This window comes from Agelaius phoeniceus, chromosome 1 (assembly GCF_051311805.1).
Source record: "Agelaius phoeniceus isolate bAgePho1 chromosome 1, bAgePho1.hap1, whole genome shotgun sequence".
In the NCBI taxonomy this organism is placed as follows: Eukaryota; Metazoa; Chordata; class Aves; order Passeriformes; family Icteridae; genus Agelaius; species Agelaius phoeniceus.
The window spans coordinates 136,861,799-137,005,977 of NC_135265.1; the positions used below are offsets into that span (position 1 = coordinate 136,861,799).

Below are 144,179 nucleotides of genomic sequence, written 5' to 3' on the forward strand. Positions count from 1 at the left end.
CCCAGTACATTAGAAAGTAACTACTGTGGAACAATATGGACTTCTGTTTGTAGACATAAAACTTTCTTCTTGGTCCTTCTACTGTGTTGGCAGGAATTTTCACCAGAAATACAAAGTCATCTAAATTAGGTGTCCAGCCAAACAATATATTCCAATTACCCAAGAGAAAAAGTGGACCAAAGAATGAAGAAATACTAAACATGTGGTATTCTCAATAGAACAGCCTAAAAAAAAATTACTAGAAAATACCTAGTATTTGCTTTACTAGGAAAGGGTATTGTAATTCTAGGAGTAAGATGAAGAACAGCATAAATTGCTTAGACTAACAAACCAAACAAATCTAACAAACCAAACTAAGTCAGTAGTAAAATTTCATGATTGAGAGAGAATCTGGGGCTTGAATTAAAGCCTGATGCCACAAAACTACAGTTAAAACAGGGTTTTCCCAACTACCATAAAGGAACTATTATTTTTCTATTAGTAGAACATAATAATGAAGTCATCTATGTTACAGTGTCTCAGGGTGGGTGATAGAGTGTTTGAGAGAGAATTTTCTGCATTCATATTCTAAAAAAACATCTGCATAGTTGCTTCCAGTAGCTTTGTGGCAGAGGCATCTTTATTTAGGTGCCTTTTCTACTGCTGCACAAAGGAAGAATATCCAAAGTAATAGCTGTGAAGTGTGTAGTGAAAAGTAGCTCAATTGCAGGAAGAAAGGAAACAACAAAACCCACAAACTACACAACAGCTCCTTCAAATCGTATTACTTCCCTGGTCTGATCTCCAGCCATTGCTGCCTTCCCTCTTTTTGCTGTCTTACTCACTCTCTCCAAGTATAGGTGAAATATGGGGAATTCAAGTGGGAAAAGAAAAAATTACAACACAGTCTGTCTGAAATTCCCAGAAAATGCAAGTACAGTACACAAGTACACACAGGTATACATATTGCTTTCTTTTCCTCCAGAGTCCTTCTTTCAGTCAGGCCCTTGACACCAATTCACAGGTCATACACAGGAACAGAAAGCTACTGGATTTGGTTTTTTCATGCTTACTAATCCTTACCCCCACAAAAAAACTACTGAAGGTATGAGACAGCTGAAGTTACCAAAACAATAAAACAACTACATTCTTGTGGTGTGCTGTCTTTTTTTATTTCGTTCAGTTACTCACAGATTCACAAAATTCAGCAGTTGGTAGTGGGTCACCACGTCATTCATTAGTGCAAATTCATTAACTGTGACATTTAGCCCTCCTTGTCTTTTAGGCAAGTGACACACACACTCCTGGTGCCTGGCCTTTGACCTTCTTGGTTTGTTTTCTTAAACTTCCTCCATTCTAACCAGCATAAGTGATAATTTACGTGGATTTGCACTTCAAATGAATTTAGTGCTATATAAAAATGGTTTTGCAAAAGATATTTGGTGGTGTATGAAAAACCCTCAAAGTGGTGGAAATTTCTGAAGCTCTTACAGAAAAGTTAATGTAAGACAGCAGTCTGTTTGGGCCTGCTGCACCACTGCTGTGACCAGAGCTCTGTACAGCTACAGCTCCAGGGTAAGCTGTGCATATTGAATACAAAGCCTTGAGACAATCCAATATGTAGAAAAATAAACTTTTGGCAGAATTCAGCTGCTGCATTGGAAAGATACATGAACAGATATAGCTGTTTTTTTCTGCATGTACACTTTTAACAGTGCAATATGATATGTTAACACAAGTGTGTTGAATCATATTCTAAAATCATGTGTGTACAAAATTCTGTGTAATTTAAATGTAATGGAATTTACAGGTAATATTTAAAGCGTATTACAGATGGTGATTTAAAACACATTTTTACTCTATAATAAGGAAGCACAGTTTGCTAAAAGTAGCATTTAATATAATTCACATGAATAAGGTGTTAAATTTTAGTATTTTTTTAAACATGTCTTTGCAGTTCAGCAAATATATGCCAATAAAATGCCAATAAAACTCATTTTAAAATGTTTTTATATTATTGTGCACTTATGACAAACTTGATCTACATAAAAGGATGACAGGTTTTAGATGTACTTTATTCAAATACATCTAAATTTCAGTTAAGAATTTTAGAGAAATGAGAGTATTTAATACTAAATAATATTTTTATCTGTGCAAAGCTTAAGTAACTTTCATTTTATTTGAGTTTACTAAATCCAGTATCTGAAACTGAACAAGAACACCGAAAGCAGCAAAATTCACATTTCCTTTTGTATACCCTTATAGCTCAGTTTACATTAACATAACTACAAATTTATAAAAAGGACATCACAGATTGAAAAGGAAACCAAACAAAACCAAATTTAAAAAAAAAAAAGCCTGCAAGACACCAGACCAAGAAGAGAATGGGTAGTATTTTCTCTTTTATTATTTTTTCTTTGAAGATTACCTAACATCCTCATGGTAATAACCCAAGGTACTATGTAAACAAATTTCAATGCTGCTCAAATGAATTAAAATACTCTGTTCAGCTCCTGCAGTAAGTCAGAACAGTGGCACCAATTCCTTTCAACATTACATCACATTCATCTCATTGTACATGACTCTTGTGCAAGTAGTAAAGGCTTTATTCATGACCTTGGCTACATCAGTAGAGAGGGATATATCAGCTATTTATGTATTTAAAAAAATTTAACTGACAGAAGAACAGATTCTGTCGTCTCAAATACCAGCAGCATCTTTCTACATATTTAGGATACATTTGGCCTAAGCCTTTAACACCTTTTAGAACAGCCATGCAGTAAAACAAACTTGGAGATGTTTCTTTAGAGAACACTGAGCAGTTTAAACATTTTTCTGAATGATAAAGCCAAGATAAAGCAAATCCAGGCCCTTTTAAATGGCTGCAACTTTTCATACACTTAAAAGCTCTATAAAACTAGAGCCCATTAGTATATATATTTATATTTTTATATATATATATTTTAAATAAGTCTCTTGTCTGCTTTCAAAATTTATGGAGGGGTTTTTCTGGTCTTTTGAAAGGGCAATAAATAAAAGTAGAAAAGGCTGAACTGTTTTGCATATATTTGTGGAAGAACAGAGAACAATTAAACTTTTAGAGTTCCAGAAAGATCACTGTACAGAACAGAAAGCTTATATACAATAAGGTGTGCAATTTTCGTTGGCTGGGCCTTTTATTATTCAAGATATCCTTTTTGACTAGAAGTCACTTCTACTCTTGTCCAAATCCCTCTGTTTCTTCAATGGCAAAGAGCAACTTCTCTTTTAGTTGTTCATAGCTTTTATATGGTGGCAAATCCAAACGATTAAAACTGAGCAGGAAAAAAACAGAATTTTGTTAAGTTTACTTAAATCCCATGCAGAACTCTACAATACTCAATTGTTATAGTAGAAGTTATAAATGTTCTGATCTAACAATTAGAAAAAAATAAATAACAATCAGCACAAATTCACTGCCTTGGCATTTCTACAAGAAAGAAAAACAGTCGAAGTTTCAGAGCAATATTTTAAGAAACAAAAGACTATTACCAGATGAAAAACCAGAATGGTGAAAGACTGTCCAAGATACAGGGAACTATAATACTTTGAAAAACTACAATATAAAAACATGATACTTACAATAATAATTGATTAAAATAGTAATACATAGAAAAGGAAATTTTCAGCATGAAGTTTAATCCTAGTTTGATGCATCTCCAAATTTCAACATCATGAAAAAGCTGAACTTTTCTCCTTCCTACACATGCTTGGATATAGGTGGGTGTTTTTTCCCTGTAAACTTTCCCTAAAAGACTTCTGCCAAAACATTTCATTCCATGTCTTCCTCAAAATTATCCTAAACAAGGTATGTTTAACTCTTGCAAACATCACTCAAAACAAAATCCAGTGGAGAAAATGTAAAATGAAGGATACCCTTAAGTAGTTTAAAAATATGATGAATATTATTGTCACAGGTTGCCAAAGGAAGCTGTGTCCACTTTGCACAGTTTATATAAAAAACTGGTCTGTGTACCTGATGCACCAGTTCAGTATGCACAGGAGTGCCAAACCAATAATGGCCCATCTGAAGCCTGGTGGGAAAAAGTATCAGCATTCTTGGCTAAGCATCCATCTTTTGAAGGTTTGCTGTCATTTCTTTCATGCTACTTCTTCTTGTGACTATACATTTTATCTTCTATAATGTTACTTCATAATAACTCTACCTAACAACTCTGTGCCTACTATTAACATGACTTGTTCAGTTATTTAATATTCTCTAAAAGAATTAGGAAAGCACCTTTCAGTCCTACACAAGGATATTCTCATATTTTTGACAGATCTGACACTGACAAACTGTTGAGCACAGTTGCAAAATTTTAGAAGAGGGCAACTAGGAAAGTTTTCAATACTGGCATGTCAGGGCAATCAAATGAAGCTGAAGATGGAGACAGAGAATTGATCCAAATTAGATTTCATTTGATTTGGCCAATGCAAGCCTGGAAGAGATAAACTAGTAAAGTGTGAAAGTTATCACATAACAACTCACCAAGTGTGACTTCTTGGTAACCAGGTTTCCTTACCAACTTTTTCAATGCAGAATTTCTGAGGACCATTACTTCCTAGAAAATAAGATTTTGAAAAGTGTAATCTGTTCCTTTTAAGTACCATACATAATACATACGTGAATACTACAGAACTCAGACACAGCAGAGTTCATTAATTACATGAACATGCTTCTCACAGAAACAAGCTAATTTCCAAATAGTTTATAAACATTTTCATGGGATTTATGATATAAACGCCCTTCTAGATGCAAGGTGATGAACATGAATTTCCTCTTATCTGTACACTTGCAGCATGATTCATTTGCAAATGAAACAGTGACAATATAAAACAGTTCTGGTCACCTTTTACTTACCCATAAGTTCAGCAAATCCACCCAGTGGTAATCTGCAAGTGCCAGTGACAAACTGCAGAAGTCGCATGCGAACCTCGTTGTCTGTTTCTTTTACAAACTAGGCATAGAAATTAAAATTATTTAATAAAAAGCTTTAACACAGCTGGACAAAACCAAGAACCTCATGAGATGGTTGAAAAAGTATAATTCCATTTAAAAAAACACCACCTTATTTAGCACTTGTTTGCATTTCTTTACTTTAGCAAAATGGGGTGGAGAGAATAGAACAGTGATTTCAGATTATATGCACTGTCACCCACTACAATGTGAAGGCTGGGAACAGCAAATAAGAAGAATCCTTACCTATTATATTCTACACTAAAATATAAATCATGTCAATGCTTTGTATAAAGACTACTGCCATTGTTATTAAACACAGCACTAGTCCACTAGCCACAGACTTTGGGTATTTCAAGACTAAGAAAAACTTGCATATAAATGTTGGTACTTAAACTTCTGGTTTAGATTCTTTCAGTACCAAGCATCTTAAAAAGATTTATCATCAGATCTTATAATATAAATAAGATAGGAAATAACTGATTTGCACCACTTTCCCAGAGAAACTTAGTCAAAAGCATCTCTAAAATGGTGATTTTTCAAAAGATAGGAAGACCCTAGGTCTGCCTTCTCTTTAGGAAAATTTGTAGAATAATGCCAGAATAGTATTTGAGGGTTTTCCTTAGCCAACTCCATTAAAATTGAGTGAAGATTAGTCAGTGCTAGACTGCAACAGTTAATATGACAAATAATCATAAGTACTAAGTGAAATTTTTAGATCACTGAAACAGAATGGTTTGGGTTGAAAGGGACCTTAAAGATCATCTTGTTTCAACCCCTCTGCCACAGCAGGCCTACCTTCCCCAAGACCAGGTTGCTCAGAGCTCCATGCAGCCTGGCCTTGAACACCTCCAGGGATGGGGCATCCATAGCTTTTCTGGACAATCTATTTCAGTGCCTCACCACTCCCACGGCAAAGAATTTGCTCCTAATATCTAACCTAAAGCTACTATCTCTTTGAATCCACTTCCCCTTGTCCTGTCACTACATGCTCTAGTAAAAAGTCACTCTCCCCCTTTCTTCTAGGCTCCCTTCAGGTACTGGAAAGTGAAGATGTTCAGGTGTACTACATGTAAGAATATTAGAAGGTAGATCACTAAGAATAAAATAAACCTCACTGAATAATCAGTAAGGACAAGATACAGAAGAAAATATTCATAAGCCAGCATCCAAATGTAATGTGTGAATCTGTCTACCATTTCTCACCCTAAAGTATCCTCCCTAAAGACCAGTAATCCTCCTTTCCTTCTCTGAAAAGACAAAAGAAAGGAAGCTGTAAGAATCTTCATTTGGACAGCCCTCCACTATACATACCATTTGTGTTACAGATCAAAACAAAACCTACAGAAGTCAGAAATGTAACTGATTAACAAACCTGCCAGAACCATATGATCTGCTTGCTATTCCTTGTGTAATGACGATAAACAGTGTTCCTCTGCCAGTCTGCTAAATCTACTTCTTGCATACCACAGAGCATAACCTAGAAAAGAGAACAATTTCTTTATATTGAACACAAAAATTAAGAGTATTTTCTGTTTTATATGAGACATGGTAACAAAAATCAAAGTCTCTGCCCTGAAAAAAGGACTGGTAATTTTTTTCACTTTATTGCACAATTAGATTTTCCTTTATCCTAAGTTTACAGTTATCCAAAATTGTGTATGTATATAAGTGGTCTGAAAGACTGAATACCAGAGACTTGGTATCTTCCAACTAATAGCTCAGTAATAAAAGCTACTACCTTTTTCATAAGAGAAATTTTTATATTAAGGAGTATATTAGCCTTTCCATTAAATCTTCACCTCATATTCCAAAATGATGATGATTAAATTGCTGCTACTACTAATAAAGATAAAACATACTGAAAAGTGTAAGTCTGAAAATTATTCATTACAAGAAGCAATGAAAGCTGAAAGTTCTAAAGGCAAAGCTTTCAACACTGAATAAGACTGAGCAAAGTCTTTTTTTTAGAAAAAAATCCTCCCTACTTAACTTAAGATGGTTTCAGAAAACTGCTCATTAAATACAAGGAAAGTTGTCAAGTCACACAGAAATAAATGAGCACAGCACTACAGAGCCTTTTTTCCCTACTCCAGATGACAAACCCCAAGAGTAAACACAGGCCAGGCTGATTGTTAAGTAAACATGGAGCATGCAAGCAATCCCTGTTATCAGCCTTTGGGTTGTGTACTGAGGATCTGCAAAGTTCCATTTCATGCCTTGTTGGTTCCTCCAAGCTTTAAATATAAGAACCCTAGAACCTGTCTTAGACATTGTATTTGATCCTAAGCAATCACTATGAACTACAATCAACTTCTGTGTCATCTGTTGCACAGTAATTCTACCCATCTACTACAGAGGGAAAAGTCTGTGACTCACAGATCCATCATTGATCTCATATACTTTCACAAAAACTTTCAAAAATACATTTTAATGCTGAACACAAAAACACTGATTCAAGAACATTGATTCAATTTTTATCATGATTTAATCCCACTGCTCTTAATAAATTCTCCATGTTCCAGAAGCTATCAAATGCAGCATAAACAGACGAGAGATTCAACCTGACCTATCCATTTAATCTCTCCATACATATTACCTTAGCAAATGCTAAAAATGCTGAATAAAAACCCTTACCTCCAGTTCCTTTTCATCAAAATAATGTAGCCATTGTAGAGGAACTACTTCATTAAAACCATCAAGGAAAGCTTTGGTTTGTTCTCTAACTCCCCGAGAAAATCGCCACTCTGCCATTAGCCTGGGATAGAACAAAACCAAACATGAATTAAACATCATTTAGCATTCAACATGAAGAAGTTCAAACACATAGGATTGTCTATGTGTTCCCATCAGGTAAGAATCCCTCGTTTCACTTCTTACACTGTTCAATGCCATTAACTATAAGTAACCTACTACACTATATTATCACAAATCTTCACATTTAGATAAGAGTAAAGTAGCAAGAGGTAACTTAGATTACCATTCCAGTTAAAAATAAATATTATTATTATTAATCTTAATTTATCTATATACTATAGAAACTATTTCTCTGAGAAACTGAAGACTGCTAATGTAAGTGGAAACTTTATGTGCAGCACTGGACATACACTGTATCACAGAAAAGGGTCTGTGTACATCTGCTTTTGAGATCACTGAATAGATCAGAAACAGAGGTTAAAAAAATGGGCAGTGATAAAATTAGGCAATAAGCAAAAAAGAGTAGTAAAAAGAGTTTAAAAAACAGTTGAAATCACAGCATGTTACACACTATTCTGATTTTCAGTTTCCACATTTGTAGCAAAGTTCTAAACAATTTTTTTCTAAACAGGATCTTCTGTCAAATAGACATCTTCCCTCTACCTGGATTTGTTACCTGAAGTTACTGAAAACACGCTTGCTCATTTCAGTTTCAGCTGTTCTCACTGTACATATAAGAGCATTTCAGGTCATCTCTCCACATGGTCTCCTTTTGTACCAAGCAGTTGTGTACAAGATAGCAACATGTACCAAGGTACTATTTCAATAACAGTCACAAGAATTACATAGTAACATGGGAAGAAAAAGTAAAACAAAACAAAACAAAACCACCAGAAACCAACGTGTCAAAAAAGACTAGAGCAACAGGAGAAACATGGAACATTTTTTCAGCATCTACACCTTCCTACCCAATATATTCTTCTTTGTTCTCCTTACCCAATATATTCTTCTTTGTTCTCCTCAGTTACCAAGATATTTGAACCTCCTGATTTCAGTTCATGTGAGGTTACTTTCCCTAAGAGCTCCATATCCACACAGAAGTACATTTCCAAGTTACACTCCTCAATGTTATTATCCCTGGATGAAAAGAAAAAAATATTGCAATGAATTCTATATAAACAAAAACAAATCCATAAAATATCAAACACACAAGAAAATAAACTACAAACCTTATCCAAATTAGGGAGTTGTAAAATTCAGTATCAATAGATTCCAGGTCTTTAATAGTAAGCTTTTTGCTCAGCATTCGTTTGTAGAAAGGCAGAGAAAAACCAGTGTCAATAAATTTCCCATGAAACAATGCCTGTTGAACAGAAAAATATGTTTTGTTTTTATTGAACTACTGAATTATTAAAGTGTTTCTGGACTTGAAGTCTTTTTTTTTCTTTCTCCTTCAAATAATAAAAAGCACCAAATAGCAGTAGCAGCTTTATAAAGCCATATTTATAAAGAACAAAACATTAAATTAAATGGGAAGCAAAAAAAATGGACAAAATTTATCCAAGCATATGTTATTTATATATATTACAATTTAGTATTTATTTATATATATTACAATTTTATATATATTACATATATATTACAATTTAGAAATTCTTTGATTAAAAATAAAACTTCTCATAAAAGGACTTCATCCCTTCTTCCCTTAGTTATGTGAATAGGCATAATTGCCAAGTGTTACTTTATCCTACTTGATCAGAATATTTGATCTTACTTGAGTATTACTGCCATTTTTTACTACATACATACATCCAGCAACATCATCATTTACAGAATGCTACTGCAGCTTGTAAGAAAGAGCTTTGGGAATTACATTTTTTTGTAGGTGAGTAACAGAACTGAGGAATTAGGTTCTCCACAAAAGTGAAAAAAAAAAAAAACCCAAACCCAAAACATGGTCACACTTGTCTCACCACACATGCACTTAGGGTGTAAGCTGAGTAATAATAGTACTGAAGCACAGCATTACACACACACACACATACAGTGGTGTCTCTAAGAGCTCACAGAGCACAACCATAACCATGAAAACCCTTTCTTCCTCTTAGCTTTATCAAGTATACTTTCTCCACTTAAATAGCTCTTTTAAAAAAACCATCCTAAACACAGGCCATGTATGGCATTCATTGCTTCTCTTTCCTCTCAGCTGAAATTCTGAGAGCAGAAGAGCCAATTACAGCCCATTTCCTCTAGGCTCCATCTTTTTTCCCCACCTAATTTCCCCCTTTTAGGCTTAGCCTATTATGCATTTTCTTCTGCTTAAGGAGACCTTAAAGAAGTTCTCTTAAAGGCCTGTATTTATTTGTTTGTTTGTACATCTATTTACTTTGAAACTAGTTTATTCTTCTCATGGGAGGCTGACCTGGTAGAAATTCCACGTCAAGTGCAGCACCTGGGCATATGATTTTCTGCTTTTGCAAAATTAAGCTCTTAAAATCAGGTTATTTGATGTGTATGATAATCTTACAGCAAAATATAAAAGTTGCCACAGCCAACTTCATTTAACAGGTTTTTATTATGAAGCAAGATGTGTACTCTTTATGTTTAATCCTGTTTCAGTTGAAAACAACTGTGGCTACTTCAGTACTTAAAACTAAAAATCTCACTACTATTTTAGAACTGCGAGAAGTACAGAAACTGCCACTTCATTTCCCAGTTGCATTATTACCTGAGCTATCTTAAGCCACTAGAGGGTATCCCAGGAAGCACTGCAGAAAGCTCCATCCAGTATAAACCATGAACACTCAAACCTTGCAACAAACCAAATCAGGCAGCATTACATGGGTCTCTCTCTTGGCCCACTTAGAGAATTTAAAATATAAACACATAAATACTTCAGGAAATAAAAGTTTGTCTTTTAATTACATTAATTACTTTAATTAAGTTCTCTACTATGATCTGTACTGTTATGAAATAGCTTTCCTAAAGTTAACATTTCTTACAGACAAGATCAAAAATCACCAGCAAAGAAACACTGGCTCTAGCACCTAACTGGCTTTATCACACCTTCCTGCTGAGTGGCCCTCTAACTTGCTGAGGACTCTAAAATAAAGAAAAAATGTGGCAGCCTATTGAAAGTGTAAACCCAATGAGCTAAATTTTCATGACAGCACAACAATTGTGAACTCAGCCATAAAACGCTTGAAATGAGAGATGTTGTCATAGCTGAATATAATTCTTAAGAAGCATCTATAAGAAAAGCAGAACTAAGAAACCACCCAAATCTAATTTATTTTAAGTCTGAAAGTATTTTTTCATTTATGTTACGCTTGGCTCGTGTTCATTCTAATTTTGTACAAAAAACCTGAACAACATGAGGCGATATGAAAATGCTTTCTACTCTTTTTGGTTTCACTATTCACCAGGTTGAGGGATGTTGCTGAGGACTACCTGTAGACGTAATGATTATGTGGAAAGATGACTGTATACTACATGGAGGGAAAGAAATGTGACAGAACAGGAGTCACTATAGAAGACTGACTTAGTGATACCAAAGAAATGATACAACGTGCCTGATCAGCTTGTGGTTTAAAAGAAGTTGGATGGAGAGAATCAGCTCCCTCACAGCTTCTGCTCTCCTCAGTGTCTGACTTTTATTTACATTTAAATTAAGGCCCAGTGTACTCTGCAAAACATTCTAACTCATTTTTTCAAATATCCTCAGGTATACCAGGTCCAACTGAGGAGCCTTTTTCACAAAATATTTAGTCACATTTTTCAGAGCATCAGTATTCAGACACTCAGACAACAGTTTGCATGAAGTACACACATCCAATTGAGGAAAATAAAATATTATACCGAACGTCATATTAACTTTGATAACTCTCCCAGGAAACATGAGTGTGCAAGATGCTTAACTCTCAGGGAATTGGCTCAATAAACTTATATGCCTTAATCTTCCATTTCTATGAGATTAATATAACCTTTAATAACTGTACAAACAAATACTGTTCAGGAGTAAATGTATAGCTACAGCAAATATAAAACCTTAAAAATCTAACCTACCATGGCAATAAAGCGCCCAATGAAACAGAAATATGAAAGATGGTCAGGATTGATTGTTGATGCTGGATTTATCTGCAGGCAATAGTTGCTCTTGCCAGCATATTCAAATAGGCAGTACATAGGGTTCAGTACTTCATGGGAAAGCAAGAAAAACCATTCTCTAAGGAAAAAAAAACATGTATACACATAAAAACCATCAAATACAGATGTTTATCACCATTCCCCTTAGGTTACCAGCAAAATGGTCAAAATATATGCAAACTTTGAAAAATAATATAAACAGTGTTTACATACTGAGTATTAGAATCACAGAATAATATATGGTATTATATATTTCTTAAATATAGAAAATTAATTATTAGACCCAATAATGTTAGAAAATCATGGTTTCCAAAGTTTAGAAATTATTAGAAGTTAAGATTTTCATCTTGAACACACCCTCACAGCACAGGTTTTAGCTGCCTATCAGTAACATTTTTTTCTTACACAGTCCTTGCTTCAACCAGTACACAGCATTTACCCTGGTCATGCCTACTTTACTGTCTACAACTCACATCTTTACTCAAAAAAATCACAGATTATTCCGTGCTTATTATAAACAACTTAGATAAAACGAAATAAAACAAAGAAATTGAAACCTCAGCACACCTTATTTGCTTTTCCAGTCTGACAGCAAAAACACATACTGAGTTACTGTTGTTTAACAAATTACCATGCATTGGTTAAGCCTACATGACATGAAAGTGTAAAAGAATCTTTTTGCTGAGGTTAAATGAATACATGTTTTTCACCAGCTTAATTTTTTTCAACTCAGCTGATCTGAAATAATACCAGAATCTGGTATTCAGTGTTCAGATAGGTGATTTTGATAATATTTCTTGCTTTCTAATATTTGTATATAGTATTTGCAGAGACCTCAGAACAGTCATACATACTCAGGGGCTTTTTCATCAGGCAATAAATGTTTGGTAGTAAACAACCAGGCCTAGAGATAGCCCATAAAAACAGCTGAAAGTCTGTTCTATAATAACTGTAGGGACTGAATTCCATTCTGACTGCCTTTCAGCTGTCATAGTTAAAAGGCATCTCTTCTATCCTTGCATTTATTCAAGATCAAGGAAGAGAAATGAGGTTTGCTGGCATGTTTCTCCTAAGAGTGCCATGAAACTCAAGTCATGGATCATGGGTCACTATGATACACTTCCAACCCAAAGGCCAAGTAGAAAGAGTAAACAGAGAAAGGCAGCCAGGATCCAATAACCCTAACAGGGTTCCGTGTATCTTCCAGCAAGCACGAGAATGTTGTACAGCATTCTAGGCAAGTTTCATACTGAGACAATTACATTAACTACACAGAGGCATCAAATTCAATAGGCATTTAAATTAGAACAAGTCAGATAACAAGGGAGGAATAAACTAAATCAGCCATTAACAAGAAGCTGCAGAAGCAAGGAATTTTTCATATCAACAGCTAAAAACTTGCCACAGGACATAATGTCAGATTGGTCCTGCTACATGCAAGGTAAAAATCTGACAGGAACACTGAGTTTAGTCTGCTGAGAGACAGCTGATCTATATTTGTATTAATGCTGTATTTCATTAGTCAGTACGTGAACATTTATTTAGTGTCACTTAAGAACTCTCAGCTCAATTTACAATGAGATCCTGGCTGGTTCTCAATTTCACATTAAAAATCTTAGGCAAGACTTAAATAACAATGAAACTACACTGGTTATATATTTTTTATTTATTCATTCTCTACTTTATTTGATTAAAACACTTCAGTTGAATTATTCTAATATCTTCTCTGTGGAAAGATCTATGAACTGTTCCAGTTCCCACCCTAAACCTATGACCCTCACAATAGGGACGCCAACAAAACAAAACCCATACAAAGCAAAAATTGAATTCCTTCCTGAAATCACTCCCCCAAATTCTATGTGATACTGTAATGAGAAGCAAAACACCACATACCCAAAAGAAGCTCAACCTTCAGAGGCAACCTTCCTTGCATATAAATACTATACATTTTCACTGAATTCAATTTCAATGCAGGAAGCTACATAAAACCAGAACAAAACCAAACCCAAATATCTTTACATATTAAAAAAAAAAAACAAACCCAAAACAACCTAACAAGAAAAATTCTATCACCTATGACTCTTTCCTGTTCTCTGGATATACAGTAGTACTGACATTTTTTACCAAGCAATAACATTTCACTGAAGTAACTAACAGCAGTAGTCAGTGGCTGTATTCTCAGTGATCAAGAAATGAAATCTTGTCTATGGTTTTCCTGTTATCAGATTTTTCCCCTCTGAGTTCCACTTCAGATTCTAGAAAAACCCATAGTCCAGCTGTTTCACATTCCAGTGGAGCCAACATAGTCTGTCAGTTGTTCCTTCATGCCTGCACTACTCTCCTGTTGTTTATTTCCTTTCTGTTCTTATCAGCCCCAATCTGGTGTTTGCTTGCCATTTTTCCAAATAAGCAGAACACTTCATTTTCCCACAGCTCCCACTTCTAGGAAAATAAAACTTTCTGATAGAAAGTTTTTGAAATAACTCAGACAAAGCAATTAATTTCATTCCAATTTAAACACTACTCTTTGTCAAAGAATTGAAAAATTGAGACCATAGTTTTACCAATGTGAAGTTATAACCTGTGACAATAGCCAGTGCTGCCAGTTCCACCTCCTTAATACATTTAGGGGGACTAAAAAGGTATCTAGGGTCAGACTGCAAGAGAAATCAAGGCTAGAGTGCGATTAAAAAAATAAAAACTAAGAAATTTGGGAAATTAAGAAAATTTCTTTTACCTTGCCAAGCCACCATAATCCAATCCTTCTTCTCCTCTAAATATAACATATAATCTTCTCCTCAAATCATAGGGCTTTAATGCCATAATCTATTAAAAAATAAATTAATGTTATAAATTATGCATTGTTACCACACCACTCATTCAGATTTAATTTATGTTGATACAGAAATTGTATATATGTCAAATGTTACACAAATTTGAAAAGCAAGTAGACCATCTCATGGAACAAGCAATCAATGAACTACACACAAAAATACCAATTTGGACTTAAAATCTCTTAGCAGCAGACTGCTAGCAAGTGGAAGGAATATCTGGAAAGTAATGCTTTATGGGTACCCTGTTCTTACATTCTTCCTAAGGCAGTCATTATTTAAGGAAAACAGGTGAAAAGGCACTTCATCTGATATATATGATTTTTAGTTTTAGGGAAATCACTTAAAATAAATAATTTAATCCAGACTAAGTTCAATATACTTTCATTTATAATATTCTTTTTTAACTTATAGAGAATTCCTGCCTAGAGGTCTTGTGGTGAGAGCAGCAAGAATTTTCATCACTCATTGGCTGCAGACTATAAGGACTGTAAGCTTCAGTTACACAGATTTAATTTTTGAAGGACAAAGCAGTTTTAACTGGAGAAAACAACATGTCGTAAGGTATCTAAAGACACAGGAATCAGAAAAGCAAATCCAATGTGGATGATGCCACAGTAGTTAAGCTATGGAACTCCACCACAGGAGGCTGTAGATGCAAAAAGTTCACAAGAGGAGCACAGGCAAGCTCAGAGAAGAGAAATCCCTTGAGAATTAGTAAAATACTCAGAAACCACTTCAAGCTCAAGAATCATTTCAACTGTATACAGCTGGAAAATGAAAGATCATATGGTAAAAGTATTATATACAATACTTCTTTTCTTGCAGTCTTCCCTAAGAAACCCCCACTAGCTAATACCAGAGGAAGATTACTGTGCCTGAAGGACCATTAGTCTGAACTAGCTATGGCCATTTTTGTTCTTCTGCTTTGTCTTGATAAACAAACACAATAATTTTTGCAGGCTTACTTGCTGGAAGGAATCCTCAAACAAAGTCTGTCTGGATACATTGATTTTCACATGACTTGGCAGTGCATTTGACTGTAATCATAAGGCAATAACATTAAAAGGTAGCACACACATTTGTAAAAACTCATATAATTTCAATAAATAAATAATTAATAAATCAGTACCTGACACAAGTAACGGAAATGAGCAAGTTTCCACCTAAAGCTACGCTCATAAGCAATCTGTGGCCCTTTATTTCTGTAAGAAAACATATTGGAGATACATTAAGCACGCAGACATCAAATCAATGCTAAATCTAAATCAGCATGAAGATTTCAAAAATACACAAAAACTGTTATTGTAAGATATGATCAAATGCAGCTGGTGGTTTGGAATGCCAGTCTTCCTTTCCACCATTTCTTTCCCTTTTTTATTTTTTTTGCAAGTCAATTTACCAAATTTGATAGAAAGATAAAAGATCAAGAGAGCATAAAAACCCTATGAAATGTATAAAAACTACAAGTCACATAAAAGAGAGATATCGAATTTATCATCTTCACTGAGAAAAAGACTGCTAAGTTAGGCTTTATAAATTCAGCTGCTTCTGGAACTATGAAGGACATTCTAGTGCAACATTCTACAGGCTTGTTGCCATCATCACTATTTGACAGAAGTAAACCCTACCCATACAAAAGACATTAAGAAAGCCATTATAGGCTGGGTCAGTACTTTTCATCAAAATATTTAAAAGAAGATTTGCATGTAAACTTTTTCAGAAGTATTTAGAACTACTTTGTTTGGACATTACTGTGTATCCATTACTGAGTGTGTATCATTATAAGGAATACTCATAATGTCCATTTGCTGTTACTTTAAAAATGCAACTATTAGTTATATTAGTTCATTATTCAAGTTAACCTCATTGCCCCTCTCTATTTATAAAATTATTACAATCTTGGTATTTCAAAAGCATATAAAAACTATTGAACATCAGAGCAGTACAGCAAAATGTGTCATAAAGTCACAAATAAAAATTTTAAATATATTAAACTTATAATATAAAAACATGTTCATAATTTAGTGTGCAATTCCAGCTAAAAGATCATTTTATAGTATGAGAAAATTTCACTATTTAATTATAAAAAGGTAAAACATTCCAAAATATATTTAATTTCTCACTTACACAGAAGATTTCCCAGTACGAGGATCATTGAAGGTGGTGGTTCTTGTATTGTGATCAACAAAATATCTGACACCTTCTCTGGTGTATCTGATTTCCCAGCCCTCTGGAAGAGGGTCTTCATTTTGTAAACTGCAAAAGAAATTGCAAGCAGTGCTTTTTCCCCCATATCATGACATAAAAGAATTAAGCAAGATCTTTTGAACTTATACAGTCATTATACACACCTACCCTTGAGTTCGAGGGTCCTCCCACTGTGTTGTCTTTGTGTTATGATTTACAAAATACACCCTATCATTTGAATCCACTCTTCTTTCTAAGGGAAAAAAAGAAAAAAATCCACTATACAACAACTGCATTCCAAACTTCTGTAGCTGCCACTCCCTGAAATCCACAGCTAATTAACTTACCCCAACCTGGTGGTAAAGGCCCAAGTGGATCATTTTCTGCTGACAACATCGAAGCCTATTTAAAAACAAGAGGACTTTCAGTTAGGCCAAATATTATTCATATTATTTTCTCAGTGTGTTCTAAGATTATCACTAGTCCTGAAGACTATTCATTCTGCAAAAAAACCCCATCATGCCATGTTTAATCTGGTTTTGCAAAGAAACTAAGATTATATGATAAGATAGGCTTTCCACACTTGTTTTCAATGCAATGTACCCTCCCTTTCCCTTCCTACAGCAAACTTGAGTGCTTATACAAAGAGGCACAGTTCATACAAGTTTTGAGGAAGCATGGATCAGCAGATAAGCACTAAGGTCTTGCTTAAGAACACATCTTACCATAATAAACATTTCCAAGCACAGTGACTACTGCCAGCATAGGGGGTTTTACTTCCTCAATACATGATAACTTCCCTGAATATTTGGCTATTTTCAAACATTGTCATTTTTTCTTAAAATGCAGCTGCATCTATATGCGGATGGATAAAATTATACCGGCATACAGTAAGGTTAGAAGGGGGAAAAAAAGGGATTACATTATTATGTAAACACATGCTAAGCTCATAATATACTGTAACCTTGCAGAAGTCCCCAAGTAGTTCCCAAAAATACAAAGCATGGAAAAAACAAAAATAAAACGCAGAAATCCCACAGACTACAGGATCCATGCTCTGATTTATAATTAATAGCATCCACCCCTAAAAATTTGTGGACTCTAACTTTTAGTGTGTGTGAGTGCAGAATGGAATTTTGATATAGGGTATATTTTCCAAGAGTGTCTTAGGAACTAATACTGCTTTATATAGCATTTGCAATACAAAAATTATCAAATAAGTGTTTACAGGAGCACATTCAGGCAAAACAAATCTATGATATTTTTTCTCTGAAGGAGAAATAGATTAAGGATCAGCAGGAAATGCATTAGTTACACTCAAAATCGAGCTGTGCAGCTGCCCCAGCCACCAGCTACTACATGTGAACAGAGAATTTATTTATTTTTCAGCAGTTAGTCTTCTCTGCTTTAGGAGAACATACAATCACAATAATCCTCCAACCAAAGACTTCTCTGTGGTGACTGTAAAAGAATAGAGTACGAAAGGAAAAAGCTGTCTGCCAAGGAACTGAATGTTGGCACGGTTCAGATATTTCCAACCTTCTTAATGGGTCCAAGGATTTGTGTATGGCTGCTGGCTACACAGAGCTGTATATTTAACAGAACACAGTGAAAGACCAGGCAGATTCACTTCCAAAATGACTACCATAAATTATCCAGGTAAAAATGAAAGCAATTCAAATAACCATATCCCATCTACTTTTCTTTCTTTACATAGTTTAGCTTTGACCACTCAAGGTAATTGAAACATTCTTCAACTGAAAGTATTCATCTACTTTTTTCCCAAAAATAAAAGACAGTCTCACTCAAACTGCTATATAGGCAGAGTCCCGGTATGTCACCAAAGCATGAAAAGATAGCTATAGTTTGACCTTAACTATTCTAGGAAAAAATATACAGAATCACACTAAAGTAAAAAAAAAAAAAAAAAACCAAAAAAAAAAAACCAACAAAAAAAAAAAAAAAACAAAAAAACCCACTCTTTCTTCAATAAAATTTCAATTTCCCCCCTCAATAAACTGTGAGTTCTATCTGTGCAACAGATATAATAGTTAGAAAACAGAATTCTAATGAGATACAAGCAGTCAAGTTTTCTTTTCATTCAGGTATATTCTGTCTCACTAACAAATCCTCATTTATTGATTCTAAGGTCAGATGAGACATTTTAAGGAATGGGTCTGTGGTTTTCAGTAAGGGTTGTCCTTTAAGGAAGGAAGTAATATAATTTAATTTTTAAAATATATTGTTCACTGAAGGATAAATCTAGCAAAAAAAAATCTTGGCAACAGAAAAGTGAAAGTTTTCTCAGATGCATTATGCAACTGATCAAAGTAGTACACAAAGTTGGCCAAGAGATTTTGGCTCTATGTGCTTCAAGCTGATTCTTGATTTTGCATTAGAAGTTACCAGTGTGTTTAAATACCTGAAGGAGGGCGCAAAAAGGATGAAGCCAAGCTTTTCTCACTGGTTCACAGTAGCAAGACCAGAGGCAATACACTGAAACACAGGGGTTCCCTCAAAACATCAGGAAACACTTTTTACTGGGAAGGTGACCAAGTGCTGGCACAGGTTTCCCAGAGGGGTTGTGGAGTCTCCATCCTTGGAGATATTTACAAGACATTAGTCCTGATGGCTGGTTCTAGGTGGCCTTTCCTAAGGAGGGACATTGGACCAAATAACCTTAAGAGGTCCCTTCTAGCCTTGACCATTCTACTTTTCTCTAATTGCATAAAACAAATTGAATTTGATACATAGCCCTGGGAAAGTTCAGAAAATTAGTGGTGATGCATGTTTCTGCTATTGCTACTGACAAGATATAATGTCAAATTCAATAATGAGAGGCTGAGAATTTTTAAATGTAGCACTGCAGCATCCTTTACTTCAGAGGAGTGTGTGAATAAGGCCCATCAAATTTAAACTTAGGTCTGCACATGCAAAGAGTCCTATTCCAATGAAGCTGTTTTAGACTTGTACTTCAAAAGTTTCATGTTTAAAACACTCCAGCTCTTCTGCATATCACTTACAAAGTTTCTGGGATCAGATCATTTTTTTAAGAAGCCAAACACAATTCTTAAAGTGTTTAGAGTGACAGTGACACACAGGCACCATAATTCTTAACTCTGAAGAAACAACTATTCTACTTATCCAGTCACAGATGGGAAAATCTGACTCGAGAAATATTCTCTATGAAGCTACTCATATTTTCTTCAGGCAGAAGTTAGCAACCATGTTAGAGAAATGGAAAACCATTTAGGAAATTCCAGAGTTGAACCAGATGCATAACCTTCAAAGTAAAAAAATTGCCACTTGTATTAGTGAAGGAACTCTAATCACTTGAACAGTTTTTAAGGCTATTTAATGCTCAAAATGACCCCTAACAGCATTTACATTCCTTTTCAGTTTAAGGGACATTTTTAGTTGTACCTCTTACTACTGGCATTAATAATGTTATGTAAAAATGCAGTACACAAAGCTGATGTCAGGAAACAAACTCAGAAGGGAGTACTTTCTGTCCAAAAGTACTTTGTGATTTTCATCCAATAAAAGGATGATTTCTAACTTTTTTCAAAATAATCAGAATCTAAATTACTGATGCTTAATATCATTTAACCCATATGGTCGAATAGTTACAAAATCCCTTTCTTTGAAGTTAAATAACAAAGTGTATAACAGAGTATAACCTATACCTCTGTACTAATTTGAAATGTTGTGTACTTTACCGAATAGAGGTATCGTTGGTTGAATTGTTGCATAGCTCCCTGCAGTTGATTCCGTTGCGATTGCCATTGCTCAAAGTTCCTCACTGACTCCATTGTTGGTCGCTGCCACGTTGTCGTTCTGGTGTTGTGGTCCACATAGTAAACTCTCCCACGATCATCAACTCTCCTTTCCCAGCTTTCAAGGAAAACAAATGTTAACAGTTAATTCTTTCAGTAGTGTTACTAACCATTTTTTCTCTTTGCCAAATGCCAAATTCCTAAGTGGTACTTAAATTAACTACTGGAGTCACAGGCATGATTTCATGTTCTAAAGGACACAAAAGTACCTCAACTTAATTGGCAGATGAACTGATGAGCATACACAGACTACAAGCAATTGCCTGCTCAGCTCTCTGTCACCTCATTCTTAACTTTGTAAACACCTGTGACTGCAAGTAATGTTGGCAGACTTCACAAAGAACACTTTGCTGGGAAATCTGAGTTTTGGAACCAGGGCACTACACTTAGTGGTGCCACCTAAATGAAGGCGATCAAATATGCATTATTTCATGCTTAAGTTTTAAAGGAAGAATAAAATACTTTAGCAGCTGTATTTGAACAAGTGATCAAACCTAGTGACATATCCAATATCAACATTCCTGTAACAACAGCTGTAATTTTATATAATTAAATGAAAGCTAGAATCTCTTAATATATGATATAGAATTCAGTTTTGATGAGCTGCTGTTTGTTTCCAGCAACAAACAAACAAAAATATAGTAAGTTTATCATATTTAATTCAAAAGTGTACATTACCCAGGAGGTAAGGGCTGTGGTCTTTCCCATGTTGTAGTTCGTGTGTTGTGATCAACATAATAGGTTCTACCATGAGGATCTTTTCTTTGCTCCCACCTTGAAGACAAAGAGACTCACACATAAGTGAAGATGCAAATACATCCTTGGGGCTTCCCACTAAGACAATAAATTATCTTGGCACTGAGTAAAAATACCATGGTCCAAAACCCATTCTCGAACACCAAAGAAAATTCATAAGAATACAGATCAGTTACTTCCTATTTAACTGATAACACTGTAAAGACTTTAAAGGATTTAGCACATAATGAGCATACATCAATATTCACAAGCATTTTTCTATTATATTTAAGTTTGGAACAAAGTCCTTAATTATCTGCTCAATGCTTGGATGCTAAAAAAAACCTCATTCCAAAAGTGTTTAGAGAGATGCATTCTTTGTATTTCCAAGTTCACGTCTCTCAAAAAATGAGAGTGTTTACATTTTGAAGCTCTGTTCCCAATATCCAACAAATAGCATCTTTCAGAGTGAACCTGAAGTGTGCGCTATCAACTCTTTTTCCTGTGTTTCTATTTCCTATCCTGGTAAATTCTGTATCTGATATCCCTGGGGATTACTTTGTTTTGTGAAACAACCTTACACTGAAGATGGAGCTAGACCAACAGCTGAAGTTTCATAATGCTGAGAACTACCACAATGCAATAAAAGTATGTATAAATGACAAGGAAACCAGGAGAAACATTAGATGAAATGGTGAAGTGCTTGTCCACAGTTGATATATACTTATTTTTCTTACATAAACACTTAATTAGTTCCTAAAAATGTAGGCAGAACACCTGGCCTGCGACTACTAAAGACTACTAAAGCAATTTCAAATAATCTAGTAAAATTAAAATATTCCAGCTCTTCTTAGCACATACCTACATACACATCAAATCTTATTATTAACTCTAACATTTTTTAACTCATTCTTACACAGCAAGCACCTACAAGCATTTATAGACTAGTCATTTTCACTTCTTTGTGTTTTGGTCCCTACTACTAAAAAACAAAGGAATAATTAATTATGGCCCAAATAAGTTTGAAAATATCATATGAAAAATCTTCACATCTGTTACACCCAAGAGTTTGTCTGTTAAGATCACAATACCATCTCAGCCAATCAGTTATCAGTTGTTACTTTCTGGGACAAGACTAGCCAGTTATAGCAGCAGTACAAATCCCATTTTAGATCAAATAACCCCATCTCAGCCAGCTGACCTGCACATGAAAATCCCTGTATAGAATTAAGTTTCTGTTTCTTTATATGCACATTTAGATGACACAAAATGATAGCATTAAAGCAAAACAACATACCCAGGTGGCAAAGGTTCTGTACTGGCACTACCAGGCTGCTGTCTTACAGGTTCTGCAGACGCACTTGGCGTGGAGGAGGATTCCCTCGGCTTTGCCGCATCTGCTGCTGCGCTGTTCCGAGCATTAGGCTGAGCACACTCTGTGGCAGCTGCAGGTTCTAGCTCAGCAGACACAACAGGTAATGCAGCAGTGTGGCTTTCAGAACAACTAGCTGCTTCTGCTGCTGACTGAGGTTCTGCTGTATCATTAGTGCAATCTGCTGAAGACACAGGAGCTTCATCTGAACCCGTCGGAGCCTCGGAGACAGAGGAATTGCCAGCTTCAGGTGCAGAGGCAGATGACTCGCCATTAACTGAGAAACGGGAAATAACATTTGTGTATCAGAATCTGATGAGATTTACTTTTCAAATAACTTCCAGAGTAAATTACTTGAAAGGAATGTATTTAAGTTGCACCTGCCATAAGTAGCACTGTTGGCTAAGATGACAAAAAGTCACAACCCACTTGCATTCAGTTAAAACTTACAGTTTGAAAGCCATTCTCTGTACCTCCCTGTTACATAGGGATACACACATATATATATATATAAGTTATTTATTAGTTTCTCCATGTCTTGGTCAACTCAATGTTGCACCTCAGTCTAGATTAGCAAGAGGCACCCATCTGCTTTCCACAAAACTGTACAGCCTTTTTTAAAACTCTGAACTTATAGTGAAGTTCAAAAATGAATCTTAATCAGTACAACATGAAAACAAGTATTATGAGATTACTCTATGAGATCTGGAAAACCAAGAGGCATTTCCTACAGATAATTTCTTTTCTTTTTCAGAGCTGACATACCAAACCCTACAATTAACCCTACACCTGTGCAACTTGGAAAAAAATCCCCCTCCAAAAGAGGGATTAAAATATAAAAACTATTACTGGCTAACACAACTTACATGGTTCAATGACTGAAGAAAATTACTTTAGAATTACAAAGTAAATAAATTCTATCTTTTCTAGAACAATAAATATGCCATCAAACTGAATCAAGCACAATCTCGTAAAAGGTTTAAAGCAGGCATGGATTAACAGACAAAGGATGCTAAGAAAGCTTTATTAGTCCCAAGCCCACTTGGCAAACAATACACCAATCATCTTCAGAGCTTAACTGAACAGTCCCCTCAGCACATCAAGATCTTGTCTAACTTAGACAAGTGACATCAGGTAAAGCAGTCTGTAAGACACCCATTAAAAGTCAAGGCCCTATAAAAAGCAGCGCCACACCATTCAGTACTTTCATTTTCTGCACCACTAATCAACATCCAACAGTGACAATTCTTAGTAGCTCGTACCTGTTTTAAGAGTTGCACCAATTTTCTAAGGACTAAGGATATGCAACACACGCTTCAAGCAATTTTCTTACCTTACAGTATATTATCACCTTACCCTGCTAAGGGCTGAAACTAATTTAATTCTATACCCTTAACCTTATTCATACACAATTGCAAAATTTAATCCTACACTAGTGCCTATAAAATGTTGTTCCATTATTTTAAAGAGTTCACTTGTTTAATTCTGTCATCAGAATTTAAATTAGCAAGTCACTTTCCTTAAAGAATTATCGCTACACCATATACATTTTCTTTATACATGTAAGCATAAGCATGAGCATGACTTTACAGGCAACAGATTTTTAAGTTCTATAAAGGCACTACTTTTTGAACAAAACTTTTCCAGGGTAACACACACTGCTTCCAGATGGCACAAAAGAAATTAACTACAGAATACATATCAAGATTTTATATTGTTTCAGCATGACATGAAAACTATAAGCACATGAAAATTTGATCACGTTTCCTCATATTTCTGCTTATACTAGCAACAACTTAATTTACACAAGAAAAAAGCCAACTGAAATTTCAACTTCCATTTAAAAAATTCAACTCATCCACACTAAAGAATGAATAGGATTACATAACAAAGTTAGAAGCAAAATAATGAAGAAATCATCTGCTCTATTAGTAAGTTCATCTCCAAAACAGATGTATAAAACATTACATCAGATGATTACTTCACCAATTATGCCTAATACAGCAATTTTGGCAACATCATGTAAAATTACAATCCTGCTAAAGCACAACAGTGGGGACAAAAGTGTCATCGAAAAATGCCAGAGATCAGTTTTATGCCTTGCCTTAAAAACATCTTCATCCACTGGTAGAGTAGTTGATTACTCCTATATCAATGCCTCAGTGCAAGGTCAGTGATGATTTCATCAATATTACCACTTGAACAAATCAATTATTTTTCAACTACCCTATTCTAATACAGATTTCAAATGGCTCTCTCTGCTGTTGAAGAAAAAGGGAGCAATGCCTTAATAATATATATGCCCTCTAGCCTCGAGCTGAAAAGAGAGGGGAATCAAATTAAAGTTCTCCAAATAGAGAAAAGCTTCAGAGAAGACCTAATTTAATTATAACTTTTTAAAGTTCATAATTCTTTCTGTTATCTTCCAACTATACCAGTCTATTACAGAGAGTTTGACAATCACTGTTCTACAACTTAGTAACAACTTGCCTATTTCTATTTACAGTTTTCTTTTCTCTCTGGTATCACTGTAATCTCTCCCAAACAGCTGAGAAAAGACAAAGGGCTTACAAAGCACAGTTATTATTAGATACCAGAGAAATGAAAATCAAAAAAACCTTTTTTTCAAATCAAAAAACTAGTTTCACTGAACCAAAAGTGAACTGTAGTCAGAATCAATGTTTTGGTGTTTAAGAGGGAAACAACATTCAGTATTTGCCACTAGCTGTTTCTAAATGGAATTTATGAAAAAAATTGAAGGCACGGAAAGTCTGCAACACATCTCAACTCAGAGCACAGCAGTTTCCTGCCTAAATCAGATTTATGTAATGTCAGGAAAAATTTAACCATAGCTACTCAAATTAATTGTGAAAGAAACCTGATTTTTCCTCCAGACAAACAGTAATATGGTTTCATCATCCGGGACAGAAAATGGAAGATTTTGGACACTTTGATCTTCCTTCATCAGAGAAAAGAACTTATAATAAAGTGTGAAACTCAATATATTTAAGAATGGGTCTACTGCAAAAAAAATTTACAGAAGTGGACACACAAAGTTATAAATTCAAGCCACATCCTTTCAGTACTTTTGAATTCCAACAAAAAGTTTATAGAAAAAGTAGCTCAACTTGAGAAACAACTAGACAAAAAAGCCTCATGGAACACATTGCCATAACTCTCCCCTTCTTACCAGTGCTGTTGACAGGCTGAGCTTCAAGTGGTTTTGGTACTGGTGTATTTTTGGGTCTGGCTGCAACATGATTAGGAGATGATGTGCTGTCTCCATTAACAGCTTCCACACAGAACGTATTCTGTATTACAGAGCTGGAAGGTACTTGATTGTCTATCCCATTAGAAATGTCACAAGCAGATCTTGGTAAAAATAAAAGATGATTTCAGGTTACTATAAGCAACATGTTAAATGGTTACACAACTAAACTAAATGCTACACTAAACCATGCTATAGAAACAAATAAAGAAATGGTGGTAAATTCACAACTGTTTATATTGTGGTGTTTGCAGCCTAGATAATTATTTTGGTTTCACACTTCACTGTTAAGAAAAAGGCAAGAATCGGTTTTGAGGATTTCAGATACTTGTAACAGGTAAGAGTTTCCATTTTTACTTTCTCTTTTACTTTTCATGACATATCAGAATTTAATTGAACAGACTGATACACCTGCTGCACCTTCCAAAATGGCCTTAGGGACCCTTCCAAAGTGCAGCTATGAGCAGGAAAGCCTTTTCTCTCTCTCATTAAGAGGAAGAACTGGTTTTGTTAATCATATCACTAAAAATACAGATAACATAAGAAAGCAACAGAATTCTCCCTCAGTAAAAGGAAAATAAGATGAGCTTCTCTATGCAATGGCAGGATGGGACATTGTGAGGACAACTAAGCACAGGCAGCTCTGTGTTTGCAAGGCCACATGGATAAATGTATTTTAATGTGCCTTGTGAATGGAAAGTTTTGCTCAGTTACAGTAGTACATTGGTTTTCCACTTAAATCTCTTTCAGAATGCTTAAAGCCATCCACCAGAGACATATTTTGAAAATTACACTCAATGCCAACTACTTATCACCTCAAGGAGTAGAGGTTAAATACCTGATTTACTGTTTTATCTCACAAAAAATGTCAGAACAGTTAGAAGTCCAACTTTGTGGAGTAAGAAGGGAAGAAGCAGCATTTCCATGCTACCTTACACAACTCCAAAAGATCAGTATAGACAGACTGATCAGCTCTGGATTACAAACTCAATTTACCTCCAAAAGACATGGAGAGAAGCTACCTTAAATCTTTTCTTCATCTCTTAATTTTAAAACTGTAAATCAACACAGCTGGATAGTTGTGTAGAAAACTGCAGTAAATTAAAATATCAACACCAAAAGCAGGATCCCAGTAAGAGAGATTATCTCCAGCAACAATAGCTGAATGAAAACAAATGATTGTTACTACTGCTTCAAAATGGTATGCAGATGTGTTTCAAATCACTTTTAGCAGTCCCAATTTTTTCTAACAAAAAAGAAAAAAGCAGAAGCACTGTTTTATTCTCACTCAGTCATCTTGAGCGTCCATTGGGGAAGAGAGAAATATCCACAAATTCAAAAAAAGAATCAAGTCAAGCATATAAGGACAAATGTGTCCCTGTCACTCAAATGCATAGCGACTGTATTTTTTTTCACTCCAGTTAGTGTCAATAACTTAAACAGAAATGGGTTCACAGAAGGTAACTGAGCAGACCAGTAACATTAAATTGATCTGAATTGACCTATTTGTCTTACTAGAGATGAGGGGACAAAAAAATCTATTTCTATTTCTCTCCAGCCAGTCCTTGAGCAGGTTAGAATGGTAGAGAAACCAAGAATTAAGCTCTTAATTGGTCTGAATGTCTTTTTCTTGCCATTTCAGGAGGAAAAAACAGGCCTTGGCCTCAATGTTACAAATACTGCTTGTGAAACTCAATACAAGTCTCTTAAGTTCCTGATTATGACCTTAAAAAGACTGAGGAGGAAGTAATTCAGGCTTTTTTTTTCCTCTTCCTTCCGTTCAGGTGCTACATTGCAAAAAAAAAAAAGCTGCTAGACATTAATAGAAATGGTTCTTAAGCAGCAAAAGAAAATAAATTGAGTAAGTACATAAAAATACACTGAGCTACTGCTCCCCTAGCTTCTGCTGCAGCATTTTTATAGATTTCCAAATCAGCTGAACTAAACTATGTAACTAGCAAACAAATAAGGTTTCTAAAACCTGTGGCAACATAATTTAGACCTCAACAGTGAAAATCTCTCATCTTCAAAACCATTAAAAAAACCAACAAAAAACCCACCAAAACACAAACAACCCAAACATTTCAACTGATAAATTTGCTGATACACTTCATATCGCATAAAACACAAAAATAAATTCCAACCTGGATGAACTTCTTGCTGAAGCATCTCTGTTTTCATGTACAGCCTCGCCATTTTGCTGAACTTCTACTGAACAGTAAGAAACAAATTCAACAGAAATATTCTATTATATCTGTTTGAAATCTTAATCTAAATATTATCATCTGACTTAATTATTTTAACTTACTGGTTGCTGATGAACTGAGATTTGTAAGAGATTCTTGTTCAACAACCAAACCATCTAGCACAACAGTCAGTTCACCTGTTTGCACCATGCCACTCTTGTTTTCCAAAGACAGTTTCAATTGTTCTTTCACCTTCTCCACTAAAAATGGAGTTGGGGTGGGTAAGGGACAAGAAGGAAAGAAGGGATAGAGGAAAAATTAAATTCTAAATAATATTAAAAGAGATCTTCAACACACAAACGTGATATATGCATTTAGATCTATAAAACTGAACACCAGAGATCTTCAAATCAAAGCAGAAATCACTATGGAGGTGTATATATTTACAGCTGCTGTGTGTACACGCACACTTTAAAAAGAACTGTCTGTTTACATTGTATATTCTATAGGTATGCCAAAGAATCCATGTGGATTCAGTACTTTGTTGTTAATGATTTCCCAGGTCTGCCATTTCCATTAAGCCCTTTGGAAATTAAGCACTACTTACATAACATGTGATGGCTTAAAGTCAAACAACTTCTGAACCACACATCCAAATATTAAAAAGTCACTGGGAACCCTTCATTTTACAACCAGAGCCTATATTCATTTCTCTTAGCACCTTTCAAAACTAATTCTAAAAGACCACTGAAAAAACCATCTCTTTGAGGAAGATGAAAATGCAAAGACTGCATAGTGTCCTCCCTCAATTTTAAAACTATTTTTAATGAATCCTTACTAGCATTTTCATAGATTGTAACTCCAAGGATTAAACAGTAAGAGAGGATGCCTCAGGTAACCAAAAGTTAAATCAGATATTATTTTCACTGAAAGAAAATTTGAGATAACTGATGGTGCAGTAAAATAATTCAATCTGACTGACAAGCAACACACACATTTGTAGAGAAACATATATAATCCAGAGGTAAAACATGCTGAGGATGCTATGTAATTCTCTCTAAATCAACTGCTACAAGTACAACAGTTAAAGCTACATGTCATAAATCCAAACACAGTCAGCTAGGAGCTCGCATTAATCAGGTTAAAATGGTTAAGACTTTTTAGTATTTGTGCTCTCAGATTAAAAGATTAGTTTTTAAAGACATGCCATCATATTTCCCTCCATATAATAGCAATCCAAGTTAAATTTAAACTAGGCACTTCTATGCATTAAACTAGCATTTCCATTTTTTTCATTCTTAGCATGCATCATAAGTGAACAATAAACATGAAAACAGGGGAGGCTGCCATAACCTACAGCCAGATACCCCCAAGCTATTACTTGAAAGAGCAGGTTTGACAGCGTAGTTGGGCAGCAGTTACCAGCAGACACACACTGCTGGGCTACAATGGATTTTAAGGGACTTCAACCCTCTGTAGCAAGCACAAAACTCCTAAATCTATGGGGTTACTGATTTAGCAATACACATTTTGGAAAAAAAATACTATCTCAAAGAAGAGAAGAAACTAACTTATCACTGAATTGTTTAATTAACACATTTTTTAATTTTTACAAAGGGTGGTTGGTTTAACTTCTGCTATTTTATAGGTGGTCTTCCTAAACTAAATCAGCTGTTGGCTGTAGCTTAATTGAGCTGGCAAGAAAACTGAGAGGTGTGTGGGCAGCAATTTAATAGTTGTGGTGTGTAGCCGAAAAAGGAACCAAATTAATTCTAATGTCTCTGCATTTAGAGGACTTCCCATTCCATTTTCATCAGCAAAGAGCCTTTCAAGTGCTGCATTTTAGAATAGGTATCAATAACTAAATGAATTAAGGATACCAGTCAAACCATTCTACCAGTGAATTCTTAGATAATCCAGTAAGTATCTAACTACTGACTTGCTCAAATAAGAAACATTGCACATAAATTACTTTTGTTGCAATGTACAGCAAACTCAGTCAACCATTCCCTGAAAGAATTTGTCAAGCTGTTAGATCCTACCTGCCCAGGATCTAGAGTAATAAAATGTTAAATATTTTGTTAGAAATTTGTTAGAAATTTTGTTAGAAATTTGTAGAAAGTATTTAGAAATATTTTTTGTGGCTAACATTATTATAACCCAATTTATTCTGATACAGTTTTCTTAGGTAAAAGAAAATTTTCTGCCTAACTATGAAATTTACTGCTGAATCGTTATAATACTGTTGAAGAAGACTTACTCAATACTGGATTCTATTTCAATTTTCTGTAAGAATCAGAAAAATTTAGCTTTTTTTTTTTTTTTTCTCATTTATCCCCACTGTTCAAAACATTCACCTCAGGTTTAAATATATATATATATAACTTGTGAGAAAGGTTAAGATTGGTTTAGCTTTTAGCTGGAATTCTACTGCCACTCTGGAGTGGAATTTAAAGTGTGGATTCACCATCTTGTTGTACTAAAGAAAAAAAATTTTGAATAGCAAATCAGATATATTCTATTAAAAATATTTAGAAAATATTAGAAGTTACATGGAACAATCAATTTCTAATGTACTAAAAGGAAGATCACAATTGTTTCATTAATCAACGTTTTCTATTGCTCTCTGGGCAGCTAAATTATGAGGGAGAAATATCCAGTGTTTCTATTAGTGACTCCAGAGAAGAAAAACTTGAAAAATTACACAGCTTTTCTGAAAGTTTAATTATTTTTTTGGTCACCAAATCTAAAACAGATCTTCTATCAAATTGGTTACTAGCTTGCTACAAAACATTGTATTTCTGCTTTTACTTTCAGCAACTAATACTCTACTGTTTGTTTCAATAGTATCATACCCCAGTGTTACATTTAAAATGCTCTCAATAGCACAGACATCTCTAGAAGAGACAAGTAAAGATTTCAATTGAGAGTCAGTTGTAATTACATGTATAGTTAGTAGTCTGGTTGCCATTTTGATATATAGATTAGTAGTAATAATAATTTTACTTTATTCAAAATATCCTTTATGATAACTTACATTTTCTATTGTGTACTTCCAAAGCTTGTCTCAAGTCTACAGTGGCTCTTCCTAATAAAGCATCTGCCTTTAAAGTGTGATGGCTCCACACTCTAAATTCCAGCGTAGTCTGTGGAGTCACATGCCTGCATAAAAAATAAATTTAAAAAAAGATATATACAGATTTTTAAGAATTAATTCTTGTTATTAGGAGTATTTGAACTTTATTCACTTTCTCATTCTATTTCTTGATACTAATGAAGTGCAGTTTTGTATTGCATGGGGAAACTTAACTAAGAACTGCAAACACTATGATATATACACTTAGGAAGAAACTTAAAGTACATTACTATGATAGCCTAAGGAATTTGAGAAGCATCAGAATAACCTACACTCATCTCAAATCTCAGCTATATAAAACAAATCTTGATTTATGAAAGACTTATTTCCCCTCGTCCTCCAGAGTTTTAGCTAAAAACTTACATTATTAAATGTAGTAAAAAGGTGGGAAGTATATTTGTCTGTCACTGAAAAGAAAAATACTAAGTATTTTTCAAAAAGGAAAAAAACAACAAAGCATCTATTTTCAAGCAAGAGCCCACTCAACAGGTATCAGCCTGCCATGGAAGTGTTGATAAACATTTTTTGTGATTCTACAAATATATACAAAACCATAAGGCATACTCACAGAAATCAGAGAGGAAAATTCAAATGATGAAGCTAAAGTAAAAACTGGAGGGAAGCAGAAGGTAAAGGACCCAATTGCAGTAATATTATGACAAGCTTTGCCATTGATCTCTCCCCTGCTCAAGCTATGCTAGGTCCTGGAGAGTAAGTTTTGTAATACAGGGTCTAGTACTTCAAAGGTGGTCCTGGCTGTGCAAAATAGGAGTAGAAGCACTTAATTGCAAAAAGTCAAAGGCCACATATCCATAAGTATTGACCTAATATATACAGAAAATTGTATCAGCAATGATGAGAATAATAATAAAAACAAGCCCCACTCTCCCAACAACAGGACTAATTCTACAGTCACTTGAATATGTTGGACAAGCTGGATCATTTTTGCTGAAACACAAGCAAATATATTTTTGCATTTTGAATAGGCTGCCTTCTAAGGGAGGTCTTAGTAAAAGAGCAGCTCAACAAAGTAAAGGAAAAAAATCCCCAACACCTACACACACAAATATATAGCTGACTCATAGAAGTGAGGGGAATTTGGTAAGCCAGAGAGGTCACTTAACCTCAAATACCATTCCAGTAGTCAGAGACGGCCAGAATACCTTAAAAATACATATAAGGGTAAGACCCTGAGTAAGCAATACTCATTAAATGAGTCTGCCATTACTATGCATTGCAATTTACCTAATTTCTATCAGATCACCAAATCCTGCCAAAGCAAACCTGCCTCCTCAAGAGAAACTTAGGTCCCTGTGAGTATACTGATAGCTCTGTAATTGTTCTAGTTCTTGATCCCAGAAATCATCCTCAGGTCCAAGACTATGTTATTCTCTTTTGCAACACTGCAAAGGGTGAATAAGTTCACTAAACCTAAATACCAAGAACTGAGGCACAGGAATACCTACTTGCTTCTGAGCAGGTCTGGAGTAAGTAAGTGTTCCCAAGCAAAGAGTTCCCCAAAGATGCACCAGTCCTCGCTCTCCAGCACTTACTGGAATCTAGCATGGCTCCTACTGCTAACAAAGCTGGCTATTACACACAGACATGTCAGATGCTGTGAAATGTTCTGGCCCAGGCTCAACGCCACTTGATAGGAGCTATGCTGTTCCCAGACCCAAGTCTGAACCAATATAATCTTGCTTGTGAATAAAGCATTCTAACCAAGTGCAAGATTGCCAACTCTTCATGGAGTTCTATTCAGGTATATCTACACCCCTGGCATAGTTGAACCAAACTAAACCACAAGAAGATTAAAACAGTCAAATATCAGGGTAAGGTGCGAGGTAACTGCAGTTTTTGTGTGCACATCCCTTCACTGGGGAATTCAAAGGAAGAAGTGAGCTTCCTCATAACTACTACTTATCCAGTTGAGACTTTTCCTTCTAAAGAGAGAATGACATGGTTACAATTAGTAAGTCTTTCTAGCAATGTATGCTGAACACAGTGCTGACAAATATCAAGACTATATCATGTAGTGCCACTGTATGCAAGTAACACACTCTGTAGGAAAAAAATATTCTCAAAACATTGTAAGGATTCAGAAAAAAATCATTTGAGATAAATACCAACTTACGTCTGCATTTAGACATCAACAGCCAGAGCAAACTATGTAGGCAGCCAAGCTTAGTAAATATTTGCCTGCAATGTCTGTCTAATAAATAGTATCAAACAACCAAAAAATCTACTTACACTGTCAGCTGCTCATCCCATTTGGGATTTGAAGAACTACTTGATTTTGCTGTTTTCTTAATTTCTCCATCTGCGGTTAATTCCGTGTAGAAAGTTGTTCCAAACCAATTCTTTTTCCGTTTCAGTTTGGCACTAGAAACTAATAAAATACATTGCTTTATCTCTAACAGCATACTGTTGCTGAAAAACAGAAAATGTCCTGCCTACACACTGTATGAAATACTTTGCAAGGCAATGTTTTTCCTCACCTACTCTACTTCTGCTGAACAGAAAGAAGTCAATGCAAAAATTACCATTTTATTTTATTAGTAGCTTTTATTTTCAAAAGGTACTTTGTCAGATAGTTGAAACCAAGTGTCACTCTTTTCCCCACACACTGGCAGGACTGGTTGTACAGACAGCATAATTATTTTAGGGATAAACACTGGAAATAACGTAGGTTATTTTCTCATTGTTCTCCCTATTCTTCCCTTAACTGAAAAATGCCTAAGTATATCTGATGATGCATCTGAGGGATAATGAGACAGACTATTCTTTAGTTATATTTTGTTATGAAAGTCAATGCAGTTCACACCTATTTCAAAATGTCCCTGTATAGGAAAGCCTGTATACAGAGCTTCATTTCTTTGCCTGTATTACTGCATGGTTGAATTTTGGGTTTACACATCAGTTTGTAACAATTAAGAAAGCTACTCTTAGCTTTCCTCTATTTAAACAGCTTTGCAGATGAACTCAAAGGTTTCAGGTAAATATTCAAAAATTAAGAAACACCACTGACCAAAAAAGCTACTTTCACGTCCAAATCAGTGGTCAGTTCCTCTGTGCTCCTGAACATAAATCTGTTCACCCTCTTCCATGCCCAGTTGAGGAAATCACTATAAAAACCAACAGCAGCCCAACTGCCAAGATTTTAAATTCTATTTCAGGCAGATGGTGTCTTGAAAAGACCACAAGAATGGACTCTCAACTATATTTACCTGCTGGCTCTGCCTTCTCTCTAATTCCTCCCTTGCTTCAGTGTGGTTCTTGTTTCCTCCACTTGCAAACTAAAACAAGGCTGAGTATCTTCAGCCATTTGAAAATAATTCTTCCCCATTCCTTTCCTTTATGGTACTTGCTAACTCAACGTGGAAGTTTACTAAACTGAAAGGGAGACGTATTTCTGGATTGCAGTATTCTGAGACGTAAACATTAGTCACTTAAAAGTTAGTGGGATGCAACCATCCAAGGTTCTAAAGGAGCTAGCCCTGGACTTTTATTTGTTTCAAATAGAAGGTGCCCAGTCTTAGTAATGCATCATGGGACATAAAAGGCAACTGATAATGATGAAAGCTGGATTGTAGTAAACTAAAACTGCAATTCCACACACAAGTCATATTTTTTCATCTCAAATCATGATATATTTTTAAACTTTGACAACCTCTACTTCTTCCACATTTCCTCCACAATTTACTTTCCAAAGGAAAATACAACATTTATTAAAACACAGGTATTTAGTAATGATATTCAAGCTTCCTCCTAATTTCCCCTTTTTTTGTCTGATTATGTTTTGTTAGTAAGTTTTGAGTCCCCAAACATAAACGGAGACCATTATCATCTTTTGGTTAGGACATCTTCTTAAAAAAACTATGAATAAGTAATAATACCAGCAATACTTCCAAAAGAACTAACAAGACAAGATCTCACCAAGAATATTTCAAAAAATACTGATGGCAAAGCATGCCTACAACATGTTGTATCTGTCCAAACTCAAACAAGTCCCCACTCCATACAAAGTCTTTGTTTGCAAAATGAGTCTATGATACTTGCTGCCTTTATAAAAGTGCTTTTTAAGTATAAGTGCTTTTTAAAGTGCTTTTTAAGTTCTTGAAAAAATTATAGCTTCTACAGCAGCATAAACAAAACTGCACATAATTATGCAGTGTAGGTCAGCAATACTACAGTCCCACACTCCCCTGCCTCCTACAACTCAGAATGCCACTGGCATTCATTCCTGTGATCCTGCAATAAAGACTAGGTTTAGAGAACTAAACCTTCAGAAAACTAACCACAAATGTTGTAAAGACTTCTTCCCATTGGAGCCCTGACCCAGATTTCTTGGAGTCAAAAGAAGTCCCAGTACCAGAAAAATACAAGACTATTTACATAAGGAGGAGCTCAGCACAGGATAAAAAATTACCATTTCTGTAGACACAGATCTGAAATTAAGGGTCATTTGTGTAAGTCAGTTTACAGTTACATTTTTACATTCAATCTACAGGCAGCTCCATCGTTGCAAATTAGTCATTGCCAGTTTTGATGATTCATCACATTATTGAGTAATCTGCTCCTTACATAAGGTTAATAATTTTTGAGGCCTCTCTCTTATCTAATTTCATAAAATATCCATTTTGGGGACTCTTCAACGATATATTTTTTCTCAGACAACCTGGCCATCTTTGGATCATCTAGCAAGATGCACCTTTCTTTAGATGCAGCCTTTATTAAGACATGGTATCTTACTCATGTTTTCCCAAATTTTTTTCAGGATAGCTTTGATATATTCCTAGCCATGCATGCATTTTTACTTCAGCATTCCCAGATTTCTCAAAATCCCTGGAAAGCTCAAGTTAGTTATCAATGGTAAAATAATACTTATACACATAAATACACATATATATATTTATGGTAGGTGTATTTATGTACAGTATCTTACCTATGTGCTGGTAACATTTTTACTTTTAACTGCTGTAACACTGTCACTATTAGCTATTGTTTACTTAGATGCACTTTGCTTATCTTCAGACTACCAGGATGCCTCAGTTCTGTTCTGCCATCCCACAGACAGAGTAGCTAAGACTGACAAAAATTGTCACATCTTTGACCAGTCCTTGTCCATCAGTAGCAAAATGCATAATCTACTTGGCCTGTTCAACAACTACTGAAAAAGTGTCCCCAGGACTGTTTTCCAGAAATTTCCATGGATACTGGGATGGCTTATTTCTGCCTCAAACTATGAACACCAGCAGAGCAAAAGGAAAAAGGAGACTTCACAGCAAATTGTAACTGGATAGAAGGAAAAACATTCAAATTGACATGGCTTATCACAAGTAAAGCTGGTAATCTACAGACTTTGAGATACTGAAAATTCAACTGGACAATATAATGAGCAACCTGATCCAACTTCAAAGGTAGCCCTGCCTTCATCAGAAGAGTGGACTAGGGAATCACCAAAGGTCCTTTCCAACCTAAGTTATTCCACATGTCTGTTAAGTTTAACCGGTGGCCCTAAGGATATTATATTCAACAAATATTTACCTGATATTTAATGAAAGAACTTAATCTTCTGAAGAGCTAGCAAATTTTGTGATCTCCTCCAGTTCTCCACCTTCACTACAACATTGCACCTATTTTCAGCTTGGGGTTCACAACAACCACCAACCTTTTTCCTAGAATTTCAGTAATCTGTGCTCCCTCTTCAGAATACATGTCATTAAGCACTTGTTCCCAAGCAAAATTTCTTGCAATTGTCTGTACTGTTGTACAGAATACCTTTTTTTTTATTTTGAAAATTTATTAAACTCTATCATGCAATTCACTGTATAATCTCTATTTAGCCTCAAATCATCTACATATATTATAGTCACATTATTAACTGTAACATTCATATCATTAAGATATTAACTAGCTCATTTTTACACTCACTTCCAGGATTGCTTTTGTAGAATACATATGCTTTCCTGTAAAAATTTCTATGAAACAAATCACTACTTGCCTGTTACTTGCATCTGCAATCTTCCATTACAGCTGTGACTTGTATCAGATCTTGGTGAGGCTGTGGCCATGTCAGAGGTTTAGGCTTCAGCCTAAAAAAAGCAAACAAGATAGCTTATTAAAAAGTACTTATCTCTGCATGCCAGCTACAGCTATTAAATAAAATGTTCAACTAATCAAGAAGTTACCAAGTATTATTTAGGTACAGCAGAACACATTATTTCATAACAGCAGCTAAAAAAAGCAATCGCTTTGGAAATTTGTCCCACGTTGCACCTCTAAGGATGCCAAGACACTTCAGTAACATATATATTTACATAGCTTAGAACAACTGTGTAAGGCAAGAATAGAAATTCAGCTGTGATATATCAATAATTCTCTCTCTAGAAGACATACTTATGGTCTGATTTCAGATAAGCTGAGCACCAACAATTTCAAATGAACAAAACGTTTGAAATGTTTACATGCTTGAAAATCATCCTGTCACCAGAACAATACACTCAAACAGTAATAATAGCAATTCAGACAAACGTTTGCATTCTATCCCTAGATTTGCCACCAGCTTCCTGCCCCACTGCTGTCCACCCACAAATCACTTCCCTCATCTATTCAGACAGGAAGCACTTCACAAGGACACCCAGCTCACCACTCAGCAACTAAAACTGAGTGTGTCAGATCCCAGCTGGGGATCCCAGCACGTACCCATGCAAACAGCATCACTCCTGTCCTCCTGAACTATTACAACTGAAACACATCCAGGAGTAAAACATTTCTGTGTCTATCAGACAACTACTTTTCACATGAAAAGAATATATACGTGTAAAATAGACTTTCCCTGATCTGGATAAACTTCCACATATTTGCTTCTGTGAATACAACTGGTTTCAATTAACAATATGGGAAGAACTGTCACCAAACCTTTTTGATCATGCACTTCTATAAGGATGAAAATTTTGAGTACATACCCCCAGTACATGTGTAGTTATTTAGAAATAACTTTATATCTACATAGCTTACTTTACGAAAGTAAAGTGTACTTACGAAAGTAAAGTGTACCACTTTACTAATACACTCTGTATATATTACAACGTATAAAACCAGAAATTTAAAAGGATGAAATGAAGAAGAAATAAACAGTATTTTGAAATATTTTAATGGTAAAAAACCCTTATGCTCTTACTAAAAAAAAGTGGGGTTTTTTTTGTGAGAGCCATGTGATTGAATATGCTTCAGCATTTTTTAAAATGTTGACTTAGCACTTTGTAATACAGTGATTTGAAGGTCTAGTTTCAAATTCAGTTTATTGGCTGTCATAGCTGGAAAACACAATTTACAGAGATATGTACATCAAAATCAAAGTGCATCACTGGCTACACTTTCTAAATCATGACACTCATTTTGCATCTCCATCCACTAATTATGCAAAGGTTTTTCTTGAAATATGGCCATAAATTTCCATCTTCCCTGATATCAATCACTTGTTTTCGTAAACCAATGGAAGGCACATTTTTATATTTCTATAAAAATTTCAGATTCTGAAACTCTTAACTGGGAGGACTTTTAAGCAGATAAGGAAATTCTGCTTCCAAGTTTAAGTCTACAAATACAGAAGGTTTTACAGATGACAAATCTTTTCTGGCAACAAAAATCACATAAGGAAACATTTCAAAACATCAATTTTCAAAATACTTTCTCAATAGCATCAGTTTATTTCAAAAAACAATAGGTTTCTTGCTTGTTAAAATACCATCTTGACCTTCAAGTGAGGGTGTCTTAATTGTCCTTTTTTTTTTTTTAATAACTGACAGTCAGCATACTGCTGACTGTTATCACCAAACAGGTCAGGAAATTCGTAACACTTGTTTTTCTGCAAGATGAAACATGTAATTAATCTTTAGGTTTTACAATTCTTCTAAGCACTTTGCCATGATAACTAGTGATCCTCTGCACAGCACACAAGATCTTCCTGGTCACACCCAGTGTCATTACAGATTATGTTAGATACTCAACTATTTAAAGGTTTTGTTTTCATACAATGAACCACAATAATGACATCCTGCAGCACTTTGTGCACTTATGGCTTCAACTTTCTTGTTGCTTGCCTATGCATGATGCAGTGAATGAATTCTGCAAGTCGTGCTCAACTTGTAACCTTAGCCAAGAACCTTTTTTTACTTTGGTCAAATCAGCCACTCCATCTGTCCATCTGTGGTTACTTTTGTACAGTTTTTCCATTTAAAAAAAGTTATTTAAGAAGACACTGTTTAGAATTTATGCTTAAGAATGTCTCTTGTCTGGTGCATCTTTCCCTAACAACTTAGTTCTTTGTGAATTTCATTATGCACCCAGAATCTAGCAATCACCATAAGTCGAGCCACACCACAAACACCTGTACTTTCATCCAAGTGTCTGTAGAGCAAGCCTCTCCCACTGTGTAATTTTTTCTGATATTTGTTTCTTCAGAACTTTGGCAATGTTTCCCAGACATCTTCCAACAGTATCTGCTGACAAAAGAATGTGTTTTAGTTTGTCACCACATTGTTTACCATGTATTATTTCAGACATTTATAGTACTGCAGGAAGAGGAAATGCTTTCCCAACTGTATCCGTGTCTTCTGCTACTAAGAAATCTCAAAAGAGGCTTCTAATGATCTATCACTAAGTTTAGTGAAATCTTGTAAAATCTTAGATTGAGTTCATCATGACTTCAACATTGCTGAAAAAAACCTGCAGGTGCTTGCATGCTTGTCTTCATGTTTTGGGTGCTTAGTTTTTAAATGCCTTGCTAATTGTCATGGCTTCATACTATCATCAGCTGATACCTCAAGAAACAATGTTCATCATTTCCAATAGCGGATGTACATCCATATTTGAAATACCATTCTTGATAAACCAAATTGTTTTGGCTGACTTCTTGTCACCTGTAATTGCCAATGGTTTTATCCCTTAATACACCTGACCAAGAGCTCACGCTAGAAGCAGAAGAAGCATCAGCTCTGCTATGTTCCTATTATTTATATTATTAGTATTATCTTCAATCTGTGGTCTCTTTGCAGGAATTTTTTTTAAGCTACTTGCCTACTTTGTAAAGGTTTGCTTAGTAAAACCTAAATATTATAATCCACAAATCCTCCTAACTGGGCCCAAGTAAACTGCCTCCATCACAATACACTGGAAGTGAATGAACAAATGAAGGTGTTACTGTGACCCCATCATACTGTGGAATACTAAATCTGTCTTCAGGACACCTCATGAACCAAATGTGCCACAGGACCATCCAACATACAGACCTACAGAGAGTGCCAGTGTCAATATTAAATAAAGCTTAATTTCTTTCTTATTTTTCAGTTAAAATATAAGTCCTAGACTTTCTTCACACATTCCACTGGATGGTTGTCTACACCTGACTTTGGAGGCCGCTGATATGGAAAATGTCATAAAAGCAACACATTCAAACAACTCAAATAAATTCAAATTCTTCCCAAGAAATCAAGATCTGCAATCTAGTTCTAAAGACACATTAAAAAACTAGTTTAGGCATACTTCCGTAATTGACAAATTATGATTATTTCTTTCCTTCAACTGTTTAACCTATGTAGATCTAAAACGCTGGGGTGGGGGGTTGGTTTTCATTTGGTTGGTTGGATGAATTTTGTGCTTTTCTTAACTTTACATCAAGGATGTGCAAAGCAAAATAAATACAGAAATAAATAAATAAATAGTGACAGAATTCTCAAGTAGACAATTCTCAAGTTCAGTGTATAATCTCCTCAAACTTCATGTACTGATTTATCTGCAATACCACCTGCCCAAACCTGAGTTTCTGGCTCTGCAAGCTACTAAGATGCTAACTGCATTTGGCAAACACGTTTGTCAATCTTCTGATAACAGGGAAGCAAGAATTCACTACACTTAGCTTTGTATCTCTCCTCTTGAAAGAAAAATTGACCATGATACCTGGGAGAAATTATTGCACTGTGAGGGAGATCTCAGTAGCTGATGGAGATGAAACAAAGTTAGGCTTGCAGTTGGCTGAGGGGCATGACTGCAACCCACAACAAAAGTCCCCCAATGTTCTGCTCTGACCCTGCTGAATTAACATCCTTCTATAACAGAAATAAACAGAAATATAAAACAGAATATTTTATATTCTTGCCAATAAGGTACACTTAGGTGCATTTACACCTAAGCAATGATTATAGTTCCACATTTTCAGTATGCTGTAAACGAAATCCTGACATGCATGTCAAATACTATTTAGGAAAACACACTAAAATATAGGAAAGTTTTTTTTAAAGCATTTAAACTTTTAAAAATAAACATAGGTTTTTACCAACAATACAGAAAGTTTTCTGTCATGGTTTATATTGAAAAGGGCTTTACTGAACAGAGCAAATTAGTTGAACTGACTGATTCTGTTTTCATCTTGTTCCAAAGATTCTAACAGTTTCCATCAGGTTCCAAAGATTCTAACAGCTGCAGCCCACTCACCCTTTCTTAACTGATTAAAAATCAAGAATGGGTTAGGAACTAAGAGAAAGGAAACATTAAATTTATTTAAGGCTTCAGTCATCAGTTATTTTCATCACTAACTCAGCTACTGACATTTTTAAATTAACAGGTTATTGCCTAATCAGCTCGGATGAAGGTTGATTCTTTCAGGAGACAACCTGCTCACATGACAATGTTTGTCATTTTCATTTAAGATCCAAAAAGCCACTCTAATGTTAATATTTAAAAAAAAAAACAAACCAGTCTTCACTGCCTGATGCACATTGGGTCATACTCACTTCCAGTCAAACATGTTTTTACTCCAGGTAAACAAAGCCTTCAAGAAGGAAAATCAGCCACACTAGATTGTACAAGATGAACTATTTTATCTAGAGCTTTGAACATCTATTAGTCCCTAAAGGCTGGTCTATGACAAATGCTGCGCACAATTAAAAAAGAGAAGCATAATCCAAAACTTGGCCCTTCAACCTTTGACAGAAAAATTACTGGTGCAGACATGGCAGGGAGCAGAGGTGAGGTGAGGTGAGGTGAGGTGAGACAGCAGGCAAGAACTCTATCACAGGAACCGTTTGCAGTGCTGACAAAAATAGTATTACTGACATTTGTAAGGTACTAGTATGGATTGCCATACTCAAGTAAAAGACATTAAAAGCTTTTCTGGGGTAATAGACCATGAAAGAGCAGTCCAAAATTAACAAAGACTGGAAGTAAAGAGTGTTGACATAAACGTTCCCAAAAATCTTGGGTTTCTGGGGAGCAAGGCTGCTGCAGAGAGACCATGCATATACCATGCATGAATGAAACTGAGCAGGGACAATAAAGAAGTCACATAAGTAGAAGAACTGACAGACTTACATGAAGATGGGACTACCATCGTTTTTTTACTTTACTAGAAGTAAAACCTTTTATAACCTGAGGAAGATTTCTGGAAGTTCTAGTAGGCATTCTTCCAATACTGAAAATCTGAAAGTTTCAAGGACTAGCAACCTGCCATCTTGATGAGCCAGAAGAAATTATATCTGCACAGCCAAAAATAAACAAAATTTCAACTAAACCCATTGTTTGATCTGCAGAAATGCATGGGATGGCAATTAGACCAAGCGAAGTGAAAACACTCATTAGGAGGACTGAGTAGTTTTCACATTCAGGGTAATGTCAAAAGCAAAATACCTGTATTTTCTTGATCTAATTTACAAAAAAGTCTCCATTAGAAAGAAAAATAGATAGTGAAGAAACACTGAAAGATGAGGATTTTTAACTAAACTATTTCAAAAGTCATAATTCAAATAATGCAAGCCCTTACCACTAATGGACAAGGGAACACTATGTCATAGGGGCACTATTTACCGTTTTCTTGCATCATGGACAAATTTTTTTTTCCTCATCCTTAAATCCCTTTTTCGTATCTTTTAAAATAAATGCCCAGTTTGGCTCTTGAATATGTCAATCAAGGGTTAAAATCTTTGAGGTTATCTTTACATAATCTTAAAAAGAGGATTACATACAGCAAATGTAAGTCACCATCTTTGTAGTTATAATCTTCCTGAAAATGAGGGGATTAATTCTGACAGGGCTACAATCACCACACATTCCCAAATATGAACTTGCTACACCTCTTTATTCAAAGTCTAGGTTAAACTTCATTGGTCTGAAGGATGTGAAGCTTTACTTTCAGAACTGTTCATCAATACATACAAATACCACCCCAGCCTCAAAATTCCTGGACAACAAAAATTCACTGAGACTCTGGAGAGCCCCACAAAGACCACAGTGATCACAACCCTTCTTTCTAAACCACCCTCATCATACATAACTGTTACATCAACTGGAAGAGTACAGTCTAGTTATTAACTCCTACACCTGATACTTTAATATTACTTAATATTACTTCAGTTGTCATATATTATTTTGGGTAACTACAGATTGATTAGGACAAAATAAGACACAAGCAAAACTGTGGAATGGACAACATAGAAGTCTATTAAAAAAATTAAAGGATCATCTCCTAATTCATATGAATCAACAGTTTCATGGAAGTCAGTCTCATTAACAATAACAACATTTATAAAATTTACACTTCTGTGAACAATACGCTCCAAATCTCAAAATGCTATTAAAACATCAGAAATCAAAGGGAACAATTACAGTGAATATTTCATTTATTTATTTTTCAGTCATTAGTAGAATAATTACTTATTCATGGAATTTAAGCAGGCACATTTTAAATGGCATTACTCATTTGAAAATGATTGCATCTAGTGCAGGTATTTCTTGTAAAGCTGAAAGTTAGGAAGTATCACTGGAGCAGCAAACACACATTTATAAATTGCCTGATGCTGTGAACCAGTAACTGAGGAGATATTTAATGAAGAATCAAGGCACTCAGATGTAAAAGAGCACACCCACCAAGAGAGAAAACTACTTTCTTACTCATACGATACCACAAGAATCAAGTGAGGAATAAGAAAAAAAAGTACCAAGATAGTATGGTCCAATTACCTGTGATATCATTTCATAACACATGAAAAATCCCATCACAGAAAACAGTTAATTTTTTTTTCTACTTTAATTCATTAATGTAAAAATGTCAATTAATGCTAAAGGTTAGAGAAGTGAACAGTGATTTTGAAGGCTGTAGGTGTCAGAATCTCTGTATTGTAGCTGTTCTGATCTTCTGAGTGTGAGGTATGGGAAGGAAAGATTCTAGGGAAACTCTGCCCATGGTGGAGCATGCAGGGTGACACAGCAACCCTGTGTGAGCATCTTTCAGGAAAAGACAGCTGTTCCACTTTGTTGGGTAGCACAGAAAATCACCCACACTTCTAGTCCTGCCTCCAGGCCCTCTTCTTCCACCAAAGAAACAAGGCTGGGTGGGGGGAAGGGAGTTACCAGGCTGATGAAAATGAGCAAGTATAGGATCAGAAGCAAGTTTATTGATGTAAAAATAAGAAGAAAAAAAAAAGGGGAAAAAATGCCTTTTCTTAAGTCAGATGCAAGTAAGTTTCTTAATCAATCTCTTTCCATTAAGACTTAGAAAATCCAGAATTTTTATTCAACACAGTTCTGATTGAAAAGTCCATTTCACTATTTATCAACGTTAAAAACGCTGATGACTTTGTCACAGCTACTCGAACACATGTCTAATTAACTGGGTTTTAAAAATAAAAAACCAAAACTGTATAACTTCCAGAGAGAACCAGTAACTCTATTATCATTTTAAAAATTAAGGATTTCTCCCTTTGCCATCAGGAAACTTTCACCTCAGTAATTTGAGATGCACAAACAGAAACCAGACCTGAAACAGATCTGGAGAAATCTCTGTAGACCCAAAAATATGTTGGCCTTTCTTACACTGAGCAGGACAGCAAAGTTACTTCTACAATTCTTCTTGCCCTCTGCAACATTTACAAAAAAAAAAAATCTAAGACTTGGTATTCCCTATATGGATATTTCTGATCATCAAAAGTTAAAATTACAGTAATAATTACACATTGGCAAATAGAGAACCTAAAGTTTTCTTTCCTCGAATGCCACAAACCTTACCACAAACCAAATGCCACTTTAAGAAGCAATGGAAATACTTATCACAAACACCAGCAGGGCCTTCTGAGAACCACTGAACATTTGCTTCATGTTGAATACAAAACTAATTTGTTCTTCACAAAAATTTCATCTCTCCTCCTCCATTTGAGATGTTCTCCTTCTCTAAGATTTACTATTTCAGGCCAATTCAGAAAGTCTGCAGTTCCATTCTCTTTTCTAACAAATATATGTTAACCAGGAATATACAGTAAAGCCCAATACAAATTTTGGTTTAGGTGCAATGGACTAGGGATAGAAACAAGTTATCATGTAGGCAAAGGTATTAGCTTTAATTAATCAGCAATTAACTGGTGTATGGGGGAAGGCAGGGGAAGAAAAGACAACCTTACTCCTGTGAACATTAGCTTCCAGTAAAATCTGTATTTACGGACATATACACTTAATGAAAATATTTGCTGGTTTATTGCTTTCAATAGAACGTCAGAATTTAAAATACTCATAAAGCTGGCAAAATGGTACCTTGACATGCTTCAGCCACTTAGAAGAACTCTTTCACATATGCACTCTGTTGCACTGTTAAGGAGCCAAAATTGTTTAAACACAAGAACAAACTTTAAGAAAAAGAAAATATTGCCTAGCTATACTATTGTTTTAACTATTTTACATTACACATCTTTCTAGCTGGCAAAGGCTTTAAAAAGGGTATATAAAGCTCTAAATGAACATATTGTAATAGTTAAGCAGGCAATAAGTCACACTAGAAGTTGCAAAAACATTGAAGAGATTTTTTTCAATGTCAAATAAAAGCCTTGACAAGCTTCAGTTAACTGAAATTAAGTAAATGAATTGAACAAGAACGATGGAGTAATGAAGCACCATTAAGCAGCAGGTGGGTTTTTTGTCATTCTAACAGATACACTGAAAGAAATGGTTCAGAGGCAAAGCCCAGTAAACAGTGCTTCAATGTGTGACTCCTGCTAGACATATGAGAGAAAAGCAAAGTCCAAGTTACACAAACAGCTCTAACCTTTGATTTTTAATCTGGATGCCTTACCCTGAATGTCTGGGATTCTTTCAATTTAACTTAATAGATCTGTTTATATGACACTGAGATATTACTTTTTTTTCTTCACAGACTAAACCAAGTTCCACATCTTCTGCTATTCTGTTTTTGCCCCAAGCAGCCAATTCCCATACCTTTTTATCTGCATGAATTTAAACACTTCCTGGTTTTTGAACCCTTTATTTTTTTTGTACTCACCTTTACTACCTTTAAATTTCAGTCCTATGTATATTTTTCTTTGCATTTGATACCTATATAATCTAAAATTTTTCTGGGAGATATTTTAATTATTCCACAGAAAAGTACACATGAAATCCATATGTTACAAATAAAAAATATTTAGACTGGAACAAAGTAGCATGCATGCTTACCATCAGGTTTTCTACTTATGTCTTAAAATTATGCATGGAACTGAAGAACCTGAAACATTACAAGTCCTAACTTATTTGACAGTATGCTCAATAAAGGAAAGATTATTAACTTTCAGAATCCCTGTGAAAACAACTTAAGCAATAGTTCTATGCTCAAACTGAATGCAAAAGATGGTACAAAATGTATTCAGAATCATAAAGCATAGATAAGTTTAATAATTAGCCAGTAAATTTGTAAGATGCTGTGAGTAGTACTGAACAGCCTCCTCACCTATGAGATACCATTTGTAAAACAGTAGCTTAAGTCATTGTTTAATGGCTTAGAAAATACTAGAAATGGAAATCAGTTTTTCTCTGATCATTTAAAATAATGCTAAGAGCAGTGATTTTACTTCTCACACAATGGAAACACACAGTGACAGTTCTTCTAGGACAGGATTGTAGTAAAGATTGTAGTAAAGTCTGTTGAGCAACAAATTATTTTCTGTGGTACCTACTGCTAAACTTGAGTCAGACAAATACTGAGAGACTGAAATGTGGGTCTCTACCTTAAATAAAAACCTAGGATAGCTTATAAAAATGCAAAGCTAACAACTTGAAACTATTTAATAGAATAGTTAGCTACTTATCAAGATCATAAGATTCCTTCAGATCCCTTTAGTACTTACTCCAATTCCTTAGACATTGATGAGTTTAAAATACATATGCTAAAAAAAAAAAAACAACCTGTTTCATCAGGCACATAAATATCACCGATACAAACAGATCTAGAAAACCTGAAAGGACAGTAAAATGTACTATTCAAAACATTTGTAACTGTAGGACATATTCTACGCTAATAGTGAACATTGGAAACTTTTTTTTTTTTTTTAAGTAGAGGTGCTCCAGTGCCTTAATCATCTTGATGGCCTTTAATTAAACTTTCTCCAGCACATCCATGCCTTCTTTGTACTGAGTAGCCCAGTACTGGGCACAGCACTACAAGTATGGCCTCATCACCAGCGCTGAATAAAAGGCAAGGACCACCTCCCTCAACCAGACTGAGATTCTTTGCCTAATGCAGCCCAGGAACCAGTCACCCTCTTTGTCCCCATGGCATATTGCTGCATCATGTTCAACCTCATGGCCACCAGGACCCCCAGATATCTTCTGCCAAGAGAATGTTTTGCTTCTCCAGTCAAAACTCAAACATACTACCAAAACCATCTTCAGCTTACAATATCCCTCACTCCTTTATCTAAGACCAGCTTACAAGTATTACCCTAAAAAATGAGAATTACTTGAGGCTGAGAGATCTGGAAAAGGACCAAAATTTGTTAATTAGTACTTCAACAAAACAAATGAGAAGAAAGCTATGAGAATATCCTCATACTTTCTGTTTTCATCAACATACTTTTGGGAGTGAATCTTCAGACCAGTGAGAACAGACAGGAATATAGCAGCATTTAATTTCTCATCTTTTTCCAAGGCCACAGTACATACTGGTGATATAAATACAGTAGTGGTTTCCTTAGGATCTGCTTTCACAGAAGTAGAATGTCAGCTTCAGCACTCTCCACTTCCAAGGTTTACAAGGCCTTGACAATAGGACAAGGCACTAGTTTTCCCTGACAGTAAACCAACAGCTTCTCTAGAGATACTCCAACGTCCCTGATACACTGTAAATATTTTGTTACTAAGTTCCAAGTTGCCAACCCTGCAGCAGATGGACAGAGAACTGAAGTGGAAAGCAAACTGTAACTCTTCTTAAAACACAGGACATTCTGAGATGGAAGAGAACCCAAAGGATCACCCTATCCAATTCCTGACTCCACACAGTGCAACATAAAAGTTAAACATCTTTTAACATAAATCTAAAAGTATCTCAGAGCACTGTCTGAATGCTTCCTGAACAGGATGGATTGGTCAGTTCCCAGGGCTATGATATTGTTGGTGGGATGAGTCTCATGGCTGGAGCACTGGGATGGAGGGCTATAGGCTGTCCAGGAGCAAAAGGCAGAGCAGGCAAAGTGGAGGAATTGCTCTGTTTGTGAGCAAGGGTTTGATTGCACAGCCTTACAGTTAGTGATGACATATGATTGAGAGCCCCTGAGAGAGGATTAGGGGTATGGAAGAAAAGGAGTTGTTGCAGTGGGCATCTACAACTGATACCCCCTCCAGCACATAATCACTGATGAATTATTCTCAAGGCAATTTAGGGGAAACCTATGAATTTGTAGCCCTTGCCCTCATAAAAGATTTCAATTAATATCAATCAGGAGCACCATACCAGTGTGATGAGGAAGTCTTGGAAATTCTTGAAGTCTGTAGGAGGTAACTTCTTGTCACAGGTACTCAGTGAGCCAGCTAGAAAAGATGCCCTCCCAGACTTGCTATTCGTGAATACAGAAGGACTCGTGGGGGATGTGACAGTAGTTTGCTGTCTTGGCAGCTGTGATCATGAAATGATCCTGTTTAATTTTATATTTTTTAGTGTTTTTTATATCCTCCTAGGATAAGGTCTCTGACCTTGTGGATGAAGGGAAGATGGCAGATATAGTTCTGGATTTTAGCAAGGCTTTTGATACTGCTCCTCACAACATCCTTCAGGACAAGTTGCCCAACTGTGGGAAGAGCAGGTTTGTGGTATGCTCAGTGAAGTACTGTCTGAAGGGCAGAGCTCAAAGGGTTGTACCAAATGGGACTACACCTGACTGGTGACCCGTCCCAGTGCTGTTCCTCAAGGCTCAGTTCCAGGGCCAGTCCTGTTCAATATTTATATCAATGATCCAGATACTTGCTGCAGTGTGAAGCAATATCCTGTTTTAGCTATCCCAGTTTCCCAAGTGTGCCAACCTCTCCCTTCCCCTCCCCCTTGCCCCCTTGCTAAGTGCTGTCCGTCAATCTTAACATTCCAGCAAGGGCATTGTCTGGTTGGTGCAGTTCAAAAGATGCTTCTCAGCCCTGGGGTCATTGGCCAGTCCAGGTGTCATTGTCCCCTGAGACTGCCCCTCTCCCACCTGGTTGGTGGCTCACCTACCCCTTCCCCCCCCCCCTTTCCCCGGGCTTAAAAAGACACAGGACCATGCGGTCGGGATTCTGTTGGAGCTGTTACCAAGATTCGGAGATCTGTGACCATGGAATAAAACTCTGGATTAACCCTCCAGCAGAATCTGTCTCCTTTTCCTCTTCACCTCGCCCAAAGCCTTTCCATTAGAGGTAAAAACTGAATTCCTGCTTGCCTGGACTTGTTCCAAGTGCCTAGGTGCAACATACAGCCAGCCAGGGGTGTCTCTGAGGTGAAAACACCACAGCTGCCGCCTCTGGTCAAGCAGCAAGGGCCAGAAGGGTCCAGGCACATTCCACCTGGTAATATTGGGATCACATTCCAATAGATACTGGAGTTGAATGGACCAGTAGCAAGTCTGCTGACTGGAAACTGGGGAGGGAGGTGCTAATCTCCTCTTCAGGTTGTTTAGTGACAGGACATGTAGAAATGGTTCAACATTGAGTCAGGGGAAGTTCAGACCTGACATTAGAAAGTATTTCCTCACTGAGAAGGTGGTCAAACACTGTAACAGGTTTCTTAGAGAGATGGTCTATGCCCCAGGCCCATCAGTGTTTAAAGAGACATTCAGACAGTGCCCTTAACAACATAGTTTACCTTGCTGTTAGCCCTGAACTGCTCAGGCAGGTGGACTAGATTATCACTGTAGGTCCCTGCTAATTGAAATATTGTACTCTATTTTATTCTTGCAAACTGACAGCCTGGGGCCATGACCACTTCCCTGGGAAGGTTGTTCCAGTGCTTGACCCCACTTTTGAGATCCTTTCCAACATACGCCATTCCATGGTTCAGCAGAGAATTCCTTATTAACCAACCAAACCAAAACAGTTTTAAGCAACTCCTTCACCTCCTATCACTGCACACCAGAAGATCAGCACCTCCTTATCTGTTCCCCATCATAAGGGAGTTGTAGACAGCGATGACGTCACCTCTACGTCTCATCTTCTCTAAGCTGATCAAACACAGTATCCTGAGCTGCCCCTCATAAGTCATGCCCTCTACTCCTCCTTTGGACAAATTCTAACATTCTTCACATCGGGTCTGATATAAATATTACTGTATGTTTATACACAGTATAAACCCTCCTTCTTAAGCCAAGCTGTATGCATTTTCCACCCCTCCATCTCAGAAACCAAATCTTCATCTACTCCTATTGATATAGAGAGCAAGCTATATACAAACAGTATTTTCTCCATTTTTTTCAAATACATTCATTGACCATTGCTACAAATGCTGCAGAATTGATCTGTGCATTATCTATAACATATTACCAGCCTCATACAAGGGTCTAAGAAAAAATATACTACCATTACATAAGTTTACAAAAAACTGCATTTCTGAGTGTTATGCAAGAGGCCCAGACAAATGACTATGATTCCATTGCACACATCTGCCTGTTCTGGTCTGCCATATACTTGGCCCTTTTTAGCCTTGTTTTCCCAAGCAAACATCACATGAATGACTCATACTGTCCACCTGCCTCTTCCCCCTCTTCCTTTCATCTCCATCCCTCTAAGTGAATCTGTTCACCACCAAATCCAGTTAAAATAAACTGAGAAGTAATATCTTCTGAAACACTAAGTTCCCATGAGTTTCACAAAGTTCAATAGCCTAGCAGAGGAAAGAGACACAATTTCATGTGCTTGCTGAGCAAAGGCTGCAGCGTGAGTTCAAGCTCTCTGCACTGCCTGACTCAAAAGCTACACAAACACCACAGAAAGCTCTGAATCAGTCTGAGCTGCAGCAGTGCACAGTGCCTTTTTTATTACAAGTAAGAAGAGTCTAGAACAGCACATGAAGCAAAGAATTGTAACTGTAAGAAAAGTCTGTATGGAGCCTAGTTCCACTGCTACAGAGCAACTTACAGCAAAATATTTACAGCATGCATTGCTTGCAAATCTTAATCACAATGATGCTTCTAGGTCCTACCACAATGCCTCCTCTGTGTGTTACAGATAAAAATGCACATGCAGTGAAACAAACAGAGTAAACAACTTTCAGGTTTCTTGAACAGAACAATGGTAGGTAAAGGCCAACACATATGTCAAGAAATCAGAGAAGAATATTTTCTCCTTAATTCTAATATTTAGCTGAATAGTTCTCATATCTGTCAGAACATGATATATGCTAGCCACACAAGCCTTCTGGGTTGTCTTCTGTTATGCAGAATCCTAATGCTTGGTATAAATTATTGCTTATCAGACTTGCATCAAGAGCAATGTAAAGCAATATATTAAGATAGATTGTTAAAATGTGGGCAGATTTTAGTGTACCTACACTGCAAATCGAAAACTTTACCCCCTAGTTACATATAGGTACTTCCATATTAAATTATATAGGTAACCTATTTTCACCACATGGAAAATGGAGAACTATGAGCTTCTGAACAGGAGGAGAGCCTGAGCACATACCAAGAGTGCCCAGATAGCATATAAAATCCACTGGCAGGAATTTGTGTCTGTCAGCACCACCTTATTAGTTATAATAGCTTTGACTGGTGTAAACACATCTCTGCTGCAGCCATAGCAAAATTGGCGAACATGGAACAACTTTAAAGACGTTAACCAAAAGTGCTGCTGTTACTGTTACATCCCCCCACTATGTTTTTATGGGACATGAAAAAGGTGACTAAGGAATACCAATAATGGGAAATACATTATTACTGATCCACAAAATAGTTTCCCAGCCTCCCCATTGTTTTGATAAGTCACAAAAAAACAATAATTCAAAGAGGGGAAGAGAAGCCTACTCAGTGTTATGAGAAAGTGGCAGAAAAGGTTTTGCACAATTTTTGTCAGTAAGACATTTGATGTGATCCACCTCTCACCAGTAACTTTATCTCAAAAAATAGCTCAAAGAGGTATAAGTAGAATTCACTGCATGTTCTCACTCTCTTTTCTCTGAATATTTGATTTTTTAAAAGTGCTATGCAAGGCTCTTTCCAGCTGTCAATCTCAGCAGTGTTAAAACACTAAAACATGTCTGTCCTACTTCCAGTCACAGACTGCACTAATCTTACCTACTGCTACCTGAGAGCATTCAGCCAAGCACTGTCACTTGCTTTTTCAAAAATAGCCCTTCAGTCTCTACAGTGCTAGAGAATTCAACCTGATCCTTACTAAGGCTCTAAGCTGATGAATAATTCTCATGTCTTAAAACAAAGAGTTGCCTGTTTCTGCTAATTATTTTCCAGTCCAATTTTAGTCTGAGTTAATATGATTCCAAAATTTAACTACAAAAAAAAATCAAAGTTGAGAACATGAAAATTAATAAAAAACACGTCACTGTTTTATTAATAAATAAAAATTATTAATTGATTAATAAAATTAATAAAAAACAGGTCATACCAGAAGGGCCCAAGGTTTGACTTCTCAAGGGTCAATACTGAACCACAATATCTAGCATAGTAAGTTTAACACATCATTACAAAAGCAACAGTGAATGAAAACACACTTTCATGAAGGTCAGTATCCTTTCTAGAGAAAAGCTAAAGACTAAGTTATAAAACTTAAAATTATCAACACCTTATTCTTGTGAGCAACACTGCTTTGAAATCAGGTGGCTACAAAAAGTGCACAGAAAAGACCAGCTTCCCACTGAAGGAGGTCAAAGTTATTCCCTAATTCAGGTTGATTTTCGAGGGACTTGTGAGGGTAGATATTAGAGGAAAGACAAGCAAGAGAAAAGCATCTCCAGCATGTTTTACCCACAAAATATACACTTGCATGATACGGTCAACGCACAGGCCTTCAGCCTGAAGAGCACTAAAAATGCTTAGTCATTCTCTAAGTCTTCATCCATGTGAATCTCTCCTCCTCTTGCTGTCCTTTCTTATGCCTTCCCCAGTTGTACTGTACGGCTTTCAAGATGGGGCAGGACACAGAAAAAGTTGAAAAAATACACAAAGCATTCATTCAAGCTAGGAATGCACTGTGCACAGAAACAGTGGCATGATGACATTGTCTGTTTTATTCTTTAGTCTATTCCTACATCTTCTATATCAACCTTTAGAAACACCAGTTTTTAAGCTGTGGAGTGTCACTGAACATCTGGAAAAATGTTCTTAGCTCCCCTCTGTTATAAGGGAAGGACTGAAACACAAAATGTTCAAATATGCAGGAAAACAAGCCCAAAGTATATGTCTCTGCTAATAGAGATTTATTTAATCAATTTTGATTTCTTATAGCCTTTAAAGCTTTGAAACTGAAGCAACCAGCATGATAGATTTGTACAAAAGAGACAAGAACAGCAGCCAACTCTGAAAGTAGACTGTCGCTGATAGTTATATGCAAAAAAACCAAACCAAAACATAAAAAACTGTAACCAAAAAAAAAAAAAGGCTACAGTGGGCAGTCTAACTAGCTCTTTGAAAGTATTTTAAAATGCATTTAGTTTATGTACTAAAGTACAATCTGTATAATATTTTTATTAAAATCCCTATTTTTTAGCAATGAATTTTCTCCTTGTCTGTTTATTCCTTATTTTGAATCATACATCAGTTAATCTCAACTGAAATGTGTAAGAATTACTTCTTGATAGACTACCCTCCACAACTTTTCAAAGTGTTCTCTAATACCTTTTTGTTTAGTTATATGACACAGGATTAAAAGCATGAGCTGAAAGTTATATTTAATATATTAAATATTTAAGGTTCTGTGTGCCTCTGCTAGAGGCTTCTCTTCACTTACTTTTAATGCTAAAAATTAGCAACATTTTTCATTTTATTTGCACAGAAGCTGTACTACTCTGATAGTTTTCTCCTCAATCAGTTATATTTTCCTGATCAAACACTGAATACAAACAACAAAGAAACCCAACAGCTCATTTGTAAAATATCTGGGAGATTCCCAAAACCATTTACCATAGAAGAGTAACAAATATGCTTATGTAAGTAATATAAAAATAGCATGTAAGCTCATATATGTTATATTCTGAATACTTTCCAACATTTAGATTTTTACTCCATTTCTGATGGGACATTTTCGTAAAACAGTTCTTCACTACGTTTGGTTCTTGTTATACCAATGCTTCATTACACCTCATTTTGAGGAATAGTTGAAGCTACTCTTTCCAACACTAGGTCTCCTATGTTAACATAGAAAATGTACCTATCACCAAATATTACACTACCCACTGTTATTTCCATCTGAAGGTTCAACTACTCAATTTCCGATTTTGTCCGTTCATTAGCAGAAGACTTCATCATGTTATGAACTAAGCTTCCAAATAGTTTTCTTTCCCATGGCTATTCCCTTAACAATGCAATTTAATTTACCATCCCATGACAAAATTTTGTCAGCAATCTCTTACAAGACAGTCAGGGATTTATTTTATTCTGGAATGACATACAGATATCAGTCTTCCACCAGATTTTCAATACTAACTGATTTTTTACTGTCCTTGTAACTGGCATCTTGAAGTCAAAATCCATCTTCTTTTCCTTTCTTTTTTTTTTTAATGCCCAAAATCTTCTCAGCTACTAAGTAAGAAAAGTGATCATTTTTAAAAAGATAACACTGTACAAAGATCGTTGGAAGTGGAAAATAAATTGTGCCAAGAATGGAGGAAAAAGGGAACTGAAATTTAAGAAGCAGCAGTTTCCACGATTCTAACCTGAGGAGAAAAGGGAAGTTTGCCAATCCTATTACTATTCATCTTCTATTGAGCTTTCCTCTTATATTTTACTTTGTTTTTTAATTGTTATGCTTACAAACATAATTTTATGTCATCACAGATGCTAGGAAATACAAGAGAGAATTGTGTATGTAATTTTGGTACACCAGTTAATAAAAACAAGGTCAGCTTTTAAGACTAAGGTATCATGATCTGTTCAACAGTTTTACTCCATCCTTACAAACAACAAACAAAAAAAAGTCTTTCTGAATTTTTCAAGAACTACCACAGCACTCTGTTTCAAAACTGGACATGTGTTATTTTTTCAGTTTTGATGCCAAAGCATATTGTGCAATTTTACAGATTATCAACTTTATCTTTCCTGTTTACTTTAGCCCATTCTAAAACTACAACTCATTTGATTTGATTTATACTGAGAATTTCTGGCTATCTTGAAATGCACATAAAATCCAAAGTCCTCCTATATTTTTCACCCACCTACATGAGAAACAGGTAGAAGTTTTTAGTTGCTTCCTTTTTTAAAGGATTCTTCTGCTAATCTCCGGCTCCATTCAGATCTTATACCAAAAGATCTGGGTTAAAAACCCCAGTGATGAGAAATGTGTGCAGAGTATCCTGTTTACTGCTCTCTATGCTCACAGAAGCACAGATAAGAGCTCTCCTCTGCCCACTTCAGGCTGCAAGGTGAAGACACTTAAATGCATAAACCAGAATTATTTTGCTGCTTATCTTTAGAATCTGACTTCCTCCTCTCATCAGTTTTTAAATTGCTTTCCTCGATCTTCAAGACAATATCCTGCAAAATAAGCCTAAAATCCTAATGGAATCAAAGTAGATGGGAGTAATTCTATGCTGTTTGAACTACTTGAGGGGTCAGATACTAATATGCATTTGCATTTTCAATGCCATTTACATGTAAGACAAATCAAGAGATTGTCCTACTGTGTAACAGATAATTTTATTCAGAAAAAAGTATTCAGGTTTAGAACTGGTTACATTTAAGTATGCTCAGATGCTAGCCACTTAAAGCTGAACAAAAGCATATCTAACAAACTCCAATGAAAAGAAAAACGGTGGTTAATAAAAACTGAAGAACATAATCTGCTTTGTTAAACACATGCTTCACTCCAACTTTATTGATGACTTTTATTTTAGTCAAAAGCCATTATAAAGTAACACAACCAGCTCAGTAAATTTCAATTGACTCTTGCAAATTAAGTAGAATTTGTAAGTTAAATCCAAAGCCATACTCTCTTTTAACAGGATTTTAAAAGTGATTTTTTGACAGTACTGCATTATCAAACTGTACATTAGATTAACAATTTACACAGTCCTCAACACTGACTGACAGGAGAGCAAATCAAAATATAATTGTTTTTTTGTCATACATAGGCTGCTATAAAACTACAGCAGTACAGCCATGTAAACCTGCAATGATTAATTACTTCTTATTGTATGTGCAATAATTAGTAAATCTATATGTAAAAGAAACCTAAAGGTTTTCCTGACATACTTTCCCTGCAATGCTAAGAAATTTAAAAAAAAAAAAAAAAAGCCATGAAAACAAAACAAAACCAAACCTAGCATGCTCCCCTGTAAACAATTCTGACATCCTATAACCACTCTGACAGCTGACAGCTTACCTGGAATCTCCAGTGTTTCTCTCTAAAGCAACACTACACTTGGAAAACAGAGCTAAACTTAAATACGTGTCTGATTAAACCAGCAGCTCCTCAAACACAGCAAATACAAATCACAAGCAGCAGCAATTAGAGCTTTTCACTTACAAAAAGCAACTAAAAACAAAAACTCACTCTTACTCTCTCTTAAAGGTATCATAGCACATTTTAGCAAAACCTGTGCCATGTCAGTGTTCTACAGGGGAGAGGGCCAGGGCAGGGAAAGAGGGTGCACCACTCTAAGACTTCACCTTTTTTACAAGCCTTTGGAATGCCTCTTCTGGACACTCCCAACTCCTGCTAATAAGTAGAGGAGGTTTCTCTTTCCAACTATATTATTTTTCTTCAAGAAAACAGTGGTGACACCTCCAGTATTTCCAAAGATCCTTACCTATGGCCACTTTATGTAACCACAGGAGAATCTCCAGCACACCACAGTAAATCTGAATGAACACCGACACAGAAAGTGGCACCTACTGATGCAATGGCAGCAAACTTTGAAAGAAGGACCTGGATGTAACCAGCTCCTATTGCCTGCACTGGGACACAGACCTGAGAATATAGAAGAGTGTCACTATATTGCACAACTCAGAACTCAAATGATGAGTTCAGCAGTTCTGGTTTACAAGTTTCGCAAGGACAGAAAAAATAGCAGGATTTTTGCTAATATGACACTACCATAGAAACTGGGGGAATCCTGCCCTAGTTCAGACACTTTATTACAGGCACACTGGAGCAGCTTTTCTGATTTTGAGTCACTATGCAACTGATTATCTGGCAGAGCCAGAAGGGTTTTTGGCTTTTTTTTTTTTAATTCAGGTGAATGTTACACTCTGCAGAAGCAGGCAAGTGCAGAAGACTTGCCTAAAAGATAGTACATTTTTATCAGTAGCTTCACTCCTTTTCAGTCTTCAGGAAGAGTCTTTTTAACACAGCTAAAAGTAACTAACAAGAATCACTTAAAGACAGCTAGCAGCAAGCACTTATTTTGGTTATCACTCCATTCATTACCTCACCTAGCCTTCACACTTCATTATCTCAACTCAATTCTAAAATGAACTTGAGGGTTTTTGTGGGGGATTTAGATTGCAGGGCTTTTTTAAGCTAACAATAAGTATTTACCTTAAGTGCATAAAGAGAAGCCATTTCCAATTAACAGGCATGGCTTAGGTCATGATGTTTTGATCTCGGCACCTTAATTTTCAAGTCTAACGCTTCAATGGCATAGGAAGTACGAAGAAACTGAATGTGATACCAAACCTTACTCCTGATTCTTCCTGTTCAAAACCCAGAAGGAATCTCTTTCCCCACACACATCCTTTCATGAAAAACAACGGGGAAGTGGGGAGAATTCCAACTTATCAAAATTTCCAACTTCCTACTGAAAGCTAAAAAGATGAAGATCAGTAAAACTAGCAGACACTTCTCCTTCCAAGGGTTCCACAGACTCATGAAAAGGGGTTGGCTCTGAACTCCATCAGTATTCCTGTGATTTAAGAAGCACTTGTAGGCAAAGTGATTATCTAAAGTTTATTGAAAACCCTTTAACAAAAACACACTGGCTGACTTACAGTGCTTTTTTCACTGAAATCAAACAACAAATGTAAACTATTTTACAAACAAAAATAATCCATATTCTTTTGGTAACAAAGTGTCCCATACCAAGAGAATAAATCAGTCCAAAAGCTGTCAAGCTTTCAAGTATAATTTTGTATTTAAGGGAATTATTCTACAGTGTCATTGGGGAAAGTCCATGGATAGTACTAAGCTGCTCAAGCTAGAAGCACTTATAGGACTAGACCTTTAAAATATAGCTCAAAATCCACACTGAGGAGGTGATAAAGGGATTCTAAACCCACAAGTTCACAAGCAGCATCAACCAGAAGTATTTCTACTTCTCCATTTGAAAGCACTTTTGTCATGAATCCAAGTAAATTGTGTTTTTGCGGCTGTAAAATTTTTCTTATAAGGATGAAAAGATCTCAGATTTTTTTCTATAAGTAAATTTATTTAATCTTTATTAGTATTTAAATCAACCAGAAATTGTTATTCAGTTTAGACCTTGACCAAACGGACTCAGATAAGGCAGTATACAAAATTCTTTAAAAATATACAACCAGTTCAAGTTAGTAAAGCTTTATCACAGCCAATATCAGTCCCTTTGTTTCTATACTGCAGAGATTAAACCAGAATACCAATTTTAAGAGTAGACTTATTACAATGAAGATCATACTGTCTTTCAGAGGTATGTCCATATATAACCCAGCTACCTGCAGTCAGTCATTGCATCTCCTAGTAAAGCAGTATTATTAAACTTGCCTACCTGAGTTTTTTTCAATGCACGGCATCCTGATTACTTTTTATAAGACACAGCTGCCCTTTGAAAGTGCAACTTAAATATGAATACCTTTTTTTACAGTTTCACCCAACATCGAAGAGCTCTCATTAAAATAATTAGATGCTGTTAAGTCCTTTTCTCTCTTTGATGTACAGTTTAAACATTTATAGATCTGGAAGCAGAGCTAGCTTATCCTAGTTAAACTGGGATGAGAATTGGTATCATTCCAAAAATAAGACAACTACAAATAAAATCAAGTAAATAAACACACCGAGTTGTAACATTTTGCAACAACATAAACAAAGATAAAGGACACAAACAGGTCTTTTGAGGTCTTCAATTCACAAAGTCCGCTCAGCCAAACACCCATCACAGGGACCCCGAGAGACGAGCAGACACCTAAAACCTGAGCGCTGACCGAGAACACCCCGTGTCCCCTGCGCCTGGCACCGTGAGGGGCGACAGCAGCGCACCGGGGAGAGGACACGGCTCCTCACCTCCTCCCTCCCCGGCTCCACCAAAGGAAGGTGAACATAAACGCCACAATATCCTTCTCCTCTGCTTTCACATAAGCGAGCCAGGGCCGGCCGTGGAGCTGCCTCACTGACTCCTGGCCACTAAAGCCTCTCGCAATCCACTCAGCGTTGACACAGGTCACGACTCAGCCCCCAGTCACCCTCGCAAAGGCCGTAGACAGGAATAAACAAGGTTATTCGCTGACACCGGACACCGGCGACACTCCCCCTCCCTGTCCCCCCGCCCCACAGAGACACAGGCTCACCACAGCCCCGACCCTCCCTCCCCTCGCCAGGTGCGGGCCCAGAGGCCCTCAGCCCTGTCCAGACGCGAGCCAGAGTGGGAGACGGCAGGGAAAGCCAGCAATTTTCCGAACACCATGTGGGGCATCGGGAGGGGAGAAGCAACCCCCCGCCAGCAGAGCCCGAGGGGTGCGACGAGTGGAAGTGCCGGAAAGGAGAGACCGAGACCTCCCTATGGCTCCCTTCGCCATTTTAGCCCCCACGCCCATTCCCCTCCTCCCCGCCCCTCGGTGACAGGGGCAGATCGCAGCCGTCCAGCGCCCACCCCCCTGGCTGCCCACGGCCGAGCGGCGGCGAGGAGCGAGGACGGCAGCCGCGTTTCTGCCGGGCCAGACCGCAAACCAGAGAGGCTGCGGCACAGCCTGTTTTGTGCCCTTACCGTGCTCGCAGCCTCACAGCTGCTGCCGCCTCCTTCTCCTTCCTTCCACCTTTCTCTGCTTCTTCTTCGCTTCCTCGCCGCCGCGGCGGCTCCTCACCCCTCCGCGCCGCGCTCCGCCGCCGCCGCCGCGCAGAATGATGCCATCTCACAGCGGCATCGGCGGCTCCCGCACAACAGCCCTCCTCCCGCCCCTCCCGGCACCGCTCCCGCTGCCGCTCCCGCTGCTCCCGCCCGGCGCCCCCGACGGCCGGGCCAGCCTCGTGCGCGCTCCCGGGGCACGGGCAGCAGGAACTTGTGGAGCTGGAGCCGGAGCCACTGGAGCCGCCCCGGCGGGAGGGCCCAGTCGGGACCGAGCAGTGCGCAGCGGCGGTGGGAGGGAAGAGGCGAGCCTGAACCGAGGCTCTTCAAAGGGGACAGGGCTTATTCCTAGCGCCTGCCCCGGGCTAAACCAAGTCGGGCGCCGCGGCGGGGAGAAGAGCCGAGAGCACGGAATCGACCTCGGGGGAGGCAGGGCCGGGCTGCAGCCCCGGGGCACCGTCCGCGGGGCAGAGCCTGCTGGGGCAGGATAAGCAGGGCTCCTGCAAGTCTCTGTCCCCCGACAAGGCTCCTCTGCGGCGCGGAGAGCCAGCACACCCCGGTGCGGTGCGGGCGATAAAAGCAGGGGGTGTCTCCTCCACCCGCCTCCCGCCCTCTCTTCCCGGCCGTGCAGGCAGGGCGGGATCCTGTGCCCCGCCGGGATCCTCTGCCGCCGCCGTGACAGGAGTCCCTGTCCGTGATACCCCTGGCTGGTGCCCGTCCTCCACCGCCGAGCCTCTTCTGCCTCTCTGAGTAACGCCGCCCTTCCCGTTGTGGGGCGGACGGATGTGGGCAGGGAGAGCAGCTCCGCGCAGCCCTCGGCAGCGGCGCAGAGCAGCCCCGCTGCGGGGCGAGACACCGCCCGCCCGGCGACACCTCTGACAGCCCCGGCATGGGCGCGGGGCCGGCTTTCCCCTGGCAGGAGCCACAGGCCTCCCCTGCGGATTTACAAAGCCAAAAGTAGTTATATGCATAAGTGTGTGGAGCTGAAGTTGTGTCTTACATTGAAGACCAATGAAGCTTTGTCTTCGTACCGCACAACATAACTGCTGTGGAGGCAGTGATAGCATGAACTTTCGGGCATAAACAAGGCCTTTGAGTGGTTGTCCCAGAAAGTCCAGCACTACTGTTAATTGAAAGGAACAAAAGCTTACAGTATGTGACCCTGAAGCAACTTTCAGCAACGTCTGGTATTTCATTATTCTTAAAAAACAACATGGGGGCCAGCAATCTGATTTGGGCATGTAAATTCCTTCAGGAAATAAAAGGAATGCTCTCAAAAGTACTACTTTCCAACCTATTCATTCTTCTTAGAAAATCTGCAGGAAAACAAAGTTTCCTAGCAAAGTTTGGAAAGGAAACAGTATTTACAGTTTGGCTTTAAAAGTATCTTAAAGTATTCTAGAATTAAAAAAAAAAAATAGTGGCCTTCTCTTGTCTGGTGGTAATACTAGTACAAGCGACTGAAAACTGTGATGGTTTGAGCTTCTGTACACAGCAAATGTAACAGAATATATGGGCTCTACACTCACAAAATCTGGCATGGGCAGTAAAATGAGCTGTATGCAGTTAGCAACCTAGTTGCTAATTGCAAGGTAACCAAGTTAATCCATGTGATTTACAGAATTCGGCATATACTATTTTCTCTACAACAATTAAAACTTACATTTAAAGGAAACTAGAGTCCCTCTTTAGTTCTGAAATTGTCCAGAATTGGGAACTTGCTTACACAAAGAATCACTTTTACAATATTTTGGTAGCATTTCCGGAGTGTGGTAATAAGCTCTATCTTGCTTTCCTGGCTGTTTGTTTTTCTAGTGTAAAGCAATCTAATTGAAATGGATGTAGCATTATATTCCCAGCTGCAAAGGGTGGGTGTAGGTGTATGTGGCAATATTCTATCTCTTGCAGAAGATATTAATTTCTCTTCTATAGAACTTTGCTTGTTGCTAATATCAGTAATCTGATGCTAATATTCATGGAAAGTATGGAAGTATGGAATACTTCATGGAAACTATTACTTCTTAGTATATGTGTAAAATTTCTAGGTGCTTCTTTCTTGCCTTATGAAGTATAAAAAGTGTGTAGTTACTTAATACTCTGTAGACAAGTTATGGGCTTCTTTGGCTTTCCTCCTCCCTGTTTCAAAACAAATTTTGTCATACATTGTCTCACTCTGGGGAACAGTGACATTCCAAGTATTCTTCCATCTTAAAAGACATTTGATACCCTAATTAGTGCAAAATGTCACAAGTTTGTTAATGCCACAAGTTTGGTTTTAAATGTCTTACAAAACCTCTTCAATATTTCTGACTACTTTTAGAATATTAGGTAATGGAAACATAGAATCATAGAATAGTTTAGATTAAAAGGACCTTTAGGTTCATCCAGTTCCCCACGCTCCCTGCCCTGAGCAGGGACGCCTTCCACTAGACCAGGTTTTACTCAGAGCTCCATCCAACCTGTCCTTGAACACTTCCAGGGATGAGGCATCCACAACTTCTCCAGGCAATGTGTTCCAGTGTCTCACCACCCTCACAGTAAAGAATTTCTTCCTAATGTCTAATCTAAACCTACCATCCTTCAGCTTAAAGCTATTCCCTATTGTCCTATCTAGTAGGTAAAAAGTCCCTCTCTGGTTTTCTCCTAGGCCTCTTTAGGGACTGGAAGGTGCTGTACCGTCTCCCAAGAGCCTTCTGTTCTCCAGGCTGAACAATGCCAATGCTCTCAGCCTGTCTTCATAGAAGAGCTGCCTCACGTTGCAGTCCCCTGGTGGTATTAAACACTTAATGGTTAAAAGCCATGCATTGACAACTTGCTGAAAACATTCAAGTTATGGAGTTATACATGTATACTTATACCTGAGAAAGTGCAAATACAGTTGTCTTCATTTTGCAGATAAACACCTTGGTTTGTTTGTTTGTTTTCTTCTTTGTTTTGGCCAGAAAAGATTACAGACTCTATCATACAAGGCTGAAGGCTAGCAGGAATTAATGCAGGTCTGGTGTCCTTGTTACCTTAGAGCTTTTCTCTTTGTAGGGTGAAATAAAGAGTTTTTATTAATCCCTTCACCATCCCTTTAGAAAAGTTAACCTCAGGTAAGGTTTGATAAGCCACTAAACTTACCAAAACAAATCAACCAAAGTTGGAATTTTGCAAGAGGGTTGGCATGAAGATTGAAATAAATATAAGAGTACCTTCTATACACAACATTCCTGAGATAGTAATTTATGATACTAGTGGAAGATTTTAACAGCATCTCCTTGTGTATTTCTGACTTTTTTTTCCTTTATTCTTTACAAAGTGAGGAGAGCTTTGGAGAACTTTGATTCAGAACAGATCTCTATAAAACAGACTCCAGAATATACTGGGTTTATCCTCAGATTTTAATAGATCTTCTCTGGCATGCTTGAGCAATGTACATTTGATAAGCTTGGATTTTCGGACAGGCTATTGCAATATCTAGGTTTTAATAGACTAGAATGTATCCAGTGGCTGGAATTGTATCTTACCTTTTCACTAATTGTTTTTCTGTTGTAGCTGCACAAACAGGAGTGGCAGTGAGCTCTGCTAGCCTTTAATTGGAAAGTCTGAGTGACAGTAGTTTTGCTTAATTTATACTTCTGGAGAACTCTTGTAGACCTCAATAGGCAGTAAACCAGTACAATTGCAAATTAATGGCTTTCGCAGCCCATAAAATTACTGTACAATACCATCTATTTGCATTTCGGTTTGTCTTTGATTTCTCTAACATTTTACAAAAGCTTTGTGTTAAACTAAAATCCCTGAATGTTGCAGCATAGTTTATAAACTTCTGTAGAAAAGTGTAAGTGAAGTGTAATGGTCCAACTTCCTTAACAGTGATGCAGTAGTAAAAGATGAGGCTGAAACCAAATCTTTCTGCTATTAATAGACTCCAATGAAAGCTGATTTTACCTGAGCAAAGGCATGTAAAACTAGTTGGTGTGGTTTCTCTTTGAAATGAGCAAAGTTTTATAATACAAGTCTTAAATGCAAATAGTTAAGTTGATTGCTTATTCAGTCCTAATTTCCAAATTGGGGGGGAGGGGAGTTGAGGGGGTGGGGAATGTATCTAATGAGAGTAGAGGGAAAATTTCCTTGGTAATTGTTGGTTTTTTGGTTTTTTTACATGGAGATTTATTGTTACAAAACTCATGCAGAGTAAGAAAATTTTTGGACAAGTTTCTTTGGACCATATTCAAAAAAGCATTTAGGCACCTGAATTGTGGTTTAAATAAAACATAAATTTTACCTTCAAGAGCAGAAGCCACAAAACCCTGTAGATGTAGTCATCCAAGTCTGCCAGTGGATGTACTCTGTGTCCGTAGGCATTGGCAACAGGCATCTGATCATTGCAGTAAAAAAATACTACTTGGCTTATGCCTAATTTGTTTGGGGTCCAGGTGGTGGGTAATATGTCACCTAAGATCTGTGGAAGGGTGAATCAGGGAAGTGTGGTTAAAGCTGTCAGAATCAATACAGAGTACAGAAGTTACAGTGAGGGCAGAAGCAGGGAGAAACGTGGTAGCAGTGATCAGCCAGCATTAGAGTGCCATAATTGGAGAACTCAGAACCTAAAACAATCTGTGTTCTGTGCCCTCCTATACTCAAACCAATCTCTCTTTTCAAGTCAGGCTGTGACCAATTAGTGCTGTCTCATTTGGGACCAGGATTATCATTCCTGTGCCAGCTTTATGGAGCTTTGCAGAGTCCCACTGAAGTAGTGCAGCAGAGTAATGCTGGACAACTCTGCAGCTAGGGAACATGAGCTAGAACAGCTGGGAAGTTTTAGTTTCTGGTCCTGCTTCCCAACAGTGTTCAGACATTTTAAGCAATGGTTTTTCAATGCACAATATTGGCTCCTGTTCCAGGACAATAAACACTCCCTATAACAACTGAATGTCTGCATTTTTGGCATTCTGTCAGTCTTCTCATATTGCTCTCCCAGATTCCATGGTTGTTATGTTCTGAAAGCAGAGTGAGTATAGTTATGTGTATGTTTGACTTATACACATGCTTGTGTCTGTAATATTATACCTTAAACATATATTGGCCTTACAAAATATCTTATTTATATGGTAAGTAAAGGATAAGGGTTTGTCCCTATGTTGTTATGTGGTTTTTTTGATGTTGCATTTAGAGTACAATCCTACTTTAGTCACTTTTTACTGTGTATAATTAAAAGTCACCAGTTTCACAATGGTTAAGGAACTTGGTTTCTGCACCATCCAATTATTTAGCCCAATTTATTTATTTCCTTCCATCTGTCAGAGGTTTCTTCTCATTTAAGGTGTGAGATATGCATTCTGCTATTATGTGTGCAATATTTGGCACAATCATGTTCAAGTTTGTAATATAAGGGGTTTTGTATATGTGGTAGTGTCAATAATGCATTACAGTAATCACCTTGGATACACTTAATTTAACCTGATTCCTCACAATAATTTGCTGTGTGATTGCATTAAAATAAGTCTTTAAAGCAGTATTGTGGAGAAATTAAAATGAAAAATTGCAAAGACTTGACTCCAGTTAGTATGAATCAGTAAAATTTCTTGCCTCTGGATTTAGGCAGTATTAGTTTCTTTGTCTACAAATTTGGAATTAAAAGGAGATTCTTCTCCCTACACCTTTTTCCAAGACCAAAATTGTTAATTCAAAAGTTTTAAATTTTTAAAGGAATTAATTAATTATTGAGGGGTTAAAACTCACTGATTTTCATCTACAGGTCTAAAAGTTGTATTTTTTTGTGTACAAAAATGTCTTCCAAAATGTATTCACAAATACAGTTATTTAAATACAGGTTATTTCAATACCTTGATATTGTCAGCTTTTCAGATCTGTTAATCATCATTGAGACATCAGTGAATCAGCAATCAATGTATTGCTTTTTTCTTGTAAGTCTAGAGGTTGATGTGCCAAATCCTAAAAAACTATGAAAATAACTAGTCAAAGGGTTGTTGTTTCTGTGCCATCTCTTAGCAGCACAGAGTGTCAGATTTATTTTGGGGGGTGGGGGAAAATTTACAAACCAATACATCTCATTTGATATTCTAATGAGATTGTGTTGTAATTTCCTTTAAGTCTGGTCCTGCACAGTCTTCTCCAAAATCAGAAACCTTAGATTTTATGTCAGCACATTGTAATGTATTTGAAAAACAACTAAAATATAATTATCTTTTAATCAAGTACTGTTTTCCCAATGACAATAGCGTGAAATGTATTAATGGAAATTCACTTCTGTCTTGACATTATAGTGGATAAGTGTTGAGCCACTGTTGGAAGTCTCTTGTTGTGTACTGGGTTACTTTTTTGAAGTAAGCCTGCCCTCCTGACTTGGAAGTGGGGCTGAGGTTGAGCACAAATATTGAGTAAGCTGAATGTGGCTTAGGTGCCTGAGATGAGTACAGAGACAGGTAATGGAGAAAAAGGGACTCCAATCCCAGTGGAAGTGGTAAGTCACAGAAGGGTGTGGAGCACAGCAGCTCACCATGAGGTGGAGAATGGAAGAGAATAAGGTTGTTTAGAAGGCATGAGTTATGGGGAGGGCATTTAAATAAGGGAAGACAAATAGTTTTGTTTATTCTGTTCATATTCCAGTGGCAATATTTTGTATTTTTTCTCACCAATAAATTTTCAGTGAGTTTTGGAAAAAAAATCAGAGTTATTTTATCCTCAATTCACATGGAAGGAAGATGCATGTTTACCAAGTCTGTGCAATTACCCTTAAATCTCCATAATAACTTTTTTGAGTTCACAGGCCAACTTCAAACATGTCTAGTAAATCTGATAAATTCTTTTTCCTTGAGAAAATAGATGGCAGAGTATAGTAGAAAGCTTCTGTAAATGTTCCCTGGAAGGCCTGCAGACAAAGGAAAAGCTACATCATTAAATTGCACACTATTAACCACTGGAGAATGGGGAGTAAGGAGAGAGTCAACAATAAACCAGGCAGCCCTTATAAATGCCTACCATAAGAGAAGACTTCAGTTGGAGTTTGCATTCTTAGGCACCAAAGTCAATCAACCATGAAAAACAAATCTTTAAGAGACCAAGCTTCATTAGTTCCAGTGCTCACTGGGTGATGTGATTTAATTGCAGCACTACCTAAAGCAATGCTATGCAGCCCATAGTCTGTGGGTAATTGATGGTCAATAAAAATCAAAAGGGAGCTCAAAAAGCAAGTCAAAACCAGACATTCCTGCACAGCCATATTCTCTCATATATAGAAGCAGAAGGGAAGAGGAGAATGATAATAAGGTTAATTTTTTAGCCTTTATTTTTTTTGTCTCTAAAAGATGGCCACTGTGAGTACTTTGGCACAGTAAGCAGAGGATGTCTTTTGAATTTGTTTTGCTTCCAGAGGTTAAGTGATCCTTCAGTTGAAAATGTTGAGAAATGTAGCGGTCTAGAGATCACAGTCAGAGAATCAAGGTTTTGGTTGTTGTAAGAAACCCTATGTCCTTTTTCCTTTATTGCCCTATTTAGGTTGCATAACTGAAAATGATCAAGTGAATGGAATTTGTGTTTGTCCTTTGTCAGAGCATGGCCTAAGTGAACCAGTCAGCCATCAGTTTGAGTTGCAAATTGTTTTTGTCTTTTGTTGAACCTTCTCTGAGAATTAATCAGAAAAACTAAGAAATTGAAATCTTCAAATTTGTATTTTCTTAGACTTAGCCATATATTCTTTCTCTTAACATTGCAGTGGTTTGTCTAGTGTTCATGCTTGTTTAAGAGCTGAGAGCTCTCTCTCCCTTTAATATAGACTATGTGCTTATTGAACTTCTGTGCTGAACTCCTGCCATGACTTTCTTTTATTCTAAGGAAAAACAAAGGTCTCGAACCTCAGCTTTCTCCTGACCTGCCTTTCTGATCTTTCTTGGATTCTTACCTGCAAGCTTTTTTTGTTTGTCAAGCCTTAGAACTTTTTTTTTGCCTCTGAAAACCCCCTCTTCTATTTCTCAGCGGGACATAAGAATTAGACTACAGTATTGTATGCATACTAGTAATAAAATAGACTTATAAATTCATGCATGTGTTTTAACAGCTTGGGAAAGTCCTTTTTTTGTCAGGTATTTACAGTACAGTACTGTTTGTTTCTTTATGAGTAATCCCAGCGTTTAATGCAGTTAAATGCATTTCAGTTTTAGGACAATGCACCTCCTTGGTAGTACATGGCAATCTTGGTAAACCATTCCTTCCATGACTGCTTAAACTGATAATGGGAATAAACTAGGAAATGTTTAACTCTGCCACTTTTGATTTCCTTATTATTCTCTTTTAATGCCTCTGGGACACCTTTTCCCCAGATCACTCTTAAAATCTCACTTGCAATTTGTGCATGTTGTATGTTTTAAAATAAGATATAAAATTTATACTTATGTAAATGTAAAATCTTTTAGGCATAGATAGGAGTCATAATATTTTCAAATTGTTGTTTTTAAAACTTCATTTTTCTTATGACTTATACAGGAGAGTTTTAACCAATTAAATATTAATACAGAACATTTCAATGTTTACTGTAGAAATCAGTGTACTGCTGCTCTTTAAAAGCCTTTAAAAATGCATTTCTTTTTTCTCCTACATACTGCACATTCACCTTAACACGTAAATTTTTTAGCACAAATCTGATGGAGTGACAAAAGGCATGTTTGAAGTAGAGCTGCTTTTGTGCTCTTTTTTGTCTTCTGCCTTCAATTAGATTACATCTGTTGCTTTGGTGGGCCAGTTTGTGACACGGTCACTAAAATATTGGCAATATCACATGTAATGCAGCTATGTTGAGGTCTGTATTTCCTGTTCAGCTGTTTGATGTATTGCAGAGGGAAATGAGCTTCTGCCATGAGTAAAAGCCCATGAATTTTAGTTTAGAAAACACAGGGTTTTCCATAGTTATTTCTCTGTCTGAGGTAAGACCTTGAAGAAGAGGCTTAGTTCCGAATTTCCTCGTGCAGAGATTCCTACAGGCAAAGGTATGTGGAAAATATATGTGGGTATGTGGAAGATATATGTGGGAGGTATGCTCAGATAGATCAGTTGTGTTTTTAAAGGCTGAGTCCTGTCTTGCACATCTCTGTGTGTGAACTGTAGGACTCTCCTTTGGCTTTCTACCAAGTCCTGAGTGAATTACAGAACTGACTGTGCACAAAACATCTCCTTTATGAATATGGCCTCTGGGATTGTTCCTATTTTCATAAAATAGTACTGTGTATCAGTTTTCTTACCTTCAGTGGATTGTAAGTGAGAGAGAAATGAAAGCAGGGTTGAAAGGAGAAAGGTGATGGACAATGGATTTTTTAAATTATAGAATCGGAATATTAATATATTATAAATTGGTATCATTATAACAATTATTGTTATCATTGTCATTATTATTCCTGCTGACAATTCTAGCTCTTCCTGAGGGATAAACAATATGTAATGTACAACAATGAAGTTAGTATAGTTCTTTTTCAGGTATGTTATTTTTCCTCTCTAGAATTTAAAGAAAATACTGCTTTGATATTCAGGAAGAAATTATTAACTAGATGGAGTAGTGTTTGCATGGAATTTTTTAAATTTAAAAACAATTTTACCTGCAAAAAAAAATTTGGAACCCCAAAAACATTACTCATTTTCATCCCTGTTTCCAAAAAAATACTAGGGAAGAAAGGTATTTTGACTGGTATTGTTCTTTTCACAGAGTTGATTATTCTATTTAAGTCAGCACAATATTAAAAAATGGGTTTCCAGCAATATCCAGTGAAGTTCCTAGATACTTTAGGTAAAATAACAGTTTATTTGAAAGTGCTAAAACATTTCAACTTGTTCTGAATATTTATAATAATATGAAAATGTGAGTTAGCAAGTTCCCTAATGACAAAGATTTTATTATGAATAAAAACTAGATTTGGGAAGAGAGAGTTAACTTACCTTTCTCAAATAGAAGTATTTTATTTTCTCTCCTCTTTCCCAAGATGTAGCACATTAACTTTGTTAAGGAGCATGCTAGTCTTGCCATATTGAGAAAAGCCACAGAACAATTTTGTTATTTTTCTTGGTATACTAGTTTATTTTCTTATTTATTTTATGAAAGAAAATGCAAAGAAAATTAGTTTTGAAAAGCTAACAAAAGTGGAACTCAATGAAATGGGAGGGATAAAATATTAATGTAGTAACAAAGTGAGAACTCAAATGATTTTGGATATGTAATTTTTTAAATGATAAGTCACCTTGAATCTGAGTCATTTTGTACACTCCTGAAGGTTTGAGACCAGGCACTATTTGAAAGAGAAATGGTAAAAAAAAAGCTGAAGAAAGTGTGTATATTTCTGCAAAATAATATCCCTTCTGAGGCAGAGATAATTCAAAAATTATTCTGAAATAGTTCACTTATACCAAACAATGGTTTGGGCTTTCTGCAAAGATATGGAAATCTATCCTTGTACCATTATATTACCCTCTAGGTAGGAACAGAATTGGATTTTTCCCCTGAAGTGTTATGCATAAGAGTGATCCACATACTTAGCCTTTGCTGTTTCCAAGGTATCACTTTTATTTTTCAGCAGCTGCGCCTGCTGCACTGACAGTGGCCAAACAGCAAACACAAGACTTGGACAACAACTAAGAACTTGTAATTGCATTTTCAGTCAATCTGAATTACATTCTAATGGAAATGAGAAAGCATTTTCTTTCAAAAAGCAAATCTTGAACATACAGTTCTAGCAGAAATTTTATATATATGTAGATATATATGGATTCTAAAGTTTCACTGTCATTTTTAATATACTGAAATACCTGCACACAAATAATTGGTAACAAAACTGAGTTGCAGCCAATGTGATTTTTTTTTCTTGCAACAAACATAACTGACAAAGCTGGATAGACTTCAATCAGAAGAGTCAAGTCAAATGATCTTTTTGAAGGAGCCTAATTTTTTAAATAATTAGATAGTGGAATTGACTCTTTGTCCCATCATGGACGGTTATTAAAATCTCTCCTGGCCTTAAGCATTGTCAGTACTTTGATTGTGAAAGAGCTGTTTTCCTGTACTCCTGGCCTGAAATGTCTACTTCAGTTTAATAATACATTGTTTTTCTGTGTGGTTTAATGCAAAATCTGCCATATAAAATTAAACAACAAATTGTTGTTGTTATTGTTCTTCTCTCATAATTAAAATCAAAAGAGAGCAAAACAAAACAAACCACCAACTTCTGAAAATCACTGTTAGGAGATTGCAGTACAAATATAAAGAGGATCAGGCAAAGTCAGTGTGTAGGGAGTTTTTCCACTGAGTTCAGTCCTTCACATATTGAGGAAAAGAACTGACTTAAACCTGGCCAGTAAACTGACTGGTTGCAGTTTCTGTGATGTATGTAATCCACTTGATGGCATAAAATGTTGACAATTTTATGAAGACTTCTGTAAGTAAATACCGAGATGTGCAGTGATGGCATCTTGGGTTGTTTTTTTAATTACTCTTTTAACACAAAATTAGTTTATTCCATTTTCTTTTTCTTTCTGTGCTTTTCCCAGAGTGCTTTTCCTTACTAATGTAGTCCTCTCTGACAAGGTAGTATAATTCCTGAGCATCTAGCTTTCAAAAGCCAACAAGGCTTTCAAAGCCAGAAAGATTAATTAAGTTGAAATACATCAAGTGTTTCCATGAGTTGCATACATTTCTAAGTTTGCTTTTACCCAGTGCTCTCTTTGAGACAGAAAGGGCCCAAATTAGGATAAATTTAATTTTCTATTGTTCCCACTTACAGCTTGGAAACAGGTTGTTAATTAACTTCATGTGGCTTGCAGCCTGAAAGAAAGTGGGAACACATTATTGTATTAGTGTGGCAAAAAACAACCCCAAATGTATTTGTTCTTATTGATACTGGAAGCTCATGTCTTTGTGTAGGCCATGGATATCTGAATATCCTTTGTAGGGAGGAGGTAAACAGCCTTTGCTATTGCTTTAGGAAGACAAATAATGTTTCAGCTTTTGCTTCACAAGTTTCATCTTGACAGAAAATTGTATTTGCCACAGAACAAGGTATTTTCCAGCTTAGCAATAACTTTATTGATGTCTTGCCTTGTTCTGAAACATGATCCCTTCACTGCTGAGGTTTTTTTTTTATCTTAAGAATAGAAGAACATGCTTGACTGTGCCAGGGAAGAGTGTGACTGTATCCTGCACCGTGAATGTAAACATGACCATTTTGAACTGTCAAAACCTGTATTAAGTTGGTGGATCCTATTAACAGGGAACTGATAAATTATTTTTCCTAAATTTTGTTATTAGTTCTATTAGGATTCCTAAACTACTGTGTTAGAGATAGTCTTTGGTCTGAGTGTGAGCATCATTTTTATTAGCCAAGGACAAACTGCACCCAAACACATTTGGACAAAATATGACTCAGTCTGCACTACTCCTTATCTTGTAAAAATCATCCTATTGCAGCATTACCCTTGTATACAGTACCAGATTCCTCCTGAAAAACAGCTTCATGTTTTTGCTCAAATTCAGATGCTTTACTTGAGACAAATACAGTGTTGTCTTCAAGAAATACTACTATAAAGTTAGACACCTTTGAACTGGTACCATTAGATTAGGTAATTTTAATTTTCCAGGTTTATGACAGGTTTTGGTATCATCTGTATATTTCTGAATTTCTAATTCCATAGAGACAGACTGTCTAACTGTTTTTCTTTTAGTGGAATTAGATTGTTGTCCCCATTCTGGTTGCTGTGGGACTTTGCCAAAATATGTCAGTTATTTGTTCTTTCTGTAACTTCAAATACTGTCTGAGTAATGATCTGACCTTGTTTACCAGAATCCTTGAGTAGGTGACAGAACTCTTTAGGGAGAATTAAAGTTCCAAAAGGTTTTATTTATTTTTCCTTCTGCTTATTTGTGTACATTGTAAATGCACAAACTGAAATGTTTGAGAGAGTTTTTAATAATCATCATTCTCATTAATGTGCCTGGTGCTGTGCCCAAAACTAATCTTAATTGGTGCACTTCAGAAGATGTGTACTAATTGGAAGGGGTCCAGAGCAAACAAACAGATTTTATCAGACATCTAGAAAATATGATCTACAAGGAGGGGCTCAGCTTGTTTAGGTAGTTGAGCGCAGCAAAAGAAAGAACAGAGTCTGTTCAGGGTAGTTATCTTTGATGATAATTTGACCTACTCTCAGTGGGGGGGTTGGACTATGCATTATTGGTAAGGTTTGTTGGGAAATAAGTCTTTTGAAAAGAACCTCATGATAGAAATGCTGAGCTAAGACTTGAGAAATGGGCACTCAGTTCTTGTTTCTTCACAAAGTGGCCTTGGGAAATCTCTCTGTTCTTTGATCCACCAGCACTAATATGTTAATATTTTTCCACTCTGTTTTGTTTATAGGTCTTAAACCAATTAGGACTTTGGCACTGAAAACATAACTGTCATGCTTGCAGCACATGAATCTAAAATTGCTCCAAGCAAGCCTTGTTCTGCCTCTGACTCTTCAAAATATCTAAACTCACCTGTCATTTCACTTTAAAAATTTCCAATTATCTTCCAGGATTTCTGCCTTTTGCCTAGTATTGTCTCAGTCTGAACAATTTAGTGAATAAGTTGCTTAAACTCACTTAAAAGCAGGAACTGCTGCAACTTCAAGTTGTTTCCTGTCATGTAGAGTCACTGCGTGCACTTGCAGAAATTCTAGAGACCTAAAGTGCATTGGTTTCAGGGCTCACTTTCATCTGGTTTCCAATGTCTCAGGCTTGCAAGTTCATACCTCTGACTTATGCTGGTTAGGGCACCTCATTCAGCTTGGGTTGTTCATCAGACAGCCAAAACTATTTCAGCTTGTTTGCTGTTGGCTATAGATAAAGAAGTGGCTCTGGCAGCACAGACCAACCCCAAGATCTCCCTGCTGAGGGATTTAATTGATAAGTTAATGCAGTTGTTGGCATTTACACCTAGGAGCAGCCTTCTGTCCAAAATTGGATTGCTCACTTATACTCCTGAGAAGAATTGTAGCTGTGCTCTGAGCTTTTGCTGTTGATCAGCGATGTGTCTCTTTGCTCATTTGAGTGCAGGATACATTTTGATTTGCTTAGGCTGTCCACACAGTACCTATTAATGTATTGGCACCCTGTGAAGTGTACCTGACAGTTCTAGCTCTTACTTTGTGTGCTCTGACAGTGGGTGAAGGGACTCATTATCTTGGTTATGACCTATAGGCATTACAATACAAGTTGAAACATACCTACATACTTACTTATCTCAACTATTTCTTACTTATCTCAACTATTTTTTTAGTGAAATAGAGGAGTAGAACATATTTGAAAGTGTCTACATTCCAATTGCTATCACTTCATTTGAATACAAGTGAGTATTGTTTGGTAAATAAGTTTTGTCTGCAGCATTTCAGAGGCTCATTGTTTATGAGGAACTGGGTTATAACTTTTATTCCCTAAGAGCTCAAAGCGAAGTAGAAGAAAAAATCTTGCAATAGCTTAAACCTGAAAGAAGGCAGAGATCTGGGTCAACTTTGTCCTCTATCATTCTGCTCAGATGGTTCATTCCCCATATTATCAATATCAACATTTGAACAAAAGTAGCAGCCAGCTAAAGCTAATCTAACCATGATTAAGGTAATGCTGATTAAGTCTGTACATGTATTGATCCTGTACCTTTGTGATTGCTGCCACTGCTTTAAAGTCCTCTTCCCACCCTGTCCAGAGTGTATAGCCATAGTTACAACTAATTGCAGTAAACTCTTCAGCAATACGGGTTTTGCTCAAAAATACTTTGGGATATTAAACCAGATCTGTGTATTTCACACTGAAAAAGGAGGCAGCTGCATTGTTCTGAGCTGCCATTAAAAAAAGTAGTCTTATTTTTCATAAAATGGTAATCCGCTGCCTGTACTGTCATAGAAATACAGATTGCCAGGTGATGTGTGCTGTGTAAGTCCTCTGCAGGAACAAATAATGTGTGATTCCATTCTTTGGGTGATATTTAAGAACAATTTGGAATTTCTCATAGCAGTGATTTTCTTTTGGAGTTGAAAGTCCTAGGGAATTCTAAAGGAGCTTCTGAGATCAATCCTGTATGCAGTCCTTAAGAAGTTAGCAGATGTATAAATATCCCACCCCTAAAAATACAAATGCCATCCATAAAGTACTTCAGTGGATATGAAATACAGCAACTTGTTTCCTAAGCAATAAGGATAAGAAAGAACTTTCTAGTTTCTTGATTTCCTGTTCACTGCTTCTGTTTTTTCTCTTCCTGTTTTCCATGCAGGTCTCAAATCTATAGGAGAGTTCAGGGCTGTAGAGTTCACAGTATGTGAAATGTGGTGTTTTTTAAATAAATGATTATGATCTGTTTTAGTAATTTTTTTTTAATTTAATCCAAGAAATATGGCACTGCCCACTTCAAAAATAAGACTGGACATCTAGGTGGAATGTTTGTTCAAGGTCTGGCCCTTGAACACTTTTCAAAGCCTTGTGCAATGAAACACTTGATTTGCAAGACACTTAGATAAAATAGCATGTAGGGCACATGGGATTAGAATGAGTAGGACTGATTGGAAAGACTGGCATTTTGATTTGTGAGTTAATACCTTTGGCAAGGGTTTGTTTTAGTGCAAGACTTGGCTTGTGCTCTGGTGAGGGCAAATCCTGAGAGATGAAATTACAAACTGTATCATTTATCATGATTCAATAGCAAGGACTGATCTAAAAACTGTAAAAGAAAAAAAGTTACAGTGTTATGATGACATTCAGAGTGACAGCCTTGCTGCCATGGTGGAGGTTGTAAACTGTTACTGCTGGTTTTAAGAGAAAAATATTAAAGCTCACACCTTTAAATGACAGACTCTTTTCTTTGGAATGACAGAAATAAGACTTTGATATGGAAGTCATGACATTATTTTAGGCAGTTGCTTTTAGTAGCACTTTAAAAGCAGTGGCTTTCCCTGGCTTCAGTGGCTTTCCCTGTTTGGTTTCTGCATGTTTATTTGAGCAAAATGAGGAGTGTACATGCAGCTGGATCCCATAAACTAAATTAATAAGTCTGTTTAATTAGTCAGATGATCAAACCTCTGGATCTGAACTGAAGTTCACCCACTCAGAAGCACTCTATTGTAGACCATAGAGAGGCAAGTGGTGATAATAATGTTTGCAAAACTGCTCAGCTACTGTCTCCTGCCAATGAGGACTCATCAACATTAATTCACCTAAGGGTTCTGAGAAAATGTTATCTTTTTCAGTCAGCTGCTCAGTCTGCTGTGACCTGTGCTGGGCACAGTGATCATGCTGGTTACTACCTGGCACAATATTTGTCACAGCATCCTGGCTGCTGCAGGACACTGAGAAGTTTGAAGGACAGATTCAGGTTTTTCACATAAACCATAAAGCCATTGACCTTCCTGGAGGCTCTAACCTCCCTTCTCCTCCCACTGAATTCAATTGGAGCATTGTCATTTGTTCCCACAGGACTATTACTTACAGTAGCTTTTGCTGTATGTAGTTATATGCTCTTGTTAAGTCCTTTATTTGTTTGGGGGTTTTTTTTGAGACATTGAACAATTTTATATATATTTTTACATGTTTTGCAACATATTATTTAGACTAATTTGGAATTTGTTTGTGGTTTTTGTACATCCATGAGAGTCCTAATATTTGCTATAAATAAACTTCATCTGTTTTATTTTGGCTTCCTGGACTTCTGGACATTTCCAAAAATTTTAGTACTCCCTCTTCATGTAACATATGATAGACAAAATACTCAGGTTTTGGCTTTGTAACAGTTATGATGGTTCCATCCTGTCTAAATATATATACACACACACACACACTTCATGAAGCCATTTCTGGCAAAGGTCTGGTTGAGGGGAAAGATTTTTAAAAGTATGATTTCAACCTTTTGAATTTTTTAATTACCCTACTGAGGACAGAGAATATGTGACCTCCTTTTTTATGTTTCTTGGTTTGTCCAGATAAGGGACAGCTTTTGTCCTCAAATTCTGCCATTCTCAAGTTTGTTTGGGTTTTTTGGTTAATAGTCAGGGGTTGAAAGCAACAGCAGTATGGGGTTCAATTGAACTTCGTTGAAGTGTCATTGTATGTATAAAGAATTTTCATGAGCCTAAATTCATAGGTCCAATAGGCTTGTAATTATTTGAATGCTCTCATTTGCCTCTTGTGATGTATGGTGTGGTGAAAATGGTTTAAATTAGTTTAGTTGAAGATGCAAAAAGAGTTTGCTTTATTTGGCCTCAATGAACTTATTACAAATCTTTCAAATATTTTAATTGTTTTTCAAATTTTAACTGGCAAAAAAAGGTGTTGTGAAGGAACAACTTCTACATTGTTCTACATTGATTTACCCAATGGTTGCTCTCTCAGTTTACAGCAGATATGTGACTCAGTAGAAAATTCTGTAATTGACACATGCATATGTGTGTGTGTGTGTGTGTGTGTACATGCATTGTTTGCAAAGCAGAACTTTCAGAAAGCAGTGAGACACAAAGAAAAAAGAGTATTTACATTTTCAATATAATATTAATTACATAAGAATGTGTACTTTTTCTGGATTGGAAAAAATATGCAGCTATTATCTTATCAATGACCTTGAAAGTTCTACCTGTTCCTTTTCAGGCAGTCTGATTTGCTGCTACATTTTATAAGTAGCAAGTTAGAATATGTAATTAACTTCCAGAGAATATATTTTTCTTAAGTAATGCTTAAAATAATTGTAGAATATGGATTCCTAATAGTAAAATATTTCTCACAGTTTTATTTTATGCCATAAAAATATTTCTCATATTTTATTTTATGCCATAAACATAAAATTTTTCCCTTTGAGAGCTTTGTCTTTTTATTTCTTGAATCACATTTTTATTTTTCCTTTGTCATTTGGGAGGCATTCCAACATATTGAATGAATTTCTGTTTGTTTGAGAAGATGTTTTTTGTCATGTAAACTGTTTTAACTGCCTGGTAGATATTATTGCCATTTATCACTTGTTTTTTTCCATTATTTATATTACATATTTCTCCACATTCCTCAGTAAATCAATGTAGCTGTCCAGCAAATCAATGGATTTGATCTTTTTTCTTGTTTAAACTATTATGGTAATATTCATCGTAGTAGCTTTATAAATCTGATGCAAATCCAAACACTGACCAGCTGTCTCTGTATTGTTTTTGGTGTTTTCTGAAATTCATGCTGGAATTGACAGAACCAGAACAAGAGATTCTACTATTGTCAGCTGACTGTGAGTCCAGAGAAAATCTTATGACCACATGCTGATATGATTCATCCTATAAATCTTCATTTCTTAGCAAAGGCACCTAACACAGTAATTCATGCTGGAAGGAGGGATTGGGCCTGGGAAGTGCTTGGGACACCACAGCCCGGTGCATCCACAGTTCTGTGCTGCCCAGCTGTTTGTGAGCACATGGCAAGCACATCAGGCTGCAGCTACAGCTCAGGCAAAGATGGGAAGGAAAGATTCACAGCTCTCAAAGCCCACCAGGAACTTGTTCCTGGTCCTGCTCTCCATCTCTCATGAAAGATGCAGTCCAAGGGGCACAGTCACCATAATCATACTGAACAAATTTCACTGGACAGGCTTAACCATTAAAGAGTGTGAACACAAGTTCTTGTTGAGAGGTGAAAGGGAAAAGATGAAAAGTGGCTGCTTCCTGTTCCCCTATGTTATAGGTTGACATTTCCAACAAGAAGTTAATGATGCTCTTGGTAGTGATCCCAGGATAAGAACTTCCACTATAAGGTCTTGTTGGAGATGATATATGGCCTTTAAATCCCCTTTATATTGGGTTCCTTCCAAATCAGAAAACTCTATGATTCTATTTTACATATCTATATTTATAGATTTATAGGTCTATGGATTTATATTCATATATACACCAGCATGAAGACCATTTTACTAAGAAGGCATAATGTAGAATATATTATTTATAGAAAAAGATAGATTTTGAGGAGTTAAAAGTTTATAGCCCTAGCTTGCTTGTCCTTGAATTAAATATAATTGAGGTCTATTACATGCTGTCCTCATTTGGCAAATATCTAGACATTTGTTTTGAAAAAAGCATCAATCAAAACTGATGCTGTCCTTTCCATAGTCTAAAGACCAGTTCTGCTGACAACACAGTCATGAAAGCTGCAATTTCTGCTTGCTTCTTTCTGAGCCAACACTATCCAGACTGTAGCAACAGCAGCTGCATATCTTCCCTGGCACAGAATGATTTAGGGTGGAGAGCAGATTCTTTCCCCTTCAAATCACTTCAGAAAATTCTTGGCAGAAAGTCAGCTCATTTGTTTTGTTCGAGTAAGGAGGCCTGATTTATCAGTACAGAAAAAGTATTCATGCACTGTGCTGAATTGCATTAACTAAGTTTCTGTGTCCCAGACCAGTTGACTTTGTTATTCCTCTGCTCCCAACATTTTTTTTAATGCATATATAGAATTTCATGTAATTTTAATGCAAACATAGAAAAATATACAAATTTGTGGCAATGTGTTCTATTTCTTTCTTCATTGCAGTTTGTGAAGTAGTTTGTGATACAGTTTGTGGTATATGAAAGCACTGATCACAGATTAGACTCGGAAGTATATTCCTTGTTTTGTTTCTTTTTATTTTTTTCTGAATTGCTGCATCTACTAAAGATATATGCCTTAATATAGAAATAAGACTTGTATTCTTGTCTTATACACTTATTAATTTTAGTCAATTTTTCTAAATTCATACTAAATTATTTCTAAATTAACCTATGAAAATATTTTTTAAAGTAATAATATAAGGTTGTCTGGTATTCACAATAAAGCAAAGTAATAAAATCATCTCAATTCTGCATTAAATGAGTATAGAACATTCTGGGATATGGCCCTTTGGTGTTATTTGCAGTTCAAGAAGTATGGTTTTATAAAAAAACCCACAAAGTTTATTACTTTTTATGTATGAATGCATGTGCACATTTACATATTATAGAGAGAGCTATATTATATCTCAATTTTTAAGATGATGATGCCTGAATGTTTTTCATAATTCTGAGGTGTTGACATCAGATATAATTTTTTATGTCTACTCAGCAGGAAATGGATTGTATTTCTGTATCATATTTACTGGAGGAACAGCCAGCTGAAGAGTGAGATTTGCTGTTGTGCAGCCTGAAACTGGGAAGTCATGCAGAAAATCAAGGTATGACCTGTTTGAAAGATAAAAGGGCAAATTCTTCGAATAGAGTAGGAAGGCAGAATGTCGATAAAGCTTTCAAAATCCTCCCTTTTTCTTCAGCAGAATTAATCTTGTCCTGCTACAATCTGGCTTCAACTGTTCCCTCTATTTTTAGTTACTGATCCTAGCCAGTCCTCAAATAGCTCAGAGCTGGTGTTGTTTGTGTCTGATGTAAAACTGATACAGACTTTGTTGGCATTTTCATTCATGTTTCATAATCTTCTCCAGTGAATACATAAAGACAATTCTTAGGTGTGCTGGGAGGGGATATTTTTATTGCTGTGGACTAGATCAGGCCCCCATTGTTTGACACATAGGGTGCTCCTCATTTGATCATAAAGGAAGAAATAAAAACATTTTAGTGATACTATAGTTACTTATTTACATTTAGTTGCAGAGAGGCATCACAGTTAAGATCAGGAAGCTTCCCCTTCAGACTTGTTTCTCTCTTATTTGTGTATTAAGTCCTTCATACCATCTGTATGCCATGAGAAAGACCCTGTGAGCTAGAAGTAGTGGTTTAATTTGCCCTTTGAGAAAAACATTAATTTAAAAAAAAAGCCATTAAAGAGCTTTTCAAATGTCATTTATACAAATTTTGGTTCCACAAAAGAGAAAGAGTATATATGTAAGACATTGCAGGAGGTTTTTATTGATCAATTAAATTAAAATAGGCACAGTGGGGAACAAATCTACCAACAAATTGTGATTAAACCTATTAGTATTTCCTTATGAAGTACTCATATCTCTAATTGCATTACTTTTTTTCCTACAGTGATGTATTTAAGTAGGCTCATTAATACAATTTAAAACATCTGATAAGAGTTAATTTTTGAAATAAGATTTTTCTTCTTTTCTATGAAATATCTTTTCAAGCATTATAGATTATCAGATTTAGAAAATTGGAATGTAGTTGTTAATTTTGGTTCTGTGTCTCTGAGAAATGCATTCAGCAATCCATACAATATTCCTGCATTCTTGTTCCTTTAACTTCACATAGGCATAAAATACTCCAAAATGAAACTGGTTGTTGAATGCAAGCGCATTCAGCTTTACCTGTAGAAAAGATGAAACAAGTGTTAGGATAAAATATCAAGGAGGGTGAATGGGATTTTTATATGGTAGCTTTAATGTTCAAGACTTCTTGCAGCTTTGCAACCATGATTATATTTAGCAATCTCTTGAGTATTAGTGTAATTGAAATGTCATCTGTGGAATAATTTTGGTAATAGAGTACAGCAATATTACAGGAAATAAAAGACAGTGGTGAAATAACTTCTCTAGTAGATTACTCAAAAGAAATTTAATTAAGTGGTGTTTATGATATACCTTTTGGATAGGTTATCAGGAGTGATAGCTGTGTAAAGAGTCTTCAGAAGAATGTTATAGGATTAATTTTATTTAAAAAGGTAAATTCTTCTATTTTTATTCAGCCAGATGTTGACAGCCATCAAAAATCCATGTTCTTGAATAGAAAGCAGTAGAGTAGAATCAAAAGCCTGGTACCTCATTCTTGTTTTAATTATTATTCCATGTGAGTAACATTCATTTTTGTAGTTTAAGGCTAGAAATTTTACCTCATGTTCAAAAAATGCGTCTTCCAGTGTCTTTTCTCCAGTGCCACTCCCTACACCTTCAAACACAGCCTTGTATTCCTAAAAGCAGAGACAACCACTGTCCATGGAAATAAGGTAGTTTTGCATTCTGTGCAGCACAGACACCTTACATTATGTTGTAAATTAATCTTTGTTAAGTAATCTTTCTGTATGGATGACCTCCTGTATAGACCACAATTCTACATAAATCAAAAGTTAAAAGCATATAATCAGCAAAAGAAAGAAAAATCACATCTGTTCTTGTATTTCTTATCATCATTTCTAACAATTTAAATTAATTTGCTGAAGGCAGTAAAAGAGACTTATTGTGGAATGACATGTGACCTTTTACTCCTTTGGGCAGAGAGCACTGAACTTCTTGTACAAATAGTATCCATCAGAGCCAGAGCTCTACATGGAGCCAAAACACTGAACTCTGATCATCACATGGCTGCTCCTTTTATTTCCAGTTGTCAGCTGGATTTGCCTTACCTGCACTAATATTGTATCCAAATCCATTAGTCTGATTTGTCATCCTGGAATATCCTGTGCAGATACATTTGACTTGATTTCTTAGGTGTTACATTTCCTGTGTAATTTCCTTCTCCGTGTGTTTGGTTTGTTTTTCCCTTAAAGTAGTGGTGTAGTAGAGGTCTACTACAATGGTTCCCAAATTCATCTAAATAACCCACCATCTCATGAACAGTCTTGCTCCATACCTCACTGACATGGTAACTCATGTTTAAAATGCTCTATTTATGCTCAGGAGCAGATGCACAGCTTCACCTTTGTGGAGTTTTTTTGTGGAAAAAGCAATAGACCAGATATTTTTTGTGTACCTACTTAGAGGTAGCTTAAATATTATAGTTAGACAGAGTACAGCAGTTAATTTGTAGATCAAGTATTGCAGATTATTAATCTTTAATAAAAACACTATTTGCATCAATATTAACATTTTCATCTAGTTCTTTGAATCAATTAGTGATTTTGAGAAAATGTTTCAGAAGGGAATTTTTATGGTATACTGGCAATAAATCAGGTTTGACTAATCTGTGACATTAATTGTTTGGTCAGCTCAGTTTAAAATGCTGTATGGCTATGCTCCAAAATCTTGGAGGCTGAGGCAATGAAGTGAAACTCAATTTGGGGAGAGTTAATGGAGTAGGAAGAGTTTTATTTACTAGATGTGATTTGCTCTTACTTAAACATCCTTGTAAGAGGAACTTTGTACTGCACTAATGTAATAATGTCTTCTCTCAATCTTATCTCTTCATATCAAAAGTCTTTGATCCCATACACTTTTTTATGGGAACTTTAGTACCTCTGCTGATATTTTTCCTCTCTCAAAAATTCTTTTAACTTACGTGTATACTCTTAACAATTTTGCTGATGTCAGGAGATGTTAATTAACTATTTTTATATTGACTTTTTGTTTTAATAAATGAGTTTACATACTGCATAGTATTCTGCAACACACTTCACTTGCTCGTAGTCATCTGCATTGGCCAACAGGTGTAAGCCCTCTGGGTAAAGTTTTCCACAGGTTGGATACAGCTTCTCTCGGTCATCTTTACTCAGCTCAGTGCCAAATGAATTAATGGTGATGATAAAAGCACGTCTGTCTGCCTCAAACTCAATATGCAAAACAAAGAATAAAGAGGTGTTATTAGATATCTCATTCTAAATTAGGGTGGGCATATTCTGGGGTTTTTCAGTAAGTCAAATGGAAATGTAATTTTTTTATAAAAGTTGACTTGAGAGCATTGGACACATACTTTATTTTTGAAATTGTAAATTCTCTCTCTCTTCTTTACAAATATGCCTTAAATTTTGACTAGAAAATCAACAAGATTTTGCAACTACAGTTTTTATACTGTGTTTTTTATTCTAAAAATATAATTTCTGCTGCTTCCTCATTTCCCTGCTTAGTTACCCAGATGTTGACAAGAAAAAATATCTTCACAACCTCATGTGTAAGATTATGCAATAATGATCTTATAAATAAAGCTGATAAAGGAAAGGACAAAGAATCAATAGTACTGCCTGTAACTCAAAGTGCTGTTGATAGTAAAAGTTGAATGAAAATCCTAAAAAAATGTCTCAATGCACATATTTAAAATGAAAATTTGATAAGGAGGAGGGGGCCGTTTACTTGCAAAGTTAAAGTTTAAAGTAGTTCAAATAACAGTTAATTTTTAATACATAGAATAAAAGACTATATTTCTTCTGTCAGGTTTAGATGCCTGCAGTATCTGTATTTTCACTGCAGCAGCAGACTGAAAGGCAATCCAATGTCTAGATCTTGGGTTCTTATTTTGTACAAGGCAAAATTTCACTTAACTATTCTTATAATATGACTGAAAAATGCAGTAGTAAATAAAAACAATCTTTTCTTCTGTCTTGAGATCTAAATTGACTATGGTTTTAATTCTTTCCTTTATTCCTTGCTTTCATGTTTTAAGAAGAGCAGAGCCCTTGCTAATTGCAGGGATTACACAGGGAAGTTCTTCCCAAGTGAAGTAAATATAGTATAGGCACATTTTAGGTGACTTAAAAAATTTCTTATGCTGTGAATATTTGAGCAGAGAGGTGCTCTTTCCATTGAATAATAAGGCTGCATTTGCAACACTAATCTGCCACTTTAGCAAAAACACATATTCACATCTACTCTTGTGTATGGGAACAGACAATAACAGGAACTCGCTACCTGCTGGTGCTGACTTCGAAGTAAGGGAAAGGAGTAAACAGTAAAGAAGTAATGAGAAGAAAATAAGCATTCTTGAAAAGATTTCTAGCTAATGAATAAAAGGGGCAAACTTCACTTCCCTGATTAATAAAAATAAGCCTATTAGACCTACTGAAATCATTTTAGAAGGACAAATGCTTTCTTTTTTTTTAACTTGTTAAAGCCATGTAGAATCTAGCTGTTAGACGTGTAATATTTTGTTGATAAAAAACGTTGGAGGCAATTGCAACTCATGGTAGCAGGTGTGGGTTCTGCTTCTGGTGGCTTCCAGTTTGAGAAAATTTTCAGGATAACTCCCATCCCTACAGACCTCTCAATTCATCAAATTATTGGCACATGAGGGTCTCCACAGAGAGGCAGTTACTTGGGTGACAGTCCATTTGATTGCTGCAGGTGGAGGTGGAGTCAGAGGATGACCATTTCCTTAGTGCATGTTTGCATGTGGGAGACTGTTGGTGCAGAATTTATCATGAGGCCATGCTAAATTCTGAACTAGCAGCTTTAGCTGCAGTGAAATGCAGTCCTGCTGTTTCTTGCCAGAATCAGGGCTAAACATGCAGCATGTGCTGTCCACGGTGGAAAAGAGATCATCAGTTCTCTTAATATGGAAGTTTGGCACCACAAGTGGTAGTCAAGGAGTTGGGGAGCTAAATACCTCAGACTCATTCTGTAGGGTCAGGTTGGTAGTCTTACATATAAGATTACAAAATAAATAGCAAGTATTTGTTTGAATAATTTAACTTGTGGGTTTTTTGTGAATCCAACCATCAGCAGTCTGATCTATGTGTCTCTTCAGGGTAATAAAATGTTATAGAAAAGGAAATCTTCTATAGAAAAGTTTATCCTCCTGGCTGATTGACATTAGATAGGGATTTTAAAGAAGCTTATCATAGGCTAAATTTTTACCACTGATATAAAGAGATTTTTACCACATGCTTAAACTAACATTAATAAGTAATCTGCACTGAGCATGAATTTCTAAAAACAAACTTTCTGAAAAATCTGAATCAACTATGCCAGCCAATCAGCCAGTCTATTGATTTTTATTTTTAAGAAAAGTCAAAATATTTAATTTATCTTCAATTTAACTTGATTAGGAGCATTTTGTTTAGAGCATAAATTGAAATGTTGTGACCTGCTTAATTAAAATAGGAAATTGCAGTATCTTTTAGGATTTATTTTGTAAAATGCAATTCAGACACTTTCTTCCCTCAGGAATGAGCTCCCAGGGTTATTATCTGTCTTCTAAATGCAAACTTTCACTATGATGTCATCAGCCCTCAGTAAATTTTTTTTGGTTTCCAGGGTGTGAAATTGCTTATCCAGAAAAAAGACTCCTGGAAGCAAGTGGGTGGTCTGGCTGTCAGCCTCTGCAAAGAATTGTGATAGACTAAGTAAGAAAAAAAAAGAAAAGGGGACCTGAATGCTGAGAATTCAATTTTAGAAATTACTGCATCTTTTATTGAAAAAACAAAGACAAAAATATCATTCACTAGATGCATGTATGCTGTGGAGGGAGGACATTAGGAGCTTTGTTTGCCATGGAAAAAAATATCAAACTTTGCTGAGTTGAGACAAAAATATAACACAGAATGTTCAACTTTTTTATATGACACTAATTCCAAAGGTCACTCAACTCTAACCTTAATCACTAATTTTAATAGGAGAGTAAACAAATGTAGCAGTGCCATGAAGCTTGAAGATTATTGATTAGTAAATAGACAGTAATGTTAGGCTTTAGCTATCCCAAACTCAATAGTCAACATTTTTTTGGTTTTCTACATAATGGAGAGAAATGTTAAGGGGCAACAGGTTGAGATTGGTGAACCATTTCTTCTTTTCTGCTCTCTGATACAGAAAAATATTAACTGAGACTGGATCCTCCTTAGTAATGGTCTAACTGCTTCTCTAGTGAAAGGGTAAAAGTCATCCTTGAATACACTATTTATCACATCTTAGAAAAAACAGGAGAAGCAAACATTTCACAGATTCTTTTGCAAATGGAGAGAAATTGAACAGGAAAAACAAAGTGAAACAATTATGACAACATTGTGGAGGACTTCAATGTATAAAGACTGAATGTTTCTTACCTCAAGAATAGGTCTCATTATTTCTGCTGTAGTGCCACCTTGTTTTTCACAAAACTTATAAAATGCCTCGAGATAAGACTACATGAGAGAAGAAGAGAAATATTTTAAATGCTGCTTAAGACCTGGACCAGGATTGCATGTAGCCATGAACCTCATTTTTAAATACTTCCATTAACTTTGATAATTCCACCTATAAATTTAAATGTTAAGTATGTGCTTATTTACTTAGTTCAAATGAAAGCTGAAATATTCAAATGCAAATGTCTTGTTTTTACAATTTGAGATCAATTGTTTTCAAAAATTGTAATAAGAAAAATATTATGTTTTACTTGCTCTCTAAAGAAGGAACTTTTTGAGTTCCATTGAGCTTCCACTGCATAATAAGCAGATGGATAAAGGAAACTCTTCATTTATAGTGTGTGGAGGAGGGGATTTGGGCATATGCCACGGATGTTGGGCCAGCAGGATGAGAATACACAAACTAATCCCTGCTGCTCTACCCTAAACCCTGGATTAGGACAGAACAGCAGACAAAGCTTCTGTAATACTGGTCTACAGAGCCCTCTGGTCTGTTAAGGATTCTGGCATCTGCACCCATTTCAAAATACCTGTGCAGGAAGGACACTAAATATCTGAGATGCTGTTCTGCCTGCCTCTCAATCTCCCAAAATACTGTATTAGAGAACATTTATGAGAAAATGCATTTGCTACAATTTCACACAATCTTGTTAGGAGCTGTCACTAACTATGCAATTAAGTGAATTTTAAGTAGAGACATCTCAAGGGGGATCTACCGCATAGAATTATGCATTAGGTTCTGTATACTGCTATCTGATAGTAGAGCAGAAGCAATCAATCACATTGACAGCTGAAGTAAAGGAGAAATTGTCTATTAATAATTTCATAGTGTTTGCAGAATGGTTCCCCTAATAGTCAGATGAGCAAGAAGAAAAAAAATAGGTTTGGTAAGTGTTAATATATGGATATCCACACAGGATAAAAGAATCAGATATGTATGTTACCAAATTGGAAAAAGTGTCTAATATAGTAGTACTGTGAAAGAATTAAAATGCATTAAAAATTAGCATATGTAAGCATAATTGATGTTGTATTGAATGAGAGAATTAGTAAAAGTTTTGAGAATTAAAAATTGGCTTTGGAATTTATAAATATCATTTGTAAGACAAACAGAATTTTCTTTTCCTTTCCCCTAGTACAATCAGATCACTGTAAAAATACTTCCTGCAATCTGGGGAATCCACTGTGCAAGAAAGATGATAAAGATTTTGAAGAGAATGTGCCAGGAGGAACCTTTGATGGATTGGAGTATGTATAGCCTTTAAAGAGACCATTGTAAGAGTAGTGACCTGCGTGCTAAGATTTGTAAAGTACTTTGAAAATGCAAGGCTTGCGTTAAATGCATATCCTTGCAGCACTATGCTGCAACAATGCTAAACATTGTTTTTAAAGGAAGAAAATTATACAAAAACCCTAAGTAAAAATCATGTTAGCTAGACTCAAAACCGTTAGACCCTTTCAAATCTCATCTTCCTTATATAAATAAAGATAAATGTTAGCCAAAAGCCTGCCTGGGCTCACTCAGGAGGTAAGAGTTCTCTGGTGTTTGGTGGCTGAGTTATTCATAAACAAATCTGGAACTGGATATTAGCTTGACATCTAGAGTATTTTCATTAATGAGATATTAAATTAGAATTTGGATGCAGACCTAAAATTTGAAAAGTCCCCAGACAGTGGAGTAGAAATGGAAGCAGCTGGGTTTCATTTCTGGACTTGAAATCAACCAGATGACCTTAGATAACTTGCTTTATCTTGCCGTACTTCTGTTTCCCCATCCATAAAACTGGGTTAATGATACTGACCTGCTTTGCTGAGACATTTGATAAACCCCAAATATTATCATTTTGTTTCATAGACTTGCCTTGTATAGTTTGTTGCGCATTATTTCAATGTTCATTTCATCCAGGTCGTTTTCAGACAGGCAGTCTTGAAAAAATGCAGCTGAAAGCAGAGTTTATAACATAGGAGTATAAATCTGCATGCTGATAATATGCATCTCTTGTCTATTGCTCACTAGTGTGTGAACAAGGATCCGAGGGTTCTGTTGTACAAGAAAGGGTGATATAAAAGAGAGGAAGAAAAATCCGCTTGATTTTCCCCTTATCCTCCTATCCCCTCCTTTTTAATGAGAATCTGCAGTGAGGGGAATCAATCAGTGCTGCAGGCAGAGCCCACGTCTCCAGAGAGAATCAAATAGGAATGCTAATGAAAGCCCTAATCTCCTCTAAAGTATATAGTTTGGTTATTATGGAAATTTTCTAGAGATGGATATGAAAAATAATTTTGTCCAAAATCATGCAGGTATTCTGCAACTGTTAAGGAGAATCCTCTTTCTTATTTTCCCTTTTCTTCTTTGTCTATGTATTGTGGGAAAGGCAACAGGTTGCAGCTGATAAAGGGCACGTGCTTCAACCTTGACCATCTGTGCTTATGGGTCCTTGGCAGAACTGACTAAAGAGCAAACTTTTGAGCAGGGAGGCAGTGGATGAATTTCACTTGTGCAGCTGGACCATTTAAAAATATGATATTCATAACCAACATGTGCCTCTCACTGTTCCTGAGCTATCCCAGTGGGCAGAACAGTACCATATGTAAATGTGTTTTCCTAAGAAGTGGCAATGGAAGATGGTATTTACAGAGAAGATGTGAGCCTGGCCAGGTTTTGTGGCCTTATCCCTTCCTACATTTCCAGCATCTAGATTTTGAATAGAGAATATTAGGAAGTGTAGCCCTGAGAGTACAGTTCAGTATGTCCTTATAGATCTATTGCCCACAAATTTGTCCCATGACTTTAAAGAGCTGACAACACTTTTTTCTTTTATGAACTAGTTTAGAAAAAAACCCAAAAATCCAGAAATTTACTACCAGCTGTGTGAAAACAGTGGTTTAGTTTACCTTTCAAAAGTAGTTTTCTGCTGGGACTTGGTCTTCTGAAGGATTTGGTAAGCAGCAGTTCATAAATCACTATGAACAAACCACTGCTTTGAGGAATCTGTAAACCCTGTCCGTATCTCTCATCAGCTTTGTCCGCTCCAAACTGCAGTCTGGACTTTTTAGTCTGTCTACACATGGCAGCACTGTTCATTTTAGCTGTCCTGCTCTGTCCCTTCTCAGATTTCACTGTACAGTGTGCCAGTGCCCAGGCACTGATGGGAGTGTACTGTAGGGTGGCCTCTGTGAGGGAAAGGCAGGGCTGTGCTGTGCTGGGCACAGGCAGCTCCAGCTGGGACCCACCAAGGGCACAGCCCAGCCCCTCAGTCGAGCAGGTGTATCTGAAGGGGGCCTACATGAAAAACAAACTGGGACTTTTTACCAGGGCATGTAATGATAGGACAATGGGGAATGGCTTTTAACTGAAAGAAGGTAAGTTTAGATTAGATGTTAGGAAGAAATTCTTTACTGTGAGGATAATGAGACAGGAATAGGTTGCCCAGGAAGTTGTGGATGCCCCATCCATGGAATTATCCAAGGCCTGGTAGGATGGGGCTCTGAGCAACCTGGTCTAGTGGAAGGTCCTTGCCCATGGTAGGGGTGTTGGAACTGGATGATCTTTTAGTTCACTTCCTACTCAAACCATTCTATGGCTCTAAACTCCCCCTGCTCCTTGAGACTGCCCTGCCTGTCTGGAGGGATGCAGTGTAACCTGCAGGGATAACAGGGTGGGTAGAGAAGAGGAGCATTGCATGAAGGAACAACAAATGCTGGAGGGAAGGTATTTTCTCCAAGTGTCCCCAAGTTTTCCCCTAAATGTTTCATTATTTTCTGTTTGTCTCCTTATATCTGGATCAGTAATTAATTATGTCATACATATATAAATCAGTAATAAATCAAGTTAATCTCCCCACTGATTTAGTCTGGTTTGCCTGCAGCAGTACTTTGTGGGTGATCTCAACCCACAATCTATTTTTTGCACCTTTTTTCTCCCCTTCATTGTGCTGAGAGTAGAGGGTGAGCAAGTGGCTGGCTGGGAATTTTTTTCTGTCTGGGGCCAACCTATCACACCTTTTTGAGAAGCAGAACCCAAAACCTCGCAGAGAACTGAAGATGACGGCACATAATGGCTTCATATACATTCAGATACATCCAGTTCTGTCTTATTCTCAGTGCCCTTCACAGGCTATTGGGTTTTGTTCATGTTGGCTGCTACACCACATTGAGCAGAGTTTCATCTTAATTTATAATGTGACATCTCCAAACTTTACCTTGCTTTGCGCTTAGATTTAGTTCTTCAAAAAAAGGACTTTTCTTTATATTTGAACCATGTCCAAATCTCAAGAGGGAATCTGGGTTCTACCACAACATCCAATATTTATTAGTAGCTGTCTGCTTGATCCTTAGTAAAGACATATTTTTTAATATAATGTAGGTATTGAAATAAAAATATATATGTTTTAAATCAGTGACTGCTTTGAATAGAAAATATATACATTGCACTTCTTGAGTAACACGTGTTTTTTTCTGAGTCTGCTACCCAAGATGGATATAGAGGCTATTAATAAATGTTACTAGAATATGTCCTGAACACCACTGCAGATGTTCTTGCTCTACAGTTCAAGATTTGTTTTACCAAAACACAGCATGTCCACTGGGAAACATCCTGTTCTAAAGAATACAGGATTAGTAGTTTTGAGAAAAATAAAAGAAATCATTTAGTGGTTTTACCTAATGGTGTGTCAACCAAAATTGCATTGAAGAGTTCAGTGGGGTTTGAGGCAATGCTGACTGCTTCCATTTGCTCAAAGCTCCCCAATGGATGGCACTTGGGAACAAGTTCAGCTATGGGTCGCTGATGTAATGTGCCAGTTATTAAAAGAATTACATTGTCAATCATATAGCTGTATCTGTATTGGAAAGAAAAAGTAAAAATAAATTATTTTTATAATCAACTTTCACTTGAAAAAATAACAACCAAAAATTTTTGAAAATTAGCCATAATACCAAAGTATTATCAGAATGCATGTTCATTCTGTATCAATAGCTCATCAAAAATCAGCAGTTTTTAAATAGCAAGTAGATAACACAGCACTAGCTTTAAACCTAATTGATATGAGAGATTTAGAAAATGGACATTTTTAAAGAAGGTGGTACTGACACATGACTATAATAAACATAACAGCTGAGATGTAGATTCACTGTAATAAGTGACAGTGAGTGGTATCCAAAGCAAATCACCTGAGCTAGCAACTTTTCAAGTTTGGGATTTTTAATTTCATATATACCATGGACAAAGAAGTACATGGGAATCTTGGCACTAAAACTGCAGAGTTCATGCAGTTGGTCCAATCTTAGGTTTTCTTCTCATTCAGCTTTAAACATCCTCCCATGAGGGAGCTAAGAACAGGCACTTACAGATTTCTTCTCTATTACTTAAAGTTTTCTCTTGAGTAGAAGTTTTCTATCAGCTTCATACAAGTTTTAGTGTCAAAGGGGATGATGAGTCTTGTCAGTGACTCGGAAATGGGACCATAATTCCCTTGAATGCCAGTCTTGAGTATGTATTGTTGACTAAGAACACAGCTATAAACATACAGGGATTTATATGTTCTCACCCAAAATATGTAAAGAGGGCTTAAGGATCTGGTGGAATGTTGTTCAATGATTTGTGTGAAATATCTTAGCCAGTATATCCATTATTTTAAAAAAACAGTGAGCAAAGGATGTGCATACACATCTATACATTTATGTCAATGAGTGTGATAAAAGAACTGCCAAAACTTTCCTGCTTTCATTTTTATTTCCCTGAAACCAAATGTAAATATTGTGCCCACAGGCATCCTAGGACAGCCTTTAAGATCCTGTTAATATATCAGCCTAAAATTGGTCAGCCACACGTGACCAGAAAAAAAAATCATGATAGTTTCTTTTTTACTGTTATAATAAAGCTGCTCCTTGAAATTTAGTTGAACAGTTCATCATTCTTGTTAAAATATATTAAAAGTATCAGATCAAGGGGAGTAAATAGTTAGGTGAAATATCATGCTGGTATTTTGCTAGTCCATGTTGTTATATTGTTACAAAGCAGATCCCTGTTCTTAAAGTTGTTAAAGTCATTCATTTGCAAGTTTCGTGTATTCATGATGGTACTGAGATCAGAGCTTTCTCTTCATCCAGCATCAAACAACAGCTGAACTTTCAAATAAAGCTACTTGGATCTAAGTACCTTGCAATATGCCATATAAAGTCCTCTTGGTTTTTATTTATTTGGTTCAAATAGTATAAAAATTATGACAGGTGTAGGATATGTTGTCTTTCCTCCTTTAGAAAAGGTCTACACTTTGCCACATGCCTAGGAATTAAATCACTTCCCTGTACATCATGAAATTGTTAATGAATCACACCCCTCTCCCAAACGTAGTTTTTCAATTTTTCTGACCTAGACAGTGTTTGAAAATTTTAACCATTTTTAAATTAATTACTCTCTACCACTTCTTCTGCCACTGTTCACACAAAGAAAACTGCTTCTGTTCTTTAAAATAATTTGTTGCAAAGACAACAGCTCTTCATATTACATACAGTTTCAGAATTTATATTAGCAAGTAAAGCATGCAAATGTAGCAGTAACAAAGTAATTTTGCTGACTTTAAAATTTAAATACAAATTCCAATATGTTTCATTTACACTATTTAAACTGCTTTTCTGTGTGGTACAATACTTGGTAATATACTTACGTGACAAAATTCAGAAAAGTGGCAAGTGGTTCAAAAGCATGGTTTCTAAAGTAATGAAATTCTGTGAGTAGTTTTGTTTTCAGTTTTTCATCAATGGTGGAAACAGTGAGAGGGCCAGTTTCATTTGCCAAGAAATTGCCATAGTCTGTAGTCTGTAGATGTAACTTCAGATCTGAAATTAAATTCAGGAAAGATCATGAGGATAAACTGTCATATTGTCTGCAATCAAATTTTTTTAAAAAGTTAATTTCTAATACACTTTTATATTAAGCAACTGATAATACCCTATTGAAAAGTTTTTTGCATAGCTATAATATAGGGTAAATGCAAAATTGATGGAAATTTGTGCTTCCTTCTACCAGTAAGACTTTCTGCATACTGTAGGAAAGAACAAATAATTTATGTCTTTGTCAGAAGTTTCAACATCAGCTTTCATTTTCAGACATACCAGATAGGCTGTTACTTCCTACTGTCTCTAGTCCCTCCCTCATCACGTTTGTTCAATGTTTCGATTTCACTGATTTGCACCATTATAATGCATCAGTTGTTTTATCTGCTGCACTCTCATGAACTGGAATAGGAATAATCCTTTAACTTGGGTAAGATCTTAAATATTCCCATGAAACATCTAAATCTCAAGTAAGATTATAATCTTCTGTAATCAGGCTGCCTGAAGAAGAGAAGGAAACACATCTTGCCTGGCACACATTCTGGACTCCAAATGGATTCTGCAGTGGAGCACTTGAAAGGGGAGAGTTTACACTCTCTTAGCATTTCTGGTTTGGCTTTCTCTGATTTATGGCTGCTACTAGCAAATCCTAAGAAGCTGTTCCAGAAACTTGGGTCCTTGTGACATTTTCTGTTTGAGCTCTCAACCCTGGTGACTGGGGAAAATGAGTTGTTTTGACCACAAAGTTAAAAGAAACTTTCATGATATCCTAGAATTAATATGATGAATTTTCTCTGCTAGCCCTTTTTTACCATGAGGCATAAGTAAGCATTTGAATAATTTCTTGCTGTTCAAAGCAGTTTAAGTTTTCTTTTAGAAAAGGCCCCACTGCAATCCATAATTGTGTTCAAATGCTATATTAAAACTATCTTAAATTATAGATTGGGATTCTGTTATATGATTTGGACATTTCTAATAATTAGATTTCTAAGTGAAATCTGAACTGATAATTAGGGAAAAGGACAGCAACACTCCCACTGATGGAAATAAGAAAGCTAATTTGCAGTTAGCAAGGTAAGCATTTATCAGTACAGTAGCTACTTTTGCCTATTTCCCTATGTGTATACTTCCCTAGTATGCAATAAGGCTGCCTACACTGAGACTTTAAGCAAAAGAACTAGTACAGTGTGAAGCAGACTCCTACATTTAGCACTGTAGCTTACTGAGATAAACTTCATAGAGTCTTCTATGCAAGTTGGCTGCCTCTCAAGGTTGCTCAGAGTCCTGTCCAATCTGGCCATGAATGTTTCCAACTTCTCTAGGCAACCTCTTCCAGTGTTTAACCACCCTCCTTTTAAAATATTTCTTCCTTATATTTAGTCTAAATCTATTCTCTTTTAGTTTGAAACCATTGCCCCTTGTCCTATTGCTACAGGCCCTATTAAAAAACTTGTCTCTATCTTTCTTGTAACTCTCCTTGGGTACTGAAAGTTGGCAAGAAAGTCCTCCTAGAACCTTCTCCAGGATCAACAGTCTCAAATGTCTCAGCTTTTCCTTTTAGGAGAGATATTTCAGCCTCTGATCATCTCTGTGGCCCTGCTCTGGACTCTGTCCAACAGGCCCATGTCCTTCCTGAGCTGGGGACCCTGGAGCTGGACACAGTACTCTGGATGGGGAGCAGAGGAGGAGAACAATTTCCCTCCCTTGCTTTAGATGCAGCCCAGGATACAGATGGTTTTCTGGGCTGTGAGCACACATTTTCAGCTCATGTCTGATATTTTGTCCAAGAGTAGTAGACATCCAAGTCCTTTTCCACAGGTCTGCTCTCAATTCCTTCCTGCCCCAGCCTGTGTTGATACCAGGGATTGCCCAACCCTTGGCCTCATTGAATCTCATGAGATTCCCATGGGCTCACTTCTCCAGCTTTGCTGGGTCCCTCTAAATGACATCCTGTGCCTCAGTTGTGTAAACTGCACCACTCATTTAGTTTGGTGTCACATGCACCACTCAGTTTGGTGCCACCTGCAAACCTGTTGACAGTGCATCCAATCCCACTGTCTGTGTCACTGATGAAGATATCAAACAGTACTGGTCCCAAAAAGGACCCTTCAGGGGCACTGCTCAGCACTGACCTCTATCTGGACTTTGAAGCATTTCCCACTACTCTCTGGATGCAACCACTCAGCCAGTTCTTTATCCCCCACATATTGCCTATTCATCAAATCCATATCAAATCACATAACACACTTAGAAAAAGTCATACTTTCAATACCGACTTCCATGTAGGAAGAGGAGAAATAGAATCCAAATATGAAAAAAGAAACACAATTGGAGAAAGAGGGAAAGGTAAGCAAGACTAAGAGAAAAATAAAAATGCAGTTATACCCAGAAATTATTCTATGTAAGACCAAGTTTTTAAAAGTTCATTAATATTTTGATTTTACACCTACATTTCTTGTGAAAACCTTCCTACTTTTCTCCTTTTTTGTTGCAAAGAGTACAAAAATACTTGACATATGCTGAGATTAGATAATACTACTTTATGAGATGCAGAGCTCAATTCCTTTTCTCAATTCCTTTTCAGATGAACCACAGATATCTACTTTCAGCCCCACTGTGTAAATGCCTTTCAAACACAGTACTATTCAGGGGTTAATTACATAAAGCAGACTGTAAAACCCAAATATCAGCCCCAAGTATTGACCATTCTGAAATGTGATTAACATCATCATAAGATGAACAGAAACAAAAACCTGCTGATTTAGAGTAGTTTCACAAGACTTTGTTATTCTCCCTCAGTTAACTGAATTGATTTGAGTGCCTTCATAAACCATACCTTAATATAAGGCACGAAAAAGATTAGCTATAATTCATTAAATAGCCTCACCCATCTCCCAAAAGCTATGGAGGAAATGTTGTACCCAGGAATGTTGGGTTTAAAACCCTGTCAGTTACACAGCCTGTTTATAGGTGTATTTATTTAACTGAATAAATAAATGCCAACATGCATACTGTATGTAAGAAAAAATATTCCACTCCATCTCACAGTCTTGGCCAAAACAATCATCCACAAGCTCCAACACCATATAATATCAACCAGGAATGTCATAATCAGAGTACACATCAAGACAGAGTTCAGGGCAGCTCAGAGACTGAACTGGTGGACCTAAATTATAGTCCTTTCTTTGCTGCTGGCATAAATAAGGCCTGGGAACTATTGCTGTCAGACACTTGCACTAGTGACATGACTTGGTGACTCAGCAGGAGTAGATGGCTGGGCATTACAGGGCCTCAGACATTGCTGTTCACCAAAACCTTTTATTGATGGTAGCTGCTCCTTTTCTCAGGGTCTCTTGGAGACCTACACAAGACTCTGGCCTTTGTCCTAAAGATCCCTAGGGAAGAAAATTCCTGTATTTCAGCTGTCATCCATTCGTTTTGATTGTCATCCATCTGCATTGTCTATTTCCTCATTAAATTGCATGCAGGAAAACAACTTATAGGAAAAATATGACCTTAAATAATTACATGAGTTTACTCACAACTGAATAGCAAACAAACACAATTAACTAAAGTATGACTAAAAGTAATTAGGGCACAGAGGGAGACTGGTTTGAGATGATTGCAGTTAAGACAGGAATGATCCTGATCAAAAAGAAAGGCTATTGTGAGAACTTTAACAAAATGTTAACCTAGTCTCTTGTCATCAAATTCATGGTAATTTGTCTGACCCCTCACTTTGATAGCAATAACCAACTAGCTGCAGTTTTCTTTCTGTTAACACTGTTATTTCAGCCACCATGTGCTGGCAGGCCCTGGCTCTGGCAAGTTAAATAAACTTGTGTCAGTGATTCTGTCAGGCCCAGAGTTCAGATGTTTGTCCTTCTGTGACCTACCCTCCTTTCTACAGAACAGAAGTCTTTCTATCACAGAAAAAAAGCAAGAGAAGAACAAAACATTGCATTTTAAACACCTCTACACTCCCACACTCCCATATTCTACTTCAAAACTGTCAGCAAGGTTGCTCTGGGAACCTCATTCCCTTGAAACAGATGATGCCATAGGACCAAACTGTCATGCAGCCCGTGAGGTAGCTCCATGGAAATCATAGCTCAAACAAGCTGAAGAGGATGTCTAAATGGAGCTGAAAGCCTCTCCTCCTGTCGGTATGGCCCTGAATTGAGAGGACACAGTGGTTTCATTAGTCTGTTAGCAGTCTTCTTATTTAATTTCCATCCTGCTTTTTACACTTGCTCTGTGATTATCAAGCAGATGTAAAGCACTAATCTAAAGTTTTGCTTGTGGTTCTTCAGTAGTGACGTTATGGTTTCATCTCTAGAGATACCAAAACCACTTTGAAATTAAAAGATCTTTTTGCTTCTGTTTATGGGTTACTTTGAGTGGTTTTGGTTTGGTTTTTTTTCTGCTTGTTTGTTTTACCATATTTATAGTGTTTTTACTTTAGGTCATTTTTTGTGGTGTGGTGCTAAGCCACAGAATGCAGAATAGGGTAAATTTATTACCTTTTAATGTGAAGACATGATGGCACTACTGAGAAAACACCACATTACTACAGCACAGATCCTCTTGCTGAATATTTCAAATTTGAATCAAAGACAATGTATGAAATTTACTTTAGAAATTTACTTTAGGTGGGAGTCTGTGGGTTTGGTGCACTGTACACTCACAGTGAAAGTTCAGTATTACAGCACCCTACATATGCAGAGAAATAAGTGTGTTTAGCATCATGTAGAAATCCATTATTTTTATATTTCTCATATTTTCATTATAAATATTACATTTGGTAGGTAAATGGTGGGAATCTGTTAGCTGTCTATAATAAGTAGAAAAAAGTTAGTGGTGAAAGAGATGCAGCTGAATAGAGAAAAAGGGGAAGTGATAGTGGGTAGTAGAGATGTGCTTGTAGGAGGGATGATGAAGGCTGCTGCTTCTATTGATGAAATAATTTGCATTCTAAAATTGAATGAACACTAGAAAAAATAAGTTTAAAAAATAAGACTAATTGTTCTTCCTATTATAAATTTTAATTAAGAATGGTTTTTATCTCTCTATTGTTACCTGTCCATCTGCTTCATGCTATTAAAAATATTGAAGGTTTATACATAAGAAATATTTGAAAACTACCTCATGGTGGTAAATAACTTCCTTATAGCATGACTTAAAATTTAGGGGTTTTTTAGCTATTCTAAACCTAACACGGTTAAGTATACTTTTGTGAAGGGTACAAATAATCCCTTTTGCTTATATGCTTTTAACTCTATATCTTTTTTTCTTTTTCAGAAGCAACCAGGAATATTTTTCCTTCATGAAGCTTTGGATAACATAATGTATTGAGTTTGTTTGCAGGGAGAAGTGAAGTGACAACAGAGTTTAGTTATTCTACCAATCTGTTCTTTGTGTCTTTTATAGATGCTTGAAGCTGTTACCTTTTTCCAAAGTCTGTATCTTTATGCAGCAGGACTTTTTCACTTAAACAATTAAATACTATATCAAGTGTTTCTGTAGAGTCTGTAAGTTGCATCCATCACAAATGCTGGAACAAATGGGGTAAAGAAACAGTTGATTTTGTCCAGCTGACATAAGGAATAGATTTCAGTTCTCAGAGTGATTGTATACATCTGTTCTGTGTGCCTGAACTGCCACTGTGTTTAATGGAGAGCTGGAACAGCTCTCCAGGTTATCAGCAGAAGTAGACACATGCACTTGGTCTGTTCAATAGTGTCTAGATTCCATTGACTGTACTGATAAACTCTTCTTTAACATATTCCTATAAGAGGAATTTTATTCTGCAGATAGGTAAATATCTACGTGCATTTCTTTAAATGCAGTTGTTTTAATCTGAGAGATGAATGGCAAGCAATCTTCCCAGACTTATGTTATTACTAATATTAATAGTTTAGACAGCCTCAAAACTCTGTTGGATATGGGAATCATCATTCTTCCCTTTTTCTTACTCCAAACCCATTACTGCATGTACAAATCAGCCAAAGCTTAAAATAGAGAGAGCTTATTCATTCTCCTTCTTCCTTTTCCAAACTGATCTAATAGACTGCAAGTTATAGGAGTTGAGTGTACAATCATAGCTTTTATTTTGCAGTCAGGAAAATTAACTTTATGTTCCTTTAGAAAGGTGATTTCTTTCTGTTGCATTTTTTCCTGCCAAATGTCTAAAGGTATGTCATATGATTCTTTGGTACAAGTCTGTCTTCATCAGGCTGTGACCAGTCTTGGCCACAGAAAGCTGTTTTGGAAACTACAGTGTGTTCTCTTTATTACTGTGGCAAAGTCACCTTGAAAAGAGCTTTCTTTTTTTTGCTTTTTTTTTTTTCCTATTTCCCTAAGTTTTATTTTTGTGGAGTCTAGTTTTCTGTTCCTGGTAAGCAGAGTCTTCACCACTGCCCTAAAACTCAGGAAGCAACAAATTACTAAAATATGTATTTTATAGAGAAACTCAGAGCCAAATAGCAAGCTTTTAACAAGATTTTGTTTTATATCTTTTATACAACTCTTTTATACAGCTGAAATGGTATGAAAGTTCCAAACCTGAACTGTTCTATAGCATGGCTAAAATCTGTGAGAAGGTTGTCAATCTCCGTAAGAACTCTGTGGAAGAGATTTCTAATCCTTGTCAGCAAACCAGAAAGCCCCATTGTCTGCATTGCTTAGCAAATTACAGCCTGCACACAAATCACAGTCTATGGAAAGCTATTAACTTAAATATGAGAGCAGTTCTTCATAGGACATCGGGGTTATCTCTGGGTTTAAGACAAACTCTCAGTAGCTTTGTCTTTTACCTTCCTTTCTTCAGAAACGTAAGCAACAGTGTTTCTTCCTGAATAAAAGAAGCCAGCACTTACCTTCTAGCGTCTCACACTGTGCTAAATTGACATAGTCCGCACTTGTCAAGATCCCACCTTTGAACCCTCGGACCAGACCCTCCAGGTAGCCATGGTCCACATTGAAGTAGAACTCTGAGTATCCTGGCATGGAGAAAAAAAGATATTTAATGTCTCTTCTGGGTACTTGATGGCACTGAGTATCTGCCACCAACTGTATTTCCCCTCTTTGGAAGGAGTGACAAATAGTCACAGAGTTCCTGCCAGCCTATGATTGTGTTTTACCAACCAGTTTCTTCCTGTTTCTTGCTCCTACCGTAGTTCCAGTACAGCTGATGCTTACACAATGGCCAGCCAGTAAATCCAACTCCCTCCTGTCAAAGCCAGAATATGAACCTGTTATTGTTGGAAGAGAAGCCAAAAAGGAAGTACAGGCTTTAACCCCTGCTTGCAAGGATGCTCTGCACTGCTTGGAGAATGAGAAAGCACATTACAAAGCATGAATAAAACTGTCTTATAAACAGGAAGTTATCTGAGAATGCCTATAGAGGAAATATTTCTGCAGTAAAATAGTAGTCTGTGGCAGAACACTGCTTAGGAGCTTAGATGGTTTGGTAGTGTCCCTGTAGTGCTTTCTTTCTTTAACATTTTTGTTTGCTGGAAATTTTCTGCAGCTCATCTCTATCACCAAATATGTACACGAATTATAAGAACCTTCTAATAATTAGTGTGAACGTTAGATGATATGCAAAGGTGAAAGGTTTTTGAAGTGTTTGACTTTCATTGTCCTTGAAAGTCAGTATCCAGAACTTGCCTCAAAACCATAGTTTGTCTCAGGGTGCCACCCACACCTAAAAACACACACTCATTTTTCAGAGCTTTGAACATGTTTGGTGCATGGTGTTGGCTGAAGGCATGCACCATGGCTAGTCTATTGACATTTGTGCTGAAATGTGGCTGCAGCACGAGTTGTGAGTTGGCAGCTGGTGGGACAGGGCTGTGACTATGACACCTTCTCCCCTGTCCTAGGATGGGAGAATCTGGTAAGACCTTGGTACTCACTAGATGATTCCTGTCCATACCACGCTGCTCCTGGCACAGCATGGCTTCGAAGGCTACACAATGAAGCACAAGATGCCAGCATATTTGCTGCCAAAACTGCCACTCCTACCTCCTCTAGGAAGGTCACTAGCTGACTGGTTTCTTGGCTGGCTGGCCAGGAGCCTGCAATGGGCAACAAGTGGCCACAAGCCACTGGGCAGCTATGCTGAGCCAGGGAAGCAATAAACTGCACCCTGAGGGTCAAATTAAAATTGTCTCAGGCTGGATATGATCCCACCTGTAACCCATGGCAGGGGGAATAATGACAGCATTTAGACATTTTGAAAAATCATGTGTTCAGACATACAAACTGTATTTAGTTGGAAGTTCAATGGGGCCAAGAGTATTGGAGCTTGCTCCTCATACACTGGGTTTACAGTTTTAAATCAATCAGTTCTTAGCAATGCAGAGCTAACCCAGCTAAAGAAGAATGAGACAGATTAGGCCTATTAAACAATAGAAACAAAACATTCCCTCCCCCACACAAACAATTTGGTTTTGTCTCCCAAGTCCGCATACCAGCAGTGCTCAGAACCTCCTAATGCAAGAAATTTTCAGGAGAATTTTGTCAATGATGTTTCAAAACTCAGAGAGATTTTTCACGATACATGACTGCCATCAGTGCTTCCTTACTGACATGTGTCAATAACCACATTTTAACTTAAACCTGCTTTTTTGTTGCTGTCATCTGCTTTGTTCCAGCATGTTTTGCCCAACAGCCTCTGTTTTTCCCCTTTTCAAAGAAAAGAAATGGAGAGAGCTGATAGTGATTGCTGTGTACACTGAGAGCAGTGTGTAGATTTAACCTATAGCTCTCCAAAGTGTGTGTAATTGCATAAACAAGTCAGGTCTCTCAGCAGCTGAGTTCAGGCTCCCTCAGCTGCAACCACAGCGTCCCACAGTGTGGCACACGTCCAGCTGGGGGCAGTCCAAGGTTGTGCTCCCGATGAGCCTCCAGAGCTTCAGACAGCAGAGCCAGTGCAGAAGTGGCTTTGCAATATATCCTAAATTTAGTAAGGTCATGTTAATACTGCCTGGCAGGTGTAAATACCACCACTGGTGATCCTCCAGTGGGAAAGTACTACCATGGGTCTATAAATATTGATGGGACCATCACTTGAAGTATAATCATTCAGCCAAGTGGTCTTATGAAATCAGTGTAATTTTGAATGATTTCAGGAAACTGGAAAATCAGGATAAAGTCTTGAGCAATTTTATCTACTAAGGGATAAGGTGTCAGGTAATTCAATCCAGACTGATAGCCTGCATTTGGCGACATCAGAAAATCCTCAGTTCTCTGATTTTTGTTGAAAGAAAAGCTGAGGAAAAGAGACAGCTTTAACAGCAATTTATACACGATGCATATAGCTAGTTCATGCACTAAAATTTTATGAAAAAAAAAAAGTATATTCAATATCTACTGTTGCAGTCTATCAATATAATCTTATTTCTTATAACGAGTGGTTTATATAGTTTCTTTTAGACTTGTAGTGGGCACAGTTTTATTAAATATTATTGGGTTTTATATTAATGATTTTATTTAGAAGACCTGTGAATTTGCTTTAACAAATTATCATGTGAGAAAACACGATACTCTCACCTGCTATGTTCGTGGAGTGCAAAGGTTGAGATATTTTTAAAAGAATCTTTTAGCAGTGAGCTAAACAAATATTGATAGTGTGCTTGGGAGGAGGAGTTATTTCAGGTTAGGCAACATTAACAACACAAAGCTCTTCAGATCTAAGCATAGAATTTAACCTTTGATACTGGAAGCTTTCAAGAGACTTTGATTCAAAATGCATATATTACTTAACCACAAGAGGTCATCGTAACACTACTGTAAGCCACTTTAGTTTTTTCACCTCCACTGAGCGAAACTTGGAAGGAAACATTAAAAAAAAGAGTATTTTTGAATATGTTTTCAGCTAATCTAAAATTAACAATAAATCTGCCATATATTGATTATTTACTCAGAAGTGACAAACAAAATCCTTCCATGTTACCAATGTTTTGGCTATATCCACAGATATTCTCTGAACTTCCTCTATTTTTTCTTTTTTTAACACAGTTAACAGCTCTTAGCCACGAGGTTAGTAGTGAAGAACAAATGACAAAGAATCAGCAGAAGAGTGAGTAAGTGGTGTTATATCATTGGAATTTTGGCTAAAGGTACTATTTTTTCATCTTGGAATCGCATTTAGAAGTCTCTATCAGCCTTAGCAGGCAGATCTATTCTCAAATTTTGCTTTAGCGTATGCAGAAACAAAATTCTCTCAAGTCTTGCCTATGCAATTGTTTACAAGATAATTAGCATCATGAGTGACAGATTCACTCTTACCAGTATACAATGTTGCTTCAATATATGGGTGAAACAGATTTCTTCATTTGTCTTTATATTGACTCTTTATCTTTGGCTATGGGAGATTTTTTGATGTAATTTCCTATCCCGTCAGTGGAAAATGCTCCTTCCTTACTTGTAAATAAGAAGTGGTTTTAAAAACATAGCCTGTTTTCCCAGATGTTGCACACTCCCCCTCCCCCTCAAAAATAGGATAATTTTTTCAGATTAGTTCAGTAAAAATATTATGTGCACTACCGAGATTAAAACTATTTTAATTTTCTAACACAACTTAATAATATCTAAACAGATTTTGATTCTTTTGGAATGCAGTTTCTAGAGCATTTTTTGTTGCATATCTTTTTGCTGACATTGAAAGGCAATTACATCAAAACTCCCTAAACTTTGTAAATTCTGTGATGTTCCAGTGTCAATTTCTGATGGATGTGACCCATTCCTAAAAATCTTTCCAAGATGTGACCTGTTAAAATACCTTATTTTCTGAAAAAATAATAACAGGACAATTTTGACTGCAATATGTAAACTGAGATTCCGCGTTTCTGAGGTACTGAGTACCTGAAACTCTTGTAAAATGAATACCACAAGCAATTGGATACTGCATGGAGGCTGGCACTCCATGGAATGCTACAAGTATCTGGTATGGGTAACAGAAATGTAGCTCAACCACAGAGAACACAATTACACTTATCCCGGTTTCTGAGCTTTGCTCAACTGCTCAAACAGTACAAACACATTTAAATTTGTGACTGCTTAGAAGTTAAAATGTATTAAATAAATAAAATACCTCATATTTTTATAAAATATATGAGTATTGAGAATGATAGAGTATATGTGTACAGACACAGTCCAGCAACCATGCTTTGTAGCTATTTTTAAATCATTCCCATGCAGATCATCTTGATAGCTAAGCTCTCTTGTGCCAAAAACCTGTATCCAGCTGACACACCCTGTGTTAACCTGCACCCTGGCCAATTTACTCTGTCTTTGATGAGAGAATTTGCATCAAAAACACACCCCTAACTTTCCTAGAATCTGATTAAACTTTGATTGAATTTAAATAAAATGCATCTTTTACAACTGTTCCTTGTTAGAAGTGTTTTTTTGATATTGGATTCACGAACACCACTCACTGATATGAAATATCAAAGAGCTCCCTTTTCCCCCTTCTTTGCTTTCAAAAGATAATCTAGCAGCTTTTTAGGTCATCAAGCCTTTTGATTTTTAGGTCTTTATTCAAGGAATTACATGCCAGTGTAATAAAAAGGTTTTTATCAGAGACTTAGAGTGGTAAATCCATGGAGAGAAGCCAGGACAAAATCATTATCAGTAGATATAAACTTAGAGAAAAGCAGATTTGAGCAAACTAACACAGCTCTGGAATGCTTTCAGAAGTGAAGATGGAAATTTACAAAGTTTCTACACTCTCTTACAAAATTGGGCAACTTTGCTCTGAATAATTTGTACTTTCGTACACCAATATTCACATGAACTCAGCAGCCTCCTTCTCAGACTCATGTTCTGGCTAATTCTACAGAGGATGACAGGATTCAGATCCTGTGTTTATCTCAAGTCTTTCTCTTCATAGTGTCAGTACTTCTTTTCAGTTATCTTAATTGTTTCTTTGTGAGAAAAGTTCATGCAGGTGAGCACCCTTTTCTCTTCTTCATGGATCAGTAATTCATTAACTGTCACAAGATTCACAATCAATAGGTAACATCTTTGCATTTCTTCAGGGATCCTGAAGGTTTTATCCTTGACACAACCTGGAAACAAAATAAGGATGATAAAACTCTGAGATAAAAAGTACAGATGTGTCAATCTGAAGTGCAAGGGGTCCATTAACTCCCCACATTTGCAGCTCTCTGAGGACCACTGCTCAAATGGTTTCCTCATCACCTCATTGATTTCGAACAGAGATGCAAATTCTGACAGCTTTTTTCTCAGATCAATAGGCAATTAATATTTTTGACTACCAATTTAATCTGCTTCCTAAAATAGCCAGAAGATGTACATGGCTTCAAAAGACAGCATTCTGCCAGTGTTACACTAACATGATTATAGATTGTATCTCCTACATCCCATTCCTTGTAATCTTCATTACAGTTCCATTTTCCACTTAGGACTTCTATCTCAAATTGTTATGAATAGAGTCTTAAAAATGGAAGATACTGCAAAATCAGAACTCTGTTTCAACAGGAAGATGAATAAAATTCAAGTCGAGGATTAATATATTTTATTTGGCCCCATGAATTCGATCGATTCAAAAAATGTTTTTCAGCTTCGGACTTAAGCCTGATGTATTACAGATTTTTCACTAGATGGAGCAATAGTATCTTTGTTAAGCTGCTATTCCTATTCTGAACTCCTGTGCCAGGAGATTGGATTGTGCAAGAATATTCTGAACTAAATCTGAATATATTGTAAATGGGGTATTTAATTTAGGAATATATTTTTCATCAATTTGATTTTTTTTAATTTCTGACAAGTGTTAGGATAGCTCTGATACCTCTTAAGAATTATTAAAATGTAGAATTCTTAATTTTACTTCTTTTTTTTTTAGTTTCAGATTCATGAATGTTTTATAGATAATGGAAAAAGTAACACAGAAAACAGTCCAGATAACAACTTAGTACTTTAGGTTGTTGTTGTTGTTTTTCTAATGCATGCAGTAAGAAAGAAAACCAAATTCTGGCTCATAAGTTACCTAAATATTTGGCTAATTGAAATTCTCAAAAATGTCGGTTTATATGAATGCACATTTTTGCAATTGCTTATTTACATTTAATGTTAAAATCTCTTTTCAAGATTTATTGCTTTAAAGTATAAAGATACTTACATTAGGAAATAAATTAAGAAGAGTTTCAATGACATTCTAGTTTCTTAAGATTATTAGTTTAAGAAATATTGGTGGTAAGGTTTAGAATTTTTCAAGACAAGATATTTTTGTTAGAGACCCTTCTCTTGATACCTGCATGAGTAATGATTCTTTATCAAAAGATTAATTCATGTTTTCTATGGGGTTGTGTTATCAGAAGAAAAATTACATTATTTTACAATAAAATGTCAAGGAGATAGATTTTAAATTGCTATTCAATTATATCTATTTTCCATTTTAATCCATATATTTTAGTTCATGGCTTGATTTGCTCCTATTATATTATACCAGTTCTTTGGCTTCAGGCCAAGAATATAATGCCTGAACATGTGTTATTCTGATGATTTATGAAATGGCTGTTAGTAATGGCCCAAATTAATTTATGAAATTAAAACATTATATCAGATGTTGATTCACATTTAGGAAGAAATAAGGTCTGATAATGTGTTTATTTACCTTATTTCCTCCACATTTAATAGAATCAAAATAGTGTTTAATTGTATAAAAGCATTGGAAAATAAATAACCATCAGATACAGTAAAGACAGCTTAGGACTGCTGCTGGCAAGGCTGATAAAATAAAACCTAATTTCAGAAAGAAAGCACATAGAAATTATATTATGTTACATTTTTAAGAAGTGCCTTACTAACCATTTAAGCACTTCTGTTGATAGATTGCTGCCTCTATGACACACTTGAACCTCATTCATAAATTAGCCTCAGTCTTTAGTAAAACAGCAGAGTTGGTTCTAAAAATTAATTGTGCTTTTTGAGATTTAGCTATAGAGTTCTTTGAACCCCTTTTTAAATTTCTGGTTTAACAAATGCACCCACCAGCACTGCAGCACCATGGGTGACTGAGCTGCCAGAACACACCATCATAAGGACTTAAACACTAGAGGAAATGTTATTCAGTATAATATTCAGGAATTCAAGTATTTAAGGTATTTAGGTATTCAAACACTATTCAGTTAGATAAAATTCTTAATATCACGTTTTTCACAAACTCAAATGGGCACCTGAATTGTGGGAAAGGTTATTTCAGTATATTTTCATTTTTATATTTTCTGGTAAAAAGTCATATATTTTGGTCAAAAAAAGAAAAAAAAATTGTAGTAGTAGTAATGTAAGTGCACTAAATATTCAGACTCTGACTCCTTTACTAGAAAACAGATGCTAAACCTTCTTTAATGCCAGGGCCTGATGATCCATATGTAGGAGGATCCATGGGAGAGGTGGGACAGACCATACAACAGTTTTTTACCCTGTCACTTGGGCAGTAGGGTCTGATTTAGCATGAGCAAGTACAAACATGGATTTCTGTGTCTCTAATACCAGGAATATCAAATGCCAAACATCAAATTCAATGTCCAGAAGTTTTGCATCTCTGACTCTCCTAATCCCAGACCTGTTGTCATGAAACAGTTTCAGACCCAGTGCATAAGAAAACCTGGTTCCTTTTCACAGCCCCATAGAAAGGGTGAATTGTCAGCAAACAGATCAGTTTTGTCTGACTTGAAGTAGAGAAATTCTGAAAGTTAAAAGTACTTGTCTCTTTCTTGAAATCATAATCTTCTTACTTAACTGATTAAATTAGCTCATATTGGCACAACAGTAGTCACTAATAGAGGTATGAAAGCCTTCAAATATTTTGAGTGTAAAGCATCTACTTCTCACTGTGAATAACTAGCACCCTTGTGCCTCATATAAAAGCTGATTCCTCAACCTCAGACTTTATTAAAAATTATGATGATTATATACAAGCACCCATAAAAGACAGATGAAGATCTTGTTTGAAAATACCACAGTGAAATGTCTGATTAATTCTCTAATCTCCATAAGCTATATTTATTATCTTGACCAAATTACATTTACAGCTCCTTGCCTTTGATTTTATGAACAAAAGCAAAATACAGAGAAGACTTAAGCTGGTACTGTACATAGATTATTTTACAATGATCAGTACATGTGTGAACAAATTATTAGATATGGAAAGAATTCCAAACACAGAGAAAATAATTTGCCAGAAAAAAAAAAAATAGGTCGACCTTCTCACAGCAAAAATTGCTTTAGCTTATACTTGTCTACAGCTTCTGCATTTGCAGTTTTGGATAAGTCTACTGATTCCAAATGAGTCATATGAAGTGCATCAATATGAAACAAGTGTAACCCAAAGGTGCTGCTGAACAGCAGCTGGGTATTGTCTTGAAATTAAAATTAAATTCATGGAAAATATGAAAATTTTCATCAGAGTTTGCTAAGTGGTACATTAGTTTTGTCCATGAATTTTGCTCTTAGACTTTTGATTTAAGGAATTTGGTTTGACTATTCCCCAGATAATTTGGAAGTAATATTCAGAACATAATACTTCTCAAAGATTCAAAAACACTCAAACTTTAAAACAAAATACAATTACAGAAATTACCATAGTTAATTTTGAATTATTGTCATTTTTGCTTTGTTTTGTAAAAAATGTTGATGTTTTCTTTCTCTTCTCCTGCAAATCCTATAAATCTTTTTAAGTACATATTGCTTCAGTACTTTTCTTCTTAGTTCATATTCTGTGGCAGACTTCTGTTGACCAGCTTCCTTCTAAATCATGGTATTTTATGCATTAATACCTGCAAAGATTCTCTAGAGCTGTCTTTCTGTTCCTGCAATGGTTATATCACATCTGAGCAAGTTCATAATTGTTAACATTTTTAAAGATTCTTAAATAAGAGGGAATTTAGTCCCACTTTGTCCAGCTTGTGTATTGTCTGCCCACAGCTGCCAAGGACATTGGTCCTGTTCCTTTTTAAGCGATTTTCCATGAGCAGAACTATACAGATCGACCTCCCTGCCAGGACATTGATTTCTTAACTCAGATTCAGTTTGAAATACCCAACATTAGTGAAACCTCTGAAAGCAAGTTGACAGAACATCTGTAACTATAAAAATGTTTCTTTGTGATTGCTCGAAAATTCTGGGTAGATTATGCTGCAGGACTTAGATTTTTAGATCAAATTCACCAGATCTTTCAGGAGCCAGACTCTTAAAGAATTAGGCTTTTCTCCTCCTAGTTCTCCTTCTCTTCATAGTTTTTATGAATGACAACCCTCAAGAAATGCACAACTAAATTGTTCAGGAAAGCATGATATTAGATAAATAAAACAACACCTTTTTATAGAGCGAGTTTTAGCATAACTATATTTTAAATAAATTACTTCATAATTTCATGATTTTGCTTTGAAATTAAAACAAAGAACTTATTTGCATTAAAGATACAAAAAATTATTTTGAGGAATCCCTTTGAAGTCAATGGGTTAGTGCACTGTACTAACCCATTGACTTATTTGAACCTGATTAGTTACACATTAAAATAGTGAATTTTTTGAACATAATTTTAAAATTTATTAAACAATTTAAAATTGAGCTGTAGAATGCAAAGCTGAGAATTTAAAATTGAAAATTGAAATGGGCTTGTATGAATTTTGGGTGCAGAAACACATTGCTTTTTGATACGTCCTTTAGAAAAAAAACATAGAATAATCAGCTATTTCAGATGCCATAATGAAGTGCAGAGAACCAAAAATGTGATGTAGATAAACTGGCTAATCCAAATAAATATTTTGCAATTCTAGTCTATATAAAAAACAAATTTTCCAAAAACCAAATTATTCATTTTTCCATTTCACAAACTGAGTTTATCTGTAAGTATTGAGAGCTATAAATGTTAAATATCTTTGAAACTCAGATGCATGGAGGATTCTTCCTAGGCTAAAGGAGTCTGTAATGCCACTGACTCCCAAATTACTTTGATGAGACTGACATCCTGATTTCCACTTGTCTCTGGAAAATGAGCCTCAGGGTGACTCAGATGGGATGATCTTAAGTTAGTGGGCTTCTTCTGAAAATTTTTGCATATAGTTTTATGGTTATATCTTCCTTACCCATCAAACAAAGCTACGAATTGCTGAGTAAAACATAGAAAGACTCTATTCAGTTGTCAGCATTTTTTATCACTGAAGTTAGTGGTAGTAGTCTTGCCAGAAGTGCCACTAAGAATAAACATCAAAAAATGAGATGAGAAGAAATGTTAATTGTCATATGAACACTGTGTATTTGAGAATTAGCTGAATCTTTTCCTGAAAAGAGAATTCCTGTTACAATGGCAGCACAGCCACTGTATAGAAGTCAAGCACACCCATGGGCTAACATCTGTGTGCAAACACACACACAAATAACATATTTGCAACACTTCAGTGGAGGGAATTTGTGCAAGTCCTGCAGGACTAGCTCAGAAGTAAAAATGATTAATTTCTAGAGTCCTTGTTCTATTCTTATTCTTCTGTCTCTGGAGTTAATGTCACATTCTCCCCCTTTCTCTTAAGAGGCAACAAAATGTAGCATTCAGTAAGCAAAAATACCCACAAGATCCTTAAGATATTAATCTTTAGCTATTTTTATAAAAAAAAATTCAGATTTTTTTATTTGCCTAAGATTTTTGAGCTTAATGGAAAAGCTATTTTTTGAAATGGGATAAGTACAGTTTAGTACTTATCTGTACTTTTGTACAGTTTGGTTGTGCAGAATTGTGTAGATAAACCCCAGGTGTACCCAACCTTTGGTGTTATCTGTGAATCAGCATATCTAATTTTTTGCCTTTTATCATCCTGATTATCAGGTCAACATTTTCTTTGGGCAGAGTATGATTTACGTATATGCTTTTTCAATGGCTAATATTGTGGCCAAATGGCTGTCTTATAAAATGAAATGTATTCAGATCTTAAAACTGCTGGTTTTGTGCTGTGCTCTGATTACCACAGGAATATCTGAAAAATGGAGAGTTCTCTTCTATGCCCTTTTGGTATCTAGAAGTCCTTTTAGATTCCAATTTGTCTAATTAATGCTGGCTTACCACAGTTGTGGTGTTTTAGTTTTTGGGAGGGAGAGGGGAGAAGAGTTGTTTCGTTTTCTTGGTTTTTATTTGTTTGCTTTTAAGTAACACAAAATAAAGCCCTCATGTCTTTTAGAATTACAGCTTTTCAAGGATGGCTGACATATTTAAATATCTAGACAGGGTAAGAACAAGTTTAGTTGATATCTGACTTCTAAGATTTAAAGAGGTGGCTTCAGTGAATGCAGCTCAAACTCTGATTTTGCCATTTGCTTCCTTATTGATTCTAATAATCAGTAATGATTATGTTACCATTTACACTAAAATATACCTATATAAAGTAAATTTCAATTAGCATCTGAAGTCTTTTTTTCTGCCTTTCTGCCTTCTGAATGTTGATTGTTCTTTGGGATATCTATTTTCTGTTATTTAGACAAGTAAAAGACTGAAGTGTCAGTTTGCTCTATGAGAGAAATGAATCCCGTTTTAGGCTGCTTACATCACAAAGTAAAAGAAGAAACTATTCATTAGAAGAATTGAAAATAAATCAAAATTAAATCAAAATCTATATATCTTGCTTCAGATTACAAGTTACAAACAGTCTGATACTATCTTCTGTGGATGGGAAGCCTTAGAAATATATTCCATAGTCAGATTCTAGCACTGCTGGAGAACAGCTCTCATTCAGTTACAGTGTTCCTGGAGAGATAAAAATAATTCTCTGAAATGCTATCTTTCCATTCCCAGAACTTGAATAGACTGCATTTCAGATTAATTCAAATGTATTTCAAATTAGCTTCTTAATTATCTCAATGTAATTATGGTCCTAAACATTGTTCAAAATCAATCATGCATTACAGTATAAGTTTATTTTTAATGAACAACTTTATTGCTTTAATTTATTGCAGTTACCAAACACGTTGATTTGAGACAGAGCTGCTCAGGTATAATCCTTTTAATCCAACGTAAAACTTCTCTTTCCATATTCTTATGGAAATCCTGTGACTTGTTGTGACTTGTCTACAGAACTGTCTTTTAGGTAAACTTGGCACATAAACTTGGCTTCATGAACTCAAGCAAAAGAGAATTTTATTATTTCTTGCTGTCAGCCATAAGGCTTAATGACAGGTATGGGGAAATATTGGGGTAATTTCCTTATATGTTTATACTTAGCCCTTAAATGGCAACTTTTTTTTTCCAAAGCTGTGAGATAAAATACTTTGCAGGAAGTTAAAAGAGCTTGATGAGGTCACATGGGAATAATTATCATAATTGCTGTATACGTAAGTCTTCCCACCTGTAAGCAATTACTTATTTTACCACCATCACTGGAGAATGCATTAGCAACCTGAGTCATTTCCATCAAACAATAAATTTTGAAAATACCTGAAAAACATGAGGGTTGCAGTATTCTAATGTTTCTGGCTCTAATTGGCTATTTTAGGCAGATGTGTCTGGTTAATAATGCTTTCCATTAAAATATCACATTTTTGCTTTACAACAGCTGTAGTGAAACCACAACCAGACTCTTCTCAGAGGTGCACAATAAAAGATGAGAAACAATGCTACAAATTCCAAGAGAAATTTTGCCGGGATATAAGGAAGAAAAAAAAGCCAACAATTAAAAAGTGTAGCAAAAATCACTGCAAAAGGGACCTTGACTGCAGCTGCCCAGCTCTGGCAATGTTTGCTCAGTATGATCTGACAAAGAAGTACAGAGGAACCTTCTTATGCAACTGCTGCTTAGCCTCACCCTTTCTATAACATTTGGTGGCTGGATACCAGAGGGTGACAGAGGCCCTGGGGACAGTTAGTAATTGGTCTTTGCTAAGCAGAAAGTCAAAAAGATTTGCCTGGGGCTCCGTGATTAGCAAGGCCATTGACAGCTTATGTTTACAATCCAAGTTAGGAAGCAATAAATAATTAAGACAGTAGTTCCTGCTGGGTGGGTAGAGGGATACAGCATGAAAGGATGCCAGCCCAGCAAAGGCACAGCCTGTAGGGGAAGAGTCATGGCCAAGCTACCAGCCAGGACCCCAACACTGAGTGGGCAGTGATTGCCTGTTCCCCCTCATTCATGACACAGGTCTGAGCTGCTGGCCCAGAGGAACTGGGACCTGATTTTTGAGTACGTGATGAACATGTGTGGCAAAACAGAGATCTTGGAACAGAAAACTCTGAACAAATGCTACATCCCTCCTGTAAATAGTAACTTCAGAAATACATGTTTTTGTGTTTATCCCACCTAATTGGCCTGTAACACAATCCTTGAGATCTTAAAAACTCAGCTGAAGCAACTTGATCTAATGTTAGAATTGGTTTCTGCTTTAAGCAAAGTTTCAGAATAGATATTCTCCAGGACTGTCTTCAAACCTAAAGAATTCTGACATCATGACTACAACTTACAGCTAAAACTCCAAGAAACAATCATAGGGTTTTATTTATTAAATTATTTGGCTTTATTTGTTATACAATTTAAAAATGTCAAAATCCTATGACATACAAGTAAATGATGACTATGTACTGTCACATTCTGACTGTCATATCCTAGAAGAAGAACTAGAAAAGGAAAAATAGGTGATTCCTGATTTTCTTTGTTATGGCTGATGAACACACAAACTAGGAAATGGGAGTAATATGCATGATACAATTTTATTTTAGGGCAACCTCTCTCCTTGTGAGGAGATCAGGAAACTCCAGAAGGCGCTGTCCAGAAACTTGCCTGAATGCCAATAAAAAATGATGTGAAAGATCATCTCTACAGATCAGGGTTTAAACTAACAATGACCCTATGTTTTTTTAGTATCATGGTTGCCTAGGTCTCAAGCAGCTATGAATGACCTGGGACATTTTTTAGTAACTGTTGGCCACATTGCACCTCCTGCAGTGATATTATGGTGAAAAAAAAATATAGTCGTGTGTCTGATGTAATAGTATTTCTAAATGGCCTATGAACCACTTACAATATAAACATAATACCTTTAATGGAACCACGATGAGAGAAGTAATTCAAAGGAAATTCCAATTTTCAATGCTTGCTTCATCTTGAAGAGAAAGAGCTTAAGAAATATTCACTTTAGAGGGAAATGGTGAGTGTCAGTATTTCGAACTGTAACTGACAAAGTGACACTTTGAAGTGTCTTACCTTCAGATGTTTATCTTAACTTTGACCTTTCTATCACTTAATATTGCTTTTAATGTTTTTTTTCACATTCCCATGGGCAAAAGCCCATGGTACCCAGTTATTTACCAAAAATGCCAGCTCCCCACACTACCCTCCCCTAAGCTTAGGTTACAATAGGACTGTGTTTTGCATTAAGGATTCTTAAGTCAATTTTCTAAAATCCCAGAAGATAAATTTGCTTCCACCACCATTCAGCTAAGAGAGTATGAAAAACTAGGGCAAGTGACTGGTTTGGAAACAAGACTTACCTTAGACTCTGTCCCCATTAATACTTAGCAACGCAAAATGTCACGTAGCTGGTAAAATTTTTCAACAGCCTGAGTCAATATTAAGTCTATTTTAAAAGTCTCTATTGTTGGGTTAGCTGCTTTACAGCAAAATTACCAATTTCTAGTCCCAATTATGCCCAAGTACTGACAACACTGCTGCCTGTGAGATAAAAGTTCCTTGTTATTAGAAGATCTATTCACTGTGAATGATTTAATTTTCTGCCCCTGAAATCATCTTAAATTAAGTTGTTCATAAGAAGGTGACTGCAGACAGACGGCTATTATTTGGACAAGCCTCTATGAATGAAAATTCAATAGCCAGACTCTCATTTGTCTGCCTAAAAATGTTGTTATATTTTAGGTTCATTTCATTTTGAAAAGTTTGATGGTAACAGAGAAGGACAGTCTTCACTGGAGCTTGTCTGGTGTAGGGAGGTCCAAAGTCCATCTCCTTCATCTAGCCCATCAGAGAAAAATGCTAAATCTTACTGAACAATAGTAATATTGAGCTTCCGTGCAGAGACACTTTAAATAGGGCCTTCACAAAATTTTAATGAAAATGCCTCATGCCTGACCAGTGTTCAACTGCTTTTCAAGACCTTCACCAACATATATCTGATTTTGGTTCCTACATGTTCCTTTTCTATTGGGTCAAGAAAATCTTTAGGATGGGTACAGATGGTTCTGTAGAGGCAAGTGCTGAATTCAGCTTTTCAAAAATGGACATCCCTGGAAGCAGAAAGGATGCTTTGAAAAGGGAATTTTCTAGGTTGTGCATGAAGCAGTGGCAGCAAACTTTTATCTGCTGGTGAAAACCATTGCTCTGCAAAGGGATAATTTTGGGAAAATAAAGTTGAGACTGGAACTGTGCAGGCACTAGTTCTGCAGCCACATGTCAGCTTATCAGGAAACCTGAATTTTATTCATTTTGTTGTATAAAGCAACCATACAAAGTTTTGAGTTACTGTTAGAGCTAGAAACTAATAGCTGAAGGCTAATTTTTCCCAGATCTGCTGTGTGTGCTTGGTCTATTTGTGATGAAATACCATTTTGCTGATAAAGGAGAGGAACAAAAGAAAACAAATGCCACAGAACACTTTCAAATATCATTTATTAGAGAACATTAGAAATTAGGGAATTATAGCCCACATTTCATATCTTATACAAAAATATAGTTTGGAAAGACTGGATGAAATTAATACTTCTGACATAGATTATGTAGCAGCATATATTTAGGCAGAAGAGATACACATAGAACAGCAATAACCTTTGTCTGTTTTTAACACACTCAACCATTTAAACATAGTAGAAATTATTAATAATAACACTTCCATGTCTAGGCATCTTCAAGCAACAGACTTCTTTCTCTAAGCTTCTAGAATTCTACCAAAGGGAAGATTGCTGCCTGAGTCACAACAGTAGGAAATTAGTGCTAACATTGTATAGCTTGCTGCTGAAAAGAGGAAGGGGTCAATGTCGTTGACGATTTGTCATCAGTTTGTGTTAAAACCTATGGCACTGATTTTTTTTTTTACAAATAAGCCAAATAATTCAAAATATCCTGCCCAAGAAACAATGCTCTTCCTACATAATGCTGTTAGCAAAATTATGTTGTCTGGCATTAGCATGTTGATGTTACCTTTTGCACATTAAAGAATGCATGGCTATGTTTTTTCCACATTTGAGATAGTCAACGTACATCTACTTAATGGCAATGCTATATTTCCTATGACTTCTTTTAAGAGGCATTTTGAATCTTTCAGGATTGTCCTTCTATTAATCTATTTCTAGTAAACATTACTGAGACATCATCAGTTTGTTGGGTTTTTTAATTGAACAGAAGCTTGCAAACAAGTCATATATTGTTTAAAACAGAAAACAAGAATATTCATTCTTAGCGTGGCATCAGTTTAGGAAGCTTCATCAAATTTCCTTCATTCATCTGCACTGGCACTCTCAAGCAGATCCTGAGTGGGTCTGTACGTGCTGCTCATCACACAGTGAGGCACTGCAGTATCTGGGTCTCCGAGCCATGTGACTGCTGTGAGCACTGTACGGGTCAGCTGCTATTTAATTTCTGTTTCACTAATAATCATAAAGAATGCCATAGGCACTTTTAACAGGCAGCAGCAGACCAGGGGCTTTTGAAGTATCCCTCTCCAATCTGAATGAAAACATCTGATAAATCAATTTCGCTATCTCAAATCTTGGCTTGGGTTTCCTGTGTTTTCCTAGTGGCATTCCTCTATGCTTCCAATAACATGGCAATTTCTATAGAGTGTGTTTGTGTGTGCAGGCAGACAACTCCTGATGACACTTCTCTTTTGTCCCTTCAACACAAAGAGGGATGTATTACTCTACCAAATACAAAGGACTAATTCTACTAAATCAGCTTATGTGCTCATTAGTGGACATAACAGTTTGCAAAATTTAATCAACAAAGATTTGTAATCACCTTTACTAAATAGTAGCAATTCTTAATTTTCTTTATTATAATTCATTTTATGTCTGTCTAACTGCTACAAATGTAGTTTATAGAATAGATGGTATTCTTTGTGATTAGTTTAATATGAGGTGTCCAGTAATAGTTCTTTTGAGTATCTTTTCAAAGTAATTTCCTTGTATTTGGGTGCATAAAATTTTTTATCACAATTCAGTGGCATTCTTTTTACAAGCACAATACACGAGTTTAGGGACATGAAGATATACATATTTTTGATATGTTATCCTCATTTAAGAATATTAATGCTAATATTAACAGTTGACTTGTTAAGTGTGAAGAGAGAGCAGACATGACAATAAAATAATTACAACATCTCTAGTCCAACTCGCTAATTGGTAAACTACTTGTGATTCATGACACACAGATTCCAATTACTGCTAAATATGCAGACTAAATTTTATAAAAGGGCTCTTCTATCAAAACTGAGATAAAACTACTAAATATGTTGCTATGCAGAACACCAGTCACCCCAGCGTTTTTAAAAAACAAAGTACTTCAGATATTTTAAATATTTGAAAAAAATCCAGATTGCAAGTGTTTAAAAACTGCACCCGAGACATTGTGCATTAGATAAGCAAGGCAGAGTATTACCTTGGAATAGAAAAAAGTTGAAAACATAAGTGTAATAACAGTGCATTTTTAAATTAAAGATTTTTAAGTTTGTGAATTGCAAAGTCCTCAGGGAGAGTTATCACACTGCACTACAAATGTGCCATTTAGGAAAAAAAATGGTTGGTTGGATCAGAACTGGAGCTTCTAATGAAGTTTTAGAATGGAAGCCCAGACACATTGCAGAATACAAGCTCCTCACCAAGATTTGCCAGATTTCCCTGTCTACAGCATGGTGTTGCACTCATGCTGTACTGTGAACGTCTGGCTTTGCAAAATGATGCCTATACATATGTACATACTTAATATTTATTGGTTTTCACTACTAATGTAGTTTAGAGAAAACACCTTTGAAGCTGCAACAACTGATAAAATTTTTGACTGACTTTTGAATATGTGATGTTTTTAATATAGACTGTTATCTGTCAGGGTTTTGGGGTTGTTTTTTTTTTTGTCATTTAATACTCCATGTTAAGTCATATTTCCTGAAATATTTCCAATTAATATGGTTGTATGTTCTTGCCTGCCTGATCATGCAGTTCCAGGTAAAAAATAAATCACTTTCATTAGAACAAGGCCCCCAGTGTAGGCAGTAGGTTTAGTAATTGGGTTCAATGGTACAATTTATGCCTCAAAGCAGAAGGCACAGATGTGCAGAATGACTGCAGGTTGCACCTGGACACTTTCAGTTCCCAAATGTACATGAAAATCAAAATTCATATCCAAATCCTTTTGATAAAAGCAATTTTATCAAAATTCTTTCACCTCCTACATCATGTTTACATTAACTGTGATAAAAGCCCTTCATTCACAGAACAGGCTTTAGGGCATACTGATATTACTGCAACAAAAAAACTTGGCATAATCCCAGGCCCAGTTTCTTCCTTCTGATTATTTCCCATACTTCTCTGAACATAGCAGGCTATAGTTTTCCACTCTGGAAACATTAATGCAACTTCCAGATTTTCTTCAGAAAATACCTTGTGGTTAAATTTGCATAAGCGTTGAAGACCTTCTCTGAGGCCTTTCCTTGATAGGAAACATTATTTCGCTATAGAAATATATTTTTACCATAAGGATTTTCAGTGTGTTCATAATTTTTTTATTGATTTATTCATTACTTGTTATTTAGTAATTATCTTATTTCCTTTTAGAATACAATATGTTCATACATGTTCAGCATTTGATTTTTCACGGTGAAACAAATCAACTAAACATGAATTAAAAGTGAAATAAAATAAGGCTACTGCTGAAAGTATTTTCAAACCTCACCTACAATGTCTGAACATTTATTGTTCAAATTTGAGTAACTGGATTAATTGACAGAACTGACAAGGGTATGAGTGAGCAGTCAAAGAGTATTTTGTAAGCCTAAATTCATTTAAATTTCTTCTGTTGAGATGCAAAATGACTAAGGATTTCCAAAGCATTTTTGGGGTTTGGATCAGTGGTTTTATTTGATATTAGTAATTCTGGATTCTTGGGTAAATTTGGTTCTCTCCTCTTTCTGGACTAGAAACTCTGATCATATTCATGGTACAAAGCTAGCACCAAGATTTGCTGCTGTAGGAAGGACAGCATGAAGATCCTGAGGAGTACTTTAAACCAAATTTATTTAGTGAATCTGAAGCACAAAATATATGAGGAAGGAAGAAAAAGACTGAGAATTTGCCTGAACCTCCCCTCCTACACAAATCTGACCAGATACTTGTGGTTAATATGAAATTGTGTAGTGTTCAGTGCCACTTCTCTTTTTTAGCTATTGGAAATTTTATGCATTTAAATAAAATACATTCCACAGCTTGCTAATACATCTGCTGCAAACAAATTTTATTCAATAAGTAGACATCTTCCAGTTCTGACTTCACACTGTTAAGCAAAGGATCACATAGAAGGGGTCCAGTAAGATGGGAAGATGTGGGGATGTAAGTTTATCTTATGGTTTTATGTTTCACTGCATTAAAAAAAATTGAAAAGGTGAGCAAGTCATTGAAGTTTTAGCATGTAGTACTAATATTTTAATATGTAATTTCCACTAATTGCAATGTATTTAATAAAATAGCAAATTAAACATGCATTGCTTCCTGTGAGAATTATTTTACACTCATAATATGGACTCCTTATAAGGTGAAAAAGAATGTGTAGTCTGTGTTCTCATTTATTCAACAGAGAAAGAAAGCACGTTATTTAACTATCACAAGAATGTCCAATATGTCACACTTAAAATTTCAAAATAGCCTACATTAACATATCTCATTCATAGGTAATAGTATAGCCCCTCACCAGAAGAAATTAAATTTTTAGAAAGGGAAAAATTTGCTGGAATATTTTAAAATGTACACTTATTAAGGACAGGATCCCCTCAGAATTTTGGAGGAAGTCACAGAAAGTTGAAAGGGGATCATATCAGGTTTTAACATTTTGGGAGGAAAAATATGGAGCACCAAGTGTAAGGAAAAGTATGATTTTTTTAAATATAATATGGTGATTGTTTTGATATACTATGAGTTACTATCCTTTCTTCTGTACACTTTATTGAAAAATTATGCCCAAATCATGAGTGCTACACCATGAATGGAAAATTAATGAAAATTCAATTCCCTAGAGTACTAAGTCTTGTTGATCCAGCCCTGCAAGCGTTCAAGACAAGGCTGGATGTGGCTTAGAGAAATTTACCTGCCATGGTGTGTGGGGGGTGGAACCAGGTGATCTCTAAGGCCCCTTCCAACCCAAACCATTCTGTGACTCTATTGCTTAAGGAGGAGGATCCTGCATAGGGGTGCTCATGCACCCCTGGATGCTGCACCACTTCTGTTGTCACTGCTGTCACTTCCCCAGGTGACTGCAGGAAAGGCAGCCAGCCTGAGTCTGCTTGTAAGGAGCCACACTGAGAGGACCTGGGGAGACCTCACAGGGGAAAGCTGCTCCTGCCTGGGTGGGATTGCAGGCAGGGGAAGACACAGGCTCCCATGAGCATGACTCTGCTGCTCTAAATTTTTGCTCATATTTCAGACTTAGGTAGAATGTTTTTGCTTTGAATGGTAGTGAAAAATGGTAGAAAAATAGCTAAATTACAGTATTTAATAACAACTTAATAATCATGGGAATTCTGCAGAATGGCTTTTGTCCAGATACTATTTTGTTCGAAGGAAATAATTCAGCTGAATAACATTTTTAACTCAGACCTCTGTCTTTAATCAGTAGCACACCATCTCAGTCACAGTGTGAGCTTTTATCACAATGAAGGCAAAATGAAGTCATAAAAGTCTTGGAGAAACAATTCTTGAGTATCATTCATGATGGCAGTGGGTGGGATGAGTCAAGTTGCAGAATATGGTGCTAAGGAGTTCTGTCCATGTTGGGCAACAACTGCAGTGGTGACAATTTTTTTTGTTTTCTTTTTGTTTTCTTTCTGTTTTGTTGTTTGTTGGTCTTGTGATTTTTATATCATTCATTTTCTTCATCACTGTAAAAAAGACTTCATTCTGATGGCACTCTTTTCTAGTTCTATGCTTGTGCCCTATTAATGCCATAATATGCTGCATGTGCATTCTGATTTTTATATCTCAGTCATGAGTTCCTGAACAAGTACAAGAAGAAATTGAATGCTAAATGTAGCATGTTAGATGTAAAATATCTAACAAGGTGCTTAGAAACTTGGATTCTCCATTTGCTGCTGAAACAGGGGCTGTTCAGGCCAGCCACAATAGCCCTGTTGTGCTGTGAAATTCTCTCACACTGTATTTGTATTTTGAATCAATAGCTGCCCTGTAGCCAAGGTTACAGTGACGCACCACCAAAGCCCACAGAGAAGCAGCAACTCATGGCTGAAGCTGGTTAGAAACTGGATGGTGGTGCATCATCTGCCATGGGATATAATCAACATGATATGTGTGTCCATAAAAGAAAATTAGGGATGAAAATGTGAGGCGTAAGATTCAGGCATGGATAGGAAAAAATAGGACTAATCACATTGCTAGATTTGATTTGGTTTTTCTTTCAGAAGTATCTTTTTTTCTACTGCTGTTTTTTCCCTACCATTCTCTTCATCTTCTATTCTTGGTCCTTTCCTCCTAGGAGACGTCCAAAACTACCTGAGGCTTTGCTGCTGTCAGTGTGCTATTGCTGAACCTCTCAGGATTCTGTACCTCCTTCAGCCACAGAAACAGAGTCTGTGTTCGGGTTAGCAGCTCCTTCTTGCTATCACCGTGATGCTGCACAACCCATTTGACCACCAGAGTTCCAGGGTGGGCCCCTAAGCAGTCCTATTGCTCTTCCAGTCTTGGGACCATGAGACCCAATGAGACCCAAATTCTTGAAAGCTTTGTTATTTATGTTCCTGCCTTCTCAGGAGACAGAGCTGCAGTTTTTAGTGTGACCACTGAAATATGTTTCCAACAGGTTTTGTTTTATATTGAACATGGACTTAATAAAGACTCTGTTGCTTTCTATGCTGGGATGTTCAAAATAATCCTCAGTAACTTTTCAATGTGACATTTCAATTCAGGACTTATATTTTTTGGAAAGCAGAAGCATATTTCTCTGGGGGTAGAGTGTTACATGTTTGAAGATTTTGGGAGAGATATTTTTTTTATACTCACAGAACATGTGGTGCAAAAGCATTCAGCAGCTTTTCAAAAATACAAAGATAATTTTATTCTTTTTTCATCAGAGTTGTTGGAAGAACATCTCATTCACTTATACAGTAATTTCATACCAATTTTTACAAATCATTGATGTTCTCTCTCTTCACTTACCATGTTTTTTACCTAATTTTTTACCTGTTATTTTTACATGAGAATACAGATGGAAGAATTATGCAAAAAGATTATTCTTAGTTGTGTACCTCAATAGTGTGTGAGGCAGAAAGCAGGAATATCTAAAATCTTTGTGTCTTTGAGCATGACTGTCACTCATACTGTCCTAAAGAATTGCTTTAATAAAACATGTGGGTGTTAAAAATGAGCAGTCTTTGGCCAGATAAGTCTCTGACTTTGAAATCTAGCTTTTGAGTATAATAATTTCTTTTTGGCTTTTAAAAAATGCTGAGGAATAACATTAGGTACTTTAATCTGGTTTTTATTTCTTGATTATTTTTTTAGCTGTTGAAAAGCAATGGGATTCTGTATTATATGGGGAATACTGTTGGGCTGGTCTTTTTGGTTTTTTGTGAAGCCTGTGTCTTTTTTTTTTAATTTAATGCCATCATTTTACTCAAGAAGTTGGACACACGGACAAGAAGCATGTATCTTTATCTGAAGCCAGGAGAAGAAAGTTATGTCCCTAATCCTTCCAAAAGGCTGCAGGATTCAAGCAGCAGTAAAACCTTTGAGATACTGGGAGAAAAAGCCTGACAAAGGGTGGTATGTTTTTAACCATGGGAAGGGAATGACAGTGGCATTAGCTCACCTACTAGTGACATGTTTTTAGAAATGCTTATTTGCAATTGTCCTGAGTTTTCAATACTATGGGCTATGTTATGTGTAACTTTGTTGGCCTACAGTGTTTGAAGGCATATCGCAAAATAGGCCAGATATTTTTGTCTCTTTGAATAAAAGGAGTACGTAGCTTTTCAAAGATTAATTTTGGTCTTGCACAAGCTAGGCCTGGAAACTAACAGGAGTACAGTGTCATTAGGTACACTGTTCTCCAAGATCTAATAAAATATTTTTGTTCCCGTCTGCTGTGACACAGTTGTTCCCAGCCCTAGAGCTGTGTGATTCCAGAACAAGCCACTGTGGCACTGCAGAAAGTGCAGTGAGTATTCTTTCCTTTAACAGTGAGGAAAGGTATCTGCAAAAAAAAAGAATTAAAAGAAACAAAACAACCTCTTATTCTTCTTCATATTTCATTAACTTCTTTCCAAGTATTTTCCAATCAGCATGTGGAGTGATTTCATTCTCAAATCCAAACTCTGAAATGGTATTATAATAATAATAATTATAAACATAATAATAATATTGAAGTGTACTTCCAAATGCCTTTTTTATATAACTATTTGCTTTTTAGTTTCATTTGTAGTCCATTTATGAATTTTGACAAAATAATTGCTTTTTTGGTGCCCACAAACAGTGTAATGAACAATTTCCTATATCCATCAATATGCTAGGAACTTTTATGCAAAAGATTGTAGAGATAAGTGATTTGACTTATTAGGTATTAGGAAAAAGTTCTTCACGTGTTGAGAGCTACAAAGTGTTTTACAGCTGTAATAAATATCCTGCAGATGAGAGACAAAAATGGATTTACACTTCATTGAGATTTGAAATTCATGCTGTGACTTCAGCGACTTCTATCAATTAAAAATGTCTTTTGCCACAAAGCAAATAATCTGTCAGTTTAAATCATTATTGGTTTAGTTCCTTGAGAAAAGGAAAAAAGTCTCCAACTTGCTTTCAGATTAAACTATGTACTTAAAAATAATTTTTTCCTTTACTCTCTGTTGTAAACTTTAATCACATTAAATTTACTTTTTAAGCTAGGCTATTGAGTGAAATGTTGAGTACATAAAAATATTAAAAAACATGGGGGGAATGGCGGTGAAATCAACACAGTTCAGCTTCTAAAGAGGACACAGACTGAATTTTCTGGACTGTAAGATCTCCTTCAGCAGTGGATACCAGATAGATAATGCTGTAATTCTTTAATTTGTTGTAGCCATCACCTAAACTTCAGGCCATTCTCACGGGGTTTATCTATTGTATGTGCTGTTCCATTTAGCTGAAAGTGTGACTACAAGTTAAACTAGACAAAATGCCTTAAAGTATTGTATCCTCAGTTGGAATCTCCAGCCCCTTCAGGTGAGCAAATACTGAAACTCAGCTAAAAGACAGTAAATGACTGAGGGTCTGCTTCCAAAATGAGGCAGATCAAGCTCACTTCAAACACTGTGGGAAATAAAAGCTGAACTGTCTGACAGTGGTGCCTCAAGAATAAGCAGCATTTTTAACAGGATGTGAAGTCTTGATTGAATTCAGCTAGGATGCCCAAAGACAACAGATGTAATTTGGAGAACACCATTATTTTAGTTTCTGTGTCTGGCCCATTTTCAAGAAAGTATGCAGTGTGAGAATTATGTAAAATATAATATGGTGGGGTAAAATGAGAAAAAGATGTATTTTTTTGGAACTGCCTGCCCAATGTATTCAAGACTTCAAAGTTTTATCATGTGGGCCCTCCCATGCTCCTTCTAACTGAGTATACATATGCTCCCATAAGAAAAATAATCCATTACTTTTGAATTTCACCAAATTTTGGAGCAAGATCTAGGCAGCAGCTGATTTTTCTCTGCATATGAGAAAATAAAAAAATCCTATTACTTTGTTCCATCCAGTCAGTCCTTTCCAGCTCTTTATGTTCCATAATAAATACATTCCTTTTAGCAGCTAATGTCAATTATATCCGACAATTGGATAATAATAATAATAATAATAATAATAATAATAATAATAGACAATATGTCAATTGTTTTCTGACAATAAATTGTATGTTATATCTATGTTTAAAGCCACTAAAAATAAACAAGTATTTTTTTTCTTGTTGTTTTAAGTCTGTTTCGACACTTTCATGTCTAATTTGGAGTCCTAAAGTTCATTCATTAGCTCCTGCAGCAATGCTGCACCCAGAAACATTTCTTCTCTTTCTACTTTTGCATCCCTCTCTTCTCATTATCATCCTTAGGAATTGGAAAGACCAGATTTCCAGAAGCTGGGAATGTAAATGCAGTGGTTTAGTGCACTGATAGCTAGTCTTCCTAAAATCTGCAGGCAATACATCTTCTATTTTAGGAGACACCAGTTCATCCTGGATTAAGATGAAGAGTATTTTTAGACAGATTTAGGATGTCAGTACAGTTGCAGAAATAGAAGAACAAAACCAATTGCAGATAGAGCTACTCCCTGAAGGAACTGGGACAGCCATACCAGGATAACTCCTCTGGAGTTCAAGGGGATACAAGTTAAGTTTTGGGGTTTTTTTGTCTGCTGCGTAGAAATGGGGTCTGGAACTCATTAGAGGTAAGGGGTATGAGAGCAAAAAGAATAAGGAAACAAGTGTAGAAACCAGCTTTATATCCATAATTTTAATGTTTGACAACTGATTTAAATTGAACCATACTAAGGAAGTGCATATGAAATTATTAATATGAAATTTCCAGTATGCCAAGGCCAAAGGAGAAGCCTAGTGGATGATCTAGGTATGTATGCACATACAAAATAGAGTAAAATATATCCATTAATTGCTTTCAAGCCATAGGCATGATGTACCAGATGACAAAAAATCAGTGCTGCTGAAGTGGATTTCTCCAAAGGCAAAATATCTTATTGCTTCTACAAAGGCAGGGCTTTGAGACTGGTCACATTTAATGTCTCTATCAATGATGTGGATGAGGCAATGAAGTGCACCCTCAGTAAGCTGGCAGATGACACCAAGTTGGGTGGGAGTGTTGATCTGCTGGAGGGCAGGAAGTCTCTGCAGAGGGGTCTGGGCTGGCTGGATCGATGGTCCAAGGCCAGCTGTGTGAGGTTCAATAAGGCCAAGTGTCAGGTCCTGCACTCCGGTCACAACAGCCCCAGGCAGTGCCACAGGCTGGGGCAGAATGGCTGGAAAGTGACCCAGCAGAAAAGTAGGTGGGAGGTGCTGGTCAACAGTGGTTGAACATGAGCCAGGAGTGAGCCCAGGGGGACAAGAAGGCCAATGGCATCCTGGCCTGCATCCAAAAGAATGTGATCAGCAGGACCAAGACAGTGATTGTCCCCCTGTACTCGACACTGATGAGGCTTTACCTTGAATCCGGTGCTCAATTCTAGACCCCTCACTTTAGGAATGACATTGAGGGGCTGGAGCATGTCCAGAGAAGGGCAACAGAGTTGGTGAAGGTCTGGAGCACAAGCTATAGGAGGAGTTGCTGAGGGAATTGGGGATGTTTAGCTCAGAATAAGAAGAGTTTCAGGGGGACCTTATCATTCTCTACAAGTACCTGAAAGGCAGTGGTAGCCAGGCAAGGTTCAGCCTCTTCTCCCACATAAATAGCAACGGGACAACAGGGCATGGCCAGGCTGCACCAGGGGAGGTTCAGACTGGACATCAGGAAGAATTTCTCCATGCAAAGTGTTGTCAAGAATTGGAACAGGCTGCCCAGGGAGTGTTCAACAAATGACTGGACGTGGCAGTTAGTGCTATGTTTTGGTTGGCATGGCAGCGTTTAGTCAAAGGTTGGACTTAATGATCTTGCAGGTATTTTCCAACCTAAATGACTCCATGATTCAAACAATTAAGGGAGAAAATGTTATTTTCTTTCCTCAAGATCCTAGTCTTTCCTGTAGTGGCCTGAAAAGAGGAAGATGCCAGGACTTCTTCCACTCTTCCAGTCATGGTATATTTGCTCAGGTTCAGTTATTTCCTCTGGAGGCAGCAGATGGCACTTTTCAGCCACTTTATTTGGATGCTTCTCAGAGCAGACATCACATCAGAAAAAAACCCCACATTTCTTATAGAAAACAAGAGTTAACATAATTATAAAAGTTATTGACAAACAGGAGTTTTAGAAGAAAATTCTTCTGTACTTTACTTTCAAATTGACACCATGACAGTGGACTGAGGCCTGGAAAGAATACAATAGCTTTATTTCAGGACAGTTTTTTCTCATGGAAAAATTTCTACTCAAATGAAAGCTGAAAAAAGTCCCCCAAAACACAAATAAAATATCCACTTAATCTGCTTTCATTGACAAAAGTGTACCATTATTTAAACCCCACCAGATTTATTGTATTTTATCTATGACAGTGATTCCATAAAGAAAACCTGCTGATGTTGATTTGTTACCAAGGCACTCATCTAGAAAATCACTTTAAAATATGGGATAGCAGAGCAAGTATTTATGTAATGAAAAGAATAATAGTGACATGTTATTAGCTATTTGAAAACAGTTTAGGGGAAAAACAAAGGAAAAAGAAAGGGAGAGAAAGGTACATTGTGTTCCTAGTTGTAATTACCAGTGTGTGGAGATGTTGAGTCTATGACAAACTCCTGGGGGGGAAAAAAAGGAGGGAATGTTAAATGTCAGTTTTTATTTTTAGGATGTCAGGAATACCATGTTTGCAGATTATTCAGTTGCTGAAAGTGTGTCGCTTGGATCTAGATGCGTTCTATTTATGTATGCACGTTTAAATACCTGTTAAAAATATGCTCCTTGTGAAGTGATGGTAGTACCATTGAAGTAGCATTGGTTCCTAAATCCTGTCTGTTGCACTGGAAGTATTCTCTATTATATTCAGGTTAATTAGATCATTCCCTGAATACTATGCTGTGGAGAACTCGTTATTCCCATGAGCACATGAGAAACATTCTCTGAGCTGCAATATTTTGTAAAGGATAACTCCAAGGTGAAGTCAAACAGACTTAAAGGTTTAGTCTTGAGCCTGTTTCTTTCAGGCTCATCCTGCTTCCCCAGGATATCTTTGTATAGAATATCCGGCACTCTGTTGGGAAACCGACTTTTTAGTTCAACCAGTGGTGGTGTTTCATCTCAGAGAGTAGTTATTTCCTGAATGGAACTTGCAAAACTATTGAGAGAGGTACCACTCCATGCTTCCCTGCACAGCCAGATTGTTATCTCTGTCACACTTCTGCCGTGATTTCCCTGTGACTCAAGAACCAGCAGCTAAATATGGCTCCCATTATTTTGCCACAGGGTCACTGAGGACTGTCTCTCACAAGCTACTTTGGAAATCATTTTCTTTGTTAACAATACTTTAAGAGGGGGAAAAAAGTTCTCCATTCAAATGTGTACTAAGCAAGGCAATGTTTCGCAGGTTTTATTGCAATGTCGGATAAGGCAACTGTGGTCATTTCAGCCTGGTGCTGCCAAGCCCAGACTCAGTTCTAAACAGCTCAGTTGGGTACTCACTGTGAATTCTGTGCCAGTATTTACCCCACAATGACTATCATGTAGACAGGGACATCATATCACTGAGATACCATGAAATAACCATCCAGATGCAACACAGTAAACCATTTGCATTGATATATCAATCCCCAGGATCACACAGCTTCATGTTCATTGGATATTTGACTCATTTCAGTATTTTTTTAACAAACAGAGCATTTATCAGTGAATTTGATTTCATTTGATAAGCCTTTACTCCAGTAGGAAAAGTTGAGACAACTAGTGCATTAAAAGCAGCATGACATAAATCTTGCATTTTTCATAGAGGAAACACAGCATATCTGAAGTGCTTCTTGTCCTGGTAGGAGACAGGCAACTTCCAAAGATGAATCTAGGAAGAAAAAAAAAATCATGATTCTGATCAAATTTAAAATCCCAGAGGAAGGTTATTGCTCCAATGGTGAATGTTAGCAACCTCATTTCCAGCCTGTCCACCACACTTCAAGGTTCCTCTGGAGATCATTATTTTTTCCTCTTTCTCCTCTTAGATCTTCTCTTGAACTCTATTGTTCTCTACAGATTTCAATATTTTCTCTTTCAGATTGTCTAGGTCATTAACATAACCTAACCCAGTAAAATTCAGTACAGGTATTTTTTTCAGCCTGGGCTAAACTGTATGTTGCAGTTTTGTTCTGAAGTATATTTGTTTGTTTGGTTGGGTTTTTATTCTCCCAATTACATTGGTTGCCTAAAAGAAAGATATTTCCCTTCAAGTCATGCTTCGCTGTTGTAGTCACAATAATCTGTTGTCTTTTAGTAGCATAACAGAGCTACTAATGAAAATGTTATCATTATTCTTAGCATGCCAGTCTTAATTAACATTATATCTTTTATACTTGAGGGTTTACCGTGTTGCCACAAGTTTTTAAAGAGTGTTGAGAAAAAACTTTCTTGAGAAATGTTTTTTACACACATAATTTCAGTTAAAGCTGTAAAACTGTGTGAAATAGCAGAAAATTTGGTTCTGTAGAAATGGTCAAATTTAATATATCAAAGAAATAGTAATTATCTGCCCCTTTAAGCTGCATCTTAGTTTGCACCTCTCTGCAAGTTGTAACTACTAGATTCAAACACCATCAACCCCCCTTAAACCTTGAGAAAATGTAGGTTAAATTCAGTTTTCTCAATGCAGAATGTTGGTGTGGATCTCAGGTTTTGTGGGATTTTGACTTATTCTTAGGAACAATAAGTACAAGATAAGATATGTCTGTGTTTTTTGCAGATTTAGCTGTAGCGCTTCCTGCTGAAAGAAGAGACTTTGGAAACAACTACAGGGCAGCAGAGTGGAGATCTCTCTATTAGGATGCCTTTTGCACTTTAATATGAGAAGTAAAAATGTTTTCCAGAAGAAGTTTCTCTGTCAGGACTAGCCCCCAGCTGCTGCTCAGCCCTTCCTGCTCCCACTGCAGAGCTGCACTGTGTCAGCTCCCTGCAAAATCCATCGTGCTCATTTGTAGCACTGTATGAATGCTTTGTATTTGCCAGAACTTTCTCCTATGTTTCAGCTTTTCTCTCTCCATAGCTGAGGGAATATCTTGAGTTAATTCTTTCCATCCTCACACTAGATAATTTTAAAAAGTGCTGAACACCTTTCGTTACACTTATTGGAGCATTTCCAGAGAAGGAGGAGGAAAGAGTGAGGTGAGCAAATGAGGTAAGGTGAAAGTAAAGCATGACCCAAGGAACAAGTTATTACTGTCACCCTTTACCAAAGTTCACTGTAGCCAAAACAAGGTATGTAATAAACTTTTATGGGAATTTTGTTTGTTCTGCTCTTACCACACTCTTCAGCATATGTGAGCCTAAGCCATGGACTTTGGAACAAGAACTGAGTGTCACTCACTGCACACACTAGTTGTGTGGCATGAGGCATTCTTTGAGGTGGTGTATTCAAATATCTTCTTTGGCATGTGCCAAAAGAGTTTATAATCTGTTTCTCCATTATTAAAATCCATCACCTATAAGTTAATGAAAATATTTGAGCAAAGTATCTGATACCTGATATGGGAGAATTTTAAATTTTCTTTTGTGGAAATATTCCTAGTCATCTGCAATTACTTGCCAATAGAAAGACAGAAAGAACTTATTCTATTCTGATCCACTGTACAGTCCTTACTTCCTCCTTTCCTATCTTCCTTCCTATGCTTCTTGCCTTTTTTTTTTTTTTTAAGTAGAAGAAACCTGGCAATGCACTGTAGCTACTTTTGAATTACAACTTTTGAAATACAACAAACGAAAAATTATCAGTAGGATTTGAGCTATGGACATACAGTAGGTTTTCACCACTGTTTTTATCTCTCTTCTATATAGATACATAAATATACATAAAGCAGGAAAAAATGCTGTTCAGTACCTTCTGGGCTGCAATATTGAAGATGTGTCTGTAGGAATATATCTGAAGCATGGTAAGAAATCTGAACTTTAATTTTCTAAGGCTAGCAGCGAATATTAACATTCAAAGTAACAAAATCAATTTTTACTGGACACAAGGCCTGGAAGAAGCTGACAAATTTCTTCAAAGGCTTCAGATTTTATACTGATATTTCACTTCTTCCAGAGAAATTGTGTATTGATTGAACTGATTTAAACTGAACTTTAGTGACTACATAAAATATTTCAATTTTTCAGGCATTTAATTTTATGGGGCACCACGCATTACATATATATGTATATTTATGTATTTATATAGATATATAAATAGATATTTTTATATATATTATGTAGGTGTAAGACTTGTACTGCTAAAGCAAATGCCTACAGCACTCTCCTGGGTCACTGTTGACACATTGTAGTGAGAATGCAAGGAGTAAATAATATAAATGCATATTAAATAGTATCTATTAAGTTCCAGAGACTAATGAATAATTAATTTAATCCAAAACCCTCATCATTGCTAAGAGAGAATTTAGTATGCTTTCACTAGAAAAAATAAGTTTAAAAAAAAAGAGGCAGGGCACCGGTGCTGGACTCTTGCAGTTTAGAAAATTATCTGAGCATACATTTGGTATCCAGCACTCCTCAGGTTTGGCTGGGCAATGCTGCTGATTTCACCATGAGGCAGACTGGAGAACATGGGAATAAAGTACGGCCTCAGCTAGATCAGCGGCTAGGGCAGCCAAAAAGGGACAAGCTCTTTAGATATGGATTAAAAAAACAAGCCTGGTGATCCAAGAGACCTTCAGGCTGCACCCATGAGTGTGAATATGATTGATGGTGTGCATATGTTGTCTGCTAGTGTTTTTTTTAAAACCTTTTTGAGTAATAGTTACAGCCACCATAAAGGAGAGCTGTGCAAGTTCACTTAGAACTGTAATTATAGAATACCACATGCAAACCTTTTTGAGAATTATCTCTGGTTTCTGTCATTTAAGTGACAACTGCTTTTGCCAATTACAACTTAACCAGCTTAATATTCCATTAGAGAGAAAGCCACACAGCTCAGCCAAGTGATAGAGAGATTAGAAGGTGACCTGCCCTTGCAATAATGTAGTCAAAGTAGTTATTTTTGTTCTAGTGAGTTTCACATCTGCCTTTGGGTTTGTGTTTTAACCTAAACCCTTATTCTCACTAAATTTTCACTCTTCATCACACACTCTCAAATCTTCATTAACACTGTGTGTTTCTGGCTAATACTTGTGTATTTCTTTCTCACTGAGGCTGAACTTTTTGCAATGGAGACAATTTTCTTTAATAAATACATCCAAAATAACTTCAACTTGTTGAAGAGAGTGTTAGAGCAAGGAATGGGTACATAAATTGATAACTCAATCTATTGAAACTCTATAGTATAGTGAAATTTGCAACAGAATTCGACAAGGAAGAGACTGCTAGAAAGATTCTATGCTAGATTATTCCAGAAAGGACTTTCTGGGCTCAGTATTTTTGGACTGCTCTTTCAGCACTTCTTTGAAGCTTTTTGAGAAAAGACTTCTTGGAGGGAATCTGTTGGAAGGCCTCTGAAAATTAAGATCAACAAAGAGTGCAAAGTCCAAACAGACAAAAGTGCAAAGTTGTCTTCTGAAACGACAAATAAAATGTGTTGGTTGTGGCTGGATGTGGCTAATTTCCCTTTTGTTGAACATTAGAGAATAATTGTCCCAGCATCTGGTTTGCTCCTTCCATCGGCAGTCATAAAGAGAGAAAAGCCACGCCTGGATCCTCTGATATCCTGCTAGACTCTATGGAACTTCATCTTAGAACTGTACTTTTGATAATTACTGTATTTGAATAGGATGGAGTCTTTATATGATAATAAATCAAAATAGCAGATTTTCATCAGTGGAAAGCAGCCTGTTTCACAAAGTCATAGATGCTTGTCAGTGAACTCTGTGAGGTCATTGTCATGATCTTCCCAAGTTTCCTTCTGTGCCCTAGAGACCCACATAAGACCAAAAGGAACTTATTTTTGTGGGATTGTTGTTGTTTTGGGTTTTTGTTGTTTTATGGGATTGTTGTTGTTCTGGATTTTTTTAACGGTCTTTTTCTTATTCTCAGACACACCAGTTTTGGTTTTTTGCTTAACCCTGCAGTTTAAATATGCTATAAAGCATTTTATATCCTTCCCCTCCCCTTCACACACACGTACACACCCATTCTGGTAATTCATGGTGCTATTTTCCAACTTTTATAGCCCTTTATAGATAAGTGAATCAAAGGCCATTGAAGTCTAGTCATTCAGCAAGGCAGGTCTAGAATCCATCTCATCCTGCTGCCCTCTTGCAAATTTAGCACACTGAAAGTCCAGTTGCAATTAGGAACTTCTTAGCTTGCAAAAAAACCTACAATGTCAATTTTGCAAATACAAGTACAAAGTACAAATACAAGTACACTGTGGGCCAGAGGCTGAGTCTTTTAGGATTATTGGTGAACCTGAGAGATTGTAAGACTGTGGTAGCCTTTTAGAGTTTTCTCCCCTGACCAAAGGCTTTGGAGTTGCAGATGGATTTTGGCAGAAGGAATTAAGACTGAGCTTTGAAGAGTAGGAAAAAATGGCAGAACACAGCTATGTTGTCTCGTGTTGCTTATAATTCATTAACAAAGCTTTTGAACAGTAATGGGATCCTTGCCTAGCTCTGGTTTTGATGAGAATCTGATAGGACATAAAGCTATCAAAGTCAGGCTTCTTTAAAGATCACAGTTCATTGAGCAACTTAAAAGCTTCAGTAAAACAAAGCACATGCAGCCCTCTGTTCTGGTGTTCTGCACAAGATAAATTTCCAATAGTCTCTGCAGAAATAATGGCTTATTATAACAGCTATTCACATCTAGTCACTGGACAATACTGTAGCTAAAGCAAAATGCAAAATGTTTTATTTGTGGAGAGGAAACTTAACAATCAGCTTTGTTAAGTCAGCGGGTTCAGAGCCTTATTAAAGGGAAGTGTGTGCTAAACAAAAGGTTCATCTCCCACATATTGATCCTGAGGATGTGTATATGTCTGTCCTGACAGAAAGCTGAAAGTCTAGGAACCATGTAAAGCATGGCGTTGCTTTTACCTAAGTGGATGAAAATACAATCTAAAAATAACCAATTTCCAAAACATCTAGAGCACAGAGCAGATGTTTGAATTCAGACCACAAAATAGTACATGCAGATTGTAATTAATTGGCAAATACATAAAGGCCCAAACACCTCCTAAAATCGTTTTGTTGTTTCATTAAACTGTTGGGAAAAAAATGCAATGAAGGTTAATAGATGTGATAAACTGTGTTGTCTGTTTATGACACATGAGAAGTCACCTGAGAAACTGGGAGTTTGTAATCTCCATTATCTGCTGCAGTGGCTCACAGCTGCAGGAGTCTTATTGAGGTCAGACTGAGATAATCAATTCACATGATTAAAAGGGGAAGTGGCCAAACAGATGTGTTTGGTGCTTTGTAACTTTCAGACCTGCAGAGAGCTCCAACCGACAGCACCAGGTGAGTAATGAGGTGAGGAAGCTTGAACAGAAGTGTGTGCAAAGGTGAACTGCATGCGCAGGTACTGGGCTAGGACAGCACTGAATAATGTTCTGATCATCACGAGGATCATACATCAGTTTGAGGATATCCAGAGTAGATAAAGAGGCATTGCAATACAGATAAGCTTGGGAGCACCTTGTGCTTTCACTGTTTGGGAAACTGCAGAGAAAGGAGATCAGAGTTCCAATACAGAGCTGGTGTGCAGAGCGTGGGTGCGGTTGGATCCTGTAGGCCTTGCCTTGGGTTCTATTACTGATATCCTATGTGACCATACAACCCATTGTCTTCTGTGCTCCTCTAGCAAGTCTTTTTTTTCTAACCCCAGCAGGAATTAAAAAACCAAAGAAAAACAAAAAACTGGCCTTTTGGTGAATAAAATGGAAAATCTTAAATGTGGTGCTCCAGGAAAGTGAGAAAACTGCATATACTTTTACTCTGCCAGTCAGGGTTCATTATAATTTCTCTTTAAATCCCACAATACTTATTTAAAAATCTTTCAGAACTGCAAAGTCTAATTTTTCTGTCTTATATAATTGGAATCCAGAGGGTCTCAGACAACTTTAAAGACTTTAATTACATTTAAGACATTAAAAACATTAAAGACTGTTGGTTTTTAAAATTAATTTACTTTTGTGCTACTCTATTACAGTTTTGTGCAGGTTTGAACAAAAGTGTTACATCAAAGTATTTGCCACGGCTGGTGGTAACTACAATCCTTTAATCTGGTACCTCTGAACATCAAAGTAGGTGCCATTGTAGCCAGAAGGGAATGACTGGTTTCTGAATGGATGGCAATATTAGGCATAAAACAAAGAAATAAAAGGCTTTTTATAATCTGTACCATTATTTTAAAGCAATTTTGTTGCATTTAAAGTCCTCAGTCATTCTGGCATCTTTTGACTGTGTTCAGAACCTACAGTACTGCCCTTGTAGTTTTGCCATCAGTTTGACAAACGATATAGTTTCCACAACAGCTATTATCTTCTAGTTTCATACCATTAGTTATAATCCAATAATACTGTTTCACATTCCAGAAGGCATCATTTTCATACTCTTCTGTTGGAGGAAAGAACAAATATAAAATACAGAAAAGTCACTAAAATAGTAGCGGTCTACATCTTCTGGTAATCTGCCTGAAAGTCTGAGAAGAAAAGATTAGATCAAAAGGACCGGGAGACCAAATTACCCTTTCCCCTTTCTCTAGGGTGAGCTAATCTCTACAGGTCAAGGTTCAGCACAGTGGTTCAGCAGGAAGGAGTTGGTGATGGAGTGATAAGACAGGCAGTCAAAGTGTGAGATCTGAGCCTGCTAAGAAACAGTTGAAAATGCAAACATCTAACAGAATGAAAATAAATTATCTATGTGCTCTTCAACATCAACAACACAAAGTAGTATTAAAAGTCTTTCCTGTACTTCTCCCTCAGCCAGGTCTGCTTCTGCCTCACTTTTTTTGTGAATATACTGAAAGGAATTAGCCATTTGCAATGAATATACTACCAGAAAAAGAGCTCAGTCTCTGTTGAAATCATTGCATCAATCACAATTTTCAGCAAAGGAAGGAGCATACCAATAATAAAGTATTTAAAGGTCAAAATATATTATTATTGTTGTTGTTGTTGTTATTAACAGTCATTATTAACTGTTATTATTAATTTAGTATTCCTAGAAATAGACATAACAGAGAGAAACCTCAAGTGCAGCATTTTAAACACTGGCCATCAAGCCAGAGAAAGCCTATAACTTGTATAGGTCTCAAAGAAGACCCTGAAATTCTGGGCACCATCAGTTATATTAAACTATAAAACATAACCAACTAGAAAATTAACATTATATTTTAATATTTAAATTGAAATATATATTCAGTAAAATGAAAGGCAGGTATATATCACACAAATCAATTCAGTTTGAACATGAGCTTTTATTTAGAAACAAGTAACTGCTGTACTGTGTGATATTTCTGTTCAGGTACACTGATTTTATCTAATAAACACCCTTGCCTCCTGCCTGCCCTCCTCAGCTTCCTCATTCTCTTGGAGGTACCTGAGCAATGCAGGGACTCTTCCATGGGATGAGATGATGAACGCAGCAATCCCTGGTCACACAAGAAAACACAGAGACTTTAATAAACAGAAAACAAATGCCATGAAATTACACATTTTTCCAGTGCCTTCTGCATTTCCTTCAAAAGCATAAGAAGATGCCAGAAAAATAATATATTTTTACGTGACATACGAGAAAACAAATCTGGAGTTAAGAAGCCAGTCTAAGGTAAGCATCACAGAGATAACATCTGAACTAAATTTTGAGTGAGATGAACAAAAATTAGGTGGAAACAAGTGATTAATATTGGAGCCCCTTCAAAGAGGGGCAGAGGTGGTGGAAGCTTTTTGGGAATAGAAGGGGGGAATGTGTCACTGAGAGTGAGGGAAGGCTGGATGCCATAAAACATGTTTGTCACTCATGCTATTATGGATGGAATTGAGTTCTGACCCTGCTGCAGACCTATCTGCAGAGATTCTGGTCAGAGTAGTTTCAGTGGGCTATGAGAGACAACTTTCTGCTTTTGCAGAGGAGTTCAGGAACTGCTCAAAACACCGTAATAAGAGAAGTACTCACCAATGATATCCAACGACTTCACTAAGTTCTAAATATAAATGTATCTGTGCTTTTGTTTCATGTCAAAAAAGCAATACACAACTTTCTACAGAAAAAAAAGTAGCCTAAAGTTAATTCATACTCTTCCAGAAACACTCCATAGGCAAAGTCCCCCCTCCTCAGTATGACTGTACTCCAGTACTACCACATAACTGGTAGTACTACCATTTGCCAAGGAGTTAATTCCTTTCTAGTCCAGGACTAACCTTATCGGCAGGTCAGAACAGAAACCACTTCAAACAGTACTGAGGTTTAAATGACAGCAGAAACATTCTTGGATTTTGGATTAGCAATCACATGAGCAGAACAGAAATTTGCAAGAGGGGTTGTGATTTTTTTTTATATTGGATTAGTATAAAGCAATTTGCAGGGTAGATTGGGGCTGTAGCATACAGCAGTAGAGTTCAGTGTGTTACCTTTAGGATAAGAACAGACTGACAAGGAAGAGGCAGTGCTCAGATCTCAATTGTGATGAGACCAGGTTTGAGAACAGTTGTGGGATGAGGTAAATGTGAAGAGGCAGGCATAGACTAAAATGTATGAGCATAGGACCCAAAGTCAAGTTGTCAAGTTCACTCTGACACAGTACACTGACTTCTGTTTTCTTCTGTGATCTTTACTTACCTTGCTAAGGTACCATGCAAGCCTTGGTGCTTTCCTGTACTCTCTCTTCTAACAGTGCTTCAGGAATTTGGGTGAATTATAAGCCTTGTTACTACAAAAGAAAGGCATGAAATTTTTCTGTTAGATTTTATAGACGTAAAACTGCCAATGGGAATGAACATCTGCAAAAGATTCAGGAAAAGCCTTGTGACATACTGCAAAACATTTTATGTCTTTCTGATTTACTTGCATTCTGAGTATTGAGTTAAGGTCTTTGAAAAGTGTGATTTTTGATTCTCTGTATTCATTAGAATATATTCACTGAATGATTTTAGAAGGCAAGGAACTTATAAAATGAATACCTGGTTGTTACTTCCCCATAATTTGTCAGTTTTGAAAACCTTTCTTCATACTGAAGAATGAACCTATTTCATTACCTTGATTGCACTGTATGAGTTTTTAATCCTTACCTTTTTTCTCCAATTAGACTTCTATGTTTTCACTACTGCCACAAGTTTCCTGGATTATTCCAGGAATACAAAATCCATGAATATCTGTATGTATAATTAACTGTAAGGATGAGACCTCACTCATTTGACAAGATATTGTTCTTTCAGATCAGGATTGGGATCCTAAAAGCTTAAGCAAGGCAAATATATGAAAATGAAGAAATGAAGCAGAGCAAAGCTCTGTAAACAGAGAGAGGTACAGACTAATACTCTTATAAATACTGTGACATTTATGCTGTATTGAATGACTTTATATAGTCCAGTTTCAGAGCTTCATTGGAAGATTGTCATAATGGGCAAAAAGTGATCATAAGGATTAGAAGATTATAAACTGTGGTGAAGAAGGGGAATTAAAAAGGGTTCTGTAACACCAGTAAAATTAATTACTTCTTTTATATGTGATTTGATGGGAAATATTTGATAGAAACATCACCAATAGACAGAAACTGATCATATGAGTTTGAATGTGAAAATATGTCATAATATATTCATGAAGGTGAAACACCTCCCACACATTTGAAGTAGTATTAATTATGCCTTCCAAAGCAGAACAATCCCTTATGGGCTGCCAGACATTTAACAGATCATTGTCAGAGTCAGTTCTACAATTGCCTACTTTTGCTGAGGTATTACAAAATAAGACATCAGCTTGGCAGCAGTTATCTGCAGTGCCAAGACGAGCAAGGACAACACTAACAGAGACAATAACGACAGAGAAGCACAACTGTGACTCCCAGAATCAAAAGAGTAGAAGAACTGAGTCTCACATTCCCAAGCAAGAACATCTTCCCCTAGCTCTCTGCCCTATCCCTTTCTTGCATTTTTAATCCCTTCTGCATGCATGGCTCAGATGCCCATACAAAATAATTTAGCAAACAAAATTGATGGTTTTATTTCCTTAGGTATCCTGAAATTTCTTCCAGTGTACCATTATGAACCCATCTGCAAAAGTCAGTGGCAATGAAGCAGAACTTTACCTAATGTAGGGAAAGGATTTACAATGAGAGGGTCAGGAGCAAAGAGCTCCAACCTCCCCAAAGCAAGCCAGAGAGTTTCCCTCTCTGGAGTCTTTTCAATGTGTTGAACAGGTCAATGTGAAGGGAAACAATGGCATGGAGGAAAAACTTTAACACATGGCAAAAGACATATTGTTTTACAAAGAGTTGAAAGATGTAAAATTAAAACTAAGTAAGGTCAACTCCCATTTAAAATCTGTGACTGCTTAAACCACTGATTAAGTTTTAGATGGGGAAACATCTATTTCTGCCATCTTAAAAATGGTCCTAGTAAATTACTGTTTTGGATTTTTTGATGTCTGAACTGTCTACAATGTTCCATGAGTGCCTGAACTGCACAGCTGATTTCCATGAGTTTACCATTCTTTACCAGGTTAAAAAAGAAACAACAACAACAAAAAAAAGAAACCTCCCCCTATTCAGTGCAATGCCCAGGCATTTCTTTATCTGTCGTTTGGAGGCTTCCCCCCAGCGAGCTTGTGCCCTTGTTGCCTTGATCTGGGAGTTCTGGGGTGGGAAGGGCATGGCTGGCAGTGGATGTCAGCCAGAGCAGTGTGTTATTCCAAACACAGAATAGGCAAACTCCTGATACGTGGATCAGCTGGGGACAGGTGATAGAAGGAAGCTGGAAAGTTCTACCAGCTCGGTATAGACCAAGTGTCATGGTATAGCTCACCCCAGTACTCCTGAGAACCAGACTGAGAAATGTATTGTGGAAGATTGGTGGGGTGGCTTGCCTCCTTTAAGAGGTGTGAATATTCATGCACCAGCTCACAGGGGATGCACAGAAAGCACAGAATATTCTTAGCTGGAAGGGACCCACAAGGATCATCGAGTCCAACTCTAAAGTAAATGGCCCATACAGGGAATGAACCCACAACCTCAGTGATATTAGCACCATGCTCTAACCAACGGAGCTAATCTCAGCATCTAGACCATGATAAAGCCAAACCTTCAGAATAATACACAGCAGGGACATCTCCTAATGGGGGTCTGTTATGAAGGAAACACCCATGCAAGCAACATATTTCTGATTTGAAATCTCAGGGATTGGATGTCACATCAAGAAAATTTTCCCCCAGGTTTTGTGGTGCCCCATACCACAGGAGTTGCATGTATGGTAAAACAGTTGTGTTTTCTGAAGGAAGCATGTGTATTTCCTAGTGCTTGTTATTGTACATCTTGCTTGTGTTCTCCCTTGTTAAAATAGACTAAAACACTTCAAACATTTTCTTTTACAGAAGAATTTATTTTACAAATGTAGTAAAAATGCAGTAATATCCAATCTCAGTAGTTAATAGGCTTGGGAATCACAAGATATGGTTAAAGATGGGGGCTGAAGAAAAGAAGTGAGAAAATAAGGAAACAATAGAATTGTCAGGTTTTGCTTAATGAGCTGCTGTCTTGGCTTGCTACCAAAGCTGTTATTTCTGTGTCTCTGCAGATGGAAGTGACATACACTGTGGATCTCACATGTCATCCTGCCTAGACTTCAGAGGAGGCTCTGCACTGATTCATGCCTGTGAGAGACTGCATCTATTTTTATTTCCTTTGGATAAAATGTAGAGAAACTAATATGTCTGTGAGAGTCATAGAGGTCAGGTAGAAAATAAGAAACATGATACAGTTATTGGTTTTCTTTTTTTGTTTTTAGCCAAAATGTACATCTTCACAGAATATGAATATGTGGAACTTAAGTTTCATGGTTACTGGAAATTCAAATTTAGAAATCAATGGAATCTTCAAAGAAAATGCTTCCACTGAGAACTTATTTCATCAATGAATTAAACCTAAATTGTTCTGTTCCATTCTAAAATTCAAGTTGCATGAGAATCCTTCCTAGAAGTAAAGTATCATGAACAGAACCTGTAAGTTTCCTTAAGAGAGTGGATTAGGTGTTCTGAAAGATAAATAAAATGCTCTTTCCTTGACAGCGCCAGCCTTCATTTGTGCCATGTCTTGCAACACACAGTGTGATGGAAGTCTGTATCTCAAACTTACTGCACCTAAAAAAATGGAGCATATGCCTGGAAGAAACAATGAAATACGTCAAATTGAGGTAATTATACCTATTCCAGACCTCAGAAAGTGTGGGCACTGTTGGGTGGGAAATGCTGTGCCTAGAAGAAAGGTTGGGTGTTTTCTTACCTTAACCTAAAGTCCTTGATCTGCTTTGAGACATGGAACAAGACATGGGGAGATTAGCTAGAGGACATATTTAGACAACAGTGCTAAGAGTCTTAACAATGCCAGGTTAGTGGAGCTGGGTGACATTTATAGCTCTATCCATGCTGTATCCATGCATCAGGTTCTCTCTTTAGGCAGTCATGGAAGGACATGCACCATACAAGGCTTCTTACTCCTCCAGGAATGCACACAGATGACAGTTCACAAAAGTTTGCAGGAGAACAGAAGAATGATTTCACAGATTAAAAGGCATCACACAATGTAAACATTCTGTATTAAAAGAATAAGCCGTGTGATTAGGCAGAAAGAGAGCTCGGTGGTATTTGAGTCTTTAGTGAAGAGCAGAGAGATTTTATTTGCTCTTTGATGCAAAATTATTAAGGAGAGAGATGAAACTGAAGGATCAAATATTAGAGTCACCTTTTGCTTATGTTGAAATCCCTCACATAAACAAGTGGTGTACAGGTGGCAGATTTATAAAGCAAAACTATTTTTAGAAAAGGAAATTTAATAAAGAAAATATGTTAATTGAGTTGTTTGAAAAGTGTGCAATAGCTCATTTAGCAGTATAAAAATCTCGAGTGCATACATAGACATGCAATTTTATTTGTCCAGGTGAAGAATTAATTGCCTTCCTTATGAAGAAAATAATATTCTTGAGGGAAAAATAAATTATGAAATATAGAATGAAGCAAAAGCTGATAGATGATTAAATGAAAAATATTTTTCTGTATCCTTTATAGGAATTCAAAGCAGTATCTTTTTTCAATGTAACATGCCACATCAAGCCATAAGGATGATGGCCTGGGTAGCTGTTGGCTAAAAATTTTCACTTAGCATTTTATCCCACAGACAAATTCTGAGTTGATTCTCTCAGACTCTAAATGAAGGACAAAGTCTAACCTTGAGCAATGCCCCATTCCTTATGCTTTTGTTCTGTCTTTCACTCTGGTGTGTACTCAACAACAAAGGTAGAGGGTTTTGTTTGGTTGGTTTTGTGATGTTTTTGGGTTTTGTGGGGGTTTTGTTTGTTGGGTTTTTTAACATTTTTTTATCTGGGGATAAAGACAGTCCCTAGGAAACAGATGTCTCTCCCTTCTGTGAAATGGAAGTAAAAGTGGCTACAGGATTATGTAACCCCTTTCAGTTTGTTTGAGTTGAAAGCCAGTAGAGGGGAGCTGTCTTTCTGTGCTTCCCTTTGCTCCCTGCTATGGAAAGATAGAAGGAGACATTGTAAACCAAAA

The 144,179-nt window shown here is 36.5% G+C and overlaps 2 protein-coding genes across 7 annotated transcripts; both read right to left on the reverse strand.

Moving 5' to 3' along the window:
* Positions 1–2,139: 2,139 nt before the first annotated feature.
* Positions 2,140–60,896, reverse strand: WWP1 (WW domain containing E3 ubiquitin protein ligase 1). Of its 6 annotated transcripts, none has more exons than XM_054649322.2 (24): positions 60,759–60,896; positions 37,377–37,467; positions 33,623–33,761; positions 31,274–31,398; positions 28,359–28,496; positions 28,195–28,258; positions 25,973–26,154; positions 22,708–23,059; positions 21,354–21,449; positions 20,559–20,733; positions 17,187–17,241; positions 17,008–17,092; positions 16,780–16,908; positions 15,782–15,854; positions 15,618–15,689; positions 14,556–14,644; positions 11,738–11,897; positions 8,902–9,035; positions 8,669–8,809; positions 7,613–7,733; positions 6,351–6,455; positions 4,880–4,976; positions 4,508–4,580; positions 2,140–3,293 (listed from the first exon to the last, which is right to left on the reverse strand). In XM_054649322.2, exons 2-24 carry the CDS (start codon positions 37,444–37,446, stop codon positions 3,194–3,196), a joined length of 2,775 nt encoding a protein of 924 aa, XP_054505297.2. In that variant the 5' UTR covers positions 37,447–37,467; positions 60,759–60,896; the 3' UTR covers positions 2,140–3,193. The 6 variants fall into 6 exon arrangements, with proteins under 6 accessions (XP_054505297.2, XP_054505289.2, XP_054505305.2 ...); XM_054649314.2 differs by having other exon boundaries at positions 28,195–28,261; XM_054649330.2 differs by lacking the exon at positions 6,351–6,455 and having other exon boundaries at positions 28,195–28,261.
* A 20,812-nt stretch (positions 60,897–81,708) lies between these two features.
* On the reverse strand, positions 81,709–101,538 carry ATP6V0D2 (ATPase H+ transporting V0 subunit d2). Its single transcript, XM_054644330.2, has 8 exons — positions 101,304–101,538; positions 94,257–94,428; positions 92,251–92,429; positions 89,450–89,529; positions 87,511–87,588; positions 84,130–84,306; positions 82,657–82,734; positions 81,709–82,135 (listed from the first exon to the last, which is right to left on the reverse strand). Exons 1-8 carry the CDS (start codon positions 101,431–101,433, stop codon positions 81,974–81,976), a joined length of 1,056 nt encoding a protein of 351 aa, XP_054500305.1. The 5' UTR covers positions 101,434–101,538; the 3' UTR covers positions 81,709–81,973.
* Between the last annotated feature and the right edge of the window lie 42,641 nt (positions 101,539–144,179).

Coding starts and splice junctions, on each gene's coding strand:
- WWP1 (XM_054649314.2), bottom strand. CDS start 37,446: ATGGCCACAGCCTCACCAAGATCTGATACAAGTCACAGCTGTAATGGA. Junction 33,762..37,376: donor ATTGCAGATGCAAGTAACAG/GCAAGTAGTGAT, acceptor GTATTTTATTAG/TTTCTAGTGCCAAACTGAAA. Junction 23,060..25,972: donor TCAGCCTGTCAACAGCACTG/GTAAGAAGGGGA, acceptor CCCGTTTCTCAG/TTAATGGCGAGTCATCTGCC.
- ATP6V0D2 (XM_054644330.2), bottom strand. CDS start 101,433: ATGCCAGGATACTCAGAGTTCTACTTCAATGTGGACCATGGCTACCTG. Junction 92,430..94,256: donor ACTTTTCTGAATTTTGTCAC/GTAAGTATATTA, acceptor TTTCCAATACAG/ATACAGCTATATGATTGACA. Junction 84,307..87,510: donor TAATGAGACCTATTCTTGAG/GTAAGAAACATT, acceptor TTGCATATTGAG/TTTGAGGCAGACAGACGTGC.